Raw genomic sequence first — 127416 nt, 5'->3', positions numbered from 1 at the left:
AGAGTCCATTTGCAATAAGTAAATCAAGTGAGATAATATATTCAAAACTCTCAGTGCAAATAGAATTTTTTTAAAAATATGGATTTTACTTGAAACAGCCACAGAGAGGAGAGAGAGAGAGGAGCTGGACAGGTCTGAAGCTGAATGCCATGAGTTCCCTCTGGGTCTCCATGTGGGTTCAGGGGTCCAAGGCTCTGGGCCATCCTCCACCACCCCATAGGCCACCAGTAGGGAGTTGGATTAGAAGTAGAGCAGGCAGTACAGAAACCAGAGTCCATATGGGGTGTTGACACCAAGGCTGTGTCACAGGGCTGACTCCAAAATGGAACGTTTTAACACCAGGGTTGCCAAGTTATTGTCTAAGTAATGGCAGTTAATTATATCCAGTAATATTTTCAGAATTATTGGAGAGTAAAGAAATTTGATAAATCTTTAAGGAAAGAACCAGTATGCCTAATTGCTAAATGTGTTATACAACATTTTAGATAATTTTCCTTATAAAACAGTGAAAAACGTGTCAAAACTTTATTAGTCGTACTAGTAGAATGCTGGCAAAACAAACTACTGCCAAATGCAGCAAAGTAAGGAAAGATGTTATAAGGAAAGATGTTAATTTCTTATGGCTTCAACGAGGGTGTTAAGACTAGTATAAAGAAAAAAAAAAAAGAAAAAAAAAACCAACTAGGCCAATAGCAAGGAGCCGAGTCACAAGTGGAGCAGCTAGGATGCAAACCGGTGTTCATTTAGGGCATTGGCATCATAGGAGATGACTTTATGTGTTACTTGAGTTAATTAGCAATTACCAATTAGATTTTATGCTAGGCATGCAGGCTGGATTGACATTTGACAATATAATTTACTGTTTCAACAAAATAGGAAAAGCTTATGAACATCTTTAATATGATGTCTATGCAGTCAGACATTTGACAAAATGCAGCACATGTTCATGATATAAGCTGTTAGCAAATGAGCCACAGAAAGGAACTGCCTTGCTCTAATAAAAAGGAATCTACAGGAAACTCAGATAGCATCATCCTTAAAACAGCAGAAACTCAGATACCTCCATTGTAAGATACAGAACAAGGCAAGTGCGCCCCTTCCTAGTCAGTATCATACTGGAAGTCCTGCGATGAGGAAAGAAAGATTTTAAAAGCCTAGGACTTTAAGGTCAGAAATAAATCTAGCTGTATTTGTAAATAATTTGATTGCCTATGCAGAAATGCTAACAACAACAACAACAACAAATTCCGAGGGTCCAGTGTGGTAGCCTAGTGGCTGGAGTCCTTACATTGCATGCACCAGCATCCCATGTGGGTACCGGTTCATGTCCTGGCTGCCCCTCTTCCTGACTGGATCCATACTTGTGGCCTAGGAGAGCAGAGGAGGAAAGCCCAAAGCCTTATGACCCTGCACCCTTATGGGATACCCGGAGGAAGCTCTTGGCTCATGGCTTCAGATGGGCTCAGCTACGGCCGTTGTGGCTGCTTAGGGAGTGGGCTAACAAATAGAGGATCTTTCTGTTTCTCTTTGTGTGAATCTGGCTTTCCAACAAAAATAAATAAATCTTTAGAAAAAAATGCTGTAAGAACCATTAAGTGAGGTTAGCAGCGTCACAGGATGCAAGGTCTATGTGCAGAAGTTCATTGTATTTTGACAAATAGACAATCTTCAAAAAGTTCATAAAAAGTGTATAGTATGAGAAAACAAAGCATGGATTTAAAAATCTTTTTGTAGAAAAATAAGCTTGCCATTTCATCCAATTTTCCCATGAACTTTTTAAAGTACTGTTTTGTACCTGCATTGAACACTGGACATGAAAATTTAGGAACTGCTTGCTATTCACGATAGTAACAAAGGCCAGAAAATAGATCTAAATCTGACAAAGTATGCACGGAATCTATACATTGAAAACTGCAAAGGATGATGAAAGAAATCAAAGTAAACTAATGGACATGTACATGTTGTGTTCACAAACTGGAAGGCCAAAATGGCAGATGTTCTTTCTCCTCATATTAAACCTGTCGAGTCAGTAGAAAACCAGTCAAAACCAACAGCAAGCGTTTCTGCAAATATTGACAAGTTGATGCTATATGAAAAGCCAAAGAACTAAAACAATCAGTGCTGACAAATACAAACATTAAGAGGCTCACGCACTGCCTGACGCAGGACTTACTGTGCAGAAAGCCAGCGTGTCCACCACAGTGTGATGTTGGCAAAAAGATGAACACATAAGCCAGCAGACTAGAAGAGAACAGGAAGCCTGGAGCTATGCCTAAACCTATATGGCCAACTAATTTTTAACAAAGGTGCCTAGACAATTCACTGAAGAAAGGGTAGTATACATGGGGACTTTAAAAAGTTCCTAAAGGTCCCAGTGCAATAGCCTAGAAGCTAAAGCCCTCACCTTGCACAAGCCAGGATCCTGTATGGGTGCCAGTTCTTCTCTCAGCTGCCCTGCTTCCCATCCAGCTCCCTGCCTGTGGCCTGGGAAAGCAGTAGAGGACGGCCCAAAGGCTTGGGACCCTGCACCCGTGTGGGAGACCTGGAAGAAGCTCCTGGCCACTTAGGGAGTTAATCAATGGACAGAAGATCTTCCTGTCTGTCTTTCCACCTCTCCGTATATATGACTTTCCAATAAAAATAAATAAATCTTTTTTTTTTTTTTATAATCCATTTTATTGTATTGTTGTTGACAATCTTTACATAGTTAACTATAGTTGAAGGAAAATCAAGAAAGAGAAGAAAAAAAAAAGGTTCAGGGGGATAGGGAGGTGGGCAATGCTCTTATGTCCATATTGTTTCCATCATAAATAAATCTTTAAAGTCATAATAAATAATAAAAATAAACACCACCCAAAGTCACTTACGAAAAACTCTCTGTTGACTTTCTACATAGAGCCGGCTCCACCCGTGAATTCCGTCATCTCCCAGGGGTCCCTCAGGTAAGGGGACTGGAGCTTCACAAGAGGATTAACCTCCTATGCCATGGCACCAGCCCTTAGAATATTCACCTTTTGAAAGCAGGATCCTTGCCTTACTTTTATTTCTAGTCTAATATCCTAATACAAAGCTTGCACATAGGGGTGACTCAATAAATGTTTGGTAAATATTTGTGAAGCATCCTTTTCTCCTTTTTAAAATAATTGGAGAAAGATTCCCATGTACTGGGTTCTTCCCACTACTTAACAAAGCCCGGGGCTGGACCAAACTGAAGTCAGGAGCCAAGGACTCAGCCTAGATCTTCCAATGGGTAGCAGAGACCCAGTGCCATCACTTGCTGCCTTTGAATGGATCTTGGATTTGAACCCAGGCACTCTGATGTGGGACACACCTGGCATGTTAACTACCAGGCCACATGTCTTCACCTACCTTTTAAAAATAATTTAGATGAGGATGCTTAGCACTCCTGGACAAACAGGACAATGTTTTTTAGTATACAGGGTGAGATTTAGTAACTTTACAAAACATGAATTCAAAGATCTCAAACTGAATGTCATAAACTCATTAGAAATGATTTTATAATAAGTTTCTACAGAAAATCAGTAAGTGCTTCAAACATATGGAGTCTTTTACGTGTTTCTATCTCTTGCTTTTCCTTAAAAAAATGAATCGGTGATTATGACTTTATATAAAAAAGATATAAAATCTGTTATTGGATAAAGAACAAGTATGCTGACAAGTAGTGGAAAAAAAAAACCCATGGCAATGAATGTGATTTTTCCCAATGAAAAAAAGCAGCATTCATAAGAGTTCAAGAATCTGTTGTAATGAATCAAAGGGTTCTTTTCTATTTCCCTGGACACTAGTTTATTCCTTAAGCTCCTGCTTTACCCCGGCAGTGAGTTCAGACTTCTGGACGTCACTGCCTGTTTGTTGACAGATGCTGTATTTCAACCTGAAAGCACTGGATGGGACCAAAGGAGCATTGAACTGGGGTTTTAAAGTAGCCACTTCTTCTCTGGACAGATGTTCCTCTTTGTCCTTCTCGTTTGTTGCCCTATAGCCCTTATGGTCCTTCCACTTCTCTCATGTTTCCTCTCTGATCTGATCTTAGTTTCTCTTCAGCCACTTTGTATTCACCCCAGCATTTTCCATTTTTCTCTCTTGACTTCCCATCCACACTCACCACCTGCTCTACATTAAAATGTAATCTTCTGTTTACACATTCATTACTGAATCCTTTCTTCCTGTCCATCCTGCATCCTCAGCTGGCCATAGTCATTTCTTCAAAGTTTATTCCTAAATCAGCATGTCAGCATGTGTGTGTTGGAGGAGGGCAGGTAGGAAAGAAGAGAAAATATTCGGTGTCCTCTAACTTTGCTATTATCCAGCATTAGTTGTTGCGAAGAAACCTTGCTGACCCTGCCCAGCATCAGGTACCCAGGCTTAATTCTTCCTCTTTGAGAAGTGGCAGTATTTAATTCAGTAGCAGGCTGTACACAGAGGGCATCAGGGCACAAAGGAAAATAAACGGGACTTAGAAAAGTATGTGTTAAGTATGGCCTTGGGGATGGATGGATCACCAGATAAAAGTAAAAAAAAGAAAAGCCAGGTGGTACAGAACATGAGAAAAAGCCAAACTACACTTAGTGCAATTCAGAAGGGACAAGATCATCACAGTCTAGTTAGCAGCCTACTTACCACTTTAGAAGCAATAAACTTACAAAAACCTGTCCCAAGAAATATCCCAAGTGTCATGGGACATGGTTAAACATATTAGTGTATGGTGGTAATATGTTATCAACCAAAAGTTGTTTTCTGTCTCGTTACTCTAGTCATTTTGTCATAATAAGAACGTATATACTATACACACTTGATTTTTTAAAACATATGGCATAGGGCCCGGCGGCGTGGCCTGGCGGCTGGGGTCCTCGCCTTGAACACGCCGGGATCCCATGTGGGCGCCAGGTCTGATCCCGGCAGCTCCACTTCCCATCCAGCTCCCTGCTTGTGGCCTGGGAAAGCAGTGGAGGACGGCCCAAAGATTTGGGACCCTGCGCCCGCGTGGGAGACCCGGAAGAGGTTCCTGGTTCCCGGCTTCGGATTGGCGCACACCGGCCCATTGCGGCTCACTTGGGGAGTGAGTCACCGGACAGAGGATCTTCCTCTCTGTCTCTCCTCCTCTCTGTATATCTGACTTTGTAATAAAAGAAATAAATCTTTAAAAAAAAAAACATGGCATAAAAGTTCATGAGATTCGCATAGTATTCAATGCAGTTATCACACTGATTACCACACACTGATTGGCTCCTTTCTCTGATATCTGCCTATGCAATGCTTTAAGCATTTATATATTTAAAGTTAAATCAGATCCACACTCTCTAATACCCAGTTTTCTGCCAATTTACTACTCCTACATACTAAGTCACTCCCAGACTGTAAAAAAGGCACATGGGGAGGTGAATTACTTCTTTAAGCTCCAGAGAACCAATTGGTAGAATTATACCAAATGGAACTTGAAGGGCCAAAGAGGTTATTTTGTCTAACCCTCTTACTTCACAGTTCAAGTGACAGAGGCTCCAAGACAGGCTCTTCCACTACTACTACAATCTTAGGCAAGTCCTTCAATGGCTCTGGGTCTTGATTCTTTCCTCTGTGAAATGGACTGCTAATCCCAAGTAATGTTGTTCTGGTTCCTCCTATGTTCCAGGCACTAAATTTAGTACTCTAAGCATCTTACCTAACCTTCTCAATGTCTCCACAAAGTATATGGGTACCTTCAAACACAACTGAAAGCATCAACACAGCGAAGCTAAATAAGTTGCCCCAAATCACCCAATTGTGGAATGTTGCAAAGCAGGTGGAAGAGCCCAGGAATAGCTGCCTAAAGAATTCTAAAATTCTACCTTAAGTCCCTTCTAAGAATGCCCATCAGGTTATATTAAGTAAACACGGTTAGTTTCCCAAATTCCTTCCATCTCCGAAAGGCTAGAGAAGGCTGCACACTATGGCCCCTGGGCCCTAGGTCATCGGTTTATAATCCCTGGCTGCTTTTGTACTGCAGCAGCAGAGCTGAGTGTAGCAACTGACCATGTGGCCATGTGGTCCCAGAGGCAGGAGCTATTCACTGTGATTTTGTTACAGAACAATTGTACTGACCCCTGAGACAGAACCTGGAAACTTTATAGAGTACCCTGTAATTATGTAGCACTTCACCTTGTACCCAGCACCTTGGCATATATCATCACACTTAATCCTTGTTTTGTAGAGGCATTCATGCATTATAAAGGAGGAAGCGAAAACAACGTTAAATAACTTTTGTAATCAAGGCCACAGGAACACAAAAAGTGGCAGAGTCACACACCCAGGTTCTGACTCCAAACTTCAAGCTCTTTTCATGAAATCCCTTGGCTCCCCTTAGTGCCAAGAAATATGGCTTGGAATCTGACTACTGAAGGCAAGTCAGGCTTTCTGCTGTTGCAAATACTATTACAGGTGCACTTGTGGCATTAGCCAAGAAGTGCAAGACATACTAAATTTGTAATAAAATTGAAAGGAGAGAAAGCATGACAATAATGGAAATATATTTTGAAATACACATGATGAATTCTTATGTGCTTTTGTTTAGAATGACAAATAACATAATAAGCAGTTGCCAATTTTTTTTTTGCTCTGTGATGAAATTAGCCTAAAAAATGTACTCCGGGCTGAAAACCTGCATGTGAATACTTATGCTAATTAATCAGCATGTAATTCATCCTGAATAGACTTAATACTAACAGAACACTGGTGAAATGATAGTGTAACCACATAGCTTTGCCAAAACAACCAGAAAAAATTAAGCATAGGTATAAGCATATGCTTAATCTAAATGATAATAATGGGTCCTGAAATAAAGCTTAGCTTTACATTCATTTGAAATACACAAGAGGAGACATTTTTAATTTCAGATTTATTCTGTAACGTCCTTCAGATTTCATTTTAGACACATGTATAAATGATTCAAGAGCATCCAGAAATCACTGCAAGGAAAGAAGGAAAAAATGTAAGGTCAACTTGTGCCCACTATGTGTTGGGCACCCTTTACTTATTTCCTGAAATGCTCACAATGAGCTGTGAAGGACTTGCCTCCCTTATTTGACAGATGAAGAAGCTAAGGCTCAGGGTTATTACCACTTGGCCCAATATCACTCAACTGGAATTCAAATCTAAATCAGATTACTTTCAAACCTAAATTTTCTCCCACTGCCCCATGAATATTCCCAGAAACACCCAGATCACTGGCCATTATCTCATAAATATTTATTTTAAAGTAGAATTTTTCATTATCTCTGCTGGCTGATTGGTAGTTTGTAAATCTGTGCACATAATAGTTGAATGAAGCCATATTTCTCATGGGTATTAATTTCTTCTGAGGAACAGAGGAAACCGAAGCACCCAGATTCAGTGGGCGTTCCAAGTATGTGAGCAACAAATGCCCACAGATATGGCTGGCTCACATCTCAGATAACCGTTCTAACCAAATATAAAACCACTATTAAAAGACTTCTTTTAAAACTAACCTTGGCCCCTCCTCACAATAATTAGTCACTGGAAGTCTTACAGTATAATAAAGCAAGGAGGAAATCCATTATCTCAAGTTTTAAATCCACTGGATTTAAGATTTATGGCCAACACCACTATTTTACATGTAAAATATATTAGTCTATATTATAGAGACTATGATCTATATAACTTTTTATTGATGTTTGGCCTATATCGACAGAAATGTCACTTTAATCAGACTGGTTCTACCAGTTGTTTTAACAATCATTTTTCACTTTTTTGGCAATGGTAGACAATTACAGACCTAACCTGTATACTTTTTTCTTCTCTTCCCCGGGATGCCAAGTCCAGTGTTTGGCATCAAGTAGGCACATAGAGACACCTGTTGAATATGCAGCTCATTAGCGAAGTCAATGCCTGTGTTGTTAAGGCAGATCCCATAGCACAGTCTCAACTGCACTGGAAATGGGAGGCTTTCTGTAATATGTAGACTAGGAGGGCAATCTGTTGGCACAAGGAGCACAGCAGATTAAACAGAATAATTGTAGGCACTAACTTAGTTCCATTCCCAAGGATCTAAACATTCAATCCAAAACTCAATAAAAACTATCATTAACAGACACTATGATACTTTCTTTTTTCCATTTGCACAATTCTGTTATGCAGTACAACCTGCTGTGCTGTTCTGCACATAGGCAAGGCCAGCACCCTGGAATGCCCGGCTTTCCAGCCTAAAAGTTAAGTCCAGTGAAGACAGGACATAAATAATTTTGTGGAAAGTGACATCGTGGCTTCCTTTCTTCTGTTTGTAAACATAGGATGTTTGGGGGAAGAGAAGAAAGTTGCCTCTGCTTGAGCTTTACTTGTGTAACATCAATATGTTTTAAAAAATCCAACCACAAGAAAAACATAACAGAGGAAATAAATTAGGAGACAATCATTCACATTATAAAGGGATTCGCCATAGAGTTCCATTAAATACTGAACTCTCCCAGGGTCCTGATTTTCACACCTGACTTAAACGCAGATTTTTCTAGGACACATTCTTGTGTAAAGGAAGTACAACCATATATTTCATCTCCAGTCTCCTTCAAAGACAATCCAGCATCTTGTTCCCATTCACTGGGCAGAAAAAGCAGCACTTGTTAAGGAAGTCAATAGCTCCTTTAAGCACCCTCCTCACCTGTCCCAGAGCCCTGGTTTGAAGAACTCCAACAGAGCGAGCCCCGCTGATGACCACAGCCATCCACTGTGCCACTCCAAGGCCCTTTCTGAAGCCAGCAGTTTGCTTCGTGTTGCTTTAGGGCATTGTGAATAGGGCCACCATGGTAGAAATACAGTAGAAATGGCCTTGGTGCCTTTTGGCTAAGCCACTTCTGCACCTCTGCACCAGTTACAACCTGCGCATGGGTGTCCTCCGTTAGCCCTGAACAAGGGACCATCAACAGCAGATGGAACCCAACGGCTAGTTGTGCATCAAACAGGATCACATGGGACCTTCCCCCCTCCATCTCGTTGTTGAATAATGTTAATTGGCAAATCACCCCTTCCCAATAAAGCAAAAAAAAAAAAAAAGGATGTTCATGAATCCGCAGTCAAGAGGCTGACAACTTGGTTAACCTGGGTCGCTTGCAGGGGGTGCGGGCTTCACCGCTCAAACCAGTGCGCCAAGTTGCCTATGCTCTTGGGCTGTTCCCCAGCTGTCTGCACAGCCTGGCAGGCCCGGCACCACGGTTCGTCCCAGAAGGAGGTGATATGCACAGCGTAGCTGCGGCGCCAGTGGAAGTAGCGGCGGTAGGCAGCTGGATTGCGGTGGAGGAAGAGCAGGTAGGTGGCTAAGGCAGAGGCACTGGGGAAGTCGTCCACGTGGATGAAGGCACCACGGGGCACGAAGCGCTCGTAGTTGGCCCGGTCTGGGCCCAACACCACTGGCACCGCCCCAGCCAGCAGCGCATTGCGCCACAGCTTCTCGGTGATATAATCCAGGTGCTGCGAGTTCTCGAATGCCAGGTAGAACTTGTAGCGGGCCACCGTGTGCAGGAGCCCGCTGTCGGGCACGGGCCGGCCATGCCCTCCCTGGCCGAAAACGTCCACAGGCACGTGCTGGCTTAATTGATGGTAGTAACGGACCCGGGCCTGGTGCTCGTCCCAGTGGCTCACCACCCAAGCCACCAACCCCCGCTTCCGAGCCAGCGGCGGGGCCAGGCCCGGAGGTTGGTCACTGGGGTGGTTCCTGGGGTAGAGGTAGCCATAGGGCACGAAGACATCCGAGTCGGCCCGGTAGGAAAGCGTCCAGTTGAAGAGGTTACCTGTCAGACTTCGCAGCCCCGGAGAGTGAGAGGGCGACTCGAAGTTCATCCACACCCAGCGCTGGCCAGGGGGCCTGGAGCCCAAGGTCGCCAGGGCCGCCTGCTCCAGCACATCCTCGGCGGCGTCCCCCCGCGCGCTCCAGGGTGGCGGCCAGTCGGGGGGCCCCTTGGCCAGATCGCGGTGGTGGAAGAGCACCGCCTGAGCCTCGCCGTAGGCCGAGCGGTCGGTGAGCAGGCGGCAGCCGCTGATGTTGAAGCGCAGGCGGCAGTCGGGGGGCGGCCTCTCGTCGGCGCCGCGCCCCCTAAAGGGCTCCCACCACAGCAGCACGCTCACCGGCTGCTGAGGAGCTGGGGACGTCCAGGGCAGCGGCGGCAGCTGCTCCCAGCAGACGTAGGCGGCCAGCGCGGTGCACATCAGGCCGGCGGCCGCCAGCGCCAAGGCGCTCTCCAGCTGCCCCCGGCCTCGGCGCCGCCGGCGCCGCCCGCCAGCCTCCCGGCCGCACGGCGGCCCCATGGCGCGCGCTGGCAGGGCCGCCGCCGCTCGCCGCGCGTCCGCAGGCGTGGAGGAGCGGCGCCGGCTCTCATGCTGTCGCCGGGGCTCCGGCTGTCGCAGCAGCCTCTAGCCGCTGGCCAGGGCGCAGGAGGGGGCGGACCCCGAAGCCAAAGGCCGCGGGTCCGACTCCCTCCACCTCTTCCTCCTCCCCAGTCCCGGGCGGAGAGCCAAGAGCGAGGTGAGCGGGCTGGGCAGCCCAGCTGGGCGCCGCCCGGTCCTTCTCTGCTACAGTGTTCCCAGCATGGCCAGGCCAGGCCAGGTTCTCAGAGTTTCCTGCCGGCTTCCGCCCTCTCTCCTGCCCCACCGCTGCTCCCAGGCCACTAGAGCACGCCTTGCAGGCGCCCTGTTCCCTACTCTGGATCCAGTCTCCAGGAGTCCCAGGGTTCCTTGGGCAAGCTCACCGCCCCACGTCCTGGTCCCGCTCTCGGTGGCCTGAACTCTCCTCACTCGTATGCTCCTTGGGCTGTTGAGAGCATTCTGGCCGGAGACAGAGGCCGACCACAGGCAGGAGGGAGGACGCAGTCCGCTAGCTTCCGCTCTCTGCCACCCGCCCGTGTCGCCCGCGCTATAGAGGAGGGGGTACCCCGGAGTGCAGGGCCAAGGAGACAGGCACCACCCGCCCGTCGGCGCGGGTAATCCGCGGAGATTGGAGAGTGGTGGCGTCGGCCAGCCGCTCTGGACTCACTGGGGTTGCTCAGTTTGTGAATTCGGCTGTTGCCCCAACAGAGGGAGAAGAACAAAAAGTTGAGTAACCCACGCGCAGTTTTCTCTCTCCCTTTTCACGGCAGGTCAGTGACGGTGCGGGGGGCGGGGTGAGGTGGGTGGTAGTGGCACTCGGGGCGCTTGTCATTAAGGAGTTGAATGTCCGGTCAGTGGGATGAATGGATGGATTGTCACTATTAATTTTATGAGGCACTTAAACAATTTTTGAGCGAGTGAAGGGTCTATGCAAATTGTTTTGGGCTACACGATGACGACTAAGGTAAATAATGTCAATTTGGGGGTTGACTGACTGAGGGTCGCTTCAGGTTGATCAGTGAAGCAACAATCCGTGGAGGAATTTTCGCCCTGCGGCTTTAACTTTCCTGATTTTCACTCCTTGTTGAGGTTCTTGAGCTCTTGTTCGGCAGGATTCTAGGCAGGAAGAGTAGAAGCGGTCTCCAGAGAGGTCTTAGCTGGCACCTGTGGATGGCGGCGGCTGCAGTGGCTGGGGTGGCGGGTGTGGGGGACGGGGATAAAGGGCCAGGGAGGGAGGAGGTGTGAGCTGTGCGACGTCGTTACCCGCGGTAGTGGAGAAACACGTTGCTGGGAGTGGGACTGACCTGCCAAGAAGTTTTTTGCTGTTCTGTAGCCAGCAGAACATTTTAGGATTATTGAGAGTAGCTGCATTCAAGCTGCAGGATGGAGTGCTAAGTGGTTTCAGGTGGCACTGTGTACAGGCTCTCAGCAGCACTTGGGGGAGGAGGGAGGAGGAGAGTTAAGCGCTCTGGCTATGCGCCCCCTCCCCCCAAACTACTGAAAATTCTCCCTAAGCATTACAACCTTTCCTAAGCTTTCAACGTATTTTACATTAAAAAAAATACAAACTTTGTATTTAAATTAGAAATGTCAGAGATTTTCCACTATTGTAATTAAAAGGAAAAGCTCTAAATGAACCATTGTGGTTTGCTTTAAGCACATAAAGGAAAACATGTCTTGGTTTTCCTTCTTGTGAGACATTTAAAATCCATTCACATAGGCACATCCCAATGCTTCTTGTTTGTAAACAGTCAAGAGAAGTGGGGGAGGTTAGTGGGGAAAGGGAATTTGGGTCAAATAACAAAGCTAACTATTTTCATGTGTTCATTTAACAAATTGGCAAGGTAAGATGAAAAACCCCATTTCTACCTTTAAACATCATGGGAGAGACAGGCAGAGAGGAGCAGAGGGCTCACGCCTGACTGACAACCGTGCCTGCTGGAAAAACTAGGAATCATTAGAGTGGGGAGGAGACATGGGATGTGAGTTCAAACAGTGGAGCAACACTGCCTGGTGTGTAGGAAGGACCAGGACAGTAGGTGGGAGTTACCAACAGGTTGGGGGTTTCCCCCTGAAGGTTGCGGAGAGTTGTGGGAGATTAACAAAGCAAGGGAGCTATGTGCTGAGATTTGTAGGGATTTTGTTTTGTTTGTTTAAGATTCATTTATTTGAAAGATAGAGTTATAAAGAAAAGGGGTGGAGGAGAGAGAGAGAGATGGATTTACTGGTTTACTCTCCAAATTGCCACCGTGGCAAGGGCTTGGCCAAAATGAAGCCAGGAGCCTAGAGCCAGGAGCTTCATTCAGGCTTCCCATGTGAGTTTCTCTAAGCTTCTCTGTAACTCTTTCAAATAAAGAAATCTTCACATTCTATAATGCTTTGAAATCTAGCAACAATAAACTGTTAAATCTGTATATTTAAAGGCCTGTAAGTATCCACACAAAATATTGCCACAGGAAGGCCTAACTTTCAATTGCAAACATGAAGACAACGGCCAGGTCAGAGATGAAGCAGGTTTTAGACCCTGAGGGTTGCTAAAGTGATGTATAAGAATGCTACAATAATTCATGTCTCAACTTATCAAGCTGAACAACAATCAATTCACATTGTGCCAAGAGTGAGCTACTCAATTCTAAAATTTTATAAAGGACAAAATACCTTGGGAGCAGGAACCAGAGGAAATTGTGGTTCCTGAAATTTGAGCTTGTTCTTCCTTGTGGGACCCAGTTCATTTTTTTGCCTTCTCTGATGTACTCACCAGGGAGGGATTTGGACTGGCCCAAATTCCAGTCCTAACTGAGCTGTCAGCATGAGCTCCCTGAGAACCAGGCTACCTTTTTTTTTTTTTTTTTTTTTTTGAAGATTTATTCATTTTATTACAGCCAGATATACACAGAGGAGGAGAGACAGAGAGGAAGATCTTCCGTCCGATGATTCACTCCCCAAGTGAGCCGCAACGGGCCGATGCGCGCCGATCCGATGCCGGGAACCTGGAACCTCTTCCGGGTCTCCCACGCGGGTGCAGTGTCCCAAAGCCTTGGGCCGTCCTCAACTGCTTTCCCAGGCCACAAGCAGGGAGCTGGATGGGAAGTGGAGCCGCCGGGATTAGAACCGGAGCCCATATGGGATCCCGGGGCTTTCAAGGCGAGGACTTTAGCCGCTAGACCACCGCCGCCGGGCCCGAACCAGGCTACCTTTAAGTGGCTCGTTATTTCCGGTTGGATCTGAGGCTTCTGTGAACATTGACCTGCAAAGCATATTATCAGCCTTTTTCTTGGAGAAAAGGCAACAGAGCCCTATCTGCCCTGCCTCCCCAAGACTGTGCACTTACTGGGCAACGGTGAGGGGCCAGTGAGCAGGTATGGTCGGAGAAGCTAATCTCTGTACAAACAGAGTTTATTTCCTTTGTCAGGTACAATTTTGTGACTTTGCTTAACTGCGCACATATGGAAGTACTGTTGGTTAAAAATTATTAGGAACCGTGTAAGATCAACAGCAATTCATCATTTAGTGTTCATTGCCCTGCTAAATCCTTGATACAAAATTAAACCTAGCACAAACTCACAAGTTCTTTTCTTTTCATCCAAGTGCAGAAATTTACTGCAAGTAAGAGAAATTGTGAGAATTTATTATATTTATTTAAGAACTTTATTCTTTGTGCTTGCCAGTTCCTCTTGTACATGTACTCATACTTGACTGAGCAAATAAAACAGTTTTGTATGTTTAAAAAATATTCATAGTGAAATTTTTGTTAGAACCAGAAATATTTGCAGAATATTCAAGGGTTTCTTTCTGCTTTCTTCTTGGTAATCTGCCTTTTCCTAAAATATCTGTAGTCACATCTAAAAGTTATGGAATATAGGAATGAAACAAGGGTCCAATGCGTGGTTCAGTAACTAAATCCTTGCCTTGCACATGCTTGGATGACATATGAGTGCCGGTTTGTGTCCCAGCTGCTCCACTTCCCATCCAACTCCCTGCTTGTGACCTGGGAAAGCAGTGGAGGACGGCCCAAAGCCTTGGGGCCTTGCACTCACATGGGAGACTTGGAAGCAGCTCCTGGCTCCTGGTTTCTAGCTCCTGGCTACAGATTGGCTCGGCTCCAGCTGTTGAGGTCAGTTGGGGGTGAACCAGTGGATGGAAGATTTTTTTCTATTCTGTCTCTACTTTTCTCTTTAAATCTGCTTTTCCAATAAAAATAAGTAAATCTTTTTTTAAAAAAATGACACAAAATAGAATTATTTTGATGTTGAGATGAACTTGTGATGATCACATGGCTCAATGACTGTAGCTGCCTAATAAGTCTCTGCATGTTATGCATATGATGAGGGGAAAAAAAACCTTCCTAAAGAAGTAGGATAGCTAAATTATGTAGTTCCAGGTCAAGCTTGCCATGGCCAAATAAGCCACACCTAGAATTCTTACATGCAGTGTAAAAACAAAGTCATATATTAACGCTGGCTATTGTAAGATTGTCCTCTACCGTTCCCAAAACAACCTTTGATCTGTATTTAATCTTAGTAATATTTAATGCATTTCAACAGTGAAAGGAGAGAGGGAAAGAGAAACATTGCTCCCCTGTCTAAACGGCCTTTTGCCTGGCGGCTCCTTTGGGCACTGTACAGAAAGAAAGCCTATTTCTTGAATGAACCCACTGCAAAAAGACATGATTTCCCAGATCATCCAAGTCATGGGAAGATAGCAACTGTTCAATCAAAGGCATAGATACAGTCTGACTTGCCTTTCTCCATTTCTAATGCCAAGCAGCTATGTGTTCCCTAGCTCCTCCAAAGCTCTTCTGGGCCCCCTTTCCAACTCAAAACTGGAAACATGTGGTAGGGACCATTAATAGGAGATTTTGTTAGGATGATCCCAGGATTTGCTGTATTCCAAAATAAAGTGTTTCTAGTTTTTGTTATGCCTGTTTATCATGACATGACCCCTTTGATTTTATCAAACTTGTAGAGTTATTCCTAAGCTGTCTCTGAGAAACACGAAGTCTTGGAATTCTTCTGTATTGATATTTGCAGAGTTACATTAGATCAGATTTTGTTTGAGCTTACGAAAGTGCAAAGGTTAAAATTTTGTTCAAAACTTTTACTCAATGCCAGTTGAATACTAAGAACATGGAATATAACTAAACAAAAAATCTCTACCCTTCTGGGTCCTACTATCACATTTACCCACCCATTTAAATTGCAGCTCTAGGAACTGGAATTGTAGCATGATCAGTAAAGAGAGTTCCTACAATATCAACATTCCATATGGACTTTGAATTGAATCCCAGCTGCTCCCCTTCTGGTCCAGCTCTCTGCTAATGTTTCTGGAAAAGCAGTGGAGAATGACACAGGTGCTTGGGGCCCTGCCACCCATATGGGAAACCCAGATGAAGCTCTTGGCTGCTGGCTTCCTTGCAGCCATTTGGGGAGTAAACTAGCAGATGGAAGATCTCTGTCTCTCCCTCAACTTCTGCCTTTCATATAAATCAATATTTAAAAAAAAATACAGCTCCATAGCAATTGCAGGAGAGTTGACAGGTTGACAGCTAAGTCTGTGACTGTGTTGGGCCCTTGGTGACCCTGCCCACTTGCTCTTGGAAGCAACTTTTCCTTGATTGCCTTATTACTTTGTCCTTTGTGACTTCTGGTTAAACAGTACTATCAAAGCAAAGTTCTTTCAGGCACTTGTCTTTGCAACTTTCTCATTTCCATTTACTGTTTGTTAAGTGACATTTGAGTGGTGGTTGAGGAAATATTTTCAAGAGAAATGCAAGCAAGTTAGAATTGTGAGAGGGAGGCGGACATGATTCCCTTTACCCAATGGTTTCCACTTTCTGAGACAAAACCAGGAATTATAAATTAGAAGAATTCAAGGTGGCTATGTTACTAAAGATTCTTTTGGTTGACAAAATGTACCACATGTAGGGAAAACCACCAGTTGACAAACCCTGCTCATGTACATATCGTTTTCATTGGTATTTTAGTCCATTACATTCTTTTTTAATTTTATTGATAGTCTTACCAACATGAACTCAACCGTAGTAACATTTTTCATTGTACAGTACAATATTGTTGTCTTTGAGCACAGCCTTCAACAGGTCTCTAGAATTTATATATCTCATGTAACTGAAATTTTAGTATTCATTAGCAACTCCCTTTTTGTCCCACCCCGACCCCTGCAGCCTCTGGCAATTCCTGTTCCAGTCTCTGTTTCTGTGTTCTTGACAGCAATACAGACTTTCAGTATAGTAATAATCATGCAGTTCCTGTCCTTCTGTGGACAAACATGACGTCTCCTAGATTCATCCAAGTTAACCACCGTTCCCTTTCTGGGATGTGGGGGAGTGTGTCAGCAGCTAGGAAGTAAGAGATTGGAAATTCTTACAATGGAAAATATTGACTCTGAATTAATCACGCCAATTTCATTCCAATTTCTTCTGCTTTTATTCCTTCTAGAGTGTAAAAGATTACTGTCAGGATGAGGAAAAAAACATCTATTTCTTGAAATGCTAAATTTAGAATAATTGGATGCAAAATGAATGCCTATCTCCCTTGCAAATTTACTTAACCCAAAGGTACAAGATTAAGTGAATTGAATATCATGGCATATAATCTGTAAAAATCATAATTTAAAACACATACATGGGAAATGGTCATAGTGCTCTGATAAGTGAAAAAAAGGATATTAAGCAGATAATTTGATATTATTTTTATTAACAACCAAAAACTCTTCACTGTGTAACTTCCATCTACAAATATTTCAGTTGCAGACAAAGGATTTTGTAATATGGGAAATCAAGAGATAGTCTTTAAGATGAAAAGCCTGTCTTTGCTCTATATTCTTTTTTCTATATATTCTAATCATTTGAAATAAATGTTACAATATCAGGTTTTTTTTTTAATGTTCATTTGGTTGAGAGGCAAAGAGACAAAGACATGAAATCAAAGTGAGAGAACATGTCTGCATGCACTGTTTCACAGCTAAGGCTGGGTCAGATTGAAGCCAGCAGCCAGGAGCCAGGAACCTGATTCAGGTCTTCCCCATGAGAACACAAGTACTTCCTCCAGGGTCTGCCATAGCAGGAAGCTGGAGTTTGCAGTAGAGTCAGTACTCAAACCCAAGCACTCCGATATGGGAAACCCAGTACACAGGCCAAACACCTGCCCCCTGATGCTGATTTTAAAGAGTTTTTATTTAACAAGCACTTGTTGAATTAAGTCAAAATAGTTACATCATGCTATATAATCTTAAAAGTCATCTCCTAGCTGACTATTTAGGTGGTTTCAGTTATTCACTATCATAAATAAGGCTGACATGGAAATCTTGTGCATGAATCTGATTGGAAAAACATACAGTGAGGCAATGATGAACAGCTCAAAATGACCAGGGCTCACAGGAATAAGGACAGAAACCTTAGCAGGAAAACAGTACTCCAAGACTGTTCCTTGTTGGCCCCAACAGCTGGTGAGAAAGGGAGTGCCTGATTCAAAACACCCAGCCCAGGTAGCAAGGCAGGAAATAAACAGGATGAAGTTGGTTTATTCACAGGAGTCAAGTGGAAATGAGAAAAGAAATTCCTGAGCATGTTCATATATGCACAGTGGAAACTCAAAGAACCAATGTCTGTGAATGAATGAATCAGTGTCAGTTCCCTCGATCCCTTGCGTGGCATCCTAACATACACACAACATGGCTGGTGGTAAGAATTTTTAGAAGCTTGGGATTTGAGCTTTGTAGGAGTAGTGAATATGTGATTATTTCTACAAGTGTAATTCTGGGTAGGTTTTGGGGTTATGTTTTTGACTGATTGATGACACAATCCCCCCGTTTCAGCTGCTGGGCTGCAACACTGTTTTTGGAATAGCCAGTGATGACAGTGTTCCATAAACAGGATGGTGGCTAGAACTGGTTGACTTGCACGGTCTCATCTGTGTGCATTAACTAAATGGAAGCTTTTCTATTAAATCTGGAAAAGTTTGGATTTTTGACTCAAGAAAGTACTGACTGTTTCACAGTGTAAATATTTTTAAGTAGGGAAGAGACAGACCCAGTAACAGATCTGTTGACAGAACTTGATTTATTACAGATGACCTTGAAAGTGGTGAGCTGGAAGAAGTTTTGAAAGAAACTCAAAGGAGAATGAAAGGCAGGGAGCTAGAATAGTAGAAAAATGAAATACTTTTACAGAGAAATAGCTTCCATACTGTGGTTCACTCCCTAAAGGGTTAGGCTGGGTCAAAGTCAGAAACCTGAAACTCCATACAGGTCTCCTCCATGAGTGGGAGGGACTCACATGCACAAGCCAGCACCTGCTGCCTCCCAGGCTGTGTGTTAGCAGGAAGCTGAATCAGAAGTGGAGTTAACTATGGCTTGACCCAGCACTTCAATATGGGGTGCTGGCTTTCCAAGTGCTGACTTAAGTTGCTGTGCCAAATGCCCAGGCCAGAGAAACAACTTCTGAAATTTACTTACACGTCTTCTTAAAAAGTTATGTATGAAATGAAAAACTGGAAAAACATAAATATTAAAGAGTAATAAATGAATATGGAAAAAATCAATGTAATTTCATATATTTATTTAATGTGATTATGAATAAGAAAGTACAGAATACCAATGTTTATGTCTAGAAATTTAAGGTGAGGTTTCCCCTTTATATTTATTTTCTGATTTTTCTAGCTGCATATATACATATGTATTTAAAAAAGTTTGTGGAAAGTGGAATTTAAATGTAAGTTTATTTTGATGGAAAACATTTTGAAATCTATGCATGGGTTCTTTTATAATAAGAATTTTCCTTGGGAGTTTTTGAAAAACACTCATGTGTAGATTTCATAAATTGTTTCACAGCAAAATAAATATCACAGACCCAGCATCTACCACACAGGCTTGCTATGGATTCGGGCCAGGTGACCAGGGCACTGCCAGATCCTTGACCTCCGGGGCTCATGGACCAGACACCTACCATGCAGACAGGCCAAGAACCCAGGCCAGGCAACCCGGGCCCCACTGAGCCCACCACCCCGAGGCTCATGGACCCAGCACCCACCATGCAGATTGGCCATGGACCTGGGCCAAGTGACCTGGGTCCTACTGAACCTCCCACCCCTAGGGCTTACAGATCTGGTACCCATTTCACAGGTGGGCCAAGGACCTGGCCAGGCAACCCCAGTCCTGCTGAACCCCCAACCCATAGAGTTCACAGACCCAGCAGCCACCTTCCCCTGACTGTCACCTCACCTCACCTCAGCATCTACAAGTGGGTGCTGCAGCCTGGCTTGGTCCTGCCTGCCCTGAGTTCCAGCTCATGCTGGTGGGTTCTGCAACCCAGCCAGGCCCAGGCAGCCCCCATCCCAGCCCTGATGTGAACTGGCTAGTGTTGTGGCCTGACTCAGTCCCTCCTGCATCTCATCTTATTTTCAGATCTGCCAGTGGGTATTATGAACTGGCCCAGCCTGGCCTGATCCCAGAACTGACCCACATGTATGCCAGTGGGTATTGTAACCTGGCCTGTTCTGGGCTGCTCCTTGCCTTGGTTCTTGTGCTCATCTGCAAGGACAGTGTTCTGACAAAGAAGTTTCCTAAGCTCCTCTATCAGGTCTCCTCCCACTGGCAGATGTTGCACACACTCTGTGTCTTTGGCCCAGATAGACTTTGTTTACCTCTTGTCTTGATGGGAACAATGGCCTTGCCCAACCAGCCCACAACCATTCCATTTCTCACTGTTGGGTGCTACAGCCCAGCCATACCTGATCCATATCCAGGCACTGCTCTCACATAGTTCAGTGGGAGCCAAGACCTAGCCCAGCCTGTTCTCTCATGCATACCAGTGGGTGCTGGAGTGTAGCCCAGTCTGGCACTCCCCAGGTCCAGTCCACACCCATGCTGAGGGAGACTACAGCCATGTCCAGCCTAGACCATTATCCCCATTCTGGCTCTTGTGCTCACCAGTGGGAGCTCCAACTCAGCTAGGGCATTCCTTTAGTACTCCAACCAGGCCTGTTCCCACCCACAGCTCTTGAGCATGCCAATGGAGATTTTTGTTCCACAGGAGTGAGCACCCATACACCCCCACAAATTCTGCCTCTGGTCCTGATTCGCTCACATGCTGTTAAGTGTCATGGCCCAGCTACACATTACCCATTCCTGTTCTGACTCACTGGTGGGCACCTTGATTCAGCCCTACCAGGAGGGCCCCCATCCCAGCCTCAGTGTGTGTTTGTGACTGGTATTTGGTAATGGTCTATGTTAAGTGCTCCAGCTCAGGCCTCCTAGGTGAACTGGTACTTTAGTCTGACCCTTAAAGGTCCTCCTGTTTCCCACTCCAAAGAACTCAGTCTCAGCACCCTTGCTTATCTGCTAGAACAGTGGCAATGTCCATGGAAGTCCCTCAGAAGTCATTCATCACCTGGGTATGAACTCTGAGGTTCCTGCACACCCCCACCTGTGCCAACAATAAGGGCCCCTTAGCCACGCCCCAAAGTCCCCAGAGCTTCTTACCAGAGGGTTTTGGGCGGTGCCCCTGGGGCCCTGCACAGTCTGACCCCAAGATGGTGCCAACTGCATTTAAGCAGCTGGTGGGATGAATTTCTGAAACTACGTGCAGCTGGTGGGGTGGAAGCTCTTGGTCATGCGTCCAACCCAACCCACGATGGCACCAGCCACTTTTAAGCAGTTGCTAGTGTGAAATTCCTGGGTCAGGAAGCTATGCTGTGTTCCCTCCCACCACATGAAACTGCCGCTGAGCAGGTGGAAGCTCCCTTTTGCACGCCCCCAGCCTAACCTCTATTCTTTTAAATTAAGCAATATTATTAAAGTACTTTTTCTTTTAGATATCTCCCTAAATTTCCTGCCTGTTATTTAGTAAACAAATTCTAGAGAATTGATGGCTCTACCAAAACCAGCATAAAAATGATTGTTGCAAGCTTTCTCTTGCAAGTCCCACTGCTGCTATAGCAGAAGTTTTGCATCTTTAATATCTTTAACAAATTTTACTTTGCGTGACTGGCACAATGGCTTAATTGGCTAATCCTCCACTTGCAAATGCTGAAATCCCAAATGAGTGCCAACTTGTGTCGGAGCTGCTCTGCTTCCTATCCAGCTCTCTGCTTGTGGCCTGGGAAAGCAATGGAGCCGAAAGCCTTACTTGGGAGACCTGGAAGAGGGTTTCTGGCTCCTGGCTTTGTACTGACTCAGCTTCGCCTTGTGACCATTTGGGGAATGAACCAGTAACATGAAGATCTTCCTCTCTGTTTCGGTTTTTCTCTGTAAATCTGTCTTTCCAATAAAAATAAATCTTTAAAAAAGAAAGTCCCATTGCACACTGGAAAAAAAAAAAAGAAATGGTTGTCTCTGAGTCACACTTTTCATCTGTTTTTCACTTGCTAACTATTATCTATCCCTGAACTCACTTACCTTTTTAATTGATGAATATGTTATAGCAAATGAAAGGTTATGATTTTAATGTTTATCTTAGAGAATCAATGAACATGCCTTTGTTTCATCATATATATTTAACAGAAGCTGAATTAGAAACCAAACATATTCCAATTATGACAATCCAAAGTGTGTATACTACTTTCCTTTCTTATTTTCAGCTGCTTACTTTGAGATAGGTGTTCATACCAACAATAGGAATTACACATGAATATACAATTTTGTACATTTTAAGTTGTGAATCCAGTTTGGGTTTCCACTTTGTTCTTCAGACATCAGGAGAAAAAGGTTCCATCTCAATGGAAAATTGTATTCATCTTATCCTAGAGTGAAAACCAAATGTAAACAGATAAGTGAGAGTTCTGCTTTGGGGAGATGATCTCTAATCCCAACTCTGTTTTCCACTACATTGGACTTTGTGTTCCCAACAACACTTCATTTGGAAGATCAAAATGTAAAAGCCAGTCCCATTTGATCCCATTAACTGGAAAAACCCCAGCTCTGTCTTAGGTACTCCCTACTCTAGGCATGGTTTCCAGAAAACTGGCATCAGCATTACCTGGGAGCTGGTTAGTTGTGTGGAGTCTCAGACTCTAGCCCTATGGTATCAGAATCTGAATTTTAACAAGATACTTATGTCATTTGGAATGACATGGAAGCTCAGCACTGGGCTGGAACTGTTTAAGAGTGGAGTAGCAGTGGGGCTTTGTAAAGCATAGGACAGACATGTGAGCGTAAAGGAATAAACCTTGTTAGTATGGTGAAAACAGATGCAGCATCTTGTCTAAATGAAATATAGTTTTGAAAATCATAGCTCTACATTGAAACTCCAAATGATATGCAGAGATACCACTACCATGGTCATGTTGCTCATGAGCAAGGAATAAAACCACAAGGGAACAGGAAAAAAGATAGCTATGAAGTTTGACTGAATTGGGCCTGGTGCTGTAGCCTGGTAGCTGAAGTCCTCACCTTGCATGCTCCGGGATCCCATATGAGCACCAGTTCGTATCCTGGCTGCTCCACTTCCCTTTCAGCTCCCTGTGTATGGCCTATGAAGGCAGTTGAGGATAGCCCAGAGCCTTGGGACCCTGCACCCGCATGGAAACCTGGAAGAGGCTCCTGGTGCAGAAGCCTGGACTCAGCTCCGGCTGTTGCGGCCAACTGAGGAGTGAACCAGTGAATGGAAGATCTTTCTGTCTCTCCTTCTCTCTGTAAATCTGACTTTCCAATTATGAAACAAATAAATAAGTAAATCTTTTTTTAAAAAACAAGTTTAAATTGTCTAAAACATTTTATTGGATAATTTCCTGGAAATATTGTAACCCACAGAAAACTTCTCTTTGAAAACAAAAGTTTAAAAAAATAGGAAGAAAGAAAGAAGAAAGTTGTAGCTTCAACTTGTGTATAGAACATATACAACTTTTCATGATCTACTCCGGTACACAACCGTTTCCTTTGTGTTTCCCTGTGTTATCCATGTTCTGTTTAGCCTCACACTCTCGATTAAGAAAAACCATACACTTTTGTCTGGGGTGAGGGAATGCCTGAGGGTAGTTCCAAAAGTTTGTGACAGAGTGGAATTAAAGGATAATTTTTTTTTCTGTTAGAAAAAATTAAATCCATGAATAACTTTCCTGCAATATACACTTTCCATGAACTTTTGGAAACCCCATTATATAGTGTTAGAAGGAAGGAAGAAGATTCTGAACATAAAATAGGAAATCAATATATCCTCTCTGGTTCATTTTTTCACTGATTATTTTCGTGACAGATAGCAATTGAACACTTATCACCATGCTAAGTGCCAGACACACAGTGGTGAGTGAAACAGATGTGGCTTCTGCCTCCAAGGAGCTTTGGACAGTGAGTGCATCACTATTGCCAAATTTCAAAAATGTTTATAGATTTTGTTCTGTGTCTAGCACTTTCATTTTTCAATGACAACGTGAAATACTAATTCTTTCTCATCATCCCTATGCATGGACTAGTTGAGGTGGTATAGGAGTTGGCAAAGTTCATAGCAGCTGGCAAAAATGCAACTGTAACCAACAGAGATGAAACAAAGATAGCACTTGGTTGGGCCTGGGTTGAGAACAGAGGGTGAGGGGAAGCTACAAAGGCAGTGTGTGTAAATCACAACGAGGAGCCATGAACAAGTCTGTTCTAATCAGTATAGATGAAAGATATATAATTATGGACAAAAGTAAAACACATTTTTTATCAAGTCTCCGAGTGATGGGCGATTTATTGGTCTTGGATGACTTCCAGCAAACCTTTTCCTTCAATCAGTCTTGGTGATTTTCATTTAGAAAACCATTTGTCTTTAACATACATTGCTTTTTGAGTTTTCTTGAAATGATAGATTGATCCATGCTAAATGAGATCTAAGAAGCTGAGTGGAAATTTGAGGTAAACAATCCCAAATAGGCAAGTGGCCCAGTTTTGGGTTGAGTCAGCTAATACTCCAGGACACGGATAACTTTGTGAAGTATGAGTGTAGGAGCCTCCTACATTCCTAACCTTGTGGTCCCATAGTCCTGGCCTTTAGCCACACCCTGCAGTAGCTGTGTCCTTGTTGCCCAGAAGTTACATTCTCTGCCATGATGATCCATAATAATTCCTAGATATAAGCTTAGAAGCCTAATGAACACAAGTTAGCCATTCTGGCTTCATTATTTCCTCAACATGGGATTTCAAGTAATGTCATGTCTCTATGCCTTTTTTTTTTAACCTGTAACATGGCAATTAAAATCCTTATTCCTTATGGTCATGTGAGTTACATGACTACATGAGATACTTAATGCCAGACCTGGCACTCGATTGATGATGGCTACTACTACTTTATAATTAAATCTAGGTTTCCATAAAGGTTCCTGTTTCCTACATGAATCTCTTTTAGAATACAGTTCTTGTTTTTGTTTTGGGTATCAGTTTCTTTTCATGGCTGTATTTCCTCCACCTGAATGCATCCCCGAGGGGCTACATCTCTAGCCTAGGGTCCTTCTCCTTTGTGATGTCTTCTTTAATCTCACTGTGTTCAGCAAATGCCCTTGCTTACAGCACTGTTTTGACTTTTCAAACTGGTGTCTTACCCTTCATAGTGTTTCAAACTAGATCTTCCTAAGACATGTTACAGTAAGTTAATATGAGTTTATTTTGGTGCAAAAAATTCTCCAAAGCATAGTTTTTTCATAATGTGGAATTTTCCACAAACATTTTTGAAGATCTCTTGTATTACTAAACATTTAAAAAGCTTTGAATAAGCGCTACTATATAGCATTTGATATATATATGTTGTATTTATATTTGCTCGCTCTATCTATCTATCTATCTATCTATCTATCTATCTATCTATCTATCTATCTATCGGTTTGAAGTACCCAAGCTTGGGCCCAGCGCAATAGCCTAATCCTGGTGGCTCCATTTTCCATCCAGCTCTCTGCTTGTGGCCTGGGAAAGCAGCTGAGTGTGGCCCAAAGCCTTGGAACCCTGAGCCCATGTAGGAGACATGGGATAAGCTCCTGGCTTCAGATCAACTTGGCTCTAACTGTTGCAGCCACTTGGGGAGTGAATCAAGGACAAAAAATTTTTGTCTCTCCTTCTCTCTGTATGTATATTTGCATTTCTAAAATAAATACATAAATCTTTTTAAAAATAAAATACCAAGCTTGGCTTTTATCTACTCCCTTTCAGCTCAGCCCATCCCCAGTTGCAAATGGCTTTCAGTAATGTGCCCCCAACTTGCATATCCCTAGATTATGTGAAGGCTGTTTCCATGTGGAAACTTCTGGCTTTGCACACACACTGGTGTCATGTTCCTGGCAAGCACTGGCTGTGGCAGTGAAGAAGTTCTCAAGCTGGGGCCTGGTGCCGTGACCTAGTGGCTAAAGTCCTCACCTGGCACTGGTTCTAATCCCAGCAGCTCCACTTCCCATCCAGCTCCCTGCTTGTGGCCTGGGAAAGCAGTCGAGGATGGCCCAAGGCTTTGGGACCCTGCACCCGTGTGGGAGACCCAGAGGAGGTTCCTGGTTCCTGGGTTTGGATCAGCACAGCACAGGCCGTTGCGGTCACTTGGGGAGTGAATCATCGGACAGAGGATCTTCCTCTCTGTCTCTCCTCCTCTCTGTATATCTGACTTTGTAGTGAAATAAATAAATCTTTTTAAAAAAAAAAGTTCTCAAGTTGACATCTGCTGAGGAGCAGACACGGTGCCCATCTTAATGGCCTCTTAAAAAGGAGCCAAACACCAGAATTGCTTTTTCCTTTCTCAATTCTTTCATCTCCTCACTTTCCTCATTTTTCACTGGGAAACAGTTACACAGAAGCGAACATAGATTCCTGCCCCTAGGCACTGACAATGTGCTGGTACATCCTACATGGATAAAGTCAAGAGGAAAAAATTGAGAGTGCAGCTTGGGGCTATGCAGTCAGTTGATTATTGAGCTGTGACTGGTTCCAAAATGATGTAATAAGGCTAAAATCAAAGTAACGGGAGGGAAACAAGCTAGAGGAAGGTTGGATGGTATAACGATGCATGTACCACTGTGCAAGTACCCTGGCGGGCTCTGGTGGGAGTGGGCAGTATGGCCAGCTTACTTCTCAGCCCTCCATGCCTGGAATAGTACTTGGTCTGTGGCAGTGAATTGTTCCTGCTGGGCAGTCCTGGCTTCGTGCCTCCCATGGGGAGATTCCTTTGAATGCTCCAAATCCTCTCCAGAGCCGCTGTCAATGTTTTCAAAAGAAAGAGTATGATCAAGAAATATTCTTAGTAAAATGCGTTTTTTAAATTTTACTTATTTTTATTATTATTATCATTTCATGATACGGTTTCATAGGCCCTGGGATTTCCCTTATCCCCTCCCCAATCCCTTCTCCCTCACTGAGTTCCCCTATATCATTACTGTAGTATAGTTCTTCGTAAACAGTCATATGTCCATCATTGTGGGCATGGACAATGGCAGAGAGTCCAGCATTCTATTGTTAAGATATAATAAACAGTTTCGTTGGGAGTGCATCTTTGGTCTGGAAGTAGAGATGCATACTGCATTGTATCCCCATATGTGGATATGATGATCTTCATTACACTGTTACTATACATCCCCTTAAATGAAAAGCCACAATACAAAATCAACAACAGGAAGAAAAATAGAAATTTACAATGCCATGAAGTTAAAAAACCATGCTACTAGCTATGATGGTCATTATACAGTTACTATACATCCCCTTAAATGAAAAGCCACAAAACAAAATCAGCAACAGAAAGAAAAAAGGAAAATTACAGTGCCATGAAGTGAAATAACATGCCACCAAATGACTAATGTGTTGCTGAAAGAATTAAAAAGAAAATCAAGAACCTTCTTGACGAAAATGATGCTGCTGTATGATCTATGAGTCATTGAAGAATTTAGTGAGAAAGAGTTTTGAAGAAATGAAACTAAAAAAAAATTAAAATCCATGTGATATGTTTCTGCTGATCCTTGTTGGTGAGATGTGTTTTTAATGTATCTATTTTGTACTTATCTGTTTCATGGTGTGAGTGGAAGTTTATTGGGCTTAATTGACCCAATCATCCTAGGTCTTTATCATTCATTGAAGCTTTTATTCCATTTCATTCACCAATCACTTCCTATGAAGTTAAACCTCTTTGCCAATTTAACTTAAACAATTAGATGAGAAGCCAGTGTAGGAACATACTTACAAAGCACAGAAGGATTCAAAATAAATGATTTTAAAACTTCTTCAGTTAACCTTATCTGATTCTTATTTAACTCATGTAGTTTGTAGAAATAAATCCAGGGGGGAAAAAAAACACAACTCAGAGTAGGTATCTAAGAATCTTCTAAAGCTCATACACTAATGTTTAATCTCTCCTTGCAACACAACACCTGCTGGATCCTACATTAAAACACCATAGCAAAATATTTGGAAAGTGATGTCTGCATATGGGTATATGGGAAAGTATAGGTCTTCAGACCTGAAACCATTTAATAGAGTTCCTTCATGATTTGCATTGGACTATCCTCCATATCTGAACACCATTTGTTTGGGTACTGTGAGTTGGTCAATAAACCTTTGATGAGCACCTACTGTGCAGAAGATCATACCCCTACTTAAGTTAGGTGGTGAAATTAGGCTAGTTTCTGTAAGTTATTTTTCTCGTTTTTGAGATAGCAAATTTAATGGTTAGTATTCTCCCTACATCCAAGACTACTCATTGATATCACTGACATTTGTTCCCTGGCCCCCATAGGGGCATCATACAAAGCAAGGAAAGGGGGCATAGTTTTATGGTTCAGAGGAAAGCTGGATTCCAGTCTTACTTCCCCCACCTAGGAGTTGTATGTCTCTGGATAACTTGTTTAACCATGTATATCTGTTATCTTGTTATCTAACATTTATTTTGCAGATTATGATAGGATTTATTATGAAGTGCATATGAGGTGCTTGCTGCTATTTTCACAGCAACAACGACTTTGCTGTCCAAGCAAAGGTTCTGATTCCATTTCTAGAGGTACAGTCATGCTCTGACTCACCAAGCTGAATGCCAGTGCTCACCTCGCCCTTTCTGCTCACGAGCAGAGTAACTGAAACTATCTGTCAAGATTTCTTCCTTCCTCAGAGAACTTCAAGGAAGACTCCAGAATCCCCCTGTCAAGAAACTTACAGAGTTGAAGCTATTCCTTCTATTTAACCTAAACCTGCATCTGCTATTCTAGTGATTTCCTCTTCTACCCTATCTAAAGATAAAGTACTTTTCTCCAACTCCTGAATCGTAGACTCAAATTCAGGAGAGCTCATAAACACTTGGGAAACACCTCCTGTGTGCCACACCTTATAAGAGACAAAGAAATAGATTCAGCTTTGTGTCACATACAGGGACAAGCTGGCAAATATAAAGCACTTTGAAATGAGGAACTGTGAGAATAGGTGTATGGCTTGGAAGTTAAGGTAGCTGGTGTCAGAGGGCCTGGGGTTGATACCAGCCTCCAAACTCCAGCCTTCTGCTGGTGCACAGCGCAGCAGGCAGCTGTGTAGATCAAGGAATTAGGTCCTGCCGCCTATGTGGAAGACTTGGATACGCTTCCAAAGCCCTAGGCCATGAATGACACTTGCGGAGTTAACAAGTGGATGGGAATGGGGGCTTTCTTTCCCCCATCTCCACCTCCTCTCAAAAAAACTAAAAATGAAGAAAAAACCAACGTTGTACTACCTGAATTGAGAAGTTTACAGCTTAATAGGGAAATTACCTGAAATATAAATACAGATGATCAGAAAGGTTTTTTAGAAAAGTCAATGCAAAATAGAACATATGTACTTGTTTAGTGTATTCAGACGTAGAGGTTGCTTGGGGGGTGGGAAGCAGAAATAGAGGTTTCTGGGGAGAAAAAGCTTCCATTTGATGTAATGCTTCAGTAAAGACGTTGTGGAGGTGAAATAGTCAACTGGAGAAAAAGAGGTCTCGAAAAAGAGCAAAGTCCTTAGAAGCACTCTGTGCGTGAATGTTCCGGGAGGAAGTGGAGCCACAATGACCTGTTTGGTGGCAGGCTAGACCAGCAAGGAAAAGGGCAGCAGGTGCAGCAGACAAGCAATGAGAAAGGAATCAGATCTTTTCTCAGTTTCATCTTCTCTCTTCCCTTCTTAAGCCCCTGAGACTTTTTTTTTAGGTACATTTTATCCTGAATTTTAAAGTCACTATTTCATGCCTTGACACCAAACACTGTAACCAGAATTCACAGCTGACCTCATTGCACAGGGAGCATGACCTCACCCTTTTAAAACACTCTTGTTTCTTTCTGCTGTCTCTGGTCTTAAAGCTTGAAGAGCCAGTTTAGAGCCACATTATCAAATATCTTTCTGTGTAAACATGGCTAAGGACGTAACTAGAGAAAAAGTTCACTAACTTTAATGACTATCTGGTGACTTCTAGCTACTGTGACTATCTTGGCTTGCCTGTGGTGCCCAGTAAATTCCCATGCATTGTGAATAGGCAAAAACATTTTTTGGTAAATGACCAACATGTTCATACTTCCTTCACAATATTTTATATTTTCTAAAATCGCACTAAACATAACCAAGATAGCAGACTCTGAATTAAATTCAGCTAGTCAGGTGTATACAGAAACAGATGAATGAATTTGGCAAGAGACTTTCAGTTCATTGGAAAAGAAAATGTTGAGAATGGGAGAAACTAGTGAACTTCATTAACTAAATTTTCACAACTACTTTGACCTCTGCAGATTTAAGCCAGAAAAACACAAAGCATGAAAGCAATAAACAAATGTTACTTTTATCATTAAAAAATATTACATTACTTGCTGCTAAATCTATTCCAAATGTTCTCATATGATTATGTTATAAAAGGAGACAGAATTGGGCCCAGTGCCATAGCCTAGTGGCTAAAGTCCCCGTCTTGTGTGTACCAGGATCGTCCCAGCTATTCCACTTTCCTTCCAGCTCCCTGTTTGTGGCCTGGAAAGCAGTCGAGGATAGCCCATAGCCTTGGGACCCAGAAGAGGCTCCAGATTCCTGGCTTCAGATTGGCTCAGCTCTGGCCGTTGTGGCCACTTGGGGAGTGAACCAGTGGATGGAAGATCTTTCTCTCTATCTCTCCTTCTTTTGTATATCTGACTTTCTAAATAAATAAATAAATAAATAAATCTTTATTTGAATAATCTAATGGCCAAGGTTATTACCTTCTGCCAAACCTGTGTTCATGTATCAGCTGTCCACTTGCTGGTTGCATGCCACTTGGACAAGCCATTGTACTTCCTAAGCCTCAATTTCTACACTGAGAAAATGTAAGCAAAAAGAACATGTATCCCATAGGACTAGTGCAGTAATCAAAAGGTCATGCTAAAAGAACACCTGTTATATGCTGGAGAAAGTCTGTAAATGGTAGCTGTTTATTATCATTCCCACTATCACCACAACCATCACTATCATCAACATAATTGTATAGAGCAACGCGCCTCCCTTTCACAATAGCATCCAGTGCTTCTCATTGAGCCACATATCTCTGCAACAGAAAGGAATAGAAAGCTTGGAGAAGGGAGGACTTAGAGGGTGGGCAGCCTACTATTGCCACTGATGCCATTCCCTAGACCCGAGTATATAGCAACCACCTGAGTATATAGCAACCACCTGAGAAACCTTGGCCACTGGGCAGCCCTTAGAGGCTGCTGTATAATGTGCACACAGGAACATGGAGCAGCTCATTCAGCAGAGTCCCAGGCCCAACAGCTGATTATCCTAAGTTCCCTGTGGCTATAGCATATGACAGCATCCCGAAAGAAGTGAAATCTTTCACCAGTCTGGTTCAACCAAAGGAGAAGAAAAACAAAATTACAGAAATAACTTGATAGCTTCCAAAGTGTCATATTAGCTAAGTCACTAGTAAAACATGGTATAATTCAAGTTGCTTAACTTCAGGACAAATGCCCCAATAATGGAAAGTATGAGCGGCTGGGTAGGTTCTCCGATGACATGTTATTCTGGCCCAGCGTTACAGTGCTTATCTCTGGTGGTGGGGAAATCAGTCTGAACTCTCATCTTCACCAGTGAACTCACTGGATGGTTGCAGGAGTATGGACAGTTGATTGTTTAAAATCTCAGACAGAGACCATCACTGTGGCACAGTGGCTTAAACCACCACTCGATATCCCCACATCGCAGTTCTTGCATGCATTTGAGGAATACGCCAGCATATGGAAGATCAAACAATCTGTTTTTTTTTCTCATTATGCCTTTCAAATACACAAAAGTAGTTAAAAATTCAAACTAACTCAACCACTGCATATATAGTTGTGCATGGTCTTTGAGATCCCTAGAATTTACATAGACTTGGGCATATCAGTGAAATGTGATATGGGGTTTATCTAAAGTCATGAATTCAAATATATGTAGAGAGAAAACAAATAAGATAAATAACTAAAGTAGGCCAGAGGTTAGAAACAATCAACTCTCCCAGCAGATTTCTTTATTTTCCCACTTTAACAAAATATTTTTACTTATTTGAGGGGCAATAGAATTCAGTGAAATAGGGAGCACTTTCTCACCCACCAATTCACTACTCAAGTGCACTTAACAGCTGGCTCTGGGCCAGCCCAGACACAGAGGCTGGTAACTCAGGGTGGGCCTGCCTGGTGGCAGCAACACAAATGCTGCCTCCCAGAGTACACATTAGCAGAAACCTAGGATTGGAAGTGCAGTCAGGACTTGCAAGCAGGTACTCCACAGTGGTATGCAGGCATACCCAGCAGCTTAACCTCTAAGCTAAATAATTATCACTCCCTTTCCCCTACTTGTGATAGGAGTGTGGGTAACAGAGAAATATCTTTTTTCTATTTCTAAATAATAGGAGAAAACCTGCAGTGCATGTGTGAACATAAATAACCTGTGATACCTCCCATTTGACTAGGGGGCTTGGTGTGTAATTTTGAAGAGTGATATGGGAGGATTAACAAGCTCCTAACCCATGACCAGCCACTACTGCCTGCTGGGTGGAATGTCAACTCAATGTTGTCACATCTTCTTTTATGCTCCTCCTTCTCTCCACATCCAAGATCATTTAGAAACCTCATTTTTATATATAAAAGTTTCTGCTTTTTTTTTTAAAATAAAAATGTTCACAACTGATTCAGATATTTAAATAATAAATGGCAAAGGAAATCACTACAGATGGGTCAACAATTTGGGATGTTGGGCCAAGCCAAGCCTGATTAAGAGTGGGACACAGTGGCCTAGAGTGGGAATAACGAGAGCTCTCTGATCTTGGACTTGGACCTTGGCCATGTCTTTCATTTGGACGGATGAAATAAGGAAGGAACAAGCAAAGGACAGCTAAGAGCTTCAGTTTGGACATAATGATCCTGAGAATTTATCTGATGTCCGGAAAGAAAGCCTGGCCTGAGAACACAGATTTCAAAGTCATCCCAAGGGATCATAGTGAAAATTAGGGAATAGCTGAGACAATCCAGGGAGAGCTAATGGAACAATATTAGAAGGGTAGATGACACCTTGATAAGGCTCAGTGTTTAGAGTGAGGGCTAAGTAAACAGAGTTCCTTAAAGCGGATGAGAAGGACTGTGCGAGGAGGTAAGGGGAGAATCAGGACAGTTTGACATTCCAAGAAATTTCAGGAAAGAACATGTTACAACAACTGAACCATCAATTATGTCAAAGGTCTTAGAAATCACAAGCCATTTAAAGGCATGGTTTTAACCATAAGCTATCACCAGAGACACCACTGTAAGTAGAAAGTCGATGAGATATCCAGTCAGACCTGAATTTCAAATCTGGTTCTACCATTTAAGGCAAAACCTGAACAAGTTAAAGACTTCTCCAAATCTCAGCTTACTCATCCTAAAATGGCATTCATCATAACACCCGCATTACATAGTTTCGATAAGGATTTGTGGCTAAGCAAGTAAAATCAATGTTCTCAGGTAGTATATGTTCAGTGGGAGAGATAGCTAACAAGAAAGTATATAAATATGTATGTGTATATGTGTATATATATGTGTGTACATTATATATTTATATTTAATGCATATACATTATACACAAATTTATATATAATTTTATTTTTATATAAATGCACACACACACATATATATGTATATAAATTTTCAGGTAGTGATTTTTTTTTAAATGAGAGGCAAGTCCTTGGTGCTTAATTAAGATGGCCACATCCCATATAGGAATGCCTAGGTTCAAAGTCTGAATCTATTTCCAAGTCTTGCTTCCTGTTAGTCTATACCCTCAGAGGCAGCAGGGGATAATTAAAGTATTTGGGTCCCTGCCACCTATGTGGGAGACCTGGATTGAGCTAGCAGCTCCTGACATCAGCCTGACCCTGCCTGGGATGTGAGCATCTGGAGAGCGACCCAGTAAATGGGAAATAGTCAGTCTCTCTCTCTCTCTCTCTCTCTCTCTCTCTCTCTCTCTCTCTCTCTCTCTCTCTCTTTCTCTCTCTTTCTCTCTCTCTCTCTCTCTCTCTCTGTGTATGGTATGCTTTTGAGGTTCATATACAATGGAAATAATTTCTTTCACAAATAGTAGAAGAGAGAATGACTGGTAGAGGTGGGGGTGAAACAGTTTCTGTTCTAGCCTGATGGAAAGTAAGGGCCTCTTTGAAAAGGTGGCCTTTGAGTTCTAACCTGAATGAAGATAAAAGAACACATTGCAATGGTCTGAAGTGGACATGGATTTGACATATTCTAGAACATCCAGGGAGTCTGTGTGGCCAACATGAACTGAAAAAGTATAGGAAATAAATTCAGAAAGTGAAAAGGCCTGGTAAGAAAAAATAAAATTGTCTTTTAAAAGAGTTTTCATTTACTTATTTTCATTTTTACTTGCAAGACAGGCAGACATAAGGAATGAAATAATTCTGTTAATTTACTCCCCAGATGTCTGCAACAGCCAGGACTAGGTCAAGATGGAACTCAAAATGAAATCCAGGTCTCACACATGAGTGGCAGAAACTCAAGTTGTTATTGCATCACCTGCTACCTCTTCAGGTCCACATCAGTGGAAAGCTGAATTAGCAGTGTAGGAACTTGGACTCCAAGCAAACACTTTGATATGGGATGCAGGTGTCCCAAGCAGTGGTTAAAACATGATGCCCAATGCTGCTTTAGGAGAAAAAAATTTAGTATAAGAAGGCTTGGAGGGTTTACAGCATGGAAATGGTTTAAGGGTTTCTGTGTAAAACATAGACTGTTGGGATAATAGTAAAAGTCATTCTAAGAGGTTATTACTGCAAGAGATAGTAGGGACTTTGGATGGAAGGTATGTTTGGTAATATTACAGACGTGCTTTGGAGGTAAACTCAACGGGATTCGCTGATAGCCTTGATAAAGAGTTTAAAGATTTGACTTCCAGGGGCTTAGCCCAATCTAGTGAGTGAATGGTAGAACTGTTTCTTCATGTGAGGAAGACCTACTAAACAGTGGATTTTTATGTCTGCTGTATGGAGAGAGAGTTCTGTTCTAATCAGGATATCCAAGAGTCAAGTAGACATTTCAGATTTGAGGGGGAAATGGACACATTTTGGCTTCATTGCTACAATAGGGCTAGAAGTGTCCACCCAAGGACCTGTAGCCAAGTTCTGCAAACTCTAGAGGCAGGAGGAAGGAGTGGACTAGAATAAAACCAGGAGACAAAAGATGGTGACCCACAGGCCAGGTTGACTGTTTCCATCGGGAAGAAAAAAGAGCTCCTGTCAGTGCTGCATAGACACTGCATACAAATGAGTGACCATTGGGTCTGACCTTTGAGGAAGGGCTTTTCCAAGACCTGAAAAGAAACAGTTTATCTCGGACTTGTGGACAGAACAAGCACCGGAGCAACGGACCAGTAACGAGAGGAAAACAAATCAGCGTGCACATCCTCTGGACGTTTTGGATTATGTGCTGTAGGAACCGCACAAGTCCCTAAGTGTTTCATGTGGGATTCTGGTTCTATGCGACAGTTTGTCAGCCAGGAAGGGAAGCCACTGCTCACATCAGCTATTGAAAGGGGCATGTCAACTGTAAACTGGGAATTAGAAGATCACAGTTGACCTACAATTGCCAATACTCTGGCTGCTAACCCCCTGTTTTGGCTAAATGGGGCTTCTAGTCACTAAAAAAAAAAAAAAAAGAAAAATCCAGTGGCTTTTCCACAAGTAGACCCCTTAAACAGCTAACCTACAGAAACTTACAGCTTTGAAAGATTTTCTAGGTTAAAATAATATCTTTGTACAACTTCTAGTAAATGTTACTAAAATACAACTCAGATGGTCTCCATTTTGTGTGATGCATATCTGAAAAGATTGTGTAGAATGAATTATTACAAACCAAATATCTTAGTCATTTAGACTACCTTATATTCAAATGTATCCAATGAGAATAAATAAAACATACAATAAGACTACAAATTTGCCTTTACACAGTCTTTGAAAACCATTTTGTGTAACATTAAAAACAATCGAACAACATTATATCTAATCTGTAACAAACTCTAGTAAGTTTTTTTCTAACAACTGGGAAAATATTTTCTAACAACAGGTAGACTGAATTTCACAGCAGAAACAGTAAGTCATTTGCATCCATTCATGGAATTTAAAGTAGATTTTAAAGCTTTCCTTGAAGATAGCATATGAGCAGAACTGGTCATTCTATTGGTCCCTCGTTTTGTAAGAATGGCTTATACAGCATGATCCAGAGGGCATTTCTATGGCTGGTTCAGGAATGCAAAATGAGCATGGAGGTCAGGGAATCTGCAATGATCTGTATCCAGACTAGCTACTCCTAGGAACCCTACTCTGTTCTTAGAATCCTGAGGGGATTTGGGTCCCGACTGTAGATGGATCAAGAATCTTCTTCGAAAATGTCAAGTTCTCTGAGAACAATAGTCCTTTCTTATGATTCCTTTATTTCTGCTAGCAACTGCTGGTACCCAAAAATATTGCAATAAAAACCCAATGATTGGAAAAGAATGAAATGTGCACTTACCATCAAGAATGATCTATAGAAAAGAGAGACACTAGCCGTTTTAAGACATCTGTGAATTATTCTGAGACTCCTGGAGCTCCTTTTTTTTTTTCCTCACATGAAGCATCAGTGAGAGCCATCAATGCCCAGTCCAGACAAGAGAACTCACACTGTGTTTGTGAGAAAAATCCCTAGATGATATGACTTATGTAAGTGACTAAGAATGACAGGCATATAGCCCAGTGGGTAAGATGCTGGCATCCCATATTGGAGTGCCTACATGTGAGTTCCACCTGTGCTTCGATTTCACCTTCCTGCTAAGGTATACTCTAGAAGGAAGCAGATGATGGCTCAAGTACTTGGTCCCTGGCATCCACATGGGATACCTAGACTGAGTTTCAGATTCCTAGCTTCAGGCTGGCCCAGAAATGGAAGGCATTTGAAGAGTAAACTAGCAAATGGAAGAGTTTCTCTCTCTCTCTGTTTCCTTCTCTCTGTCCCTTTTGTCTCTGAGCACTATCTCCCTCCTTACCTTCCAAGTAAAATAAAAATGAAACTTAAAAAAACATATTCCTCCCCTAAAAAACTGAAGATAAGTGACAAAAATTTTGACTCAGTGCTTTCGGGTGGGGTCCATGGAACAGCAGCCTCACCACTACCTAGGAGCCCAGTAGAAATGCAAATTCTTGGGCTCAATTCTATACCCTTTGATATTCTAGAATTAGGAGCCTAGCAGTCTGCTTCCAAGTAATTCTGATGCAATCTGAAGTCTGGGTACCACTATTACAATCATACCTATATTGATAAAGACTGAAGACACTGGAAAAAATTTACTTGTCATTACACAGAAATGACCATCAAAAAAAGTAGGACAACAAAGTAATTTTGTATATCTAGCTAAGTTTTTCCTAAATATAAAGGTTCACTTAGACATATGCAAAAACTAACTCAAAAATTTCCCAAGAATCCATTTCTCTTTTGATAGTTATGGTTTTGTAATGAATAAAATAATCACTTTACCATCAATAGGTCATTTCATAAATATACTTCATTTGTATATTACCTGCAGGTGAATTTTTAATGTGGCATTCATCTCTCTTAATATAAAGTTCTTCTTCCAGTACTTCCTTAATTCTCTTATGTGGCTCACAATATAAAAATTTCTTCCCTACAAAGACATTAAGGAAATCAGTTATTTATCATAAAATCTGCCCCACTTTTCATCCATTATACCTACATGAATAACGGCTTTTGTTTAAAAAGTATACCATCCACACAAAACAAGATAGTTTGCTCTGCAAATTCTTTATCTTGCATTGTAACTTTTGGTCCTTTGGAGATTTCATATCTGCATTCAACTTCTGAACATGTCAGTTTCAGTTACCTCCTTTAGATATTAGGAAGAATATAGGAGGGTTTTCTTCGTTACCTTCAAGAATACATTCATCATTTATTCAATAAATTCTTTGCCAGGCATTTGATTAGGGACAGAGAACAGAGCAATGGAAAGATAAAGGTATGCATGGAGCGTACAGTCCCAGTATAGAACATAGAACAACCTCAGCATTTTTACTAATTTCTTTAGGATTAAACCTGAGTTGTGGTATTGAACCATGTATAGACATGACTTTTTCCTGTCTTCTAAATCTAGCCCATATGACATTACTACAGTTATTAATGATTCCATTGTTAGTTCTAAGTATCTTAGCTACATCTCTCTCTCTCTCTCTCTCTCTCTCTCTCTCTCTCTCTCTTTCTATCTCTCCCCCTCTCCCTCTCTCCCTCCCTCCCTCGCTCTCTCTCTCTAATATTTATTTGTTTATTTGAAAGGCAGAGTTACAGAGAGGGAGAGACAGAGAGCTCCTCTATCCACTGATTCACTTCCCAAATTGCTGCAATAACCAGGACTGGGCATGGCTGAATAAAGCCAGCAGCCAGGAGCTTCGTCTGGATGTCTTACACGAGTGGTAGGGGCCCGAGCACTTGGACCATCTTCCTCTGCCTTCTCAAGCCATGAGCAGGAAGCTGGATTGGATGTGAATCAACCAGAACTTGAAGTGGCACTCAGATAGGATGCTGGCACCACAGGCAGTAGCCATAATGCCAGCCTCAGTTACAATTCTTATGCTCATGTGGCCCCACCTATCTCTCCATTCTCTCCTGTTGGCCTTTCTTGCACATAGAGCTCCAGCCACACACCACTCTGAACCCTCACACCTCTGTGCATGTTGTTTTTTCTGCTTGAATTTCCTTCTAGATTATTCCCTGCATGATTTGTGCTCAAATTTAGTTCTCAACTTAAAGAGCAGGTCTTTGGGGAAATGTTCCCTGATCCAACAGTCCACAGATAACTTTTTCTCATAGTTCCCTCCTTTCTTTCCTTTCACTCTCTTTGCTGCAGTCTCTACTTGGAGCTACATCTCATTTCCATACAATTATTTGTGTAGCTGTTAGCTTGCTATCTGTCCTTTCTACCAAACCATAGACACCATAGAGTAGGAATGCGATTCAACAGAATTCTAGAACAGAGCTTGGCTAACAATATATAGCTCACAAATGACTGTGAAGTAGAGATCTAAATGAAACCTGTTTTATGTACATATCTGTCCATGCACCCTTGTGACAGTCAGGGAACCAATGGTTGAGGCTTGGAATCTAAAAGCTTTATTTGAGGAGCTTTGAGATACCTATACAAACAAATGTTTTATTGATTTAAATGCAGATTGAGACAAGAGACTAGCTGCTTCTGGCAGGGCCCTGAATTATTCCTGGCCATGAAGACCCCAACCACACCCTCAGACACAGGCAAGGTGGGATTAAATGTTCTTGGGGTCCCATTCACGTATTTAGAAGTAAGGAGTTTGGGAGGGTTTGGGAAGGGGTGGGGGGAATCCCAGTACCTATAAAACTGTGTCACATAATGCAATGTAATAATAATAAAAAAAGAAGTAAGAAGTCATATGAGTGAGAAATAGGGTCAGTCAGCATTAATTAAGCCCAATTTTAGTTTGATTCCTTCCCATTAAAGCCTGATTTTGAGGCAGATGGGAGGTCTCCAAACCTGGCTAGGTGGGAAGCAAAAACTGACAGAGGATATCAGACAGGAAGAGCTCACCTGATTTAAGTTTAGGTCTCCTGACAAATTTCAGGGATGCTGCTAAGAAATTTTAGTGGATACCATTAAAGTGCTTTGAGGAGTTGTAAAATGAACTAGTGTGGGCAGAAATTCTCTGGAGAGATGAAGAGAATTTACTCTAACGTAGCAACTCAATGTTGATTTTTTCACCAAAATTTTTAGAAAATTGATCAACACATGGTGTGTATATATGTGTTAAATAGTTATAAGCAAAGATAAATAAGTGTTTAGAAGAATCACTAAGAATATTATTCCAGGAGCTGGCATAGTGGGTAAAGCCTTTACCTTCAATGTTGACTGGCATCCTATGGGTACTGATTGAGTCCCAGCTGCTCCACTTCGGATTCAGCTCCCTGGATGCGTGGGCCCCTATTCCACCAAGTGGCTGGGCTTCTGCTACCCATATTGAAGACTCAGAAGAAATTTTTGGCTCCCAGCTTCAGAGCAGTCCAGCTTTAGCTGTTGCAATCATTTTAGGACATGTGCTCTCTCTGTCTCTGTTTATCTTCCCCCCTCCCTCTATAAACTCGGCCTTTTAAATAAGTAAATAAATCTTTTCTTTAAAAAAAAAGGATAGTCAATCTTTCTTTGAAGACAATTCTGTTTCAGACATTCTTTTAATGAGAGCTAACAATTACTACAATTTATTAAAATGCTATTATGCTCTAGACAGCTCACATATTATCACTTGTCTTTCTCACAGTTATTTATAGGTAAATATAGTTATTACTGTTTTTATTTAAGAAACTTCTGGACCCAGCATGATAACCTGGTGGCTAAAGCCTCACTTTGCATGTGCCAGGATTCCATATGGGTGCTGGTCATGTCTGACTGCTCCACTTCCCTCCCAGCTCCCTGAATGTGGCCTGAGAAAGCAGTGGAGCATGGCTCAAAGCTGTACGACCCTGCACCTGCGTGGTAGACCCATAGGAAGCTGCTGGCTCTTGGTTTCTAGCTTTGAATTGGCTCAGCTTCAGCCATTCTGGCCACTTGGGAAATGAACCAGCAGAGAGAGGACCTTTCTCTTTGTATCTCCTCTCTGTAAATCTGGCTCTGCAATAAAAAAAATTTTTTTCTTAAAAAAACTTCTTCATAACATCATAAAACCAAAGCCATAAAAACTGGACGCCACACCTCTCTGACATTTCCAAGCCTGCAAGATTACTAAATCTAGATTAAGGAGGCCATAGTGTGTCTAAACTTTAACAAGACATTTGATAAAGTGCATATGTAGGAGATAGAATACCCATCTTAAAGTTGCTGATTAATGGATCAACGGCTGTTGGAGACCTTACTTGGTCCTGTCTCCATCTACTTGGCTGATTTTGATCAAGGAACTTCCAGCAAACTCACCAGATGTGAGAATGGCATAAACGTGGGTGAATGGTTAACTTGCAGAGTGATATAATCAAGGCTCAAAAGACTGCTATTATACCTGGAAGGACATGTTGAAATCCACAGGATCACATTGATATAGATACATATGTCTTATTTAGGAACAAACAAATCAGATGTGTAAGTATAGTCTAAAAAGGTCTGGATAAAGCCTTTCTATTGGGGGAAAGAAATTAAAGATGTTACAGACAGCTTTGTTATGTTAATATAATGCATTTGTAAAAATATATCATGGATCAATTTAATAGAAATAAAGTGTTTGGCTAAATGAGGTTCTAGTTTCATCACACTCTACTAACCTGATACCACTTGGAGTTCTGGGTTGGATGAATGAATTAACTAGAGACTCATAAAGAGGTCATCCAGCAGAGGGAAGAGCATAACAAATGAGTTTAATCGTGACATTGAAAAGTGAGTCTGAAGAGCTGGTGAGTGCTCCAATAACCACCTTTATATAATTCAAGGATGTTTATATGGATAGGAACCACACTTCATCTCTGCATATTTGAAAACACAACTGTAAATAGTGAATAGAAGCTATAGAAAGATTCAAGATCTTTCCAATACTACAAGCTATTTGGAAACTGAATTGGTTCTTTGTTCCATCGTGAACTGCCTGTCTTGACTTGAACTGTAACCCTAACAGCAAATTCTCAGGAAGGCTGAGTCAGAAACTCTTTTGTGTAGCTCCACTTTTTTTGAGCTCATGAAAGTTTGGACATGGGATTGGCATTGCAGTATGGCAGATTAAGCCATCACCCGTGATGCTGGCATCCCAGCTGGGTGCCAGTTTGAGTCCTGGTTGCTCCACCTTCAATCCACCTTGTGGCTAAGGAGTCTGAGAAAGCGGTGGAAGATGGCCCTGGTGTTTGGATCTCTGCTGGCTTCAGCCTGGATGTTGTGGCTTTTTAGGGAGTGAATCAGCAGGTAAAAGACTGACTCTCTGTCTGACCTTTCCCTCCCTTTAACTCTCCCTTTTAAATACATAAGAACATATTTTTTAAAAATTTAGACACCTGTGTTAATTTGTTCCTCCTCTCCCTGCAACTTGCATGGTACATGACATTCAATAAAGACTCAATATATGTTGAACTGATGAGTAAACAATTAATTCCACCTTTCACTCCTACAGCCACAAGACTACAGAACATTTAGATACAAATGTCATTAACAGGAATGTTTCCAGATAGAACTTTAGGAAGGAGCAAATGTACACAAAGTTGCTGCACTAAGTAAGCTCTCAACATCACAGTTGCCATGGGTTGCTGGGGAGGGAAAAGGCTGCTTTCCCTGGGAGGCTCAGCAGCTGATTCTTTGAAGAGGTCTCTGGGGAGGAGAGTATGGTAGTTAGAGGAGAAGGACTGAACCACTGCAGCCCAGCCTCTCTCCTGGGGCCCAGCAGGGCAAGAGGAGCTGCAAAGAACCCCAGGCTACTTACTCTCCAGAGGCCATCAGGCAGATGTGGCCAGTGTGGCATGAGTGCTGGGAACTGCCAGCATTGCCCTTGGCCCAGTACTCTCGCCTTTCATTAGCACCTACTGAAACCCCTGTGGTACAAGAGGCTGTGAAACATGTGTTAAGTTCATGAAACAACCGGGGTGAGTGTGTAGGCTGGCTAGGACTCAAGTCCTCACCCCATCAGCTGTGGCTGTTGAGTGGGTTGTAACTGTGGTCGTTGACCATCTGTGCTTATACTGTGGTCGTTGACCATCTGTGCTTACATAAATATTGTTTGTGTGTTTGGCAGGGCAGGGAAGAAGCCGCAGTGTGTTCAGTGTGACTGAACGAACAGATCAGGCAATAATTTACTGAGAGTCTAAGAGATGGGAGTTGAAATGCCCTAACTATTTTTTCAGCACTGATTGGCTCTGGTAAACCATTTCCTTCCCTCTGATTTAGACCTCAATCTCCTGATGTTTAAAATAAAGGAATTACCAAAATGACTTGCATGTTTCCATATGTATATGCATATACATACTATAAACATACATCTACAAATGTCCCTCGTGTACATACAGTTACTAAAAAAAATCATAGAAATGGAATTAAAACTTCATTTTGGTGTCAGAAAATCTGAAATCTGAGTACCATTTTTCATAATGCAAAGTTTCCATGTAGTTTTGTTAGATCTCCTGAATGCATGGAGTTTGAATTTGGGGAGGGGGCGGGTATCGAAGAAGACTTTAAAAAATTGTTTAAAAGTCAGAGCTTCAGGGGAGTCTGGGAGAGAAACAGAGATGGATGGGGCAGACAGCGAGAGGTTTTCCATCTGCTGGTTAACTTCCCGGATGGTCAGCGCTGAGTCAGGCTGAAGCCAGGAACCAGGAACTTTATCCTGTTCTCTCATGTGGGTGACAAGGGCCCAAGCACTTGGCAAACTAAACTTTTAATTCCATTTCCACGAACTTGCATACTCTACTAGGTTCTATCCTACTCTAGCCACTTTATAGTGAATGAGGATCAAGATATCAAGAGACAGCTCCATCAGCAGAGTAACATCAGGAAGTTGGAAGGGATGCCCAGGTCCTGGGCCAAAAACCTTTGTGAAGCATGGCTCAGGAGAAGCGCTGATAGCTTCCGGGGCCGCGGTGCTTTCAACCCTGCTCGGCCAAAGCAACCACTCTCCCCAGACTCTGTCTCTCCTGGTGTCCCTCGGCCCAGCTCTTGGTTCTCCCCGCCTATCCTCCCCACACTATCCGCAGCCTGAGCTGGACTCACATTGTTTGCCTTGCTCATGGAGGCTGCCGCGGCTGGCCTCCTCACAGGCTCCGCACTTCACCCCTGCAGGCTGCCAAGGCTGTGCAGCGTCGCCTTCCGCGTCGGGTGCCGCAGTGGCGGCCAGCATCACCGCCTCCTCCGCCTCACGCAGCTGTGGGTGATCTTCACCACCACACACCTTTCTCAGCAAAACCTCGGCTCAGCCACCTACAGCCAGCAACCAGAGGCGGCGTCTCCGGTTACTATAGTGACCCTGGAACCTCCTTGCCCCTGCCGCTCTTAGGTGCCCTACAGAGAAGGCACTGAGGAGTTGCAATTGGTGACCAAAACAAAGGACATTTCCGTAGCTTCTGTGCTTCACCACACCAGCTCTTAAAGTCAGAGCCCTTACAGTTTTCACAGAAGGGACACGTAGATCTGCAAAAGCTAAGGAAATAGCGGGACAACTGCAATGTGAACTCAAAACTGGCTCTAAAGCAGGTGGATCCCCGCTTGGATTACATACGGTCAGGGTCGGGTAAGTTTCTGGGTAGGTGAATCCAAGGGAACTATTCCGTGGGGCATTACGCCAGGGGCAGCCTGCTTTCTGCTATGCACAAGCAGTGGTCAACTAAATTAACCTGGGAGTTGCAACTTTTGGATTGCAAATAATTGGGAGTAGGAGCACAATTATTATTAAGCAGTGGTTGTAATTTCCAGTTTTGTATCCACAGTGTATTTCAGTCTATACAATAACCAGTTTTACAGATGGAGACATCAAAGTCAGAGAGGACTGATTTAATTAGCAAGTGGGGAAACCAGGCTCCTGTATCTGGAAACTGTGGTTGCCTTATTTCGCATCATATTGCAGTCATTAAAAACTGAAGCATGCTTATGCTGTTGATTTCATGAAAGCCAAATGTGTGTTGTTTTGTGAGGTTAAATAGCTTTTAAGGCTTGTATGTACAGCAGACTTCATCTCTCTCCACTACACTACCCGGAGGAACCACTTTCACCCCTATAGCTGAGAATTTAGTATTTGCAATTTGCAACCCTAGAACCAAAAATGCCTGTGTTGCTGCTATATGTATTTGTTCCAAGTGTCAGGATGACTTCCTACCATAAAAGCAAGTCTTTGCTTTCATCTGTGTTCCCTACTTCTCATGTTTTTCCACTTCCCCCGTAATCTCACTATAGGTAAATTGAAATCTTAGCTAGGCCAATACTTACTGTTTACATGACAGTTCACATCACAGATGAGCTGTGTAACATCCTATGCTCACTTTTCTTTATGCACAACCTTTTTATTGCCTGGAACAAAGGCTTGTATTCATTTTTAAAAATACTTATTTATTTTTATTGAAAAGAAATTTACAAAGAGAAGGACAGAGAGAAAGCTCTTCCATCCACTGATTCACTCCTCAATGGCTGGAGCTAATTTAAAGTCAGAAGCTGGGAGCCTCTTCAAGTCTCCCACGCAGGTGCAGGGTCCCAAGACTTTGGGCCATTCTCTGTTGCCATCCCAGGTACAAGCAGGGAGCTGGATAGAAAGTGGAGCAGCCAGGACATGAACTGGCGCCCCAGTGGATATCAGCGCTTGCAAGGTGAGGATTTAGCCACTGAACCGAGGAAGGATTATAATTTTTTCTTTCTCTCCCAAATGGCCAAACGCTAAGGAAGGCTTGATTCATGTTTAATTTGCTTTGTTTTTAGTGTCCTTACTGCTAATCAATTCACAAATTCTTTCTCTTCTTACTAATCACTTTGTCTCTGAAAAACTAGCTCCTAGTGGGACTTATGACCCAACTGATGTACTGACTGCTCCGCAGACCTGGATTTGCATAAATGTTACCTAAGGAGATTCTTTCTCTGTCCCCATATACTGTCATGGTGTAGGATTCCTTGTTTTATGAATCCTCTCTCACATTTTTCCTCTCTTGGCTCAAAAATTTATTTGGGGAGAGATGGCATAAGAGAAGTAGAATGCTACTGTTGCACAATTGTCTCCTGGCATTCAGTGTTACCATAGGGAGCTCTGCCGTCATTCTAGTCCAGAACTTGGTTTTTCTTTCTAGAAACTTAGTGGATCTTCCCTTGGTCCTTATTATTCTGAAATTTAATGATGGTTTGTGTTGATGAGGGTCAATTCTCATCCACTGTTCACTCAGGAAATTACTTCAACCTAGAAATATGTTTCCATAGAGAAATTTTCTTGAATTATCTTTTTACAATTTTCTTGTTTTCTCCCTGGAATGCCTATTATTTGTATGTTACATGTACTTTTCTTCTCCCTCTAATTCCTAACTTATTTTTTTCTTTTCCATGTCTCTGTATTTTTTTATCCATTTTCTGGTGATTGCGTCAACATAGTTTTTCAAGCATTTTGCTTTTTACTTCAGCTATCATGTTTTAATTTTCAGAGTCCTGTGAATATTTCTTGTTACATAACATGTTGACCTTATATCATGGAAACAGTGTCTTATTCTCTGATAAGATTATTTATTGGCGAGTAAGAGAGAGGAGACCGAGAGATGGGACTCCAATGCACTTATTCACCTCCACCCACCCCAAAATGCCCCAAGCACCCAACCAGAATGGAAGCTGTGTACCAGAAACTTAGTACAGGTCTCCCACATGGGTCAGAGAAGCCCAATCACTTCAACCATCACTGCTTCCCTCCCAAGACCTGCATTGACTGGAAGCTGGAGTAAGGAGCAGAGCGAAGTGTCCAGCTCTGGTATTCTGATATGGGATGTGAGCATCTTAACCACTAAGCAACCAGCCTGTCTCCTCTCTGAGGATATTAATGCTATAGTTCTTTCAAACATTTTTTCCTTTTTAAAGATATTTATTTTCATTTATTTGAAAGGCAGAGTTACAAAGAGAGAGAGAAGGGAACAGATAGATCTTCCTTCTGTAAGTTTCACTACCCATATAACCACAGCAGCCAGGGCTGAACCTGACTGAAGCCATGTGCAAGAGCTTCTTGGTCTCCCATGTTGCTGGCAGGGGCCCAAGCACTTGAAATATCTTCACTGCTTTCTAATGCACATTAGCAGGCAGCCAGATCAGAAGTAGAACAACCAGGACTTGAATTGCCACTCATATGGGGTGCCAGCATTGCAAGCAGCTCCTTAACCCGTTATACCACAATGCTGGCTCACTTCAACTTTTTTTTTCATGTATAATCACTGATCACTCAACATTACCCATTGATTTGTTTAGATGTCTAATAGCTTTTGTCAATCTTCAGTTTATCTTTGTGTATAACAGTTTGAATCAGTCCACAAGAGTGGGACTTGACTGGGAAGTCCACTGATGGGTAGTATGTCTGGATGCTCAGTTGGGGAACCCCTGGTGTCACTGTTCTACTTTCTTAGCTTTTGAATTGCCTTGATTGTCCAGGAGGATGCTCTTCTGGTCCCTGTGCTGAAGAGTGTAGCTCTGGCTGCCCACACTGTAGACAATGAGTGGGAGAAGGAAACCGAGGGATCAGTGTGGAATAAGTAACTATGCATGAATTTTTCCGTTTCATTTCCTCAATTGTGCTTTGTGTTTCACACTCCCACAGGGCCTGTGTTTTACTTCTTCCAGAAAACTGCCTTCAAATTTCTGCTGGATTGGAGGTCAAAACCAATCTAGCAACTCAGAACCAAGAAACAGAGAGTCTTATTGTTCTGTTTATGCGCTGAAATAGATACCATATAAAATTACTCTTTTAGGTGTGTGTTTTCACCCATGCAGTTTAGTAGCATTAAGTATATATGCTTATACACAATGTCATATAACTGTCTGTACTGTCAGTTTCCAGAACTTTTCCTCATTCATGTGTTGGAAACTTGCTCCCCAGTGCAACAGTGTTAAGCAGTGGGTCTTTTTGGGAGGTTTCTAGGCCATGAAGACTCTGCTGTTATGAATGGGATTACTGTTGTTATGAAAGGAGCTGTGAGTCTGGGTTTTCTCTCTCTTGTCCTTACTCCACCTTGAATCGTGTGAGGATGCAATAGAAAAGCCCTTGTCAGATGCTAGTGCCTTGCATTGGGCTCCAACTTCCTCAACTGAGAAAGAAATTTACCCTTTTTAAAAATAAATTATCTAGTCGATGTTATTCTGTTATAGCAACACAAAGCATTGATTGTAGTCAAGAGTTGAAATTTCTTCATTTTGAGATGTGTTTTTAAATTAAAAAGTCAGAGAGAGAGAGAGAGAGAGAGAGAGAGAGAGAGAGAGAGAGAGAGAAAGGAGAGACACAGAGAGATCTTCCATCCACTGATGCCTGATTGGAGCTAGATCAGGCTGAAGTCAGGAGCCAGGAGCCAGGAGCCACTTCCAGGTCTCCCATGTGGATAATAGGAGCCCAAACACTCTAATTGTTTTCCACAGATGTTCCCATGCCATTAGCAAGGAGCTGGATTGGAAGTACAGAAGCTGGGACACAAGCAGGCACCCATTAGGGCTCCCGATATTGCAAGCAGCAGGTTTATCTGCCATGCCAAAATACTGGCCCCAAGAGATTTAATTTCTACACATTCTCATTAATACTTGCTCTTATATATATATATGTATGTATACATCTGTATACATGCATATATACATGTATAGATGTGTGTGTTGTGTGTGTCATGCCACACTGTTTTGATTACTATGGTTGTATAGTAAGTTTTGAAATCAGGGTATGGAGTTTTGTTCTTCTTTTCAAGACTGTTTAATTCCTTTGGTGTCCCTTGAGATATGAATTTTAGAATTTTTTGTATTTCTGGAAAAAATGAGCTTTTTAATCATGGTTACATCAAGTCTTTAAATCACTTTGAGTAGTATTCATTATTTAATAATATTAAGTCTCCAATGCATGAAGTTTTTTTTTTTTGTTTTGTTTTGTTTTTTTGCTTTTTCATTGTTTGTTTGATACATGAAGCTTTTAAAAAGTTTTTTTAAAGTTAACTTAAAAGTGTTTTGTTTTTAAGTTTATTTTCTTTGGAAAGGTAGACTTTAGAGAGAAGGAGAGACAGAGACAAAGATCTTCCATCCACTGGTTCACTTCCTAAATGGACGCAATGGCCAGAGCTGAACTAGTCCAAAGATGGAATTCTGTAGTGCCCTCCACATCTCCCATGTGAGTTCAGGGTCCCAAGACTTTCAGCCATCCTTCATTGCTTTCCCAGACCACAAGCAGGGAGCTGGATGGGAAGTGGAGCAGCCAGGATATGAACTGGCATCCATGTGGAATCCCTACACTTGCAGGAGGAGGATTAGCTAATTGAGCTATCACACTGGGGCCTCGGATGTGTTCCTATTTGCATGTATTTTTCTTAATATTTTTCCTACAATGTTTTGTAGTTTCCACTGTGTAAGTCACCTTTTGCTTCAGTTAATCCTTAGGCATCTGGACCTTTTTAATGCTACTATAAATGGAATTACTTCAGGGATTCTCTTTTCAGCGTATCCATTTTGTTACTGTTGCACAGAACATTGTTTTTGCTATCTTTCACTTTCATTCTATTTGTATCTCTGGGTCTGAAATGAATCTCTTGGGGACAAATGTTATGGTGGAATTTGGTTAAAATGTGCCTAAAATACTGGCATCTCATAAAGGTGCTGTTTCAGGTCTAGGTTGTTCCACTTCTGATTCAGTTCATGGATCATGTGTTAATGGATCTTCAGTGAATGAAGCTGTGTCTGGGAAAGCAGAGGAACATGGCCCAAGTGCTTGGGTCCCTGCCATCTATGTGAAAAACCTGTGTAAGATTTCAGGCTTCTGGCTTTTGCTAGGCTCAGCCCTAGCTGTTGCAACCATTTGGAAAGTGAGCCATCAGATGGAAGTTCTCTCTCTCTTTTTCTCTCTGTCACATGTCCCCTTTTCTGTAACTCTGCCTTCAAATATATGAATGAAATTAAATCTTTGAAAAATTGAATCTCTTGTAGTGAGCATATATTTGGATCATATGACCTGTTCCATAGTGCTAATCTCTTCTGATTGCTTTGCTCCATTTATACTTATCTAAACTAATAACTGACACTGTTTTGTCATTTTGCTATTTTCCCATCTGTCGTAACTTTTTTGTAATTCATCTTTTGCATTTCTGTCTTCTTTTATGCATAGTTGTTTTTGTTGCAGTAAAATGAATTTCTTTTTCATTTCCTTTTATATACATTCTATTGCTATTATCTTTGCACTTACCCTGGGATTACTTTTGATACTCTAAGTCATAGTGGTTTATTTGAATTTATACTAGCTCAACTTCACTAACATAAGCAAAGTCTGCTCCCTTCGAACTTCACCACAAACTTTCAATTGCTCTTATCATGCAAATTTCATGTTTATTCATTATGTGTCCAAAACCTTAATAACTCTTTTTAAAAATTTTTAATTAATTAGTTAATTTTATTATTCCATGATACAGTTTCAAAGGCTCTGGGATTTTACTTTCTCCCTCCCCAAATGCCCTCTCCACCCATACACTGATATCCTCCCTGTCATTACAATAGTGTAGTGCTTCACAATCAGTCATAAGTCCATCATTCTGCTCTTTAAGTGGATCCTGACACTGTAGGCATGGACAATGGCAGAGTCAGTATCTCATTGTCAAAATACATTCAACAGTTTCATTGGAAGTCCATCTTTGATTTGAAATTGGAAATGCACACTGCATTGTATCTTCATATCTGTAGGTGATAGTCTCTACTACACAGTTACTGTACATACCCATCCGTGAAAATCCATAACCCAAAATCAACAACAGAGAGAAAACATGAAGCTAAATAACATGCTACTGAATGACAAGTGTTACATTGCCTTATGTCAGAGGGAACATATGATATTTGTCCTTTTGGGATTGACTTATTTCACTGAGCATAATGGTCTGTAGTTGGGATCATTTGGTTTTAAATTATAGAAGTTCATTCTTTTTCATGGCTGAGTAGTATTCCAAGGAGTAGATGTACCACAGTTTATTTTTAAAAAAAAAAATAATAATTACATTGCATTATGTGACACAGTTTCATAGGCTCTGGGGATCCCCCAACCTCTCCCCTTACCCTCCCCCCATAGTGGATTCCTCCACCTTGTTGCAGTATTACAGTTCAAATTCAGTCAAGATTCTTTCATTGCAAGAGTATACCAAGCATAGAGTCCAGCATCTTATTGTCCAGCTCAATTCAACAGTTTCTTGGGGAGACCATCTCTGGTCTGAAGGCAGAGCTGGCAGAGTATCATCCCGATCAATTAAAAGCCACAACATAACATCAATGACAATTTACAACATTATGGAATTAATTGACATGATATTGAGTAACAAATATGTTTAAAAAAAAATGCAAGTTCTTAACCACATCCTGTGACTGCTTCATTGACATTTCAATTTTAGTTTATACACAGAACCGACTGCTATACACCTTAAAATGGCTATAGGGTACTATTCAGCTGTCTCATGTCTATTTTCATTTTAGTATTTAGCAGTTTATAGTGTTGGAGCATAATTTTGCTGAACCTGGCTGATTTGAGGATAGTCTAAACTGGCTTATAACTCTAACAAGGCATATGTCAACAGTTGAGGTGCAGAACAGTTTTAGGAGGGGTATGCAAAGAAATCTTCAACACCTTAGTGAGGAGTAACTAATCTTTGTGTCCCACCTGGTAAGGTATGTGTGAGTCCACGCTGACCATTTCCTGTCTGGTTCTAAGCTTTCCTTGTTGTTCTCCGCCTATCTATTCTAATTTTGTTGTTTTTTTTTTGGGGGGGGGGGCAGAGCGACCCTGATGGTCATTGCAGGAGAGGGTGGGGATCCAAAGTTGGAACTAAGCAAGGAACAGAGAAAGCTCCTCTCCCTAGTCCCGAAGGAAGTTTACTGTTCTGTTTCTGCAGACCACTCAGGGTTCCTGGCTGTTGTTCCGATGACCTTGGATCCTGCAAGGAGGAAGGATTTGGGCTTCTTCCATCCCATGTGGTAGATACAAATGAGGGGGGGTGAGTGACCTGAGTTCTCAGCCTCCAAAGGCACTCCAATTCCCCGTGTTCTCCTTGGCAGTTGGGATGTAGTCCTTGGTGCCAGTACTGATAGTCCTTGGTGAGGATCCAGGAGTCTCCAGGGTTGGGACACAAGCCTTCTCCTGTCCCCCTGCTCCACTCTGGGGTCCCCCCCCAGCCGCCCTGCTCACCACAGCTTCTTTATCCAATCCTCTTTCAATCGACATCTGGGTTGTTTCCATGGCTTCACTACTGCAGATTGTGCCATGGTAACTACAGGAATGCAGGTCCCTTCCTTGTATGCAGATTTCATTTCCTTTTGCATATATTCATAGAAGTGGGATAGCGGGGTCAAATGGCAGGTCAACTTTCAGTTCCCTTTGAGCTCTCCATACTGACTTCCACAAATTATGTAGAAAGCAGAAATATATAGTTACAAACCAGATTTTAATGAAGTAGCTGCTGTAATAGTTCATCTATTTAACCTCACTGAAATCTTTACTATCCCTATGGCTTTCCGTTACGGTCTCATGTTCTTTCATCTAACTTTGCAAAAACTCTTAAGCAATTCTTATAGGCCAGTCCAATGATAATAAGCTCTTTTGGCTTTTGTTCTTAGGGGACTGTCATAATTTCTTCCTCACTTTTAAAGAACCATTTTTGCCAGATATAGGATTGTTGAAGTTTTGTGCTTTTAGTACTTTGAACATATCAACCCATTGCCCTCTGAGCTCCAAAGCTGCTGATGTAAATGTGCCGATAATCTTGTTCAACAGCCCTTGTCTGTAACAAATTATTTCTCTTTTCCTATGAGAATTTCCCTTTGTCTTTGGATTTCAAGCACTAACATATCTCAAGATGGGTCTCTTTGAGTTTGTTTTGCTTGGGATTTGTTGAACGTTTGGATGCTTTTGTATCAGCATATTTCATCACATTTGAAACAGTTCATCAAATAGTTTCTCTGTTCTTTTCTCCTTTGCTCATCTCCTTCCAGGAGTCCCACAGTGCACAATTGGTCTGCATCCTTTTCAGGGACATTTTCTGTCTGTCTCTCTGTTCTCTTCTAAAACTTTATAAGTTTTGTTATTTTTTTTATTGTTGTGTTGAAACAGCATTTTGAAATCATTACCTGGTGGTACTCTGGACATGAAAGTTCTCCTTCTTGGCCAGGATTTGGTGGGTTTTGTTATATCTTTAGTTTTTGTTATTGTTGTTGGTGTTTCATTTCCTTTTTAAAGTTATTACTATACATTGTCTCTGTGCCATTGATCACCCTGAGGTATAACAGGAAGACATACTAAGCTGTCCGCAGTGTGTAAGAGGTGGAGGATGGATAAGCTTTGGTGTTTTGTACAGCCACGAGTTCTTGCCCAGCCCCCATGCTACAGTGACAAGTCAGCCAAGCCAAAACAATTTGCTGTTGAAGCCAGCTCCTTTCAGCACACATTTTTCAAAAGTATTTTCAAAGTATACTTTGTTGCTCTGCTTTTCACTTTTGTCCCAGAAGGTTTTTGTTTTTCAAAGAACTTTCCCCATCATAGCTTAGATTCTTAAGTGTAGACTCTTCAGATTCTACACTCATAGATCTTACTTACTTCTGAAGAAATCTGTGATGACCCTCCCACGTCTCTGTGCTTTTTCTCTTCCACTGTAAAGTTCTCTGGCAGTCTATTATCAATCATCAGGACTTTGATATTTTTTTCTTCCCTTATTCCTCTACTGATTGTTTCTTTTCTGTTCAAAAATATTCAGATTTCTTTCCTTGACCATGTCAAATAAACTCAAGCTACTATCAATCTATTTCTTCTCCTTTCTGGCAAGTTTTCCTGATGATAATTCACAGTTTGAATCTCTTGTTTTTCATATCTTGCTCACCCAAACTTCTCCAGATATTGTTTCTATGTTTACTACCTTATGAATCTGGTCCCTTGTAAGTCACCAATAACTGCATCTCTAAGACAAGTTGTACTTTCCAGGTCTCCTGACCTCTCTGACAGCATTTGTCAATTAGGTATACCCTATGGCCAGCTTCAACTGAAGCTGAATACCAGCACACCCTATTAGTGTCAATACTAGCTGTGTGCTGAAATGCATAGCATCGACATCAACATGATTTTCTAGAATGCTCATGGATGCACCATTCATAAAAATCCCCAAATCAGATACAATCCAATGGCTCATCACAAACAGAAACGAAAGTCTATGTGTAACTGTGTGTTCATATTACAGAAGTAATGAATGAACCCTTTCTCTGTGTGGAAACACAGAAATCTCACAAACACTGAATGAAGGAAATCAAGCACAAAATGTGTGCCAGAAATGGTCCCTTACGTACACTCAGTGAGGGTGCTGGAAGGCAGGACGAATGGCAGTTAGCTCTGAGGGCGCACCACAGGCTTTTCAATGATGCTGGAGGCTTTCTGTGTCTCAAAGTGGGTGTTGGTCATGTCAGTGGTTTTATTCACTTTGTAGGATTCATCACGATTTCTGGTTTTGAATGTCTATATGCTACCTCTTCACAAAACGATTCAGTAGTAAGCATGTTTAGTTAGCAAAAAATAAACAGCAAGTCTTTTGCATATCAAAATGTGACAATTTATTTGACCAAATAATCACAAATTGTGTGACAATTGTTTTCCCCTGTTCTCTCCAATGACTGAAAAGTTGGATATCATTTGTTAACTGGAGTCACAATATTAATTTAGATGCCTCACTTCCTTTATCTTTGATTTTGGTCGACAATTATGTGTGTGTGTTCAGTTGCACACATCCACAAATTCTCTTAGGAATAAATTTAGGAAGTACTCTTTCAGCTATGAATTTCAGTCTTTTTTATTTGACAAACTAAGAATGAACAAAAATAGGTGTGTAGTTTTTATTTCAAGTAAAGGCAAAACACCCCTATGTCCACTAGATGGAGCCAAAACCCAACATTAAATTTTTGTGTTACACTGCTTACAGAAGTCAATCAAAAAAAAAATATAGGTTAACAGTATCAGATTTCATATATAACTTCATATTTAATCATGTAGTGGTAAAAATGTATGTGGATAAAGGTTTAAATTATGTTTAATGTTATAGATTAGAACATGTGTCAAGAAATTTTCCTTCTGGCTAGTAATAGATCAATTAAATAAGCAATGAGATGTTTTACGCTCCCCTACATTTTTTCAGAGAAGTACATGCTGCATAAAATTTTGTATCCTATTCTAAGTTCATTATTTGAAAAGTTGACAAATTCATATATGGATGCTATCCTCTCAAATTACTGACTGCTATGAAATGGATTAATTGCTTTAGACAATCTTTTTTATCTTCCATTGATTAATGAAGAAATTGCTCCTTTTAGTTACGTAACACTCTCGTTACATAACTTATCTCGCATTTTGGAGATAAGTTACAGAACTTTGCAGGTCCCACTAAGACATACCTCTTGAATGTGGGCAGTAAGTCCCACTGTATCCCTGCTTGCTCTGGGAAATAGTGAGAGGACAAAAACAGTCAACTGCGAAGACTTACAACTTCACTGTAGTATAACTTTTACACAAAGAAACAAAAGTCCACTTGACTATAGATTTCAGTGACATCTGAGCCTTATGTTTACCTGCAAAGCCACCAACACACACACACACACACACACTTAGGAGAATCAAAGACTGTTTCCATCACCTCCAAAAGCCTCTCCACGCCCTTCTGCAGTCTAACCTCTGTTCTTCTCACCAACCGCTGCTCTGCTCCCTGTTCATAAATGAATTGATTTTACCCCAAATGGATATTTAATCATCCTAGTACCACCTGTTTTAAAGACTCTTCATCCATGCCTTAGCACCTGTGACAAAAATCAGTGGATCACCTCTATCTAGACTTCTAGATGCTGTTCTATTCTATTGATCTACAGGTTCACAGCTAATTTTGAGACTAGGTTCTATAAAGTTCTACCATTTTTTTCATTTAAAATTTTGCTCTGGATTGTGTGATTTGCCACTAGTGATACCCTTACTAATTATGGTTTGCATGCCATAAAGTGTAATTTTTTTCTCTTGCATGGTTCCAGCCACAGGGGTGGCTCTAACTCTGCCTTTCAAAAGAAGAAAGAAAACAAAAAAAGAAGAAATCTGAATCTTAAAAAAAGTAAGAATTTGTTTTGTAGGCTGATATTTAGTAATCTTAGGCAAAATATTTGGAATCGATTTGGCAAATTGTAGTAGTTCATTAAATAGCAGAGCTGAAGAGAACTGGCCTGAAACACCTGCATAAGCTTAAAGAGCATCATGAAAGAGGCGTAATGAGTGGAAAGCTGTTTCTGTGGAAGAGGAACATAGATATTTTGGGTCCAATTGTACGTGATTGTAAACCTCTCTTTTTCATAAGGGTAATGAGGCAGCTCGTTTGTTCTTTGTCGTTAGAGTTTCAAGGCTCCAATGACTCATAGGAATCTACTTGATAATTTTAACTTGCTTTGGGTCCTGAACTATTATCCAGGCAAGAGTGCCTGGCGAAGGGTTAGCCTGTGCAAGAAATGGTGGATGTGACTGAGCTGGGCCAACCACGGTGCTCGTCCTACCCTTTGTGAATCTGCAAGAGCCTGAGGAGTGTATTTAGTGCAAGCTGGAGTCTCCCTTCAGTGAGATCAATCTATTAGGTTAATTTTAAGAAAGCCTGAATCCAGTTAACATAGCTAACACCTTTTTTTTTTTGCCAGCCATCTAACCTTTTAAAATTATTTTGCTTAATTTGAATTTTTGTGGTCTAATTGCATATTCATCCATCAATGTTCCTACATATTGGAAAGGTGGACACTGTTGAATTTTTTCTGAGGCAATTTTTAAAAACGATTTATTCATTTTTTTTATAGCAAAGTCAGATATACAGAGAGGAGGAGAGACAGGAAGATCTTCCATCCGATGATTCACTCCCCAAGTGGCTGCAAGAGCTGGAACTGAGCCAATCCGAAGCCAGGAGCCAGGAACTTCTTCCAGGTCTCCCACGCGGGTGCAGGGTCCCAAGGCTTTTGGCCGTCCTCGACTACTTTCCCAGGCCATAAGCAGAGAGCTGGATGGGAAGTGGGCCACCGGGTTTAGAACCGGCACACATATGGAATCCCAGTGTGTTGAAGGTGAGGACTTTAACCACTAGGCTACTGTACTGGGCCCTCTGAGGGAATTTTTAACCCTACAGCTCAAGTAGCCTCTCTTGCTGAGGGTTGTACTAAAAAGATATCATCCATGTAATGGATAAGATAAGCCTTAGGAAAACAATATCTCATTTTGGTGGTCACACTTTGCATTGGTAGTGTTGTGTGGGTACAATGTAATCATTCAGTAAGGATAATCTCCTTGGAAATAGGCCATGGATCCATGCAAATAAGATCATTGGATTTCTTTTTTTTTTAAAGATTTTAAAAAATGTATTTGGAAGATTGATTTACAGAGAGGAGAGAGATTGAATCTGTTGGTTCACTCCCCAAAAGGCTGCAATGGCAGGAGCTGAGCTAATCTGGAGCCAGCAGGTCCCTCCCGGTCTCCCATGTGGATGCAGGGGCCTAAGCACTTGGCCCTTCCTTCACTGCTTTCTCATATCACTAGCAGGGTGAGGGATTGGAAGTAGAGCAGTCAGGACACAAATTGGTGCTCATATGAAATGCTGGCACTGCAGGTGGAGTATTCACCTGCAACATCCCTGTGCTGGTCCCCAGGATCGTGGAATTCCTAAATAATAAAATCTGCAAATGGGTGGGGAGTAATCATCCTTTCTGAGTTGAGTCATAACCTTTCTACAGCCTGTGGTGGCAGTTTCACATGCAAACTGTTTTAATAGTATCTCCCTTACTGGAGAGCTGTGTACTTGGCAGTGAATTTGCCACAAAATCTGTCAAAGATTTATTAGGTGCTTGAAGGCATTGAACAGAACTTCCTGGATGATCTGTGCTGGGCGAGGACATTATGTGTGACAGGTGCGCTCTTGGATCTGATCATCAGCAGTGGCAGCATAAACACTTTACGGTTCACAGCACCTATATGATCCCGTCCTGTAGGCATGCCATGCGTTACGTTAATCCGATTAATCTAGTTTTGCCTGTCCTGCTTCTGCACTTGCCCTTGAGGCTCTTCCACAGTTAATAGTCTTGCCGTGTGAACAAGCTGCATCCAGTCAGCTGGAATCAGCCAAGCCTGAACCAGTGCTTCCATTAAGAGATACTCAAAGGAGAGCTAGCCCTGTTTCAAGCATGATTTCTCCGAGGGATTTTACAGTGTTGCAGTTGAATCCAACATGGTCTCTGATGAGTTGATTAGGATCGGTAGCGTGGGATCTCTGAGTTAAGGGAAATGCCAGTCTGTCTTCCAGATACAGATTCCTCACTGTCCCACGGAGGGCTCACGAAAGTGGAGTTTCACACAGTGCAGGAGAGGCTGATAGGGGACCAGTGGGAGGGGAGAAAGTGGCCTTCTCTGTCAGTTCCTCTCTCCTCCAGCTGTGATGGCTTCCGGACCTAATTTATCAGAGTGCACAGAGAGAATGCACTTGAAGGCGATCTCTCTCCCTGATGCTGAACCTTTAACATTCCGTGTGCGTTTTGCAATCAGCTAAATCGAAGGTTCTATGTTTGGGAGACCAATGGTTACATTCAACAATGATAGACTAAAACTCTACCAAGTCTTTCTGGGATAGCAACCCACCTTCTGTTAAGTAACTGTTTAAGTGCCCTAAGGTAGTGTCTACTTTCTATACTGGAAGTCTGACAGAAGTAACCATTCACAAAACTGACTGTGGCGAGTCTGGGGATGTTTTGTGCTGATCATGTTTATTTATATATTCCGCTCAAAGTGAATCTCTCCCTGACGGTCCCTGTTCAGGTGCCACTTAGTGCAACCCACGCAGCATGAACCATGGTGAAGAGGAAAGTGACGCACAACTAGAAAAAGGAGACACAAAGTACTGATTTATAAAGGCAGGGCGGGGCAGTGGCTTCCCCGCCACAGCGGGGAGAGGAACCTCACTGGGCTCTTCCCCACAGTTTTTATTTCCTGAATACCAGATGTCTCTGCTGAGCTGGCAATAGTCTAAGGTCTCACCCCCATTGCCACTGCTGGCTAGTCACAGAGACAGCCAGAGGGAGAACAAGTCCTCACTGAGCCCAGGCTCTGGGAGCTGCTGAGTCAGAAGGACATCTGCATTTGAGGGCATGGGCCTGTGGCGCACTGCTGCTTTGCAGGCCAAACACCCTTCCGAGATTCTTCCTAGACCGGATCAGGCCTTTCTCACTCTGTTGATGTCTGCTGTGACTGGTCTCCAGCACTCCTTAACCACTTCACCAAACGCCTTCCCTAGATTATGTTTCCCTTGTAGAGTTGGTCTCTATAATCAAGACACTCTTTTGCATGAGTCTTTAAGTTGGGATTTGGAAAATTATAGGCACCTGGTGTGTGTGTGTGTGTGTGTGTGTGATGAAAAGCTCACTTCATAATTTCATTTTTGTGTTTTTTTTCTATTGCTAAAATTGCTGCTGTATCTGATAATGGAACTCCAATGGTAGCTAAGAAAATAGCATCCTTTTTGAATTCAAATTCATTTTCTGCTGATGTTGCTCTAATTTTAATTACTCTACATGCAGTCGGGACAAAATGCTGAACATATTGTAATAGCAAGGGAAGAGAGGAAACAAATTAGTGAGGTTCGCTTTTAGATTGTATGAGCTGTTTCTTCCATTAGGCTGAATTTCTGACCTTCAGACTCTGCTGCGGTGAGATTCGCTGGATGATGTAGCCACGACATTAAATTTAGAGGAAGGACTATTAGATGTACCTGCATTTTGAATGGCAATTAAAGTGCTGATGAAAACATGAGTGTTTGGGTGTTTTGTTCCTTAAGCCCCCTTCTTGAAAAGAGAAAAAAAAAAAGACATGAATTTGAAGAGTTACTCAGTTGATAAGCATTGAGAAGCAGCATATAAATGGAGCAACAATCCCTTCTGAGCGTCAAGGCTCTGGATTCATTCAGGAAATACATTTTCTCTCTAAATCTCATTTCCTTGCAGTATTTGTAGTTATTTGCTGGAATTCTTTATTTTTGATGTCCCCTGAGATTTTCTTCTTTTGGAGTGATGGCTTTAACAGGATTGCTAGTGGCTTTGAAGCTTTTTTTTTTTTTCCTGAAAATGGAGTTGTGTTGATTTTTGAAACTCAGCATGGCAAATTACTGAAAGGTCATGAGAAAGAAATACAGGGAGGTCAAAGGAAACCTATATGGGATCTTCAAGGGTCCAAATACCGGAAGCAGGAAGAGTACATCTACTTGACGTTCTGCGGCAAGAAAGCACTCAGTGTCATTTAAAAGATACCTACCCTACGATAGCACATCAACCATCTATCTCACTTGTTCCTTACAGCATAGCAGCTAGATATACCTTCCCGTTTGTGTGGACAAAAATGAAGATGATTTGCCCAAAGTCATACAAAAATGGCTGGCAGGACTTGAAACCTGTTTTGGCTGGCTCCGTGTCAGCATCCTGCTATGAATGTCTCTAGGCACTCTCAGACACACCAGACCTGCACTGCTCCAATAAAGTAGCTACTTAGCTGCAGGGGACCGTGCAGTAGGTGTAGATGGCACGAAGGTGTGAAGAGAACAGCTCCCCTGCTTGGCAGGGCCCAGGGGAGCTTCCAGCTGTTTGGCAGGGCCCTGCGGATTTCTCTCTGACCACCTTGATGCAGTTTCACTACCCTTTTGCATGGACACTCAAGCACCCCACTAAGAATCCTGTAATCTATTGAGGCATTGTTTGCCCCTGTGAGATGGCTTTGGCAAGTAATATGAGCTTGAGAGTTAATGTTACTGATAATGTCTTGGTGAGTGGGCCTTTAACCGCGCACAGGAGTACAATTAAACCCATGCCATTTCTGGACACCTTGTTGTGTGCCTACCCATTTTCCTGAAATCTGGCCCAGACCTATAGCATGCCTTCTGGGAAATGGCTTAATAAGAATTTTACAAACTAACAGAATTGATGGGAGTATGAGTGGAAACTGCTATGGCAAAAAATATATAGTTACTGTGACCTTAAAGGTTAGCCTGTCCTTGCAACTTTTAGAGCATAGAAAATGCAGCTGTTTTAGCCGTTTTTATAATTTTTTAACTAGAGGAAATATAGGGCAATTCTACTAACATCACAGAGATATACTTTTGATTATTGTTTAATTGTTTATAGGGTTGTAGGGTTTGCAGTTGTAGGGGGATTTAATGTTTGAAACTTTTTGCCTTAGATCCTTATGTTCTTTTCTTTTGATGTACTTTCCCATTATGTGATAGATAAGTTGTGAAAATAAAATATAGTAGGTAGGAATGTTTTACTGATTAGTAGGTAACCATCTGTGCCTCGGCCTTGGAGTTCTGGCTGTCACCTAATGGCTACTTCTGAAGAATGAATAATGGTTTGCTTTAAAGAAACTGATTATAGTAACTTATAGAATTATCTTTAAGAGCACCTGGTTGACCATGAAGTAAAAATTAATTGGACATCTGTGTATGCTGTCTTAGTTCTAAAGTTAAAGATAAAAAATCAAACGTTTGTGCAGAGGCTAGTGATGTGTCTAAGTAAATAAAAAGGACAGCTTCTTTTGGAGAATAAAGGATATAGCAAGAACGCACCAAGTGTCAGTGTCTGTGTCTTTCTTTATCGCCGACGCCACGCACCCTTCCCGAGCTCCGAACTCTCGGCTGGAGCTGGACTCCGGCACTTAGCAAATGTGACTATTGAAAACTTAAAATGTGGCTAATCTGCCTTAAATAGTGTTGCAAACTAATATATGTTAAAGACGTCCTACAAAAAAGATAAAAATATTAATTTCTATTTCATATTGAATTAACTAACTGGCTTAAATACATATTCTTACAATTAATTTTGCCCCTTGGGTAAACTGATGCCACTGTGAGATCCATGAGCCAGTGATGAATTTGACAAGAAAAAAATATAGAAGAAATGAAAATGAAATAAAAAATAACAAAGCACATGGGATGCACCATTAACAGTATGGAAAGGGTCATTGAACTTAGAGTTTGCATGATGGCTTCCTTATATAAAATCTCTCACATATGGTATTTGTCCTTTTGAAATTGATTTATTTCACTGAGCATAATGGTCTCTAGTTGGGACCATCTAGTTGCAAATGGTATCATGTCATTCTCTTTAATGGTTGAGCAATATTCCATGGAATAGATATAGTTTGTTTAACCATTCCTCTTTGGACAGGCATCTAGACTGTTTCCATGTCCTTGCTATTGTAGATTGTGCTGCTGTAAATACAGGATTACAAATCCCCTTCTCATATGTAGTTTTCATTTCCTTTGGGTATATTCTTAGGAGTGGTATTGCTGGGTCATATGGCAGGTTTATTTGTAATTCTCCAAGCATTCTCCAAACTGATTTCCTCAGTGGTTGTAGTAGCCTACACTCCCACCAGCAGTGAAGGAGGGTACCTTTTTCCCCACATCCACACCAGCAGATTGTTAGAGGAGTTTGAATGTAGACAAACCTCACTGGAGTTAGGTGGTACCTCAATGTGGATTTCGTTTGTATCTTCCTGACAGCTATGGAGCCTGAGCATCTTGAACATCTTTTCCAATGTCTGTTAGCCATTTGAATCTGTTCTTTTGAAAAATGTCTATTCGTTTACTTTGCCCATTTTTTACAGGTTTTTGTTTGTTTTTGGTTTTACTAACCCTGCGTTTCTGAAATCTTTTGTAAATCCTGGATATTATTCTTCTATCAGTTGTGTAGTGTAAAAAGATTGTCTCCCATTCTGTTGGTTGCTTCTTCACTTTGTTAATTATTTCCTTTGCTGTACAAAAGTTTTTAGCTTGTCTTTGCCTGCCTGTACTTTTGGCGCCTTTCCCAAGAAGTCTTTCCCTGTTCCTATTTCTTGGTGAGTGCTTCCTATGTTTTCCTCTAATAGTTTGATATTTTCTGGGTGTAGATTTAGGTTCTTGAACCATTTAGAGCTGATTTTTGTATAATAGGACCTGTGGGGGCCTTGCTTCTTAATTCTGCAAACTGCTATCTAGTCCCAATAGCATTTGTTGAATAGACCAGACTTTCCCCCTGGATTTTCAGTTTCCTTGCCAAAGATTTCTTGCCAAAGGAGGATGTGAGATAAGAAAATGTGGACATTTCTGGTCAAAGATTAGTTGGCTATACATGTGTGGGCCCCCTTCTGATGTTTCTATTCTGTTCTGTTGATCTCTGTTTCATACCAGTACCAGACTGTTTTGATGACCGCTGCTCTGCAGTATGTCTTGAGGTCTGGAATTGTGATTCCTCCAGCTTGACTTTTATTCTTCAGGATAGCTTTGGCTAATCCTGGTCTCTTCTGTTTCCAGATGAATTTTTGTATCTTCTTTTCTGAGAAGAATATTGTTGGGATTATGATTGGGATTGTGTTGAATTTGTATATTACTTTTGGTAATATGGACATTTTAATGATGTTGATCCTGCCAATCCAGGAACATGGTAAGTTTTTCCATTTTTCAATGTCTTCTTCTATTTCCTTTTAAAATGTTTTATAATTTTCATCATTGAGGTCTTCAACATATTTAGTTACCTTAATTCCTAGGTATTTGAGATTCGTCTCAAAGGGGACTGTACTTACAATTTCTTTCTAAGCCATGAAATTATTTGTGTACACTAGTGCCATTGATTTGTGTTCAATATTGTACCCTGCTACCCTGTCAGTCTCTTATGAGTTCCAATAGTCTCTTAACTGAGTCTTTTGGTTCTCCTATGTAGAGAATCATGTCATTGCATATATAGAGAAAATTTTAGTTCCTTGTTTCCAATTTGAATTCCTTTGTTTCCCTTTTCCTGCCTAATGGGTCTGGCAGGGACTTCCAATACTATATTGAAGAGTAGTGGTGACAGTGGACATTTAGTTCCAGATTTTAGTGGAAAAGCTTCCAGTCTTTCCCCATTCAGTATGATGCCGGCATTGGGTTTTTCATAATTGCTTTCATTGTATTGTAGAATGTTCCTTCTATGCTTATCTTGTTTAGGATTTTTAGCTTGAAGTGTTGTTGGATTTTATCAAATGCCTTCTCTGCATCTATTGAGATGAGCATATGGTTTTTATTTTTGTTTTTTGATGTGTTGTATCACATTTATTGATTTGCAAATGTTCAACCATCCCTGCATGCCTGAGATGAATCCCACCTGGTCCGTGTGAATGATGTGCCTGCTGTGCTGTTGGATCCTGTTGGCTAGTATTTTGTTGAGGATCTTTGCATCTATGTTCATCAAATGTATTGGTCTGTAGTTCTCTTTTTCTTTTGTTTCTCTATCTGGCTTTGGTTTTAATGTGATATTTGCTTTGTAGAAAGAGTTTGGAAGGATTGTCTCCCTTTCTATGTTTGCAAAAGTTTGTGGAGGATTGGGGTAAGTTCTTCTTGAAATGTTTGGTAGAATTCAGCAGTGAATCCAACTGGTGAAGGATTTTTGGTTGGGAGGGCTTTAATTACTGATTTAATCTCAGTCCATGTTATAGGTCTCTAGATTGTGGATCACTTGATTCAGTTTTGGTGGATTGTATGTGTCCAAAAATATATATGTCTCTTCTAGGTGTTCTGAGTTGTTTGCGTTTAGAGGCTTTTGTTTTCTTTGGTCATCCCTGTGCTGGTTATTTAGTGGCATGCTTTTTCTATTCAATGGTGCTGTAATTGTTGTTTTAACTTCATACCTGCTGTTGACCTTTTTTCGTGGCTTTTCATTATTGGGAATGTATAGTGATGGTGTAGTAGAGACTACCATATCCAGATGTGAAGATACAATGCAATAAGCATCCTTACTTCTAAATCAAAGATGGACTCCTAATGAAACTGTTAGAAATGTGTGGACAATGGGGTGCTGGACTGTCTTACGTCGTCTGTATCAGCAATGTCGGGGTACAAATAATAGGCTGATAGAATCATGACTCCTTATGAAGGACTATACTATTGTAATAATATGTGGAAAATCAGTTGGGAGGTGGGAATTTAGGGGGGTGGATCCCAGACCCTGTGGAATTGTACCATATAATTCAAAATAAAAAAAAATAATTTTGCCCTTTAACATGGCTACTAGAAAAACTTAAAATTATAGCTAACACTATGTTTATGTAATAGTACCAATGTAGATCATTTTTATTTAAGTTTCCAGAACTAAATTTGGGAGCTTCCAATGGAAATTTCAAGGAATTAAATACACCAGTAGGTTACATTCAAGCCTTCTTAGATTATTTGTATTTGACTTTAATAACTAAAGGTCTTCTTTTAAGATTTATATATTCCTATTTGAAGGCAGAATTAGAGAAGGAGTGACAGAGAGATCTTCCACCTGCTGGTTCACTCCCCAAATGGCCACAATGGCCAGAGCTGAGCCAATCTGAAGGCAGGAGCTTTGTCCAGTTCTCCCAAGTGGGTGCAGGATCCCAAGGACTTTCGTCAGCCTCTGTTGCTTTCCAAGGCGTATTACCAGGAAGCAAATTGGAAATTGAGCAGTTGGGACTAGAACCGGCACCCATATGGGATGCCAGGACTATAGGCAGAGGCTTAACTTGCCATGCCATGGCACTGGTCCCAATATGTAAAAGTATTAAATTCCTTCTGGTCACATTTGCATTGTATAAATTGGTTATCTAGTAATCTTACAGAACTAGAGCATTTTATGATAAACTAAATACAGTTAAGACATAACTGATATTTTTTATGAACCCATTTTATGAAAAAGTTCCATAAATTGCTGGATTCGTTTCAGGTGGAATGAAGATGCTGTATGTGTTCATGAGGAATTGACAGCTGATCTAGATTTTTCATTTTGGTATTAATACCTGAAATAGGTATTAACATTGAGTCTCAGCATTGTCTGGGCTTCAGTAAGCTGGATCAGAAGCAGGGAAGCAGGGACATCAACCAGCACTGTAGCAATTGAAGGCGGTGTCAGAAGTGAGGTTGAACCATTATTTCAAACATAGAACTGAAGAAAAGGGTAACTCATTTCCTTCCTTTCCTCTAAGGTGTTAGCTATAGTGTTAAGAACCTTCGGGAATATTCAGAGAGTATAGGTAGTCAATGGGAAACTGCACTAGAGAGACCTGAAATAGGAATTAATATACCTATGTAAGCAAGTATGTTATGGATCCACTCAAAATATACGTAGGTGAAAAAAGAAACCATGTCTTTTTTTTAAATCAAAATTTGTACTTAATTTTTACTGATCATTTATATTTATGCTTTTTATTACTGTCCATATTATAGGCTTTTTTTAAAAAAAGATTTATTTTTATTGGAAAGGCAGATTTACCAAGAGAAAGACAGAGAGATTTTCTATTCACTGGTTTACTACTCAGCTGAAGCTGAGCAGATATGAAGCCAGAAACTAGGAGCTTTTCCAGGTCTCCCACATGGGTGCAGGGGCCCAAAGACTTGAGTCACCCTCTGCTGCTTTCCCAGCCCATAAGCAGAGAGCTGGTTTGTAACTAGAGCAACTAGAATTTGAACTGGCAGCCATAAGGGATGCTGGTGCTGAAGATGGAGGCGTTAGCTTCCTACACTACAGCGCCGGCCCCTATATATATTTTAATGAACTACTTTATTTGAAAGTCAGAGTCCTAGAGAGAAGGGGAGAGATTTTCCCATCTATTGGTTCATGCCCCAGATAACAACAGCCAGGGCTGAGACAGGCCAAAGCCAGAAGCATCCTTCAGGTTTCCCACACGGGAGGCAGGGACCTAACAGCCTGGCCATCTCCTCTGCTTTTTCCAGGGCATTGGCAGGGAGCTGAATTGAGATGAACACCTGGGACACAAACCAGTGCCCATGTCAGATACTGGCATTGCAGGTGGCAGACTTACTTGCTGTACAACACCAGCCCCAACAGTTAAAAAAAATCTTGAACCACTTTGTGATGATTCTAGTCTCAATAAAATAATCATGCTTATTCTTGGGATTCCTTTTCCCTTGTCAGTTTGCCTTTGTATAGCTTGTGCAGTACCTTGAAAAAGCAGCATTTCTTGTCAATTCAAGAGACTATGACCAGGGCCCAAGCCAGCATGATTAGGCAGGTAAATCTAGTTGGGAAGCAGATACACCGTAATGCCCTGGGCTGAGCTACAGTGATGTGCACATCTGACAGGTCATACTGACTCACCGTCAGTGTAAGGATCTTGTAGGTTGACGAGGGTGGGTAGGACCATGTGTAGGAATGGGTGAATCATGATAGAAGAGACAGTATAGAACATTCATAGATGAAACACCTGCCTAGCTGCATTTCTGAGAATGGTTTAAAATCTACAAAAATAAAGATCTATATTTTTTATTCATTGTGTAACATAAAAAAATTCAAGTCACTAAAATGTTAGTTTTCTGGTTTAAAATGAAAACTACTGGGGATTAGTGTAGAAGACAGCTGAACTGCAACAGTATATTAAAAATTCATATTCTGCGTTAATGCCTTATAACAAACACATGTGAATACACTAAATACTCAAAAAAGATCAAGGACATGAGATACATAAAAATATATTTCTTAGATCAGCACCAAAATAGCTTTGTTTCTGTACAACCTGCGTCAAATTCGTAAGTACAGTTACATTGAAACTGTTTGTGAGAAAAATTGTAAATGCCACAGAAATCCAACCCTCCCTTATGTTTTGACATCAAGATCAGGCAATTCACTTTGACGAACATGAAAGTGTCTTTCAGTAAGACGTTTGATGCCAAGTTTGCATTAGGGGAACACTTTACATTTCACACAAAGGAGGCACTACTACTTAGACACTTAGGAACGTTACTAGACCCTTAAGATTGAGGTGAAGAATTTGTGCAGCCTTCCACGACTTCAAAGAGGTAATGGTAGATACTTGACCTCTTGGCAATGTCAAATGCAGTTTCCTCCAGGTTGTTTTTCAGGCCTGGCTCGATGTAACGGTTCATAAGGAGGAGTTCAAGAGTGTCTCTGCTGTCTTTGTTTCCGGCAGCAAGATGCAAGGGGGTCAAGAGGCCTTTTGTCTGGGCATTGATATCTGCGTCGTGCTGAAGTAAGAAAGAAGCCACGCTGGCATTATTCCACTTACAAGCGCTGTGCAAGGGTGTCCAGCCATCGACAGTGACCGCGTGCACATCCGCCCCATGAGCGATCAGCTCACGAGCAATGTCCAGGTGCCCGCCATAGGCTGCTCGATGGAGCGGGGTGTACTGATCTTCATCCCTGGTGTTCACAAGACTGGCCTTCTCAGAGAGTATTCTCTGCACTGTAGAAAGCTGAGAAGAAGGAAAAAAAATAGACACCTTTGAAAAACTACTCAAAATAAAGAAAACGAAAACTGTCTAGTGATGTTTGATTTCATGGAGTTAAACAAAAATTTACTTGTTGGCAGATGACTTAAAAAAAAAAAAAGATTCCTGTTTTGGAAAGTAAGGGTGACTAATCTGTAGCTTTAGTCCTGGGTGAGTAACAGAGGCTATAATTATATTTTGCCTTTTATTTGTGAAAAACAAAACAAAAAACCACTTTTTCTTGTAAAAGGAATATCATACAAATATACATAGTATCTGGACCTTAAAAATAAAATGAAACAGAAAAATAAAACAGTGACAGGAAATCTAGGGATTGAAGAATTCAATTCTCTCTAAAAACCTCAGAAGTGTGTTTTCAGGTAGTACTATTTGTTTTGGTCTTGGTCTACCGACCTCTGATGAGTAACAGTATGACCTTGGGTTAAAAAGGCAAGACTCTTTTATAGTTCTCTGTTTACTTACGGACACGCGGACTGGGGTGGAACCTGGCAAAATGAAGTACTACAAGTCAGGCGGAAAGAAGAGACAGCTGATGGTATTCCCACCTGCATGACCCTGGGCAAATCACTAGTACCAAATCTCAATTTCTAAGTTTATTAAAGGTAAGACTTCTACCTATCTTATAGAGTATGTGAAGATTAAACAAAATAATTCAGCAAGGCATCTAGAACTTAGTGAATGTTAACTCCCTTTCATAGATGATATTTATCTTTAAGGTAACCCTTTTGACTTCATGTAAATGCCTTACAAATGCAGATACCACTTGCTGCTTTTCTGGATAATTGTCCTAAAACTCTCAAATAATACCTAACATGACATTTTTTAGCTTACTATGTGTTTTCATGAACATGGCCTCATTTGATCCTCACAATCTTATAGCAAAGAGGCAAGCATTATGATGACCAATTGTTTTTTACAGATAAGCAGAGACCCCAAAGAAGAAGAATTTGCCCAGAGGTAGACTAAGTTCAGGGGCAGGTTTTCTGGCTTCAAAGCCACTAATTTTCCAATTATATTATGGTTCTCTTTCAAGTCCATTTTTTTTTACCCGATTTTTTTCAGCAGCCCAAAGAAGCAATTTGCCTGGATCGTTTTCCATTGATTTTTCTTGCTGTTGATACCACTCTTCGCTTTGCTCTTGCTCTTCGTCGTCGTCAGAATTGCCCACCCAGAGACTGTGAGCGCCAGTAGGAATGAGGTGTCTATGTGTTTCCAATAGTTCAAGCTGGTTAAAGTGTTCAGGAAAATCAAAGGGATGCTCTGGGTCTGGAGTCTCAGCACCTTCTACATTAACGTTTTCCATGTTTACTGGCACTCAAAAGCCATCTCAAATGCCAAGATCTGAAAACAAAAGCACAAGCCACAATATTTAGCAAAACAGTCAGTGAGGCTTTATCAACAGCATAGTTACATCTTCTAAAGATATACAAATAAATCTTGTCCAAATTATTGTTTTTCTCATGATATTTGTTACATATACTAAATACTGGAACTGATGGATTTCAGTTACTAATGGTTTTTAAAGAATCTAAAATGTCTTGTCTCCTTTCACTAAGTGGATGGTTCCCACTGTTAGCTTAGGTATTATGGTATGCTAAGAGTGATGAATGCTTTTTTAAAGTATAAGGCAACTGTGTCCAGCACATGTGAAACTTTTATAAACAAGACACAAAGACAATTCAAGGGAAAAACTAAAATTTCTAGTTTTGAAGAAGGAATCAAAGATTCTTTAAGATGGAATAGACCCTAAAAGGGCATCTGTCCAAGTTGCTAATCAAGGCAGATGTATTTATTACAACCTATGGTTTATTTAATGTCTATTTTCATGATTTCAAGACTGGGAAAGCACTGCTTTAAAAAGCAGAACTTTGGGCTCGGCGGCGTGGCCTAGCGGCTAAAAGTCCTCACCTTGAACACCCCGGGATCCCATATGGGTGCTGGTTCTAATCCCGGCAGCTCCACTTCCCATCCAGCTCCCTGCTTGTGGCCTGGGAAAGCAGTCGAGGACGGCCCAATGCATTGGGACCCTGCACCCGTGTGGGAGACCCGGAAGAGGTTCCAGGTTCCCGGCTTCGGATCGGCGCATATTGGCCCGTTGCGGCTCACTTGGGGAGTGAATCATCAGACGGAAGATCTTCCTCTCTGTCTCTCCTCCTCTCTGTATACCTGACTTTGTAATAAAATAAATAAATCTTAAAAAAAAAAAAAAAACAGAACTTTTCACTGATAGATAACTATAGTTCTTAAGTTTGTTTCTTCTGGTGTGCTAAATATTGGCTGTTACTCATCCCTTCATTCAATGAATATGGTATGTGCTGGTCTGTGGGTACTGGGATTACCTAATGAACAATTCTATATATTTACCTCAAGTTTACTGTCTAATGGAGGTGACTAGCAAAGACAATATAATAAATACTATGACAGGAACAAGTACATACCATGAGTAGGTAGAACAGTAATAACTTCTTCAGTCCTAAGGCATAAGTATTACTATTAACATTACTTTTCAGAATATTTATTCTGCTAAGCTGCCATTTTTAAAAGATTTTATTTATTTTTATTGGAAAGTCAGATATACAGAGAGGAGGAGAGACAGAGAAGATCTTCCACCCGCTGATTTACTCCCCAAGTGACTGCAATGGCTGGTGCTGAGCCTATCTGAAGCCAGGACCCAGGAGCCTCTTCTGGGTCTCTCATGCAGGGGCAGGATCCCGAGGCTTTTGGTCATCCTTCACTGCTTTCTTTCCCAGGAGACAAGCAGGGAGGTGGATGGGAAGTGGAGCTGCTGGGATTAGGACCAGCATCCATATGGGATCCCTGTGCATGCAAGTCAAAGACTTTAGCCACTAGGCTACTGCGTTGGGCCCAAGCTGCCATGTTTTTTTTATAAATCACTATCGTCTTCAAGAGTTACACAGTATAATTAACTTCATTGGTTAGAAAAAAACTGATGTTTTGGTATAATTTCTAGTATCCCAACTATCCTTGAAATCACCTTCCTCTTCTTTTTTTTTTAAAGTTTACTTGAAAAGCAGAGTTACAGGGAAAAGAGGAGAGACATACAAAGAGAATCTTCTGCCCCACTGGCCCACTCCCCAAATGTCAGCAGTGAGGCCAGGAGAATAGAATGACCTCCAGGCCTCTCCTTCAGGTGTAGGTGCAGGTGCCCATGCACTTGGACCGTCCTCCACTGCTTTCTCAGGCACAACAGCAGGAAACTAGATCAGAAGTGAAGCAGCCAGGACTCAAACTGGCATCCACGTGGGATGCTGGGGTCCAAAGTGGAGGTTTAGCATGCAAAGCCAGAAAATCTTATTAGTCCTTTAAGGATCTTCTCTGAGGCTAGTGATCACACTTAACTTCTATTTATGTACCACTGACATAACAGCCAAAGTATGCTGCATTAATTAGGATGTTATGGCTTGATTTTGCATGGAATAAATTCTGAAAAGTATGACTGACTTGAAGTGAATCATATACCTCTAATCTTGATTCCTATCTAATCTCACAAGTTTAATAGTAGACAATCTTAATGTGAGATTAAGTTTTACTACTAAGAGCACCAAACTTGGGTTGTAAGTCTGTCACTGAAAAACAACTTCTTAGGTCTATTAGTTCCTAAGGATTGCTAAAGCTTGTCCAGCTTTTCAGAGCCTACTAAGACTGCATGGGGAACTGCTTTGTGTTTTATTAGTTCTCTTGGTGTTTCCATGAGACATGGCTTTCTCTTATCCTCAAACTTTCTAAAACCCTGAAACGCAAAAGTGATCATAGATGAATTCACTAAACTTGTGACAACTGCCACAAATTCACCTTAATTAGAGCAAAGATAGTATCATTAAATATATTAACTCCTCCCTTTCCTTTTTATAAAACTCTCCTTTACATACACCTTTTCAAGATATAATAAATTACATATAAAAAGGTCTTGGTAAATTTAATTCTTAAAAAGTCAAACCCAGGTGTGTCTTTTTGTGTGGAAGAACTGATCAAGATTTTTATTTGAAGGCAGAGGTATTCAAGGCACGTTTGTATCCTGGTTGTCCTATTTCCCTAAGTCCTGGGAAAGCAACAGTGGATGTCCCCAGTGCCGGCCCAGCCCTGGCCGTTGTGGCCATTTTAGAGTGAACCAGCAGATGAGAGATGTGCCTGTCTCACCATCCCTGTTTCAGACTAACAAACAAATATTTATTTTGTTAAACAAAACCAAAAAACTTCTTTTACAGTATTCCACCTGGAAGTGGTAAGCACGTTTCCTGGCAACAGTCTAGGTTCATGTTTACGGCGATCTGAACCACTCAGTTACAGGTGCAGCTATAAACCCACTTCACAGGTAAAGGCATACCCTGGGACGACTCTCCCTGGACCTAGAACTGAAAGGCCTTACTCTTCCGTTGATTTTACTGTTGTCAGCACATCGCAGGTGCGCTAAGCCCGGGGGGCTCGGGGACGACATGGGGGAAACTCATATTACAGCCTGCACGCGAGTGGGACGGAGGGACACCAGCCCCCGAGTGCTCACCGGATGGCCGCCCGCCGCGCCCGAGGCCTCCGGAATGGCCAACAGCACAGTGGTCGCTCGGGCCCTCCCCGCCGCGGCCGGCCCTCCAGGCACGGCCCCTGGAGACTCCGAGGCTCCCAGCCGGCGGGAGCCACCCGCACGCCGGGACCGGGAAGTCACCCACCTGACGCAGCCCCGAGCCGCCGTCGTCCCCCTCGCTTCCGGGTTCGCTCCCTCGGCCGCTCGGGATTGGCTCCGGCGCGGGGGCCGCGTCTCCTCGCTACTGTCCTCGCCCCGTCAACGGCCTCCCGCAGCCAATGAGAGCCGAGCGGGGCGCTCGCCGCCGACGTGATCCGCGAGCTCTCGCGAGGCCAGCGCAGGCCGCGCGCTCGAGCCGAATTCGGGTGTGTTGCAGTGTGGCTTCTGGTGCGCTCTGACACTTAGTGCCGCTCGCTTTACTGTCTCCAGAAGCCCAGCCCGCCCAGGTAGAAGACAGCCACAGGTCCCGAGCGGGGGCTGGTAGGAGTGCAGCTGTGGGTAATTTAGAAATCGTCTCCGTCTTGCGTTTCCATGGCTTTGTGGATGAAGCCCGGAATGAGGCAGTGTGGGAGAACCGGGCCGAGTCGCTGGGGAGGGGTTCTGCTGACCTCAGGGGGTGCTGGGTCCCCTGGGCGCCTGGCCGTCTTCGCTTCCGTGGCTGGGGGTGAGGGTCACTGGTTTGTTGATTGCCGGCAAGGTTTTATGTGGTACTTCTCGCTTCCAAACACTCTTTTCAAAGTTGTGTGTTTGAGCAGGAAACACTAAGTTGTTTCCATGCTCCGGAGCAGCCAGTGCGTGCAAACATTTTTTGCACATCCAAGATTGTGTGTTAAAACGGCACCGCGTGTGACTTTTTCCCGCGTTTATTTAGCGAATACGAATTGCTCATAAAAGCAAGGAAGACGTTAAGTTTAATCATAATGGTGGAGCTAGAAAAGCACTGAAGTTGGGTTGTTTTTGATTAACTGCGTTAAAAAAATGTAAATAGTGTTTAGATGAAAAAGAGTTGCAAAATTTGCAGTCCGCTTATTTAAGAAGTCTGTTCTGAGCAGTTGGTTAAATGCGTGCTACTTAAAGTGTTTTATGTCATTCTGGTTTTAGATTTTCTGGTGGATTTTCTGACGCACTTGAACTGAGGGGTACTCGGAGAAGCCCCTTTTCTTGGTGGACATGAGTCCTGCTGATGCACTGTGAGTGAGCGTGTGGCTTCTAGACTTCCTTGTTACCCTGGGTTTCTGAAGCCTGTCAAGTTGCCATCACCACAAGGGAAAGCTTACGCATACATTAGCAGAAAGTAAAGAGAATTTGTCTCTAAATAGAACTACTAGTCATCCAAAGTATTTGGAATGTTAAGGAGAAGAAAACCCGTACTGTAGGTTTATTAGCTCGAAGATGTGCTGTTAGAGCTCAGAGTCTGTGCACACCAGCTTATATTCCTAGGCCTGGGTCTTGAAGTACTGACTTTCCCTGGTGAAATCTTACTAGGGTTTTAGTTTTTGTGATGGAGCATAATAGGGAAACCGCTTTCAGGGCCACATGAGTTTTATTTTTATAAATTTTTGAAGCAATTTGAGAACTTTTTAAGATGTTACGTACTTTTGTGTTGTATTCAGTTAGTCGTTGGGAAATATGTGATATTAAAGATCTGTTGAATATTTCCACTCTTCAGATGAGTAAAATTGTTTTGCTCTGTAATTGTTCTGTCTTCCATGTTTAGATTTCATTTGATTTGACATCTACTGTTTTATATTGGATTTTTTTTTTACAGTGATGATGAAAATACATTTAAAATCTTAGTTGCAACTGATATTCATCTTGGATTTATGGAGAAAGATGCAGTCAGAGGAAATGATACGTTTGTAACACTTGATGAAATTTTAAGACTTGCCCAGGAAAGTGAGGTCAGTTTGCTTTAATATTTGTGCAGTTTCTACTAATTGCCATAGTGGGGAGGGCGTTCTTTTGCTTTTAGAAGCTAGGGACTGTGTTGTAGGCTAATGGCCTCTTACTACCTTTTTAAGTAACACTAAAACTTTAAAGCTGTAAGTAGTTTTTGTGTGCCTTGTGTCTTAACAAGTAGAAGCTATTTTTGTAAGTATGTCTGCTGAAACTTGTAAGGATTTATGGGTTGTTTATTGAGTGCAGTTTCCTATGGCTCTTTCTGTTTGAAATGTGCAGATGACTGCTGTTTTAGTTTACAGCTTTCGAAGAACTAGAATGTCAACTAAGGCAAGTGTCCAGAATTCCAGTGCAAGGTTATAAGAAAGTTGTGAATAGCATTTCCTGGGAGTTTTGAGATAGAATGGATCACATTTAGATGAGGGTTTAGATTAGGTAACGTAAGCTTCAAGAAGGAGGTGGCATTTCACTTGGGCTTTGGAGGATGAACAGACAGAAGGTGCACAGAGAACTTCCAGGGGAAGCAGCAGTGAGGGACCTGAGGCAGTGAGAGGTATCATGGCACCAGCAGGTGAATTTGGCTGGTGATTTAGAGAACACTGAGGACTAGGAATGAGGCTGTGAGCTGCATTCAGGAGGGTAAATAACAGATCGAGGAAGAATTGGTGGGAAAGAAGGAGTAAGACGTTGCAAAGGCCGGGTTTGTGTACTTAGGTTAGTTGGTCTAGGGATGGGGATGCAGGAAAAGATGACTGTGACTGAAGAGTCGGAGTGAGTGGTGCTACCAGTAATAGAAATAGGTACACAAGGAGGAGGTACTTCTCCAGTGGGACAGTGCTGAATGCTGAGACCTGTGTAGAGGGACATTTCAGGTGGTTGAAATGTGAGTCTAGACCCCAGGACTGGAGGATAAACATAACTGCTGATGACTTAGATATTCCTGCCTCCAGCTTTTCCCACGTAATCCTGTTTGGTAACCCTCCTGAATGTACATGGAATGCCTTAACTACTCTGCATCTGCAGCACCGTAAACTAAGGCTAAAACTGTTGACATATTTTGCCAAGGCGTAGTATCCGTTTTGATCCTTCCCTTCTTTCCTCCTCAAACTACTGAGTATAGCAGCCAAACTGAACCCTAGAAGTGGAAGATTCTTTCATTCTGCAACTTTAAACATCTCCCAGATGGCCTTCACTTAAATCCAGAATGAGGTGCAGACCTCAAGACTCAGCGTGATCTGGCCCTTGCCAGGAGACAGTGCCTGTGGTTCTTTGCTTGGTGTACCATGCTGTGTCTACTCTAGCAGGTTCTAATCAAGGACTTTGCTCATCTTATTCTCTGAATGACAACATGATCCTGATTTTGGCTGGATTCATTTTTCGGTTCTCAATTCAAGTTTTAGTTTTTTGAAGAGATTACTTCCAAGTATTCTTTTATCATATCACTTTTTATCTTCTATTTAAAGTGTTTTCTTTTTTTTGTAACACTGTCTAAAGCCAGTTACGAGTTTGCTTGTTAGTTGTCTTCTGTTAGACAGTGTTTCTTCATGCTATATCCTGTTACCTAAAAAGGATTTAGGAAACAATAACAGAGAGGCCAGTGTTGTGTAGTGGGTAATGCTGGCAGTCCCAGATGGCTGCCAGTTTGTGTGTGTGTGGCTGCTCTGCTTGGAATTCAGCTCCCTGTTAGTGATCTAGGAACAACAGTGGAAGATGTTTCAGCCCCTGTCACCCTTGTGGGAGATCTGGATGAAGTTCCTGGCTCCTGGCTTTACCTTGGCCCAGCCCTGTCCGTTGTGGCCATCTGGGGAGTAAACCAGAGGACATAAGATGGATTCTGTCTTTCTTTCTCTGTGTGTGTATGTCTCTCCTCTCTCTGTAATTCTTTGAAAGTGAATAAATATTTGAAATAATAATAATAGTACAGTAGAATGTGCCCATGCATTTGTCGACAGAGTGGCTGCTGCTATCTCCTTTTAAGATGAGTTTCTCATTACCAAGGGCAAAGAACTTGTGGACACAGGAGCTCTGTTCCCTTCCAGATTCTTGCCAGTGCCTTTCTTTGAGTGTCTAGAACACTTCTGTCTTTGCATGTTGGCTTGTTTCACTTTGGCCTGGCCCTTCCTCTGCTTCCTGCTTCTCCTCCCAATGTCCCTTCATGATGACTGTTGTACTTGCTGTGGCCCTGTGACTATATTATGTTCACGGTTTCCTTGAAATTCACACTTAGATTTCTTGTTGAAGTCTAAATTTTTCCTGACTTTATTTCTGGTTCCGGTTTGTTGGAATCTTTATTATATTCCCTTATTTCCAGAGTCTTAATTGTTAATTTTGGAATCATATCAACCTTCTAGAAAAGCTGCAAGAACAGTTCAAAGAATTCTTGGAGTCAGATTTTGCAGTGTTCTAACACATTTGCTTTAGCATCTCTCTACACACTCACACATTTAACTGAACTGCTGGAGAGTAAGCCATGTGTGTAAGCCGCAGGTCATATTTCAAAATCTAAATTAATATCAAATATAATGCTACTGTATAAATCCCAAAGATGTCTGTTACAACTACTTTTGAGCTAATCTGTGTGATTGACAATCCAGTCTAGGATTATGTCTCGCTTTTATTTGTCATCGCTGTCCTTTTTTAATCCTGGTACATTTCCTCACTGTGGCTTGATCTTTTGTAATCCTGTAATTTTTGAAGATTATCTGCTGGTCATTTTGAATATGTCAGGTGTTTCCTCATGATTAGACACAGATTCTATACAGTTGACATCAGTTTCACGAAAGGAAGTTGTGCCCTGTTGCCTAGTCATCAATAGATTAAAAATAATTTTAAAAATTCTGTCAGAACACACACAACGTAAAGTTTGCTGCCTTTACCAGATAACAGTCCTTTTGTTACTGTTAGTTGTGTTTACATTGCTCTGCAACCAATGTTCAGAGCTCTTCAGTCTGCAGAAGTAACGCCTTAGTAAACGCTCCTTATTTCTCCCAGTGTTTTCTTCATATGCTTGTTTTGTTCTTTTCCTTTGACTATGATCATTCTTAAAATTGTTCTTTCTTGAAGGCCTAGATTAAATTGAGCATTTTACTGAAAGTTCCCCTTCTGCCATAGCCACAGGCGTTTATGTAATTAAGAATGAAAGTGTCTTAGATAGTGTCTTGAAAGCCTGGGTATGTTAGACTGTTTTTTCAAAAAATTGTCCTCCATCACTGAGGTTGTTCCCAGAAAGCTGCCCTACTAAATCGTGTTTGTCCTTCCTAGCACAGCTGAAATGCCAGTGTGAGAGCTGGCATAAGGCTCCTGATTCTCTGAGTGAAGTCCTCGGCTGAGTGAGAATTCATTGCTGAGCTCTCTGTGCCGTATTTATTTACATGTCTATTCTACTGGACACAAGAATCTGGCTTATGTCGAGGTGTGAGTGTGAACAGATTTAGTGTACGGATCATATTTTGTCCACCATTATATCCTCAGGACCCAGTACACGGATTTGCATTGGGGTCACTAATGAAAACAGGAACAGCGTATGTTTTGTGGATTGCTGTATCTTTTGTCTGTAGGAGCCAGTTGTCTCTAAGAATGCTATTGAGTGAACACTGTTTATTATATTTGGGATCGCTTCCATAATTACACTAAAGTACTACATTTGAATTTGATTTGAAAATGAATATAATCACCTTTCAGTAGCTTGAGACAGGAACTTGGTATAAAGATTTTTTTTTTTTTAAGATTTATTCATTTTATTACAGCCAGATATACACAGAGGAGGAGAGACAGAGAGGAAGATCTTCCGTCCGATGATTCACTCCCCAAGTGAGCCGCAACGGGCCGATATGCGCCGATCTGAAGCCGGGAACCTGGAACCTCTTCCGGGTCTCCCACGTGGGTGCAGTGTCCCAAAGCATTGGGCCGTCCTCAATTGCTTTCCCAGGCCACAAGCAGGGAGCTGGATGGGAAGTGGAGCTGCCGGGATTAGAACCGGCGCCCATATGGGATCCCGGGGCTTTCAAGGCGAGGACTCTAGCCGCTAGGCCACGCCGCCGGGCCCACGTATAAAGATTTTAAAATGACTTTTTTAAAGGTAATTTAGGAACCCAAGTTGGAGTCAGATTACTTAGTGGAATGGGAAGCTCTTTGAATAAGTAGTATGTAAAAATGTTCACTGTTGTAATAGCATTTTGGAGTATTTTTCTTCTTTCTTTAATAGTGTTAAAAATGCTACTTGTAAAATATACTAATTTTAACATCATTTTCTGTTGATTAGGTGGATTTTATTTTGTTAGGTGGTGATCTTTTTCATGAAAATAAACCCTCAAGGAAAACATTACATACATGCCTCGAGTTACTAAGAAAATACTGTATGGGTGATCGTCCTATACAGTTTGAAATTATCAGTGACCAGTCAGTCAACTTTGGTTTTAGTAAGTAAGTATATTTTTATGCTTGCATGAATGTTTACTTGCATATGTTTTCTGTGTAAGGCAGATACACATTAATAATTAGCCATTTCTCCTTCAGTATTATCTGTTTGACAGTCAATGTAGTTCTTTGAATTTTCTGTACACCGTTAATTTAGATTTCCCTAATACTGGGACGCAGTGTCTTCTCTAAATTTTGTTGTTGTTGTTGTTGTTAACTGAGAGGCAGTGACACAGAGAAAGTCATTTAGTCCTTAAGACAACGAGCTGTCCTACCCTTGTTCACTGCCCAGAGGCCTCTAGTTGCCAGGGTTGGGTCTGGCAGAAGTTGGGAGCCAGGAAGTCAATCCAGCTCTCTCCTGTGGGTGCTAGGTATCCAGTTACCTGAGCCATTACCTGCTGCTTCCCAAGGTGTGCTTTGGAAAGCTTGGAGTCAGGAGCTGCAGTGTGGTGTGGCACCCACATATTCTGAAGTGAGATGTGAGTACCTCAGCCAGTGTCTGAAGCACTAGGCTAAATACCCAGCCCTCTCCTCAAATTCTTGCTGTATGTTTTCAGATCCTCTTCAGTTCATATTTTTTGCCAGTTGTAAAACTTGGGTTTTTTTTTTCTTGGCCTTTTCCTGCCTGATTGGCAGAAATTATTATTGTATGCTAGATGCTAAGTCTTTGATAGGCATATCCAGTCAGTGGCTCGTATTTTTACTTTGTTTTTGAGGTCTTTGTTCACAAAAATTTAATTTGGTGATGGGGTTGTGCACCGGCATTGGGTAGAGCAGGTTAAGCTACTGTAAATGCCTGCATCCCATGTTGGGGTGTCTGGAGATAGAGTCCTGGTTACACTCCCATCCGGCCTCCTGCGTTCGGAGCAGAGGTGGGTGCTGGCATAAGTGCCTGGGTCCCTGTCCCCTATGTGGGAGATCTCAGAGGGGTTCCTAGTTCTCGGCTTCAGCCTGGTCACGCCCCAGCTGTGAGGACCATTTGGGGATTGAACCAGCAGATAGGAGATCCTTCTGTCTTTCTCCCCCTCACTGCCTCTCTTTTCCTGTCTTTTAAATGAATGAAAAAAGGAACTTGGAAAAAAAATATTAAAAATAATGATTGAATATTTATATAGTCAAATACATCATGCTTTCCCTTAAGATTCATGCTTGGATGTTGGGAATGCCCACTGAGTTGAAGCTCCTGGCTTCAGCCTGAGCCACCAGTTGTCACTGTGGCCATTGTGGGAGTGAATCAGGTGTAAGATCACTCTTGTCCTTCCCTCTCTCTGTAACTTTGCCTTTCACAGTAAATAATTTTTTAAAAAGGTCTTGCACTTTTAGGGATTATTGTATTTATTTTGAATCCCATTTCCTTAGGGTACATGCCATACATTTTTTTAAACACTGCACAGGTTACCACTTTGCATTTTATATGTTAAAAGTGTATTTGTTATTTGGAAGGCAGAGTGGTAGAGAAAGAAAGACAGAAAGAGATCTTCACGCACAGGTTCATCTCACAAATGGCCGTAATAGCCAGATCTGGTACAGGCCAAAGTCAGGAACCCTGAGTTCCATGTGGGTTGCAGGGACCCAAACGCTTAATATTGTGCTGCTTTCCCAGGCACATTATCAGGGAGCTAGATTGGGGGCCAAGCAGGCAGAGCTTGAACTGGTACTTAGATTTAAGAAGCTGGCACCACAATTCTGGCCCTGCCACATTGTGTATATTTAGGGTATTTTCCTTTGCTGTTTGAACTTATGTCAAGTTCTGTTCTTTCCTTTGATGACTGATACTTTATTTTATAGAGTACCATCAGGTATAGGAGCTAGAAGCATGGATTCTGGCATAAGATGATCTGAGTTCAGATCTGTCACTTAGTAAGACTGGATTACTCACCAACTGCACTGTGTTAGTTCCATCATTTATAAAATGGGAGAGTATCATCCCAGTCTTGGAGAGTTGTGAAAAGATGAAGTTGCTAAGAATATGTCTATGGCAGGAAAATTGGCAGCAGCCGTCAGAAGTACAAGTGAACAGCATACCCTTTGATCCAGTAAATTCCTTCTACGTGCTTTTTTTTTTTAAAAGGACAAAAATTTAATCTCCTAATTAGCATTTGTAACAATCAGGAATTATTAATCACTTTAAATGTGAACACCCTTCCCCCTTTGGACCAATTCATTCGTTATTTCTGTAGTCATTTCTTTTTTTTTTTTTTTTTTTATTATTTTGCATTATGTGACAGTTTCATAGGCTCTGGGAATCCCCCCATCCCTTCCCCCTCCCCTCCCCCCTGGTGGATTCCTCCACCTTGATGCAGCATTACAGTTCAAATTCAATCAAGATTCTTTCATTGCAAACATATACCAAGCATAGAGTCCAGCTACTTATTGTCCAGATGGGTTGAACAGTTTCTTGGGGAGACCATTTCTGGTCTGAAGTTAGAGCTGGTAGAATATCATCACAGTCAATTAAGAATCCCAATATAACATCAACAGCAATTTGCAATATTATGGAATTGACATGGTTTTGAGTAACCAGTATGTTTAAAAAAAAAAAAAAAAAGCAAGTCCTAGCCACAACCTATGATTAGCTCATTGACATTTCAATTTTAGTTTATATACAGGACCGGCTGCTATATACCTTAAAATGGCTATAAGGTACCATTCAGCTGTCTCGTGTCTATTTCATTTTAGTATTTAGCCATTTGTTGTGTTGAAGTATAATTTTGCTGATCTTGGCAGATTTTAGGATAATCTAGACTGGCTCTAGATGCTTTTTTACATAGTTCTTCTCACAAGGGTAGACTGTACAAGAGTGCTCACTGTCGTGTTATTTGTAAAATGAAAGAAGAATCTAAGTGTCTGTGGATAAGGAATTGGTTCAGGGTGATTGCAGATTATACAGTGGGGTACTGAGTGACAAGAAGCAGAGAAAAGTTCTTCATGCACAGAACTGATAATGGGATAATTTAATAATGTATTTAATTTAAATTTTAAAGCACCATGCAGAAATTTATATTATACTGCTGATTGTGTAGGAAGGAAGATAATGTGTTTATGTGTTTGTATAGATAGTTTACTTACTTGAGAGGAAGAGAAAATAGGAGAACCAGGGAGAGAGAAAATCAGTATGCCATTTGCTGGTCCATTCCCCAAATGCCCAGATGCCTACAACAGCTGGAAATGGGCCAGGCCAAGACCAGGAGGCAGAAATTCCACCTGGGTCTTTTAGTGTAGGAACCCAAACCCATGAGCCCTCTGCTGGCTACCATGCGCGTTACCAGGATGCTGGGCTGGACATGGAGGTGGGTCTCAGTGCCAGACTCTCCGCTGGGATACAGGCATCCCAAATGGCAGTTAGGCTGTTGCACCAAATAAAAATCTTATACAGAAGTTTAAAAATTTTTGCAATCTTAAAGATTAACTTACCATTAATCAAAGGTGCTGCTCTTTTATGCGTTTAGTCATTATTGCCAGTTTTTTTTAATGTAGTACTTGAAGATATTTTCAGCTTGAATTAAAGCGAATTGTTCTCTATGATTTGATTTTTTTGAAACTCCAGGCTCATGGCCATTTGCCATTTTAGGTCATACAGTTTGTCTGTGGTAGCATTAATATTTTGGAGTGGACTCTTGAGTGATGACAGCTTTTCTTTCTCCTAGAAACTGACATTAACTTTTTGTTTTTTAAGATTTCCATGGGTAAATTACCAAGATGGCAATCTCAACATTTCAATTCCAGTGTTCAGCATTCACGGCAATCATGATGATCCCACTGGGGTAACTGTGCTTTCATCATTTACTGGAATGTTAGAGATGTTTCAGGTTATCTGTGGGAAGCATTCTGCTCCCCCTTCTCAGCAGTTGGTTGCTGAGACTGAGTCCGAGTCTGAAAGGCCCCTAATGCATTGTTTGGAATGTCGTAAAATCTAGACTAAAAATTGCTGTGTATGAGCTGTGTTTATTTTCTTCCTGCTGTGCTTAATAATAGTAACCAGAGTAAGAATAAGCACCTAATAATTGTATAGTGCTTAACAGTTTCACAGTTCTTTTCTCTTATGAGTCTCTCATGTAGGAAATGATTATTCCATAAACATCAGTAAGTTTGAGATTATCTTATACCTGTTTGATTTTGAACTTAAAGACTAAACGGTCTAAATTCAGTGTATCTTTGTCTTACCTGGTCACTGGTATCTGTAACATTGCCCAGGTTTTTAGTTGTCTGCTTAATATTACAAAGTATTCATATTATGGATGATTTTCATTTTTTTAGTATCCAAACATCAAAACTTTTGATAAGATATTAACTGTGTATTTAATGTGATTCCAGCTCTTCTGAGTGATTTGTAATGGGAAAAAATGACAAATATTTTTATTCTTATACTTTTGAGAAAACACTATTCTAATTTATTTTTGTAATTAGTATATAAAGTATGCTTTTAACAGGTAATACAACATATATGTCATTTGTTTGTTTTATATATATATGTTAATATTTTAAAATGTTGCCACAGGCAGACGCTCTGTGTGCGCTGGATATTTTAAGTTGTGCTGGGTTGGTAAATCACTTTGGACGTTCGATGTCTGTGGATAAGATAGATATTAGTCCAATTTTGCTTCAAAAAGGAACCACAAAAATTGCTCTGTATGGCTTGGGTAAGTTCCATTTAGTTTACTACCATGTCAATAATTGTTTAAACATTTGGAATTGATATTTTGGAGATGACTTTAGAATCATGTGGAATGAAGTTGGAGCATAACTGATTATTCCTCACTGGTAAAAATAAAGTAAGGTTTTGGTAAAAACTTTCCAGTGTTTAGTGAAGACTGAAAGCTGTTACTACTTCTTTTTAATCGTAGTTTGATTTAAAAAATTTCTTTAGTACCTGTTGTTGTTTTCTATGAGGCTCAGTTTTAGAATCCTGGAAATTAGAATTATAGGATAAGCAAAATTGCATTTTGATACAGATTGTGTATCCATGAACTGAAAATCTGAAATGCTTCTGTGACATCGTAAGCACAAAATAGAATCTCATGAAACCAATCCGTGCATAAAATTATAAAAATGTCACAGAATTTTCTGAGACCTTATTTGTAAGATATTGGTGAAATATGAATGAATGTTGTGTTTAGACTTGTCTCTCATTCATAAAATTTCTCACTGGGTATACACAAATATTCCAAAATTGGAAAACATCCAAAATTTGAAATACCTCTGATTTTAAGCATTTTGAATAAGGGATACTCAGTTGGTACTTAGAATTTATTAAAAAATCAATAGTGAAAAATTATATCTACTAGGATTTTTAATAAAAATTTGAGCATAGTTTCCTGTTGTGTTTTAAAGGTCTATACATGCCTAAAATGATGTAGAAACTGAATTCACACCCACTTAATAAATGGTTCTTGAATTCAGTTATACTTCTGAACAATAAAACAAAAAATTTGAAAAGTACATAATTTCTAAGTTAAATATATTCATTTTTGTATTGTGATGTCCCTTTCAGGGTCTATTCCAGATGAAAGGCTCTATCGAATGTTTGTCAATAAAAAAGTGACAATGTTGAGACCAAAAGAAGATGAAAACTCCTGGTTTAACTTATTTGTGATTCACCAGAACAGGTAAAAGTAGTTTTCTGGACGAGTTTGAGCCAAATACTGAGGCTCCTTCCATTTGTTTCTGAGCTCACCTGTTTCTGGAAAAGTGCTTTTCTTCTTCCAAGGTGTTCATACAGGACTGGGCAGGTTGCTTTATGTGACTGCATTTTGAAGATTTTTTTTAATATACGTTAGTACCTGTATAAGAATGCTTATAGCATATGGATAAGATATAAAATGAGTACCCCTAAATTTAGCAAAGAATCAGACCTTTGCAGTATGTTATCCCATTCTCTTCCGTGATCCCAGTTGGTTCCCTGAGTTTCAGAGGAAGCATTGTCTTCAATTTGAGTTAATTTTTCCATTGCTTTTCTTTATTGTTTAATCACATACATATCGATTCTTTAGTTTTGGTTTAGTTGTAGTCCCGCTGTGTTTTACAGCGGCTTTATGTTCATCATGATGTTGCTAAGATTCGTCTGCTGCGCTACCTGGGAAGCTGCTTCATATTTACTGATGTGTGCAATTATACTTCTATCAGCATATTTGTGTTTTTTTTTTTCTTTGAATTTATGAACCTTGCTGATTTATACTTGTCTCCTGGTGCATGTAAGTTTCCAAAATATTTTAAATATAACTTGATTGGCTTTTTCTGTTAGTAGTTTTAGGGAATTTGATCAGTTGGTAGGGGAGAGGATTGATTGAATGGAAGAGCTCTGAAGAAGCAAGATTTCTTCCGTGATCACTGCAATAAAATGTGTGGTGGCAGCTGTGAAATAGTGAAAGTGATACAGAGGGACAGACCTGGGAAGTTGGGAAGTAGGACTCCTGGGGAGATGCAGCCTGGTGACATGATTTATTACTGAACACTTTTAATGAATGTAAAAGGAACAGATGATCTTCAGAACGATTGGATCTATTTAGGTTGATGTTTCATTTTTCTGTCTTATTTTTGTTGTATAACCAGACAACTTTATAGATTTTTAGTGTTTGTAGAGGTTTGGCTTTTCTGACTTGATCAGCAGGGAGTTCCTCTCTGGGGAACCTTTCAGAATCTCCTAACTGTAGAATTGGCTGCTTGTTTCTTTTGAGACTTCTTGTCTGTCCTGTGCTTTTGCGAAGCTGTTTAGATCATTCATAGATGCCAGTTACCTTTGCATTTCCGACTCCTTATACAGTTCTGGTACATAGAAGAATGTGATAAATCTTCAGTGAATAGACAAAAATCTGTATAGACTTAACTAGTGTGAAGTTTTTCTGGATTACTTTGCACTTACATTATTATTATTTTCTTCAATCTTGATATAGAAGTAAACATGGAAATACTAACTTCATTCCAGAACAGTTTTTGGATGACTTCATTGATCTTGTTATTTGGGGCCATGAACATGAGTGTAAAATAGCTCCAACCAAAAATGAACAGCAGCTCTTCTATGTATCGCAGCCTGGAAGTTCGGTGGTTACTTCGCTTTCCCCAGGTGAAGCTGTAAAAAAGTGAGTGATTGTAACATTCTAAATCAGTTTCTCAAAAGTTCTTGCTGTAATAATGTACTATCATTCTTTATGTTCATAGTACTGGTAGTAGTTTTATTGATATGATGGCTGATCATTCACTTTAGCCACTGTATTTTAAAATTTTAAGCCATATTCAAGAGATTATCTAATAGCAGTAATGATTTTCTGTTCATTTGGCAAATTCATGATTAAGATTTCTGTTTAGTAAGTTGTAAGTTACATGCCATAAATCAGGTTAGGGATCTGGAATGTCTGGCTATGGGCTCTGTAAGGCCTATAAAATCATCTGGACTGGCCCTGTAGAGGCATCTGCAGGTGGAACTTGAAATTCAGTAAATTTGTAGCAACCTAATTGCTAATTTTTCAGTTAGTTTTGTCTGGCCAAATGGTCCTTAGAAGAAAAATGGTTCCCCACACCTGTTAAATGGTAATTATTAATTTCTCAACGTCCATTTATAAACAGCGCTCCCCAAAACCATGTAACTGAAATTTTTCTGATGAGAAATGTAGAATTACATATGTTATTTTTAAAAAAGTTTTCAGCAGCATGATGTGGCTTAATCCTTAAAGGTGATTAAACTTGATTTTTATTGTGGTTTTACCCTTAGAATTTAATCCAGTTCTAATTGCTGTGATGATAATAAATATAAAAAGTATGTTAGGAGATGTATAGGTATTGGGTTTTTCCTTTGTGGTTATTTGCTGGCTCATCTTAATGTTTGTATGTACAGGCATATACACATAATGAATATGTATGTAATGATACGTTCCATATTCAGTGCCCTCATAATTGTGATAGTATTTTATTACACTTTTTTATGATGTCTGTCTTTTATTAGAGTGTATATTCAGACAAGAAAAGGGATGGATGAATGATGGGCTTTCTTCTGGGGAAGAAGACTGTTGACTGTTTTTACCTGTATGACTAAATACTTTGTAGAAACCAAGTTAGAAATCTGGTTACTTAGATATGTATATTTTCCTAAGAAGGTTTACATTACGATGAGGCTGGCTTCTCTCTCCCTTTCAGACATGTTGGTCTGCTGCGTGTTAAAGGGAGGAAGATGAATATGCAGAAAATCCCCCTTCGCACAGTGCGGCAGTTCTTTATGGAAGATGTTGTGCTGGCTAATCATCCCAACATTTTTAACCCAGATAACCCTAAAGTAACTCAAGCCATACAAAGCTTCTGTTTTGAGAAGGTAATTTTAGACAAAGTGTGTGACCCCTACTTAAGTTGAGAAATCATTTACTTTCCACTCACGTAATTCAATAGAGAGGAAGGAAGCATTTTTTAATTTATAACAGTTGCTGAAGCCTTTAAGAAGCCACTGTTATTCCGTGAATGAATTTATTAAATGAGTGTTTGGCATGTCAAGCCTTTCCTTTTAAAGTGATTTGGGATGAAATAATGCTAGATAGAGCAAAATCTTTCATTGAGCCATCTCCACAGTTCCTTTCCTCCTTTTTTTTTATTTTTAAATTATTTATTTTTATTTGAGAGGCAGATTTGCAGAGAGAAAGAGAGAAATCTTCATCTGTTGGTTCACTTCCCAAATGGCTGCTATGGCCACTGCTGAGCTGATCTGAAACCAGGAGCCAGCGGTTTCCTCTGGGTTGCCCAGAGGAATCTGAGTGTCGGTGCCGACAAATCTGAGCCATATTCTGCTGCTTTCCTAGGCCATAGGTAAGAAGCAGGATTAGAAATGGAACATCCAGGACTCAGACTGGTGCCCATGTGGGATCCTGGTGTCTCAGGAATTAGCCTGCTAAGCCATGGCACTACGCCTCCCTTCCTTTCAAAAGCCATACAAAATCTCAGCTCCTTTGTTTTCCTTATTTGATGACTTGTTCAGTTTATTTGAACCTAGTATATCAGTGTGAGTCCCATTTTCCCTTTGCATGCACATTGTCACCCTTAAATCTTTAGAAATTCTACAGCTGCAGCTGAAGTTGGTGAATACATTAATAACATTAGTAATTCAAAGCCATTCATAGCTAAAACATACTTAGTTCTTACTCTATTTTCCTTTACTTTTTTTCTCAAAAAATCATGTAACATGGAAGATCTTCTCTCTGTCTCTCCTCCTCTCTGGATATCTGACTTTCCAATAAAAATGAAATAAATCTTTAAAAAAATTCACTTTCTTCAGCAGGCATTTGACACAGTGGTTTTAGTAATGCTCTTACAACTTGCCTTGAAGTAAGTGCCTGGATTCTAGTATGGGCTGTACTAACCACTGAAGCATTCTGATAATGTGCATTCTGGAAGGCAGCAGACTATCGCTCAGAGTCCCCAGTCCTGCTGTACATGTCAGACATCCTGATGGAGTTCTGGACTCCTGCCTTTTGCCTGAGCCAGCCTCAGCTAATGCAGGCATTTGGGGAGTGCACCCGTGGATGGCAGATTTAGGTATTCTTCATTTTGCCCTTCGAAGAAATGAATAAAACAAAATTTACTTTTTCATCATGATTCAAGTTATGTAATCCGCTTGGTAGCCATACTGATTTCTATAGATATGAAACATTCTTGCAGCAAGCTCTGTTGATTGCATCGTTGGACAAGATTATAGAGGCTGGGCAGTTGGGTGTAGCAGTTTGGTTGCTGATTGGAATGCCCGTAGCTCATATGGAATTGTGTGGCTTGAGTGCTGACTCTTCCATTTCTGATGTATTCCAGTTTCCTAATATACATACCTTGAGAAGCAACAGGTGATGGGTCAAGTATTTGGATGTGTGCAATCCGTGTGGGGATCTGGACTGAGTCCTAGGGTCATGACGTCAGCTGGCCCAGACGCTGCTATTATGGGAATGAACCAACAGATGGAAGATCTCTATCACTGTCATCTCCACCTCTCTGCCTTTTAAATAAATAGAAATAAATAAAATTCAAAGACTTTAAAGTAGTGTATAAAATTCAGACTTGATAGAGATCTGAGTATTTGTTCTGTATTGTTCTTGCGTTCATAAACAACGGATAAAGTGGCAGATTTTTAATTTCAACAAAAGCACTGACAGCTAGTCTCACTCAAATCTGGAACTGCATACAAGCTTTTGTGCAAAGGATTCTAGTCCTGCCTCTCTATAACTTAATTCTCACCTCAGAAAAAATACAGAGCAGGTGTTTTTGTCCTCAAATTTCTTTAAACATTTTTTAAAATTTTAAACCTAGATTTTATAATATTGTTCTCCTTTACCATAAGGCAGACTCAGTTGTCAAATTTTCCTTTAGCTGAATTCCTTCAAAGGAAATCATCCAAAACCTTTATTTATATATCCTAAATATTTTTTTGAGCCTCTTGTGGAGGGGGCAGGTAACCAAACTCCCCAAAAACTAGAATTCCTTGGTTTTAAGTTGATAAGTTGAAGCAAACCATGTTAAACCATGAATAGAAAATTGAACAGGAGTAATATTTTAAATTTCTTCTAAAAGAATTACCTACGAAGCTGAAAAGTTATTTTATTAAGCACTTTCATGAAGGAAAACATTGAGGAAGAGTTTTTAGTTGGAGCAAAATAAAGTCAGGTTTTTCAAAAGACATTAAACATCTCCTAACAAATAAAGATGGTCATATAGTTTGGAGACATTCGTATGGTATTTAGGTGATTTAGAATCAACTTAATACTTTGTTTTTTAATCCTTATTTTCATTTTGAGATTGAAGAAATGCTTGAAAATGCTGAACGAGAGCGTCTGGGAAATTCTTGTCAGCCAGAGAAGCCTCTTATCCGACTGAGAGTAAGTTAAGTCCTGTTTATATAAACTAGACTTTATTACAATCTTTGTTATAATCTTCATAGTGCAGTAATGCACCATTTACATGGATTTGTTGAAAAGTAGTAATGAGGGTGTTTATATAGTAATAGTAGTAGTAACCATTGAAGACCAAACAATAAGAACTGCCAAGATTTGATTTTATCATACTTGTTAGGTTTGACATTTTATTTTTGTAATTGTATAAATAATTGGTTATTTTGTTTAGTAGATTGGCTCATATTTTGTGACTTGACCTCGACTCACTCTTCTCCTTCCATTCTGGGCATCTAGACTTCCTTGTGGCTTCTCAGACATGTCCAGCACACTCTTTCCTCCTCCTGGTTGCTGAAATGTCACATTGCTGAGGCCCCAATCCAGTGTAGATGGATGGCAACTTCCCCAACTTCTCTCCATCACTTCCAATTTCACTTACTTTGTACTTATTTGTATCTTTTTCCTTTTTTAAAATAATAAATAATACCTATTCTCAGTTAACTATAATCAAGGTTAAATCGTAACCTTTAGTCTTCAAATCCAGTAGATTGTTTTCTCTTCTTACTGAATTGATACTTTGATATTCTCTAAATTATCTTTATCTCCTTCTCTTACTTATCAGTCAAAGCATATGGCCTCTGTGGCTTCATATAGAGTGTTTACTCCCAGGTATTTACATAACCCTCCTTGTCTGTCTGTACTTCTAGGGATCCCCTTGTCTGTCTGTACTTCCAGGGTCCTTACCCCAGCAACGTAGTGTCAGCTGGGACATTGTACACAGTACAGTCCAGAGCCAGAATGCTTTGGTTTGATTCTGGCCGTGTGAGTAGTTGTGTCACCTTGAACAACTGGATGTCTTGTTCCTTGATTTGTATTTTATATACTTAGGTGATCCCATTTAAATTCAGTAGTATGTGGTAGTAAGCAGTTTGATGCCTTCTCTTTATCCCACTGTCATTTTTGCCACTTACTAACCTCTAACCACAGCATCCTAACTGAACTCTGCCTATGCTTTTCCATCCCCCTCCCACTAGACCTCCCTCCACACTGTTCTAAAATGCTCTTCCTACAACAATCTTGCACATCTATCCTGCTTACAGTAACTTGGTTCTTGCACTAATACGAACAAGTCTGAACTTTTTAGGAGAGTAGCTAGGCTCTGCAGGAGCTGTTTGAAACAAAGCTGTATGACTTGTCGGTCGCTTTCCTGCCTGTGCATCCTAATCTTCAATTACACGGACTAGCAGTCACAGTGCTCTGGGCCCTGTGGAGTTGTTCTTTGTAGGTGTGGGTCCTACTGTATAGAATAGACTCAACTCCTTTCTTTACATCTCCTTCAGTGCTTGAAGCTTCCCTCGGCAATGCCCTATTTGGCAACCCCCTCAGATTTGACAGTTCCTCTTTTGTGTCCTCATTCTGCCATTCTATATTGCATAACTTCTTTTAGTACCATTTACATTCTTCTCACAATTCTTTATTTATGTTTGTTTTCTTGATCAGCATGTGAATTTCTTGACTACCAAGATGTCTTTTATTTATGGTTGTATCCCTAGCCCTTAATGGAGTGCCTAGAACATTGAGGATACTGTCAAGTTGGTTTAATGGTTGAGTTTTGTACTTCTTAGGAGCAGAAAACTACAAATGAAGCTGCTCTGGAGTGTAATTATTTATTTGTATGAGGAATTTTTTTGGGAAACCAGTATCTGTAGCTTTGAATATTTTCTGTGGTAACATGGCAGGTAGAGTTGATCTGGATAGTGCAAAGGTGGGTACCTTAGAGGAACAAGAGCTTCATCAGGCAGAGACCCCTTATTTATCATCTCTTCCTGCTTGGTACCATTAGAACTTAATATAAAATTATGAATTCGGTCACAGAACAGATACTTCATGTATGTAATATTGCAAAAGTATATTGTATCACCTGTCAGACCCTCATTGATTCATTGAACAAATCATACTGAGCAGCTGCAGTTACAGATGCTGGTGGTGATGAAGCAGATGAGGTTTTGAAGTGCTGAACTGTATGTAGGAGGTGGAGGTGTGAGGCGAGATATGACAAGTGAATGATGAACAAAAACTTTGCAGCTAGTGCCAAGTATGATAGAAAACATAACTGAGCATTCTGGAGAGACCAGTGATGGGGGGCAGTGTTGTGCCCGGAACATACCTGGAGAACAGCTAGTTTAGGAAAATAATTCATAGCTCTTTGAAGGAAAGGGAGTATTACTCTTTGTAAAGGTCTGTTTACCATGGTGGACTTGTTTGGAAAGAGCCTTTATTGAGAGAAATTGTTTTCAACAAGATCCCCTGTTTTAAAGATAATAGTTTGTTTCTCCAAACTCATCAATTTGATTCTTTTCTCCCTGGATTTTTCCCAACATTCATCCTTGTCTAGTGCGGGACACATCCCTAAGATAACATTTACATCTAGGGCTGCCATTTTATTGTAGTCAGGATTTTGCTTTCTGTTTTGTAAACCTCAGTCTTTAAGAATCCTGCCTCTTTTTCAGATGACACTTTTGATAGGTACTGAGCCTCTTAGTATTATAGGGAGTTGTAATTTTTTTTCAGTATTGTGGAGATTCTTGCTGTGTCTTTGAGTCCATGGAAGTGGTTTACTTAAGTTTATAAACTTTCCAGCCATTGTTTTCTCGGTAGTATAAGTAATATAACACTGTCCTGATCTTTAAAACATGTTCTTGGGAGTGGGCATTTAGCACAGTGGTTAGGGCTCACTTTGGAGAGCCTGGGTCTGATCGCTCCTCTGGCTCCTGACTGCAGCTTCCTGCTAACGCAGACCTTGGGAGACAGTGGTGACGGCTGAAGGAATTAGGAAAACACTTGGGTTGGATTCCTGGCTGCTGGCTGCAACCATAGCCCAGCCCTGGATGTTGCAGGCATTTGGATAGTGAATCAGGAGATGGAAAGTCTCTCAAATACAGAAACTTTAAAATGTGTTGTAAGAAACTAATTCACACATTTAAAAAATATTGAGAATTAACACTGTAAATACTGAAAAATGGGTGTGTTTCTAAAAAATGACCAAATTCTTTCCTAGCCTTCATAAATTATTCTGTGTTTCCAGGTGGACTATAGTGGAGGTTTTGAGCCATTCAATGTACTTCGCTTTAGCCAGAAATTTGTGGATCGGGTCGCTAATCCAAAAGATGTTATCCATTTTTTCAGGCATAGAGAACAAAAGGAGAAAACAGGTAAGATAGTTATTTTTATAACCAAAAAAAATATTCCTTTAAAATTTATATAAATAAATCTTTATTTAAAACAAGTGTGAAATAGTAATTGGAAATGTTTTAGTATGATTGCAATATATTAGAAAAAGATACTGATAGCTGGAATAATTCGCTTACAATACTTAGTTATTTTTGCTGTCATGAGTATTAATGAAGAAATGAAAAAAATTCTCTGGAAACAGTTTCTTAAATCAGTGCTGATGAGTAATAAAACAAATATTGGAGGTCATTCAAAATAAATATTGATTACTTATTATGCTTTTTTTTACTATTCGATAGTTTTTCTTCTCACATTTTGCATAAACTTTTTTTGACCTTAGTGGATGCTGTTTGGGCAAACTTCAGATATTGAAAAGATAGCCCCATACATTGATGTTTCTCATGACAGAAGTAGTTAATTTTAATTAAATTTCATCAAAATAAATTGCCTTTTTAAAGCCCATAAGAAACAAATTCAGCTGACTGCAGTGGGGTCTTTTCATGAGAAATGATAATCTTCTCAAATGTAGTCAGAGAATCTATTGAAGCATACAGTCCTTCTTCCAAGCCAGCTGCCTAGGTTATTAGCCCAGATTCAGTGAGCTTTTATTTTCATGTCAAATTGTGATCAGCTGACAAGTATGCTTTGAATTCAGCCTGAAACTATCATTCAGGTATTTAAATGGGCTTCATTTGATTTAGGAAAAATACTCACTTCTTGATATTATGTGTTTGTTTTTTTTTTTTTTTTTTTTTTTTTGCTGTGAATTTTAGTTATTTGCTTTCTGATAATGGTTTCCTAATTTCACATCCATTTCTGTAGAAGTTTTAGGGAAAGAGATGATCTGTAATTGTTCTAGTAATTCCTGTTTTTGTTCAAACATAAATTGCTTAGTGAGAACTACAGCACTTTAATCTTACTGGAAGCATTCAGTAAAGTGTGACATTTTACAAATTACTTAACCTCCCTGCTTTATAGTTTTCCTATCTGTAAATCAGGATAACGATTTGCCAGCCTGGTAGGATTATTGTGAGGATCCGAGGATCTGTTGGGTGTAAATGGTCATTAGACAGTGAGTGCAGCATCATAAAATGTAGTGATTGTGTCTGTGAAGTAACATTCATTGCCTTCTCTCCCCCTTTTTCTTTTGTTTCGTAAATCTTATATATTCTGTAATCCTTGATTAAATGATAAAAGCATTGCATACCTGAACATGATGTTCAGCCTTTTTTGAGAAGAAAATTAATTGCTTTCTTGACTTTGCTTCATATTTTCCTACAACATCCTTAATACCTATATTTTTCATTTCTCATGCACAGGGATCCTATTTTTTTCATCGTTGTGTTTTTAGCAGCTGCACCTACTAGATACTCAGCATTGCTTTACCTGACAAAGGTTAATGGTAGAGTAGATACTGACCTCCTGGGTCCCGACTTCTTGGCCAGCACTCTTTTTGTTCTGTGCCTACTGTTTCTTGAGACAGTGGTCGAGGACGTAGGGACGCAGCAGACAGACTTTAAGCATGGAGTATTAAAAAGATATCTGCTCAGGGCCCGGCGGCGTGGCCTAGTGGCTAAAGTCCTCGCCTTGAAAGCCCCGGGATCCCATATGGGCGCCGGTTCTAATCCCGGCAGCTCCACTTCCCATCCAGCTCCCTGCTTGTGGCCTGGGAAAGCAGTCGAGGACGGCCCAATGGGTTGGGACCCTGCACCTGCGTGGGAGACCTGGAGGAGGTTCTAGGTTCCTGGCATCGGATTGGCGCGCACTGGCCAGTTGCGGCTCACTTGGGGAGTGAATCATAGGAAGGAAGATCTTCCTCTCTGTCTCTCCTCCTCTCTGTATATCTGACTTTGTAATAAAAATAAAATCTTAAAAAAAAAAAAAGATATCTGCTCAAACCATTAGGCTAGATTAATGTAATTCTTACTGTTTTGACGTGGACATTCTTAGGTAAAGCTGACTTGGTTTGAACTGTGGATGTGTAGTTTTGTGTCACCACTGGCAGTTTTACCCATGATTGCTTTTGTAACACCAGTAAAAATGTTCATACAGCAAAAATGGCAGATAACATTGTGTTGTTAGCCTGGGAACTGCCTGAGAGGGTCTTGAACCGTCTGTTCCACACCCCAAATCTCTGGACCACCCTTGACAGCTGTCAAAGGCCAATTACTTAGGGAAATGGAAATGTGAATACTGACTACGGGGAGCAGACCAGCTGTTAGCAAAATATGGCTCCTGTTAATGCCTCAAAACTTATCAGGTCAAGTAAGCTCGCTCTTGATATGATTTGACTACACCTGAGCAACTTGGCTTGAATTTGATGACTGGAATTGTAATAGAAACTATGATGTATTTTTGATGGACTTTTTTCTAGGAGAAGATATCAATTTTGGGAAGTTCATCACAAAACCTTCAGAAGGAACAACTCTGAGGGTAGAAGACCTGGTCAAACAGTATTTTCAAACTGCTGAGAAGGTAATTTTCTTCATTCATAAAATAAATGTTTCTGAAGTCCCCACTGTGTACCAAGCACAGTGTTAAGTGAAAAGTTCCCAAAAGAGGCTGTTGAGGAAGAGGCTTCAGTGCCTCTCAAATCGGATTCATTTAGAGCATGGCAGCCTTGTTGATGGCCCACAGCATGCTTTTGGCTCTCTGGTTGAAAAGCTTCCCAAATTCTTGAGCAGTACATGACAGGTTGACAGAAATAGCTGGACATCACCCAGTTCATGTTTGAATGAAGGCTATCTCATTAAGGCAGACTTTAGTTTAGGATATGTGTAATAGATAATTCAAACAAAACGAAAGCTCAGTGTTTCAATGAAGTAAATAGTGTGACAGGTAATTATAGTCATTAGCAGTTATTGCATACTGAAGAAAATGACTGCGTAAGTTATTAACATCGCTAATGTAGCTATCATTTAGTGGTTTTCCTCTTTTTATCTACATAAAGGTCTTAATCCAGAATTTGATTTGCTTTTCTCACACTTGGGTGTAATTTCAAAATTACTTCATAAACACAGTGGTAGATAAATCACTCCAACTTATTAGAGGTTAAGTATCCCTATTCCAAAATGCTTCCATCAGAACTGTTTCAGATTTGGGATTTTTTCCTTTGAAATTTTAGAATATTTATGTAATAAATATTCTGAAATATGTATATATGTAATGAAATATTTTGGGAATGGTACCTAAGTCTAAAGATGAAATTCATTTGTTTTATGTACATCTTATTCAGATAGCCTGAAAGTAATCTTACACACTGTGGTGTGACTAAGACTCATCACATGAAGTCAAGTATAGAATTTTCCATTTGTGGTGTCAAGTTGATACCGAAGAAGTTTTGGGTTTTGGAGCAATTTGGATTTCAGATTTTTAAATTAGATACACATAACCTATATCATGAGTTTATGCTACACTAGGATTAAGTAGCTAGTGTTTTCCATTGCTGTTGAAGCAAATTACCGTGAACTTAGTGGTTTAAAACAATGCAAATTTACTATCTTACATCTTTTGGATCAGAAATCTGGTAGAGGTCTCACTGGACTGCAGTCAGGATGTCAGGAGGGCTGTGTTCCCTTCTGGAAACTCTAAGGGAGAATCCATTTCTCTGCCTTTTTCATTTTCTAGAGTTATCTATGTTTCTTGGGTGTTGATCTCCTTTTCCGCTATAAAACCAGCTGTGCTGTTCTCTCTGTTTTTCCACAATCACATATTCTTTTGTCTCCCTCTTCCACATTTAAGAGCCCATGTGATTCACACTGAACCCACATGGGTAATTCCTGCCAGATGTTTACAGCCTGATATTTAGCAACTTTAATTTTTACCTGCAACTGGAATTCCCCTCTGCCATGTAACATGTCTGTAGGTCCCAGAAATTAGGATGTAGGCATCTTTATCCTGCCTACAACACTGGTTAACCTGCTCAGTGAACCATTAGCTGCCGTTGCTGGATACTTATTCTCCAGCCCCTTAGGCTTCTGCATTTTCACCTGAACTGGTTCCTCTTCAAGGCTCTTGTTTGACTTTTTTTCTGGCACTTAATGTTTAATTACCAGCTTAATTGCTATTCACTAGTTTTGAATTTTTCCTTCAGTGGCTACATACCTTCTTTGGCTTTTAACCCAACAATATTATTCCATAAATTTCTTTACTTATATACAGTAATTTGTGAGGAATAGATAATTTTTTTTCAGCCAGTGATTTGTTCTCTCACAGAATGTACAGCTGTCGTTGCTGACAGAAAGGGGGATGGGTGAAGCAGTCCAAGAATTTGTGGACAAAGAAGAAAAAGATGCCATTGAGGAACTAGTGAAATACCAGTTGGAAAAAACACAGCGATTTCTTAAAGAACGTCATATTGATGCCCTAGAGGATAAAATTGATGAAGAGGTAAGTAGCTAATTTGGCTGTCCAGGCCTATGTAGGCAGTCTCGCTTTTAAGAGTAGCTCTGAGGGATGGCCCTTGGGGTGCAGCAGTTGCCACTTTAGGTGTCTGTATCCCATGTGGGATTATCTGATTTGAGTCCAGCTTCTCCACTTCTGAGCCAACTTCCTGCTGAGGTATACCCTGGCAGCAGCAAACGGTGGATCCAGTAGCTGCATGTGGATTTCTGAAATGTGGGCGTTTGGAATCAGCAGATGGAAGATCTCCCTGTATCTATCTCTAACCATTTAAATAAAACAAAACAAAAAGAAAAAGAGGGTAGCACTGAGGTTTTTTCCCCCCGATAAACCATTCTTTAACCTCTCTGTGCAGTTTGCTGACTCTACACTTGAGATAAGAAAATGAAGATTAAGTTAGAGAAAGTCTGCAAAGAGCTGAGAACAGAATCTTGCATATATTTGGTATTAAATAAATGTTAGTTTTGTTTTCCACAGTTAACATCTTTTGATAATGCTGAAAGTGCTTGAAAACAAACCTTGTTGGATGAAAATCCTGTGCATTTTAGTTTTCTTCATGAATTTTTATCAATGATTTGAATTTTATGCTTAGCATGCATTTTCTGTAAGCCTAAAAACAGGAGACAGATTTGATTACATGAAAGTATTTGTTGTTATGTCAAACTATCAGAGAGCAAATGTAAAAAATATTGATGTGGGGAAAATAATTTTATATAGACAGAAAAAATTAACATTGTTAATTAAAGATTTCATAAATCTTGAAAACCCAATTTAGCATCTCACTAGGATAATGATTGAAGGCTATGGATAGGGGATTTACAAAAGAAATGAAAATTGATAATGATACAGGGGCAAAGAGACTGAAATGTATTTTGTCAAATTGACAAGGATTTTGCAAAAGTGTTTTTGGCACACTGCTGGTAGGGGTGTTAAAATATTTCAGAATGAATAATAGTTTGGCAATGTATATCAATTAGCTTAAGGCAATTTGTCCTTTAACTCAGCTGTGGAAAATTTTCCTAAGAAAATAGTAAGATTTTTATATGGATAACATCCACAGTGGGGAATAAGTAGAAATTTTCTATAATAAATCTTGGAACATATCAATGTAAAATGTTGTGCAACCAGTTAAATTTACATTTTTGAAGAGCATGAAACAGTATTTCCAATGTAATGTTATAGTAGGAAAATAATGGGGTGCAAAACTGTACACAGTATGCTGTTTTTACTTTCTTAATGAGTACATGTGTACACACAAGTAAAGATTGAAAGAAAAGATTCCAAACATGTTATCAACAGTTAACGTAGTTGAATTATAGAGGTCACTTGGTATGTTTTTAGAATCTCCCCTAAAGCAAAAGAACAAAGCATTGATTTAAAAGAACATGTCCTATCTAACTTTCCTCTTGATGGTTCAAGTTAGCATCGTTCTCTTTAAACCTTGTGATGTAAATGTATAACTAGTGTTCAATAATAGGTATTTCGAAAGTTAGGGCAGGTAACCTACACTCTTCCGGTGTGTTGGGTTTACTAACTTTTCGTGTGTGTGATTACATAAGCAATGCCTCCTGTAATGACGACTCCTGAGTCACAAAGTATGAGAGTGTGAGTGTAGGTGTGTGGCATGGTCACTCAGAGCATGAACTCTGGGTCTCTGCCAGAATGAAAATCAAAACTCTGCTTTGCTGTTTGCCTGTCAGTGAGTTAGCTAAGCTTCTCCACACCTCGGTTTTCCTGCCTATGTATAAATGGGGGAAAATAGCAGAATCTCCTTCTAGGTTATTGTGAGGATTGAGCTAATGACAGTCCCTAGACCTTAGGTGGTGTCAGCCCAGAGTTTTCTCTCTGCATGTTGTTTCTCTGCTATGAATGACATAGCACTTTGGGGTATACTACATGCCATCTAGAGTGCTGTTATGTGTTTTGTCAGCTTTTAGAAGACGAAAATTCCTGTATGTCCTTTCTGCTAAATCATAGCATACATGTTATTATTTCTTTCAGCTTAAAAGCCAGCATAGTCTAAATCCCATTTCCTTTAGCTACTACCCTATTTCTTTTGTTCCTCGCATAGCAGAATCGCTTCCAAGAGTTTTCTGTATTTTCCTGCACTAGCTCTTCTCGCCCTGCTTTCACTTAAACCCAGCTGCTTGGGCATTTGCTGTGTCCTTCTAGGGAATCTGCTCTTGTCGAGGTCACCAGTGACCTCTCTGAATAAATCTACTCTCAGTTTTTTGTCTTACGTCTCGCTTACCCTGTTGAAACTTGAAACTTTTTTCCTTGGCTTCCAGCACTACGCATTCTTGTGGTTTTCTTTCTGCCTGGCTGGTTGTGTGTTCTCTGTCTACTGATTCTTGTGTCCCTTTCCGCAGTCCTTGGGTGATTTTGTTCATCCACACATCCGCTTGGTGAGCTTACCTGGCTCTCTGGGTTTGGTGATGGCCAAAAGGAAGCCTGACTCAGGACACTCTTCTTGTAGAGCCAGTCTGTTAAGCTCTAACACTTGTATGTTTAGATGTCTCAGCCTTGTAGCATGTCTCAGTCTGAATTGTGATCGTCTCTGTCCCTGTAGAGTTCTCATGGAAGCACCATTCAGAACTTTGGAGTCGTGCTTGATTCTTTTTGTTGTCATCTATATGCTTATGGTATAGGAAGCCTTTTGACATTGACTGTATCTAATTCTTACCACCTTCGTCACTACCATTGGTCTAACACAGCTTATTTCTTACCTGGATTATTCTGGTAGTCTTGAAACTTACACTACCTTTCTTCCACTCTTAATTCCCTGCATATCCCTGTTCAATATTCAATTTAGTTGTCCAGTAGATCCTACCATATTCCAAATCTGGTCACTCGTACCTTAAATAGTCCTTATAGTTTTTAAGGCCTTTTATGTTTGTCCAGCTTACCTTCATATCTGCTCCAGCCAGAGCTGGCTAGCTTCCTTGCTTGCTTGCTTGCTTCCTTTTTTTCCCCCTTTTAAAGATTTGTTTTGTTGGGAGGGCAGAGTTAAATCTACAGATAGCAGTCCTCCGTCCACTGGTTCACTTCTCAAATGATTGCAACAGTCACAGCCCAAGCCAGGAGCAAGGAGCTTCATCCATGTCTCATGTGGGTGACATGCACTTGAACCATCTTCTGCCATTTCCCAGGTACATTAGCAGGAGGCTGTATGGGAAGTGGAGCAGTGGAGATTTAACCCCATGTCCATATGGGATGCTTTTGTTACAGATGGCAGCCCATCCCACTGTGTCACAATGCCAGACCCCTTCCTTGTAAACACTAAGCAAGCATTCTTTGCTCTTTGTCTTTAACATGTTTTTTTTTCCTTTAAGTAATTCCCCCCCCTCCAATTTCCATAACTCATTCCCTACCTTTGAAATATTTTACTTAATTTCTTGTCATCTTCTCAGTGAATCCTTGTGATCAGCCTGTCAAGATGTAACATCTTCTCAGCACTTTTTCCCTCATCCTGCTTTTGTTTTTTTCTGTGCAGTGGTTCCCGCTTCATTAGGATTTCACAGATATTTGAAAAGACTCTTCACTTCCCTGAGCATACTCACTTGAAGGTTTTTTATTTAAAAATAAAGGAGATAGTGCAGTAAGCAAAGCGTATAGGCAGGCCTTTGGGAGCTGAGAGATTCCAGGCATCAGCTTCCTAGGCCATTACTTCACACAATGCTCCCTGGTTTCTACACCGATTGTCCCTCTGGTGGCTTAATCAGGGTTTTGCAGGTTGAACATCATGTTCAGATAAATAAACCCTGGAGTTGAGAAAACTCTTCAGGGATAAGTGTTCTCAGTCCAGATATAAATTAACTTTGTCTAAGGTATGGATTAACTTTTTTAAAAACTGAAAGTTTTGTTTGGGGCTGACACCATGGCTCAACAGACTAATCCTCCACCCTGTCGTGCCAGTATCTGATATGGGTGCCAGTTCGCATCCCAGCTGCCCTATTTCCCATCCAGCTTTCTGCTATGACCTGGGAAAGCAGTGGGAGTCTTGAGACCCTGCACCCACGTGGGAGATCCAGGAGAAGCCTCTGACTGCTAGTTTGCAATCTGCTCAGCTCCCAGCCATTGGAGGCACTGGGGAGTGAACCAGTAGTTGGAAGACCTTTTCTTTCTTTTTTTTTTTTTTTAAAGATTTATTCATTTTATTACAGCCAGATATACACAGAGGAGGAGAGACAGAGAGGAAGATCTTCCGTCCGATGTTTCACTCCCCAAGTGAGCTGCAACTGGCCGATGCGTGCCGATCCGAAGCCAGGAACCAGGAACCTCTTCCGGGTCTCCCATGCGGGTGCAGGGTCCCAATGCATTGGGCAGTCCTCAACTGCTTTCCCAGGCCACAAGCAGGGAGCTGGATGGGAAGTGGAGCTGCCGGGATTAGAACCGGCACCCATATGGGATCCCGGGGCTTTCAAGGCGAGGACTTTAGCCACTAGGCCACGCCGCTGGGCCCAGGAAGACCTTTTCTATCTCTTCTGTCTATAAATCTGCCTTTCAAATGATGACTAAATCTTTTTTTTTTATTCTAAGTATTTAAAAGAGAGAGGAGAGATACAAAAATCTATCCACTGGTTCACTCTCCAAATGGCTGCAATAGCCAGGGCTGGGCTAGGCTGAAGCCAGGAGCCAGGATGCAGAAACCGAGACCTTCATCTGAGTCTCCCACATGCGTGCAGGATCTCAAAGGCCTATGCCTTCTTCCTCTGCTTCCGCAGGCACTTGGTCAGAGGGTGGATCAGAAGTGGACCAACTGGGTTTAGAACTGGTTGTCCCTATGGGGTGCTGGCATTGCGAGTCGCAACTCAACCAACTATACCACAGTGTCCACCCTCAGTGTAGTTATTCATTGTGTTACACTATCCCCATCCCTGTACACACTAGCTTGTCAACCTCCTAAAAGCAGCAATTTTGGTGATTCTCTTTATTGTTGTGTATCAGTTTCTGCAGTTGTGCCTGGTGCATAGCACATGCTCAATAAATTATATGTTTAGACATAATGTATATGATAGTTAATACAAAATATATATAGGAATTTTTCCAATTATATGAACATTTCATAAGAGTCTTGTGCACAGAAATTATTAAGAAAGGAATCTTGTATCCATCTTGGTATAAGACCAGGGTCAGAAAACATTCCTTAGTTGACTGTTGATATTAGTGAAAGTTTGGCAGCCGGCCCACTAATTTAAGACACCAAGTAGAGAACCTCCTGTGTGTCATTACTGTGTGCTGAAGAGTAATTTCTCAAGCCTTATGAAGGAGAAATTTTTAAAAATTTTGCTAAAATATAAGACCCATAAAATATAAGAGTTTTTGTCCTGCAGTTTGACAGTTTTTCAGTAACAAAGCATTTTGACAGTGAATAATATCATTTCATTTCAAATTTTAATTTTTCTTAGGGTCTGTTTTTTAAAGAATATATTTCTGAAACTAACTGGGAAAAATGTCACTCTGTGAGATAAACTGCTTAAATTTACAAGTTTTTTTTTTTAATCATGTGAAAGGCAGAGCAGCATAGAGAAATCTACTTGTGAATTTGCTCTCTAAATGGCCCCATCAGTTGGGGCTTGGCCAGGTCAAAGCCAGGATCCTGGAATGCGAGTGATCCACCTGGTTGGCAGGAGCTCTAGTCCTTGGCCATCTTCTGTGGCTTTCACAGTTGGATTAGCAGGAAGCTGGATCAGAAGTAGAGCAGCTGGGACTTGAACCCACTTACCATTATGGGTTGCTGGCATCTTTGCTGGTGGATTAGCTTGCTCCCATACTGGTCTAAAGTTTCTAAGTTTTATGTTATCATGGAAAAAGATTTTTAATTGTAGTCCATTTTGCATTTGTGTAACAGGAATAAGCAACATGTGTGATTTATTCTTATGATCTAGGTACGTCGTTTCAGAGAAAGCAGGCAGAAAAATACTAACGAAGAAGATGATGAAGTTCGAGAGGTAATGTTTGTGCTCTTGATTTCTGTGCTGTGTGTCAGCTTGTTAAATAAGCATCAGATTTATTTAGAATTTATTTAGAATAATTAGACCCTAGGTGTGGTGGTTGGTAGATATGAACAAGGGTAGCTGCCTTTGATTTATCTCAGTTCAGTCCACAAAGATTCTGTTTGCTGACGTTTTAGTTTTTTTTCTTTGGCTATGTTCTAAAATGAGTTTAAAGTTTTTACATGTAGGAGAGCATGTGCAAGAACCCTTGATAATCAGGGTATTATCTAATTCTTATCAAAGCATCTAGACAATGTAAACTCCAGTTTCACCCTTTGGAACTAATATAGTTCTCAGCAAAGACAGGGAAATAGTGTTTAGGTCATTTATTTTACTGTTGTTAAATATTCATTTTTCCATTGTCCCTTCTAAAATATTAAAATAAGCTTGAACACTATTATCAATGTCTTCTTAGACTCTTTATGTGTTTTCAGGGATGGGTTAGCAGCCATTTATTTAAATTTTGGACTTTTTTGAATTATTTATTTATTAATTTTCCCCCACTGATTTCCCCTCTTGTATTGCAGTGCGTAGTCCTTCACAAACAGTCATAAGTCCAGAATTCCACTATTGAAATGTTTCCCTACATTGTAGGCATGAACAATGGCAGAGTCTGGCATTCTGCTGTCAGGATATGTTCAACAGTTTTAATTCATAATTGAATTGTATTTTCTTATTTATGCAGTTTTTTATGACTACTATCTGGTATTTACAAGGTTATTTTAAATTCCTTGCTGGTAGAATTTTGCCTTGATTATTTTAATTCAACAGATGTTTTAAAGATTATTTATTTTAGTGGAAAGAGTTACAGAGAGAAGGGGAAAAAAGAGCTCTTCTATCTGTATCTTTACTCCCCAGATGGCTTCAACAGCCAGGGCTTTGCCACACCCAAACCAGAACCTGGAACTGCATCCTGATCTTCCAAGTGGGTGGCGGGGACCCATAAACTTGGGCTGTCTTTGACTACTCTGCCAGGTGTTTTAGCAGGGAGCCAAGTCAGAAGTGAAGCAGCTGGTACTTGAATTGCTTCTCAGATGGGATGCTGGTGATGCAGGTGGTGGCTTGACCCACGATGCAGTGTTGGACCCAGCAGCCACTTTACATAGTTCCCAGGATGGGCTGTATCTTCTGCTTGATTATGGAATGGAAATTTGAAAGATGTGTAGTCAGTATCCATAAGATTTTCTCTATTAGGAGGTGAGAGACATGTAAAAAAACTGTCTACTGCATTGTGTTTGCTAGATGCCTTGCTTATAGTATCTCAGGTATGTTTATGCAGAATGAGAAGACATACCAGACTCCAGGTGACATAGGACTGGTATTTGAACCTAGTTTTTCGCCACATCTAGACTTTCCCATCATCCTGAAACTGTCATGCAGCACATCAGAATCAGTTGGTAACTGCAGTGATTTGGCTGTACTTAGGATTTCTGTACTTAGGGAGGTGAGATCAAGAGACCCTAGAACTTTAAGAGGTAGAATTTTAGGAGGTGCTAAGGTCATTGGAGGAACCGCCTTTGGAGGGGACGGGCTTTTTAGGGGCCCCTGAGCTTTCCTGAGAGCAAGTTCTTGTGAAAGAGAGCTTGACCCCAAATTGCTCCCTGGCTCCCTGTTTCCAGATGTGATCTCTTCTTCTCAATGTGGTGCCATTCTTGTGATGCCATATGTCATTTGACCCTCACCAGAAAATGTTTATTCATTTTATTGGAAAGGCAGATTTAAAGAGAAGGAGAACCAGAAAGATCTTCTGTCTGGGTTGACTCCCCCAAGAGCCACAAGCCAGAGCTGAACTGATCTGAAGCTAGGAGCCAGGAGTCAGGAGCCAGAAACTTCTTGTGATTCTCCCACATGGTTGCAGGGTCTCAAGGCTTGTTGTCATCCTCAGCTGCTTTCCCAGGCCACAAGCAGGGAGCTGGAAGGGAAGTGAAGCAGCCAGGACACAAACTGGCTCTCATGTGGGATCCAGCAGACGCAAGGCAAGGATTTAGTTGTGCCTTGCCCAGTTTTTGGTTTTGTTTTTTGTTTTGTTTTGATTTGATTTGTTTTGTCTTGCTTTGTTTGTTTTGTTTTTAGGATAATGGAAACAGTTATAGATTAGAGATTTTTTTTTTTTTTAAGATGAACACACTTGAAATATTTGTGTTCATTGTCCAAGGTACCCTTAGAGAGTTCTAAATGGCAAAAAATTCTAAAAGGAAATACTACTCAGTTCTCAGGTCATCTGGCTTATATATGATTAATCCTGCCGTTTTACTACAGAAACATTTTTTAATAGCCAGTCCTTTGTGTTTGATGACCTTTAGCCTCAGTTTTTTATTTGTCTTTTAAGTGAACATTTTATATAAAGGTAGAAGAGGATATGACAATTTCCAATTAAGGGTATTGGAGAGTAAAGGTGTGTTTTAATACTTTCACAGGCAATTAGAGCTTCGTGGGTGTGTTAGTTCATTTTCTGTTGCCATATAAAACACCTGAAACTGGGTGATTTTTAAGGGTTTATTTAACTCATAGCTCTGAAAGCAGGTGGTCCAAAGCCTGGCACCAGCATCTGGTTAGTGCTTTCCTGCTAGATCTTGACCTGGCAGAAGGATTCTTCCGGTGGATAGAGTGAGGGTGCTAAAGACCTCCCCACTATTGTTGCTTCTGTTGTTGTTGTTAAGATTTATCCGTTTATTTGAAAGAAGAGTTTCAGCCATAGAGGGAGAAAGAGAGGAAGATATGTTCCATCTACTGAATCAGTTCCCAAATAGCTGAAATGGACTGGATTGGACCAGACCAAACCCACAAGCCAAGAACTCCATACAGGTCACCCATATGGGTACAAGAGCCCGTGTGCTTGGGCCATCTTCCACCTGTTTCCCAGGTTCATTGGCAGGGAGCTGGATCAGAAGTGAAGCAGCTGGGATTTGAACCAGGTTCCGTAGGGGATTTTGGTGTGCTATCACCAGTGGAAACTTAAGCTACTGTGCCACAAAGCTTCCCATAGTGCCTCAATTTTATAGCAGAGCCATTCCCTTGATCATTCATTGATCTGCCAATCCGTGAATGATCTGTTCCATTTAAGATTACAGTGCCTTTGGGATGCTATCACTTCTGGAAAATCCCATCACTCATATGCTATTAACATATGACAGTTGCCAGCATGTGAAATTTAGGTTGAACATTCAAACCAAAGTGTTGGTAGTTTTTCACCATGTCATAGGGTATTACAGATTTCTTTATTCTCAGCATAGTGTTTGGAACTTGGGAAATAGAATTTGTTATTTCTCCAAGCTGTAATTCACAAGTTTATAAGATCATTTAGCTCAGAATATGATTCTCACTACTATGCTTATTTACATAGTTAAAGGGGTTAGAGAAAAAACATTTGTGATTTTATTTATTTATTTAAAGATTTATTTATTTTTATTGGAAAGGCAGATTTATAGCAAGAAGGAGAGACAAAGATCTTCTATCTGTTGCTTCACTCCCCAAGTGGCCACAACAGCTGAAGCTGAGCTGACCTGAAGCCATGCGCTAGAAGCCTAGAGCTTCTTGTGGGTCTCATGCAGTTGCAGGGTCCTAAGGCTTTGGGCCTAGGCATAAGCAGGGAACTGAATGGGAAGTGGAGCAGCCAGAACAAGAACCTGTGCTCATTTGTTGCCAGGAGTGCAAGGCAAGGACCTAGTCACTTGGTTCTTACACCAGGCCTATATTTGTGATTTTAAAATCTCTCATTCATATGGAGAAATTTGATTTTTTTGTTGTGAGTCCACATTTAAAGTTCAGACAATAAATGCTGAGCTTTACATTTCATGTACTCATGCTAACATGAATGCAGAAAAAGTAGAACCTTTGTCATTCTTATTTAAGAATGAAAAACCTTATGACTATTATGCAAAACAATGGTTTTTTTTTTCTCCTTGGCACTATCAACATAGCGAATTTAATTAATATCCTGTTCCTGATGCATCCTTGAGTCACTGTGCGAGTGTCCCAGTGACAGGACACTGTCTTTCCAAGGCCTCTGGATTTTCCTTGCTTTCCTGTTCATAAGATGCTGTATTTTTCTCTTTATGTCCTAGCACAGTGGGAATATCAGTGGGGTTATTGTTGAAAATGTGTTGCATTTACCTGAGACATATTAGTTGCAATCCTATGGGGCAGCAATTTTCTTCACAACATTCCCCCCCAAATTTTTTTTATATATAATTGATCCTTTGAAATCATGTGTTTTCTTGGCTCCATTCAGGTTATTTCCCCCAATTTCTTAAAATTGAGCAGAGTATTCTAAGTCTTTCAGCTTCTTTTGGCAACCACCCATTCTTATTCCTAATAATAGTAATACATATTTGTGTATTCTTGCATTTTGCCTAGTGTCTTAACTGCTGTTCCAAATACTTGCCCCTCCTTTATAATTTTGAAGGATGATTTGTGAAAAAGCAAGGCAGACAGTCTGAAAATGCCCAGTGTTCTTCCAAGTGACTGGAATAATGGTTATTGGGATACTGCACTTTGTGTCAATGTGTTTTTTCTTCTTGTTCTCCCTCGTAGGCTATGAACAGGGCCAGAGCGCTGAGGTCTCAGTCAGAGGACTTGACTTCTGCCTTTAGTTCCGATGACCTGACAAGTATGGATATAGCAGAAGAGATGGCTAATGACTCTGATGACAGTGTCGCAGTAAGAGCCAGCAGGGGAAGAGGCCGGGGAAGAGGTCGAAGAGGAGGAAGAGGGCAGAACTCAGCATCCAGAGGAGGGTCGCAGAGAGGAAGAGGTTAGCACTGGCTGTAACTTTGCCCGCTTCAGACAGGGCAGTTCAAGATTTATTTTAATTATTCATAAAGGTGATCAGCCTTTCATGTAGTTCAGACTTATAGTTTTTGTATGTATTTTGAATGGGTATATGTACAAAGGTGAAATTATTCTTAACACCTTTTTTTAAGCTTTGTTGTATTTCATGCAGTAGCTCTTAGGTACATGTCATACTTATTCTCATATATTCAGTGCAACAGTGAGGCAGGTTAGAGTGTTGAAAGCAAATAGCTACCTGATAGTGGCTGTTTACATTAGGAAGAAAATTCCATCTCATAAAGATGTTTTTGTCATTGTCGTAAGGTACAAATATGCACATGCTTATAAAGTGGTTTTCATGAAGTTTGTTTAAAATAAAAAACTACTCCCAAACGATTTGATTGCTAAAGGCTTTCATTCATTTTAATTGCCATCGTGTTGTTAAAAGTGAACATTGTAGTCATTGGATAGTTTTAACAGTAGAAAATGGTCATCCTGGACTTTCTGATGTATTTATATAAATTCATCTCTAGGGATGTATAATTGTTTTCTTTGAATATTCATTCATAGAAGGTTTAAATGTATAGACAGTAAATTAGTTAAAAAATATCCAGAAAGAGTAAATCTAATATTCTAACATTTTTTATTCTTACTGTTACAAAATATTTTTGTGAATTTTAGTGAGAATAGAATGAACCATGTTTTGCTAAAAATAGTCTCTAAGTATTGATTGGTGAGACTGTACAAATGCTTCCTGTCATTAATGTCTTTGGCCTTTTACAAATAACTACTTGATGTAACTTAGCTTTCCTTTTGGTGATGAGATTGTAATCGCTCTGTATTCAAACAGCAGGCTCTGTTCTGGAGACTTCTCAAGGCAGGAGTTCAAAGACTACCGTGTCAACATCTAGAAATATGTCTATTATAGACGGTGAGTGATTGTCTAGCACTTATTTATAGATTCCTTTCCTCCTAGGAAGACTTAGAAAATTCCCATTGGTAACCTGCATTTGTTTGTGTTAAAATCAGTGGGGAGCTTATTAGGCTATTTAGAGTGAATTATTCTTTGAAAGCTCTTCACTGTGCATCAGAGCTTTTGAAGATGTGTGCTTTAAAAATTATTTTTTTTTTGAAGATTTATTCATTTTATTACAGCCAGATATACACAGAGGAGGAGAGACAGAGAGGAAGATCTTCCGTCCGATGATTCACTCCCCAAGTGAGCCGCAACGGGCCAGTGCACGCCGATCCGAAGCCGGGAACCTGGAACCTCTTCCGGGTCTCCCACATGGGTGCAGGGTCCCAATACATTGGGCCGTCCTCAACTGCTTTCCCAGGCCACAAGCAGGGAGCTGGATGGGAAGTGGAGCTGCTGGGATTAGAACCGGCGCCCATATGGGATCCCGGGGCTTTCAAGGCAAGGACTTTAGCCGCTAGGCCATGCTGCCGGGCCCTTAAAAATTATTTTTACAATTCCTAGAGTGTAGACAAATGTGATTCATCATTTCCTTTTGACAGAGCAATCAGAGCAGCTTAAAAAAATGAGGTAGTTGGTCTACATATCAACAACAGGGAAGGTGAAGGAAATTTCTTCTAAAGTAATGCTTAATCCTTTGCTTCTGTCCATCTCTTCTGTCAGTGTAGACAATTTGTGTGAGCCATTTAGGGAAATTATAGTTAACATTCTTAGACTTAGTTTTGTGTTCAGAAAATTAGCTTTAACCTAAGGGGATCTGTCAAACTGTACTAATATTATGATATGTGAGATCAACTTAAGCTATCATATTTATAAAGTATATGTTAAGACAGGTGGTAGGGCCCGGCGGCGTGGTCTAGCGGCTAAAGTCCTCGCCTTGAAAGCCCCGGGATCCCATATGGGCGCCGGTTCTAATCCCGGCAGCTCCACTTCCCATCCAGCTCCCTGCTTGTGGCCTGGGAAAGCAGTTGAGGACGGCCCAATGCTTTGGGACACTGCACCTGCGTGGGAGACCCGGAAGAGGTTCCAGGTTCCCGGCATCGGATCGGCGCGCATCGGCCCGTTGCGGCTCACTTGGGGAGTGAATCATCGGACGGAAGATCTTCCTCTCTGTCTCTCCTCCTCTGTGTATATCTGGCTGTAATAAAATGAATAAATCTTTAAAAAAAAAAAAAAAAGAGGTGGTAGCAGTATTTTTCTAACTAGCTTCTAGAATACATTCACATATATTTTGTTTACATTTTCTGTTATTTGGTATCGTAATCTTGTTTTGATAACCAGGATTAGTTTTTGACATACTGAAGAGTTAGACTAAATTTCAAAAAGTGAAATTTTCAAGGGTAAATATAAACTACGTTAAGGGAGGGTGGGAGGGACAAAAAAAAAAATATATATAAACTACGTTTATTTCAAAAAGGACAACTTGTACAAATAGAATTATCAGGTTAAAAAAGGCAGATCAGTAAGAGTTGCACAAGTTAGCACAACTGTTTACACCTCGTGAAATATTAAGCATTATTACGCAAGTAGTATGTTCTCCCTCTGAACTGCATTGAATTCCATCATACTGAGAATTCTGGGCTTATCTTTGAAACTGTGTTCAAGAAGGATTTCACCATATCGGACAATTCTGAGGAAGAACCATGAGATTGGAAATTTTACCTGGGAAAGACTCATGTTTTTACACAGGCTAAGTTCTGTAATGCAAAGGGTAGGGTAGATTTGATTTGGTTAGTTGCAGATGCAGTGACATTAATCTATATTGGTTTATGAATTCTGTAAGAATCTGATGAAAGATTGTTTCTTTCCCTAACTAATTGTGTGAAATTCCATCCAATTTCAAAGAGTTTAAGTGCTGCCATGAAGTTCTTTCTTGTTTTCCAGATTAAAATTTTATGGCTCAAAGAGAATGGCTGGGGAAAGCTTGTGGACTAGGGAGACTTAGAACAGCTTTGCTACTTTCATTGTATAAATATGGGAACTGAGCTAAGCAATTTGCTCTGGGTTGATAAAACCACAGGTAGTGCCAGTAGTAGTAATATTCACTGCGTGCCGCTTAACAGCTCTGTGGTCTTCGTGCTGACATTGTTCTTGTTTTTACAGAAAAGGGAAGTGATGTTTTGGAAAGATATGTAACTTACCTGCAGTCTTATAACTAATCAGTGCTGGGACTTGGATTGAGCTTAAATTTGACTTCAACAACTACAGAGTTGACCACTATACTAATTTACAGAGTAGTTAAGTTTAGAAGTCTAGCTGCTGATTCTTTCTAGAGGAGTCTTTGCAGTATATAGATTGGCCTATCTAATTAATCAAAAGGCTAAGTAAGCTGCCCTGTGACAAGGTAAGTTATTACTCCATTAAATAATGGAAGGTTCAAAACTCACTAGATGACAGCTGATACTGGAGAAAGGACAGAAGCAGCAGATTGATGATAGCTTGTAAAGGAACCTTCATACCCCAAATTCCATTCTGTATTTTTACTCGAGTATTATTGATTGTTTCTAGAGAGAGCTTCTTAAGACCCTTAGCCTTTGACTGTGGGAGCATGTTGTCTTTATTATGATTTCAGAAGTGGCATTCTGAAAGAGGCTCTTCTCTCCCAGGCACATTGGACCTAAAAACATTTAAACGGAGTGAAAGAAAAGGCAGCATGATGTCTTGGCCTGGAGCTCGGCTTGGCTGAGTTCAGCATGTCACAGCTGAGTGATATGAGATAAGCCACTCACCCTCCTAGGTTGTTTAGGTGTACATTGAGAATAATAATCTATTTTGGGATACTCTGAAGGTTACTTGAACAAAAAGCCTGGCACATACTTGGCATTTATGGAATATTATTATTTTTGAAAATGAGAAAATGAACATAGAAGAATAAAGTGAGTGTAATATGGGACATTTCATGTTAAACCACCAAGAGTTGATTAATATATCCAGTATTACAGATTGTGTAACTTTATTGCAGACCAAATTGTTTTATTTTTTCTGTTTATTTACTCTCGGCTTGTTTTATGTGAAACTTTCAATAACAGTGGATAAGATTAATCACTAAACATGAGATTTCACGTTTCCATTTTTGTTCGACAAGAGGCTTAACACTAAGCTACTTGCTTTTTGAAATTATTTTTATTAATTTGTTTCCTCCAGCTTCCTGTGTTAGATGTTACACTTTTCTGCTATGATGACTCTAAATGTGGTGTTCTTTTTTATCCTGCTTAGGATTTCTTGGTATTAACAATCTGAATTGGTGTCTTTCATCATCACTAAAAAAATTCTTCAGCTATTAGTTCAGTGCTGTAAGGATATTTGTTTTGTATTTTATGTCCAATAACCCAGTGTCTGGATGTCTTTGGATTCGTTCTGTTGGTTCTCATTCATGGTGGCTTATTTTTTACATGCTTTATTATCTGTTGCCTAGAAAATGATCAGTGGGAATAATTTGAAACCCTGAGTGAAGCTATCTACTGATACAGACGATTCATCTTTTTTTCTTCTGGTATAAGTCTAAGAATACTTTGCATGAAATTTGTAGCTTGAGAGTTATTCAGATCCTTGTGAAATCCTGTGTGACTGATTCTCTGGTTAGCCAGTTGGTCCCAGTTTAAGATGAGGGGGAAGTACTCAGGCCACCCACCTGGAATGGCATTGGATTGTGGTGATTCTCTCCCTTTCCCTGAGATTCTCAAAGCCATTGTGAGTATTTCCCGCATCCACAAGGATCCTCTGGGAAAACAGCCTGCCTCGCTGGATTCTAGCTTTTCTTCGGTTTCCTTACTCCCTTCCTAGATGATTAACCCTTCAGTGACATTAAGAATTTAATTTTGTTGTTTTATATTTTTGAAATACCAGTCTGAGTTATCTAAGATTTATTTTATTTTTATTACAAAGTCAGATATACTGAGAGGAGGAGAGATAGAAAAGAAGTGGAGCTGCCGGGATTAGAACCAGCAGCCATATGGGATCAAGGCGAGGACCTTAGCCACTAGGCCACGCTGCCGAGCCCAGTCTGAGTTATCTTAAATAACCTACCCTACAGTGAATGCATCCAGAGGTTTTGTTCTGTTTTTCTTCACTCACTTATTTACTTCTAGTACTGTGTCTCCTGTGTATTTTGTAAGCATGTTTCCACTTGCCAGTGTCAGCTCTGTTTAGAGCCATTAGTGCGAGGAGACTTTCAAAGGCCACTGTTCTGTTACCTGTTCATTATGTGGAATAAAATTATTTGTGTTGCGAGACAGAAGACCAGTTATTGTACTTAAGTCTTACAAGTTTGCCTATTAAAAACAAGTAATATTAATCTATGAGAAGAGGCTAAGTAAGTGATACAAATTAATAAGAAACTTCAGACTTCTGGGCGAAATTCTTACAGTGGTGCCTTTTGCAGCTTAGCATGTGATTGAGAACCTATGCTTTAGATTCAGGCAATCGGGGCCCGGCACGATGGGCCAGTGACTAAATCCTCACCTCGTAAGCTCCAGGATCCCTTATGGGCACCAGTTCGTGTCCCAGCTGCTCCACTTCTCATCCATTTTCCTGCTTATGGCCTGGGAAAGCAGTCGAGGATGGCCCAAAGCCTTGAGACCCTGCCCCTGCGTGGGAGTCATCTCCCACATGAAGCTTCTGGCTTCCCTCAGTTCAGCTCTGCATGTTGCAGCCATTTGAGGAGTGATCCAAAGGAAGGAGGATCTTTCTCTGTGTCCCTCATTATCTCTGAATCTGATCTGCCTTTCCAGTAAAAATAAATAAATCTCTAAGTAAATAAAATTACAAATGTTTTTTCTCTAACCCCTTTAACTATGTAAATAAGCATAGTGATGAGATTCATATTCTGAGCTAAAGGGTCTTATAAACATGTAAATTACAGCTTGAAAAATAAAAAATTCTACTTCCCAAGTTCCAGATAAAAACAAATATATCTTTAGAATCAGGTGGTGGGACTTGGTTTGTCAATCACCTGTGCACTTGATCTTAGTTGAAATGATGACTACTTGATTTATAGCTGTTTGTCCACCAACAAAGGAGTTATGCTTTTTCAATGTTTAGTTTTCAGTTCCCTGGTCTGTAAAATAAGTTGATAACACCCTCTTCCTCTTGGGGTTGTTCTGAGGATTAAAAAAAAAAAAAACCTGGGAAGTGCCTGGCACAGTGTGGGTGCTTACCGAGCTCTCAGTAGGTGATAACTGTGGCCATCCTATAAGCCTCAGATCCCTTAGCTCTATAGTCTGCCAATTGCCCTGACTTGACTTGGTACTTACAGTTATATTAAGTGAGCTTAGGTGTAGACAGGACTGAGCGTAGTGCCAGATGACGTAGAGATTGCTGCTTTTGGTGTGAGTGGCACTGTTTTATAATGAGGGAAATGGGTGTTCCATAAACCGTCGGGAGTCATTTATCTTTTGTCTGATGACTTGATCCAATCTGATGATTTAGGGGATTTAACTGATTACCTCCGGTGTTGGGCCTGTTTTTGAAACATGATTTATTAATAGGAATGTGTGAAGCATTTTCTATGGAATTAGATTCAGAGTTTTTGTAAATCTGACAAAATAATCATGGAGCACTAACTATACTTGTCAGCATATTGGGACGAGAAGCAAAATTAAAACCATAATTTCCTGGTCCTTACACTTAAAAGTGGAAGAATGAAGAAATAAATGAAGGTTACATGTTATTATAACAAGCTCCATTGAATATAGAGTTTTATTGTTGCACTGAAATTGCACTGGGAAAGGTAGAAATTACACTCATAGCCAGTAGCAGTTAAAAGAAAAAGTTCACAGCCAGATCTTTTCCATTGAAATCAGTTGGTAGAGGTGAGTGACTAAGTGGATAAAAGAATTTTGAAGCCACTGTCTGTACAATTAACTCACTGCTGTGAGGACCTCTGCTGTGGTACATTTACTAATAATTAGCACATGTGTTGGAGTACTTCCTACCCATGAGGCATTTACCAAAGCGGTTTACATTATCTGTTCATCCTTTCAGCAGTTTTCTGCATGAACTGTTAACACTATTTTACAGGTATTTGATCGTAGTCTCCAGGCTGTGGAGTCAAAATGAGTAACTGTAAAGCCAGAACTTTTAACCACCGTACTTAATTGTTTTCCTACTTAAATGCAGTGTTTTATTTTTTTTCCTGATTAATTGCACAGACATGTGTTCGTGTCAATGTTTATGGTGTGCACTAGGGATTTTTTTTAACATTTCTTATTTTCAGGAATCTCAGAATTTGATAAGTCAGTTAATGTGTAAATATTGAGCATAAACATTTTTTTAAAGATCTATTTTTTTTATTAGAAAGATATACAGAGAGGAATAGAGACAGAGAGAAGATCTTGCGTCTGTTAATTCACTCCCAAAGTGACTGCAATAACTGGAGCTGCGCCAATCTGAAGCCAGGAAACTAGGGCCTCTTCCGGGTCTCCTACATGGGTTCAGGGTCCCAAGGTTTGGGTTGTGCTCAACTGCTTTCCCAGGCCACAAGCAGGGAGCTGGATGGGAAGTGGGGCTGCTGAGATTAAAACAGGTGTCCATATGGTATTGTGGTACGTGCAAGGCAAGGACTTTAGCCATTAGGCTATCATGTTGGGCCTGAGCATAAACGTTCTTTGGAAGTGTCATGATCGCTGGCCTTCCTATTCAGTAGTATTGTCTATCCTTTTTTAAAAATAGATCAAACTTTGTTTATTTATCTGGGAGGCAGAGAGAGAAAACAAGCAGAGGCAGAACGCTCTCAGGGGTGGACTCATTCTCCAAGTGATTGTGGCAGCCAGGGCTGGATCTGGCCAAAGCCAGGAGCCAGAACTCAATCTAGTTCTCCCCAGTGAGCGGCAGAAACCCAGCTTCTCAAGGCCGCACTGCGGACTCTTGGACTCTGTACTAGCATGAAGATGGAGGGACTGACACTGAGTATAGAACCCCACTGTTCCAAAGGGGGACAGACAGGAACCCTACTGGTGCCTTTCATAGCTCTTTGGACATCACAAGATTGGATTCAGAACCTGAAATATAGGGAGTATTACCAAGCAATAATGTAGGCTGGTTAGATTCTTCAGTTTTTTCTGAATAGGAGAATTTTAGACATTAAAAGAAGTTTTGACTATTTGGACTTAAATCATGTTTCTTTTCTTGCTCTGTTTAGTTTGAAGATTATCATAATATTTTTTATTTTTAGAAACAAGATAGAAAATAAACTTTGAAATTTATTGTAGATTTTGATCTTAAGGGAAAAGAATGGAACAGGCAAAGGATTAGCTGAACTTCAGGTTTCTCAACTAGATCATCAAGCAACATAAATGAAGATTCAGATAAGTTGTATCATGAAATAAAAGATAGTCTATGTTCTAGAATTTACTCTGGCATATTTTCTGGATAATGAAAATGGCCATGAAGGTACAGATGAATGAGAAGGCTTCCTTCTGTGTTCTGGAATCACATGGCTCCTAATACAGTTACAGGGAAGATATTGACCACAAAAGAGATCTCTTAGGAGTTTTGCCTTCATTGTATTTGTAATGCAGCTGGTAAGGTGATTAGATTTAACCCTTCAGGTCTGTTTTTGCAAGACATTTTTAGTGTGGATGTATTTATGAATGCTGCTTGTTATCATATATGAGTAAGTCTAAAAATCTAAGACTGACAACCAAGCATTGAGTTATTTGAACATATAATCTACCTCCCTTCAAATTTAAAAACTATGTAATTGTTTTATGATTAATTGTTATGGATTTTTACAGATAGGACTTTGAAAACCTTTAGCTAAAATAGTGTGCAAATTTTTCTAAGTTATTTTAACAAAACATGATGAGTATTTTATGTCTTTCATCAGCCTTTAAAAGTACAAGACAGCAGCCCTCCCGAAACATTGCCACTAGGAATTATTCAGAGGTAAGACGATACTATAGTTGTGTCTTAATAACATGTGGTTCCTGGATTATGAATGATCAGCTCTGATTTATAAGTTAAATAATAGAGGAAAAGGTATAGAATGAAAAGCTGCAGAGAACTTTGCAAGTTATCTAGACTGAGGGCTTCCATGATTTGTTGTCTCTTTGTTTTGAAAAGCAATGATTCATGTTGTTAGAAATCCCTAAATGCAGTGTCTTCAATGATATCTTTGTGGATGATGATTTTGAGACCCTAGGGCTCAGACATGGGATATCAGTACTCAAAGGGAGCTCAGTGCATGCAGAGGTTTTATTACTCCTGGGTTCCTTTTGATACTTCCACTCTTGTAATGCTGTGGTTGTGCCTTTGTGGAGATGCTCAGCTCAACACAAAATGAAAGATAGGAATCTCCTGCTCTGTAGGTTAACCTGGGCCTTCTTCCTGATTCTAAATCTAGTATGGACTTGGTTCTCCTAATACCTCATTTTCAAAACCAGTGAAAAAACTCCCAAGTCATTATTCTGCCTCCTACATGTTTTTTTTTTTCAGAAGTAACATTGTTGACATTTTGAATAAGGAATTTTTTTTTTGTTGGGAAGAACTGTCCTGTGCTTTGTAGCTAGCAGTATCCTTGACTTCAGATGCTATTCCTTGAGTGTTCTATCTTTACCTTTATCCTGGCTTGCCCTTCATTTAGGTGAAGATGTAGTGAATGTCGTCTTAAATGTCAAGATAATGCAGAAAGAAGTAGGAATAGTTATTATTTTGGACAGAATCAATAAAAACATCTCTTGGATCTGAACACTAAAGAAATGATATTTAATGGGAATAAATGTAACAGACAGATACCTAGTCCTCTCCACACAATCTGATAATCCATTTAAAATTGGAGGTAGAAAACCGATGTTCTAACTTCTCATCAGAACCCAAGAAAAAAATCACATTAGCCCGTGCAGACTACCCAGGTTCGGGGGACCTGGGAAGGAAGGCAGCTGGGAAATGTGAGTGAAGAGGGACATAGGGGCGAGGGCAGGCTAAGCGTTCATCTACAGGTGGTTACAGAGGTGGTTTCTGCCTAGGTTGGTGCCTTTTAGAGGTTGGACCGTGTACATGTTTTTGTAAGAAAATATTTTTGAGATAGTTACTTAATTCATTTTAAACTACATGTTCCACAAAACCATTTGTTGCTCTGTTTCCTGTGCTTCCGTAGGTGATTGAAGTGGATGAATCAGATGTGGAAGAAGATCTTTTTCCTGCCACTGCAAAAACAGAGCAAAGGTCAGTCAATGACTTCCTGCAAAAAATCACCATCATTATCCAGAATTGCATTTGTATGTTTTCTTACACTTTAGAAATTCAGCAGACTTAATTGCATTTACTAACGAATATAGAAAATGAAAGGAAAAGTCCTGGTTCATTGACTCAAGACAGCATTACTACAAGTATTTTTACTGAAAATATAATAAGCTAAACTACTTTTCTTAATGGAAGTCAGTGTTCTTCCCAGTTAACAAATAATTTTGCATTATGTTAACAAGCGTCTGACTTGAGCTTTTCACCGTTCTGTTTTTGTGTACTCAGTCATACATGTACTGAGCCCTCAGATTCACATGGACTTGCTGTGCCTTCGGAGCATTTACGTGTTCTTCCGAACCTATTCGTCTTTTACCTGTTGCTGTTAAGCTTGACTTGATTTCCTAGTACCGTTTTCATGTAGAAGTTAAAGTTTTTGGTGAACATTGCTTAACTGAAGCTTGATTAGTGAAAATCTTTACCTAAAAATGATGATAGCCCTTTTGTTTTTTTTCTTCTGAAATCTTTTTTTAATATATATATATTTTTTATTAATTACATTGCGTTATGTGACACAGTTTCATAGGCTCTGGGGATCCTCCAACCCCTCACCAAACCCTCCCCCCCATGGTGGATTCCTCCACCTTGTTGCTGTATTACATTTCAAATTCAGTCAAGATTCTTTCATTGCAAGAGTATACCAAGCATAGAGTCCAGCATCTTGTTGTCCAGCTCAATTCAACAGTTTCTTGGGGAGACCATCTCTGGTCTGAAGGCAGAGCTGGCAGAGTATCATCCCGATCAATTAAAAGCCACAACATAACATCAATGACAATTTACAACATTATGGAATTAATTTACATGGTATTGAGTAACAAATATGTTTAAAAAAAATGCAAGTTCTTAACCACATCCTGTGACTGTTTCATTGACATTTCAATTTTAGTTTATACACAGAACCTGCTGCTATACACCTTAAAATGGCTATACGGTGCTATTCAGCTGTCTCATGTCTATTTTCATTTTAGTATTTAGCAGTTTATAGTGTTGGAGCATAATTTTACTGAACCTGGCAGATTTTAGGATAGTCTAAACTGGCTTATAACTCTAATAAGGCATATGTCAACAGTTGAGGTGTAGCGCAGTTTTAGGAGGGGTGTGCAAAGAAATCTTCAATACCCCAGTGAGGAGTAACTAATCTTTGTGTCCTGCCTAGTAAGGTATGTGTGAGTCCACGCTGACCATTTCCTGTCTGTTTCTAAGCTTTCCTTGTTTTTCTCCGCCTATCTATTCTAATGTGTGCGTGTGTGTGTGTTATTGGATGGGCCCTCTGGAGCGACCCTGATGGTCATTGCAAGAGAGAGTGGGGATCCAAAGTTGGAACTAAGCAAGGACCAGAGAAAGCTCCTCTCCCTAGTCCCGAAGGAAGTTTACTGTTCTGTTTCTGCAGACAACTCAGGGTTCCTGGCTGTTGTTCCGATGACCTTGGATCCTGCAAGGAGGGTTTTGGGCTTCTTGCAATCCCATATGGTAGATCCAAAAGGGGGTGGATGACCTCAGAGTTCTCGGTCCCTGAAGGCACTCCAGTTCCCCGTGGTCTCTGGCAGTTGGGATGTAGTCCTTGGTGTCAGTACTGATAGTCCTTGGTGAGGATCCAGGAGTCTCCAGAGTTGGGATACAAGCCTCCTCCTCCTGCTCCCCCTGCTCCACTCTGGGGTCCCCCCTGCTCTGTGCATGTGACCTCCTGTTAAGAGGTTGTTAGTATCGCCCTTGATTCCCCCTGTATGTCTTTGTAGTTTTACTATTGTCTAATGCTGATTTGAATCTGTTGTCTATAAGTTACCTGTTATGTTCCTGATAGGTTATACTTCACATCTTCCTCACACATTCTAAGGAGATGGAAGATTTCTTTGCTCTCCCTCCCCATTTCCGAGTAGCAAGTGATTGTACTAGCCTACACTCCCTATCCCTTTTAAATAGTTATTTTCTGTTTGAGTATTGAACTAAATTTGATGGGGAATATAACAAATGTTATTAAGGTTATTGCCTTAAAGCAAGCTAAATTGTAGTCAAAAAGAAAGATTAGCATATTTGGATCCATTAAATTTGATTCAATCAGTGCAGAATTATGTGTGGAGTTTTCTGGTGCAGGCCCTTAATTATGAGTGCTTATGGGCCTTGAGGGAAAAAAAAAGAGCAAGGAATACCACTGATAGTTCTTTCATGTCATGAAGATTCATTGTTTCTCAGGCCCATTTACATGTATTAACCAGCATTCCATTGGTTCCAGCTAACAGGAAACCCAACTGGAGGGGATTTTTTGGAAGAATGTCAGGATATCTTAGGTCACGGAAGAAGAGCAGGTCCCTTACTAAGTCTTGCTTGGTTCTTTCTTTGTAAATGAAAGTTTGTGTAAAAAAAGTAATGTGTATCCTGTGGGTTTTCAGGAGTGTATCAATTAGGTGAGCACAATATGGAAGTTTAGCATGTGTGTACTCATTATTTTTTCAACATTGAACTAATGAAATGATAGTACTGTTTTGGTTTAACGTGTTGGTAGGTATTAAAGAGCAATGCTTTGATTTGTGTTACCATTTGGGATTATCTGCATTTCCGTAGAATGAATGGAAACCTCTTTAGTCATGATCTGGTAACCCATAGTAACTGACATGCTTCCCATAGGCCGAGCATTTTACATATGTATTAGCTGTTGAGTTGTCTCTGACCAAGAAAGAGATGGTTAGAGCTTAGCCATCCCATTTTGTAGATGAAAAAAATGTGGCACAGTGGGCAGTGTAATTTAGTGTTTATCTGACTAGTCGTACAGGCCAAGTATTCTGCTTACAAATAATGTCTGCTGTTACTTCTTACTTTGGTAGTTAAGTTCTCAAACCTTTGCACAATCAACAAAAGTTGTTTAAATGGTAAGAAACTATTTAGAAATAGACAGGAAACATCTAAAGTCAGACTTTGCAGATTTATTTTTGATAACAACAGCTGACTGATGACTTAGGTTGATTTTGCAGAATTTTGGTGGCAGGGTATGTATAGTTATGTCACTTAAAATTTCAGCTGTTTAAGCTCTACCACTTATGAGGTGTGAACCTTGGGGAAATTACTTGATTGCCTGTGCCTCGGTGTTGGAGGTTCCACAAAAATAAATAAAAATAAATACTCTCATTTGTAATGTGATAAGGATACTGCCCAACACATATTCACAGCTATGTAAGTATATATGAAAATAAACAACAGCTTAAGGAAACAGGACAATGTAGTAAGAAAAATGTTGACTAAAAGAAGTGCTGATATTCCTGACAGTTAACTTTTAAAAAGAAGTAACTTTCAACTGTAAAACTCCTTGACTGGGTAAACTGTGAAAAGCCTACCTCTCCTTGGAAAAATTGTTCCATATTCTGCCTTTATTGTATTGGGAACAAGAAGATCCTTCTAGAACTGGAAGATTATAGCCACTCTCTTCACAGTGGCAAGAAAGACCTGGCAGGAGAGGTCTTGGCTGGACTAAGCTGGCCAAGGAGAGGAAGGAGACAGGGGAGAGTCTGTGAAACCTTGCAGTGAAGGAACTCACATCCTTTGACCACGTTTCATGTGCCAGGCAGGGTCTATGGCTAGTTTGACATATTCACATGTCTTGTTGGCTAAACCTTTCTAGACAGGAACTTTCATTTCTGGCCACACATTATATCTCAAAAGTCCTCAGAACTTGATGTGTTTCTATCCCCTCCCTTTTTTTTTTATTGATCCATCTATTTGAGGCTGATCAAATTAAATGATTCTAGACATTCAGAACAAAGCCCGTTTATTGAATCAAGCAGTCAGAATAGTTTAGCCGTTTACTTATTTCAAAACAAAGTAATTTTTAAATGTTCCTTACAGAGGTGAGGGGATGGAATTGCAAACACATGTGAACCTCTGGTAGGGATGAAGAGTATCAGGGACAGGAGGAGGGGTGAGAGAGGAGTGTCCGCAGAGGAGTCGGGGAGGGAGGAAAGGTTAAGAGAGGGTACACTGCTTCTTGTCAGACTACATCACTGGTGAGGAGCAGAGACAGTCTATTGACAGCAACCACTTCAGGAGCCTGGGAAGTGGGGAGAATGTCCTGGTCATTGTTAAAGGTGACATACTCCGTCTGTCCTCACAGGAGGTCTCCCTTGTTCTCTCTGTAGAAGTTCTAAGGCATGTTGGTTGTACATGTGTCCCTCGGAGTGTCCATAGGACTAGGTGTTTCCTGTAGTGTTGGCCTGGAGTATTGTGCCATTTGTCCTTTCTCCATCCCCTGAAGAGGTATTGGGGCAGAGGTTGGCTTGTCTTTCATGTGCCTCTGTGTATGCGCTTCATCCTTTCTCTGGGTAAACAGCAGGGGTAGCAGTCCTGCCACATGGGCTTCATGGTTAGGTCACATGTCCATGGGAAGTTCTGTCTGAGATTGGGGATCTCCGTCTGCAGGTTGCTGTAAACAGAGGGCTTCTCATGAATGACAGCTCTCGGTCTGTGGGACTCTCTGCTGTGGCATTGTTGGCGGTCGCCTGAGAGCCAGTGCCGGCCTGCCTGCTGGTGTGCCCCAGGGGTTGTCTGCAGATGCAGTAGAAAGCGGTGCCAGGTCTCAGGGAGTGTTTCCTTCTGTAATCTTCCACCTACTCCTTTTATCAGCTTTAGCACTGGATTTGGGCTTTTAATGACCTGTTTTGTTGTTGTTGGTCTCAAATGGAAGTAAATCAGTAATTGACCAGTTCTTTGCTTGGGTTGGGACCACCCACCCCTGCTCCAAGAAAAGGATGGATTAATAAATTTTTTTTCTTTTTTATTGGAAAGTTATATATACAGAGAGGAAGATCTTCTATCCGTTGATTCACTCCCCAAGTGGCTACAACAGCCGGAACTGAGCTGATCCAAAGCCAGGAGCTCAAGTTTGGTTGAGCAATCCTTGTCCTTTCTTCTGTGCATAAGGACATGTAGATTTTTTTCCTTCTGACAAAGGATCTCTTGATTTGTAACTTGTTTATCCAGATGAGACTTTGAAACACTTTTTTTCTACTGTAATAACATCCTATTATATTTATGAACAAGATTAAACTTACTTGCTTGAAATTCACAAACACTGGTTTAAGACAGGAATTGGCAAACTTTTTTTAGGATAGGATCATGAATATTTACACTTTGTAGGCAAAGAGGTAAAATCATGGATATTATGTAGGTACTGAAAATGTAACCATTTGAAAATATAAACATCTATTAGCACGCAACCTTAAAACACAGGCCAAAGAAAAGTGGCAGGCTTGATTTGGCCCCTGGCCATGGTTTGCTGGCCCCTAATCTAATTCCAGATTTGTATTAGTATAAAAGCATAGGTGAAGTTTCCTTAGGGCAGGAATCGTGATTTTTCTGAGTGCCGGTGTCCCCGAGGGCTCTCCTAGCACTGGCAAGGAGCAGAGACTTGGTGAAGATTGCTGCTTGGTCCGGACTCAGCCTGAGTACACTGGCAGGGACGCAGCTCCGGAGAGGGCTGAGCCCTTCCCAAGAGCCTTTCATCCTGTGATGGACACACTCCTGAGAGGCTGCCACGCGTTCTGCAAATGCAGCCTGGTGACACGTGGTGAGGACATCGAGAACCTAAGTACCCATCTGTGTTGTGCTGCATTGTGTGTCAAGCACTTGCTGAACTGAAGCGAATTCATGCATTGTGTCCTTAAAAAATGTTATCCTCATTTTACAGATGAGGAAATTGAGGCACAGAGATTTAGTAATTTTCCTATGCTGTGTAGTACATGGAGAAACTAGAATCCAATTCATGACTCCAGGGTTCTCTTTCTTACCATAATATTTTTACTGCCTCTTATGTTGATGATGGGATTGCACTGTTTCTTCCATAGCTGCTGGGAGATTGAAAAATTTAATAGAAATTTGAAGTGTTTTTTGTTTGTTTGTTTGTTTTGTTTTTGGAAGGGTGGGAAGGATGAAAAAAAACTTTATTTGCAGATGACATGGTTTAAATTCTGAGAATCCAAAATAATTGATGCTTCTACCTGCCAGAAATGAAGCAAATGAAACAGTAACCTTAAATCACTAAAGCCTTGGCTAGAATACAATTTCAAGAAAAATATAGTTGGGTTTTTGGATACCAACAGTGAACAAAGTGAGCCAATTATACATTTAATAAAATATGTATATGTATGTATAAGAAAACCATGAAACTGATTAATGAAACAAAAGCAATGTGGCTTTGATGAATTTTGTAGCTCATTGTTGTCTTTGTTTTGTCTCAGGTTGTCAACCACATCCTCCAGCAAACGCATGTCCCAGAACCAAATAGCTAAAGGGGTTGATTTCGAGTCAGATGAGGTAATAAAATTATTGCATTTTAATGAATTTTTAAAAATTTGTAAGGGACTGTAATCCCCAGATCAGGTCCAGAATGAAACCAGGAGCCACTTCCAATCCAGCTGCCTGCTCATGCGCCTGGGAAGCAACAATGACCTCAGTACTTAAGCGCATTCCACCCATGTGGGAGACCTGGATGGATTTCCTGGCTCCTAGTTTTGGGTTGGCCATTTTAACCAGAATTGGAAGATCTGTCACCCTGACTTTCAAGTAAATTAATTACTCTTAAAAAAAAAAAAAAGCCTGTGTGTCCATGTTTAATTGAAAGGAAGAACTGTTATAAAATTCTGTAGTGAGTTTGTTAAATTAGATTGATCTTTGACTTCGTAAGTTCTGTCCTTGATAATGGCAAGAAAGAAATAAGTATATATTTTCTCTCTTTTTTAAAATTTATTATTTATTTTTATTGGAAAGGAAGATATACAAAGAGGAGGAGAGACAGGAAGATCTTCTGTCTTATGATTCACTCCCCAAGTGGCTGCAACAGCTGGAGTTGGGCCAATCTGAAGCCAGAAGCCTGGAATCTCTTCTGGGTTTCACACGCAGGTTCAGGGTCCCAATGCTTTGAGCTGTCTTCAACTGCTTTCCCAGGCCACAAACAGGGAGCTGGATGGAAAGTGTGGCTGTTGGGATTAGAACCTGTGCCCAAATGGGATCTGAGTGCATGCAGGGCAAGGACTTAAGCTGCTAGGGTACCAAGCTGGGCTCAAGTTTTTCATTCTTTTAAATTAAAATCTTTGTTAATCTGATATTTCTGTTTATGCTTACCATGGGTGTAATCTGTAGCCCAGAACTATGGAAACTTTTGATACTGCTATCTATTTTTTGCCAAAAATACTGAAAGATTGCTTTGCTGAACTCTTTCAGGCAGTCACTAACCCAACATCTGCTTGTCTTTGCAGGATGACGACGATGATGATCCTTTTATGAACATTAGTTCTTTAAGAAGAAACAGAAGATAATATAGCAAATACAACTTAGAAATTTTCAAGACACATTAATAATCAAAATGTTACAGACCAAGAGTGTACAGTTGGAGATGTTCAAATATTACTGTTAACAAAAAAGACTTCACAGAGAAACAAATGTGTAAGAATTTATACTTTTCAGTGTGATTTCCTGAGTATGACTCCATTATTTACAAAATTTCCAAGTTCAAGGATGTAACTAATAGCATTGATTCTGCTGATTTTTTAATATCCCGTTACACGACATGACAACAAACAAAATCTAGAATAGTGTTTTCTTGGCATAAGTTAGCATCTTAGAGGAATAGTTTGGTTTAAATAAGATTTTTGGGTAAGGCTGAAAATCATGTGCTGTTCTTTTCAGTTTTATAAGCAAAGGCTGCATCAGTATTTTAATTTTGTATTTGATTAACGTTGAGAAAAAAAAGCCCACAAAACCTGATCTCATACAATTTCTTGAGATTCTAGATTTTCTGCAAGTAGAACAGTGCCTGGGGAACTGTGCCTAAATTCACTATGTTACTAAGTATGTAGTTTTTCTCCCTGCTGCTCATTATCCAAGGACACTAAATGGTTAGAAGCATCTTGTAATTAGATGTAAGTTTTCATTTAAAAAAAATCAGTCTGTTGAAATATTGAGTGTTTCATACTGGTCACAGCACAGATTTCAAAAAATTACGTTCCCATTGAGTGTTAGTAATTTTTAGTGGACCTGCCTTCTACACTCCAAACCCCATCTATTCCTAGCAGAAAACTTTTTTAAGATTTTAAGTTGTATCTTTTGTAAAATGTCAGAGAATGTTTTTAAGATAGTTGGTAAAATGGCCAAGTGAAGCTTGTAGTTATATTTCAAGTACAGAATATAACTAGTGGAATATTGTTGCTAACATTTCTCACTAATAATATTTTGTCTTAACTGATTCATAGAAAACATTTCTGAATGGACAACTTCAGCAATATTAGTAACTTCTATTTATGTTTTCTTACCTATTTTAAGGGGACAATAAAAAGTAATCCTCATCATATTAAAAATTTTAAACCCCATTTTCCTTCTTACCATTCTATAAAAAGATTCCTGAATGTATTTCTTCTTTTAATCTTAGGAGGCAGTTATGTCTAGGGACTGTACAGCTCTGTTACAGATCTTGGCAGAACAGCATCCTGCCATAGATAACAACAAATGCTTCCCCAGCAGTACTCATCACTAGTAGAACAGTCGTCACTGGAATATGTCAAATTGTAAGCAATAGAACTTTTGGTTAGTGGCTGCCTCTGCGCTACTGCTCTTTGGTCTCAGTAGAAATTACAATATAACATTGTAATAAGTTTCTTTAAGCTGAGTATAGGGATTATTTTAGCAGGTTACATTCACTTAGTTGAAGACATTGTCCTCTAAGATCTTTGCAGACATGTCTGCCCACATCTTTTTTGCACCTTCAATCTAAGATTCCCAGAATTCAGATGGAGCAAAGATGCAGTCAAGGGTGAGGGCTGCTGCTTGTGGTGGAAGTGAAGCTAGCATGAGCAGGCAGGCCTGGGCAATATAGTGCCACCCTTGCAAGTCGCACGCTGGCCCTGACCAAGCTACAGGGCAGTGTAGCTGATGGATTACATCCTCCCCAGTCACATGTGTCTTAGTGAGAGTCACTGTGAGGGGCTGATCACTAAAGATCTTGATGTTTGCTCTTGGTTATGAAGAGAGATTCCCAATGGGATGTACTTAACTGCCAAGGAAAGTGAGTTACCAAGGATGAGAATCTGGGATGTACAGGTTGTTTTGAGTAGTGTGCATCAGGTTCTGGAAATAGGATAAAAGGAAAACCTTTTTGATCAAGTATTGTGACATAGTTAAAAGTACCATGTATCCTGATTTTCTGTATTGATGCAGCAGAATCTATTATATTGATTCTTTGACAGTTCTCAGACATCGGATGTAGCTGTGTAGAGGCCTTTGGGGTGATTGCAGAGCCCCTGTGGTAGCTCTTGGGGCTGTGAGAGCAACCATGAGAGAG

General features: G+C 40.6%; 4 protein-coding genes across 7 annotated transcripts; 1 reads left to right on the top strand and 3 right to left on the bottom strand.

Annotated features, from left to right (window-relative positions):
• Positions 1 to 6873: 6873 nt before the first annotated feature.
• FUT4 (fucosyltransferase 4) lies at positions 6874 to 10770 on the bottom strand. The gene has a single exon (XM_058663739.1). It carries the CDS (start codon positions 10306 to 10308, stop codon positions 9133 to 9135), a length of 1176 nt encoding a protein of 391 aa, XP_058519722.1. The 5' UTR covers positions 10309 to 10770; the 3' UTR covers positions 6874 to 9132.
• A 345-nt stretch (positions 10771 to 11115) lies between these two features.
• On the top strand, positions 11116 to 126445 carry MRE11 (MRE11 homolog, double strand break repair nuclease). 2 transcript variants are annotated; one of them, XM_058663738.1, is made up of 20 exons: positions 11116 to 11135; positions 73429 to 73517; positions 74096 to 74228; positions 78488 to 78648; positions 82319 to 82406; positions 83141 to 83282; positions 84134 to 84248; positions 85533 to 85718; positions 86770 to 86941; positions 89397 to 89477; positions 92575 to 92701; positions 95095 to 95195; positions 96936 to 97109; positions 103010 to 103072; positions 107651 to 107870; positions 108741 to 108818; positions 116689 to 116747; positions 117958 to 118025; positions 124322 to 124397; positions 125339 to 126445. In XM_058663738.1, the coding sequence occupies exons 2-20, from the start codon at positions 73498 to 73500 to the stop codon at positions 125396 to 125398; spliced, it is 2124 nt and encodes a 707-aa protein (XP_058519721.1). In that variant the 5' UTR covers positions 11116 to 11135; positions 73429 to 73497; the 3' UTR covers positions 125399 to 126445. The 2 variants fall into 2 exon arrangements, with proteins under 2 accessions (XP_058519721.1, XP_058519720.1); XM_058663737.1 differs by lacking the exon at positions 11116 to 11135 and adding an exon at positions 72632 to 72731.
• On the bottom strand, positions 21880 to 45551 carry C4H11orf97 (chromosome 4 C11orf97 homolog). The gene is made up of 5 exons (XM_012926937.3): positions 45531 to 45551; positions 43528 to 43678; positions 37342 to 37446; positions 26398 to 26523; positions 21880 to 22121 (listed from the first exon to the last, which is right to left on the bottom strand). Exons 1-5 carry the CDS (start codon positions 45549 to 45551, stop codon positions 22117 to 22119), a joined length of 408 nt encoding a protein of 135 aa, XP_012782391.2. The 3' UTR covers positions 21880 to 22116.
• On the bottom strand, positions 67209 to 72582 carry ANKRD49 (ankyrin repeat domain 49). Of its 3 annotated transcripts, none has more exons than XM_004585249.3 (3): positions 72473 to 72582; positions 68836 to 69128; positions 67209 to 67751 (listed from the first exon to the last, which is right to left on the bottom strand). In XM_004585249.3, the coding sequence occupies exons 2-3, from the start codon at positions 69088 to 69090 to the stop codon at positions 67290 to 67292; spliced, it is 717 nt and encodes a 238-aa protein (XP_004585306.2). In that variant the 5' UTR covers positions 69091 to 69128; positions 72473 to 72582; the 3' UTR covers positions 67209 to 67289. The 3 variants fall into 3 exon arrangements, with proteins under 3 accessions (XP_004585306.2, XP_058519723.1, XP_012782389.2); XM_058663740.1 differs by lacking the exon at positions 72473 to 72582 and adding an exon at positions 72310 to 72449; XM_012926935.2 differs by lacking the exon at positions 72473 to 72582 and adding an exon at positions 72133 to 72161.
• Positions 126446 to 127416: the final 971 nt, after the last annotated feature.

This window comes from Ochotona princeps, chromosome 4, assembly GCF_030435755.1.
Source record: "Ochotona princeps isolate mOchPri1 chromosome 4, mOchPri1.hap1, whole genome shotgun sequence".
NCBI classification, from domain to species: domain Eukaryota; kingdom Metazoa; phylum Chordata; class Mammalia; order Lagomorpha; family Ochotonidae; genus Ochotona; species Ochotona princeps.
This window is presented reverse-complemented; position numbering and strand designations above follow the sequence as displayed.

Bases quoted from the DNA above. Each gene is read 5' to 3' on its own strand.
- MRE11 (XM_058663738.1), top strand. From the start codon at position 73,498: ATGAGTCCTGCTGATGCACT. The intron at 86,942-89,396 runs GTAATTTTAGAC...TTTCATTTTGAG, and splicing joins AAAGCTTCTGTTTTGAGAAG to ATTGAAGAAATGCTTGAAAA. The intron at 116,748-117,957 runs GTAAGACGATAC...GTGCTTCCGTAG, and splicing joins CCACTAGGAATTATTCAGAG to GTGATTGAAGTGGATGAATC.
- FUT4 (XM_058663739.1), bottom strand. From the start codon at position 10,308: ATGGGGCCGCCGTGCGGCCGGGAGGCTGGCGGGCGGCGCCGGCGGCGC.
- C4H11orf97 (XM_012926937.3), bottom strand. From the start codon at position 45,551: ATGACGGCAGAGCTCCCTATG. The intron at 43,679-45,530 runs GTAACACTGAAT...GATCACCCACAG, and splicing joins TGACGGCAGAGCTCCCTATG to CTGCGTGAGGCGGAGGAGGC. The intron at 37,447-43,527 runs GTGAGTCCAGCT...ATGTCTTTGTAG, and splicing joins CCATGAGCAAGGCAAACAAT to GGAAGAAATTTTTATATTGT.
- ANKRD49 (XM_004585249.3), bottom strand. From the start codon at position 69,090: ATGGAAAACGTTAATGTAGAAGGTGCTGAGACTCCAGACCCAGAGCAT. The intron at 67,752-68,835 runs GTAAAAAAAAAT...CCTTCTTCTCAG, and splicing joins GGGCTGCTGAAAAAAATCGG to CTTTCTACAGTGCAGAGAAT.